The 144,179-nt window shown below is 42.5% G+C and overlaps 1 protein-coding gene across 12 annotated transcripts; it reads left to right on the forward strand.

Annotated features, from left to right (window-relative positions):
* Positions 1-5,287: 5,287 nt before the first annotated feature.
* On the forward strand, positions 5,288-117,668 carry LOC133512717 (homeobox protein PKNOX1-like). 12 transcript variants are annotated; one of them, XM_061842635.1, is made up of 12 exons: positions 5,375-5,509; positions 14,830-14,887; positions 18,639-18,751; positions 45,439-45,569; positions 82,767-82,938; positions 89,796-89,996; positions 90,082-90,226; positions 90,323-90,420; positions 101,923-102,051; positions 102,121-102,197; positions 104,320-104,486; positions 116,946-117,668. In XM_061842635.1, exons 3-12 carry the CDS (start codon positions 18,698-18,700, stop codon positions 117,125-117,127), a joined length of 1,356 nt encoding a protein of 451 aa, XP_061698619.1. In that variant the 5' UTR covers positions 5,375-5,509; positions 14,830-14,887; positions 18,639-18,697; the 3' UTR covers positions 117,128-117,668. The 12 variants fall into 12 exon arrangements, with proteins under 12 accessions (XP_061698625.1, XP_061698616.1, XP_061698617.1 ...); XM_061842639.1 differs by lacking the exon at positions 5,375-5,509 and adding an exon at positions 11,243-14,437 and having other exon boundaries at positions 45,442-45,569; XM_061842636.1 differs by lacking the exon at positions 5,375-5,509 and adding an exon at positions 11,245-14,437.
* The last annotated feature ends 26,511 nt before the right edge of the window (positions 117,669-144,179 follow it).

The following is a 144,179-nucleotide window of genomic DNA, read 5'->3' on the forward strand; positions in this document are numbered from 1 at the left end:
GGGGGGCATCCGGGAGGCATCCGAATCAGATACCCCAGCAACCTCATCTGGCTCCTCTCAATGCGGAGGAGCAGCGACTCGACACTGAGCCCCTCCCGGATGACTGAGCTTCTCACCCTATCTCTAAGGGAGAGGCCGGACACCCTGTGGAGGAAACTCTTTTCGGCTCCTTATATCCGGGATCTTGTTCTTTCGGTCATGACCCAACTGTGAGAGGGGCCATAGGGGTCAGGTGCGAAGTGAGTTGGGCGGTGGCCAAAGGAGAGGACCTTGGCGATCCAATCCCCAGCCACAGAAACTAGCTCTAGGGACATGCACAACGATATGTTTGGCATAAAAGCAACACAGCTCATCACCCTGAACACACCATCTCCACTGTCAAACGTGATGGTGGCAGGCTCATGGTTTGGGCCTGCTTTTTTCAGCATGGACAGGGAAGATGGTTAAAATTGATCGGAATTTGAATGGAGCCAAATGCAGGACCATTCTGGAAGAAAACTTGTTGGAGTCTGCAAAAGACCTGAGACTGGGACAGAAATTTATCTTCTAACAGGACAATGATCCAAAACATAAAGCCAAATCTACAACGGAATGGTTCACAAATAAAAGTATCCAGGTGTTAGAATGGCCAAGTCCATGTCTAGATATGAATCCAATCGAGAATCTGTGGGCAGAGCCAAAGAACAATTGTTCACAAACACTCTCCATCCAACCTAGCTGAGCTCGAGCTGTTTTGCAAGGAAGAATGTTCAAGAATTTCAGTCTATTGATGTGCAAAACTGATTTAGATATACCCCAAGCGACTTTCAGCTGTAATTGCAGCAAAAGGTGGTACTACAACATATTAATGAAAGGGGTCCGGATAATATTGCACGCCCCACTTTTCAGGTTTTTATTTTAGAAAAAAGTTTAAAATAGCCAATAAATTTCGTTCTACTTCACGATTGTGTCCCACTTGTTGTTGATGACAAAAAAAAATTATTTTATATCTTTGTTTGAAGCCTGAAAAGTGAAGAAAGGTTGAAAAGTTCAAGGGGGCCGAATACTTTCACAAGGCAGTGTGTAACTATCTATCTATCGAGAGAGAGAGAGACAGACACACACACACACACACACACACTGCTGGTATATACAAAACTTCCCAAGTAGACTTTCAGATTTGTGTTCTTGTAAAAATAACAAAAGAATAAAAAACCCCAATTGTACTAAGTGCTATTGTTTGTATATGAACCAAAAAAGGAGATCACAAATTACACTGCGTTTCGGGCAGCGTAGCATGACATGGACAAACCCAATCTGTCAAGTTGCCAGTACTAAAGGAGCGCCTAAAAGCGACGTTATCTGGTAGTGCCTTTTTAATAGTTGCTGCCTGAAGATGATTCTATGTGACAAACTTTAAAAAAAAAAAAAAAAAAAAAAAGACTACAATCCCAAAATGACTGATACATTTAAAATGAACACCTAAAGCTCGCATATGTAATTTGGAAAAACACCAAAAGTAAGGATGTATGCAAAGATAGTTTTGGTTTTGTAAATGTAAAATTTATTTTCAGTTTAGTTTTATTTTATAAACTTTTATTTTAATTTGAGTTATTACATTTTCTTTTGTTTTCGATCGTAATTTGTCTCCCACATACCATAAAAATTTGTGATCAAAGCCCGTTGTGTAAATGTGTGTGTATGTTTATCTGAGGCGGCTCAGTTGTGCTCCTGGCTTGAGCATCTCCCTCACAGTTCTGTGGACTGGGCCTGTGTGGAGTTTGCATGTTCTGCCCGTGCCTGCTTGGGTTTTCTCCGGGCACTCTGGTTTCCTCCCACATCTGAAAAACATGCATTTATTGGAGACTCTGAATTGCCCTGAAATGTGATTGTGAGTACGTATGGTTGTTTCTGTGTGCCCTCCGATTGACTGGCAACCATTTCAGGGTGTACCCTGCCTCCTACCCAAAGATAGCCGGGAGAGGCTTCAGCACTCCTGTGACCCTTGTCAGGATGAGCAGCTCACAAAATGGATGTTTATCTGATTATCTGTGTATTGTTCCTGTAACCCAATAGGGATTGCACAACCAATTTATGTTTTTGACCAACTTTGTCAAAATGCTTCCTTCTGGCATGGGTAGCAGTGAAGCCCTATTGCAGTAAACCAGGACAAAGATCCTATCGGAAGTTTAGGTGCTTTGCACACAGGTTTTCCACAAGAGGACTTCAAGGCCTACCAAGGATCATATGGCGTTTCAGGGTTAATTCATGTTGATAAATAATATCCATGTATTCAAATATTGTCAGAAGATACCAGCCATACATAAAATTTTAGCAAGTTTTTGTCTTCAGACTGTCATGTTGTCAATCAGTAGTTATGCGAGCCATTGCAGCATACACAAAGTCAGCTCACCTGTTTTCCACGTTTTGTCATGCGACTGTGTATATCCTGTGGGAGGAAACGTACAGTGCCGTGAAAGTATTTGCCCTTTCCTGATTTTTTGCATGTCTATCACACATAAAGGTTTCAAATAATCAAATCCATCACTTGGAGATAATCCAAGCAAATACAAAAGGCCGTTTTCAAAGAGAATTTATTCAGGCACAAAAAATCCAAACTTTCTTGATCCTCTGAAAATAATTCCCCCCGTGAAATCACAAAGTCACTGTGACTAACCACAAATTTGCCAAATGTGACTACCACCATACTTGTTGAACCAAGAAATCACAAATAGAATCTGTCAGAGCACATGCAGTAGGCTACAAGAGCTGAAGAACAAACAAACAATTCCTGTAGTTGCAGATCAAATGTGCACAATGATCAGGATGAATTTTCCTAATTTCTGGTTTGGTATGAATTGTGCTCGAAGTAATGCCACAGCATTGTCTTAATGTCAACTTTAACTGTGTCTCTCCAGGACATCTATTTCCTTCTTCTGAAGTCATTCAGTTGCTAAGTCTCTGCTTTGATTTGGAACATTGTTCAATTGTAACACCCTTCCTCTTTTCAGCTTCAACTATTGAGCAGGTTAGGTCTCCATGCAAACTATCTTGACGAACTTGTGAATTTGTTTTTCCATTGATACTGCAAATGTGCTCAGAGAAAGACACCTGTCCACCCCATGCAATCAGTAAGACTCAAACGTGTAACATGGCCAAGACCAAAGAGGTGTCCAAAGACACAGACAAAATTGTACAACTGCACACGGCTGGAAAGGGCTACAGAGAAATTGCCAAGCAGCTTGGTGAAAAAAGGTCCAGTGCTGGATCAATCATTAGAAAATGTAAGAAGCTAAACATGATGGTCAATTTCAATCGGAGTGGACCCCCATGCAAGATATCATCTTGTGGGGTCTCAATGATCCTTAGAAAGGTGAGAAATCAGCCCAGGACTCCGCGACAGGACTTGGTCAATGACCTGAAAAGAGCTGGGACCACCGTTTCCAAGTTGACTGTTGGTAATACACTAAGACATCATGATTTGAAATCATGCAAGGCACGGAAGGTTCCCCTGCTTAAACCAGCACATGTCAAGGCCATTTGGATGATACAGAGGAGTCATGGGAGAAAAAATTGTGTAGATGAGACCAAAATTGACCTTTTTGGTCATAATTCCACTAACTGTGTTTGGAGGAAGACAAATGATGAGTTCCATCCCAAGAACACTATCCCTATTGTGAAGCATGGGTGTGGTAGCAGCATCCTGCTTTGGGGGGAGTTTTTCTGCACTTGGGACAGGACAACTGACCTGTATTAAGGAGAGGATGACCGCGGCCATGTATTGTGAGATTTCGGGGAACAACCTCTTTCCCTCAGTCGGAGCACTGTAGATGGGTCATGGCTGGGTCTTTCAACATGACAATGACCCAAAGCACACAGCCAGGAAAACCAAAGAGTGGCTCCGTGAGAAGCATATCAAGGTTCTGGCATGGCCTGGCCAGTCTCCAGATCTAAACCCAATAGAAAATCTTTGAAGGGAGCTGAAACTCTGTATTTCTCAGTGACAGCCCAGAAACCTGTCTGATCTAGAGAAGATCTGTGTGGAGGAGTGGGCCAAAACTCCTCCTGCAGTGTGGGCAAACCTGAAATTTTATTGTAGCTTTAGCAAACCTCTGTAACTCCAAACAAAGGGTACTGTACTGAATATTAACATTGGTTTTGCCAGGTGTTGAAATACGTATTTGCAGATGTATCACACAAATAAAGCGTTAAAAAAAAATCATACCTTGTGATTCCTGGATTATTCTTTTTGGATTCTCTCTCTCACAGTGGACATGCACCTACGATGAAAATTTCAACCCCTCCATGATTTCTAAGTGGGAGAACTTGCAATATAGCAGGGTATAATATATACCCTGAATATTTATTTTCTTCACTGTATTTATTTTTAAACAGCAGCAGTTTCATGTTTGTTTTCCAATTAACTCTATCCAATCTTTTACATGTGGTTGGTTGATTTGTCAACAGACAAGCCAATTGTTTTTTTTTTGTTTGTTTTTAACTTGTTTGAGCATCTTGCTCTGCACTCTTGCAGTCATTATAGGAAAAAAGAGAACCAACAGCACTGAACTATCTCCATTTATAGATGGTGTCTTACCACAGACTGATGAATATAATTACTTTTAGAGCAAGTCTTTCACAATTTCCTGCTTTACTCAATTATTAAATGTTCGTTTGGTTGAGGTCTTTTGATCAAGGCATAATAAACAGCCAATATTTCTTGATTATAGAAAATTATAACCTGGTATGTTTTCTTGTAGTGAGAGCAGCTTTTAGCCACAGCTACAGTCTCAGTCTCATTGATTTGGACTCTAGGTTGCCTCACACCTGACTCTTTGTCATGCTTTGAGAAACTGGAGCCCAGAGGTTCTGTTCATGTTTAAATAAATTTCAATAAGAACTATTTTAAAAACGAGTTGTTTGTGTAGTATTAGTTTCAGTAGTCTCTGATTAATTCTTGTGATTTAAATGAAGATAAGACCAGGTGACCAATTTATGCAGAAGTGTAAGAAATTTGAAGTTTGAATTTGAATCACATACTTATTTTCACAGTACCAGATATGACATTACCCAGGATAAGATAAAATTATACACAAGTTTCTTTTTGTCTTGTGCATGAAACAACCCACTAAGTGGCACCACTCTGTTAAAACCTAACAAACCTCTTCATAAATAAGGTTTATGTTAAGTTTAAATGAATGCTGTTTTGTCAGTACGTTTCCAGATGCTCCAATTATCGGTTAACAGCTTGGGGGTCGAAATCTGTCCATGTGTACATTAGTGTCAACGTGAATACGTAAAAGTAAGCACATGTAAGCGTTAAAAAACAATGACTGACCACCAGTCGTTGGGCAAATAAATCCAACAGTGCAGAGGCAGTTGGGAGTGCTGCTGAACGTCATTGACCGCCCACCTTATAAATATTAATGTTGCAAACGTCCCTGCGTGCAAATACGCGATGACGCACGGCGACAACTGCGGGTCCCGATTGCTGCAGCCGCATGTCAGTGTGACGAAGATTGGCATTCAGGTAAGCTGTCACTCAAAATCCCGATTTTCAGTCCCTATCAATCAAACAATCTGTGCCACACGCAAATATGGCCCAGGTCGAGAAACGCGAAAGCTGCAGGGACAGCAGATGCTTTCTGAGTGAGGACAGCATTGTGTGGGGAAAAGTACGTTCTGTAAGTGAGGGAAGGAGGGTGGAATATAAAATGTTTCCGTTTGGATGAAGGTTGTGGAAAATCACGCAGCGAATGCTCAAAATGAGGCCCGACAGCTATAATGCTAACGTGAAGGGGAGGGATAAGAGGGCAGCTGTCCTCCTTGAATGACTGTTTTTGAACGGTTTAGAAACCACATAGCATACAGTTAAACCGCACCGTGCCCCATTTTAACGTGCAGTTGGATACAATTCACAAGAGTTTGTAATCGAGTAAATAAACAGAAATCCTGAGCCATTTTCACCGCCCAGTCATTTGGACGTAGGGTTAACAATACACTTCTACTGTTTTCCCTCAGCAGAGACGTTAACTCGCAACTAATATTGGTAGTGCTTATGTCGAAGGGGAAAAACATGGCGGTTTGCATTTCGTCGTATCGTGAGACGAGCCACTTAATACAACTATATTGCGAATATTCGCGAGCATGTGGCTAATTCCGTTACGCTTTTATCCAAATGTATTGCTGAATGTGTTTCCGGCGAGCATCGTGTCAAGCGAAATAGCCGTATTGCCAATTGTGTTACAGGCTAGCAAATCTGTAAAGCGAACGAGTGAGGTTCCGTTTAATTAATTCGCTGCCGAACCTTCTATTGCAGCAGTAATCATTTTTTTAAACTCGAGGCCCGGTCGTACGTAATCACCCTTAACCACTAAAAACAAAACAATATTATCCGTAGTCCTGGCACAGTCCAAAATGCTAGCATTGTGAGTGTGCTACAGGTAGGTCCAGGGTAACACGAACACGTTTAAGAGCAACAGTGAAGCATTGAAATACCTCTTCTACGTAATGTTTCATTCTCATACTTTTCCATTGCCATGCCAAATATTTTAAAATCACTTCAATCCATTATTTGATTTGACCTTGTCATTCATCTATGGCTGGACTTAGACACATTTCTGCCTTAAATCAGTTCGTCATAATTACCAGTTCACAAGATTGTGATAGTGATTTGTGTTTCCTTTAAAAAAAAACAACGACAAAATATTACCACTATCCCCAAACCTAATTAAATATTTTGGTGAGGTGTGTAGTAGCCTTTTCACAATCAAAATTTTTGGGGCCTATCACAAAGTGTGTGTGTGTGTGTGGGGGGGGGGGGGCAACCAATCAGTAATACGATCATAAGATGGAACAATGTGTATGTTTAAATGACTTCAGTTCATTTACTATGTATGTTTACTTGTGTACTTATTCTGAGTATCTTTAAAAGCATTTTCTTCAGGTCATGCATTCTAATCAGTCAGGTACAACCTACATCCCATGACAAATAATGGGTGCTCACATCTTCTTCTTTTCCTTTCGGCTTGTCCTGTTCGGGGTTGCCACAGCGTGTCATCTTTTTCCATCTAAGCCTCTCGTACATCTTCTCTAACACCCACCCTCATGTCCTCCCTCACAACATCCATCAACATTTTCTTTGGTCTTCCTCTCGCTCTTTTGCCTGGCAACTCTATCCTCACCACTTCTTCTTTTCGTTTCGGCTTGTCCCATTAGGGGTCGCCACAGCGTGTCATCTTTTGCCATCTTAGCCTATCTTCTGCATCTTCCTCTCTAACCCCAACTGCCCTCATGTCTTCCCTCACCACATCCATAAACCTCTTTGGTCTTCCTCTCGCTCTTTTGCCTGGCAGCTCCATCCTCAGCACCCTTCCACCAATGTACTCACTCTCTCGCCTCTGAACATGTCCAAACCATCGAAGTCTGCTCTCTCGAATCTTGTCTCCAAAACATCCAACTTTGGCTGTCTCTCTAATGAGCTCATTTCTAATCCTATCCAACCTGCTCATTCCGAGCGAGAACCTCAACATCTTCATTTCTGCTACCTCCAGTTCTGCTTCCTGTTGTTTCTTCAGTGCCACCGTTTCTAATCCATACATCAACTCTATCCTCAGCACCCTTCTACCAATATGGGTTGTTTTCACTGACGTCACATATTTTGCTGAACCACTGCACGCCGCCATTTAACCTCTCTACCTAACGCATACCCAGTGTGGAAGTCTAGGGAATACTCTCGGTTACTTTTTGTGTTTCACGGGCATCTCGGGACTCAAGTACACAAGACAGAACTTGCTTAACCATCAGAGAGCCGTCTTCTGACTTTTCAACAACTCTCGCCAATTGGCTGAAGCTTTTTCGAGTGTTTCTAGTCGGCGTGCTCTTCAAAGCGTTGCAATCCGGTTCACAAGTCCAGCTGCGTTAGCGGGTACATCGTCTAATGCTTCAGATGAAAGACTTTGGACGATCTGCGGCTCTGTGCTTCACGGAGTCTTGGCTTTATGGATGATTGCCTGACGCTGCTATCCTGCTGCCCGGTCTCAACCTTCATTGTGCTGATGTGTCGCTGAGCTAAGCTAACAAGCTTAATTGATACTCTTTTCAGAAGGCCACCATTACAGTTAAGATCGTTTTTTGTTAGCTACTTGAAAGATTCAAGAATTTTGTGAAATACTGGATTTGTTTATTTTGTCTTTCTGCCATTGTCATCAAATTTTAAAGAAATAAACATTTTGCTTTGCTTGTGAACTAATATTCAGGTTTCACATTTTGGAAAAAAAATGGAGTTTGCCTCTGTATTAAAAAAATAATATTCCACCGCCTTTCGTTTCCCATCTTAGCATACAGGTAAGTGTTCTTCCTTCGTGATTTCTGTGACAGAGTAAAAGATCAAGGTAACAATACTGTGCCTTTGTTACGCAGTCCTGTGTCCCATGATGTGTGTATGCCAAATAGCCTAATAGTCAGTCTGGGTTTGATATGCTGTCGGTCACGTCTGCAATAAATGCGGTGAGAAACATAATGTCGTCCACCTTGCCTAAGTATGAGAAACGGGAGGTCAGGGAACGAAAATAGCTGTCGTTCGAGGCTGCCCAACGGGTGACGTCACGTGAAAACAACCCATACTCACTCACTCGCCTCTGAACATGTCCAAACAGTCGAAATCTGCTCCCTCTAACCTTGTCTCCAAAACATCCAACTTTGGCTGTCCCTGTAATGAGCTCATTTCTAATCCTATCCAACCTGCTCACTCCAAGCGAAAACCTCAGCCTCTTATTTTCCGCTACCTACAGTTTCGCTTTTTATTGTTTCTTCAGTGCCGCCGTCTCTAATTCGTACATCATGGCCAGCCTCACCACTGTTTGATAAACTTTGCCCTTCATCCAAGTGGAGATTCTTCTGTCACACAGAACACCAGAGACCTTCCAACTGTTCCACCCCAGTTGGACCTGTTTCTTCTCTTCCTTACCACACTCTCCATTGCTCTGTATTGATGACCCAAGTACTTGAAGTCCTCCACCCGCAATCTCTTCTCCCTGGAGCTTCACTCTTCCTCCTTCGCCCCTCAAATTCATGCACATATATTGTTTTATTTCGGCTAATCTTTATTCCTCTCATTTCCTGTGCATGCCTCACTCTTTCCAATTGTTCCTCCGCCTGGTCCCTGCTTTCACTGCAGATCACAATATCCTCTGCAAACATCATAGTCCGAGGGGCTTGAAGTCTAACCCCATCAGTAAGCCTATCGATTACTAATGCAAACAGGAAGGGGGTCAGCGCGGATCCTTGATGCAGTCCCACCTCCACCTTAAATTCTTCTGACACACCTACGGCAGATCTCACCACTGTTCTGCTGCCCTCATATATGTCCTGGACAATTCTAACATATTTCTCCACCACGCCAGACTTGGATGTGCACTACCACAGTTCCTGTCTTAGTACTTTGCCATAGGCTTTCTCTAGGTCTACAAAGACACAATGTAGCTCCTTCTGACCTTCTCTGTTGCTATTCCTCTTTTTTTTTTTTGTCTTCGACCTACATTATCTGAATTTCTACCTATGCCTCGCAAATTAACAATGCTGGGTCTAGTTAGCCTAGGCCATGACCCATTATGGAATTCGTTTAATGAACGCTCATATATGTTTGGCACAGTTTTACGCCGGTTGCCCTTCCTGCTGCAACCCTCTGCATTTATCAGGGCTTGGGACCGACCTACAGGTTTGCACAGAAATTCTGCCCCCTTTCAGGCTGCAGATAGTCAAAACAAACAATCAAATAAACAAAATCAGCACATAAGATACACAATTTACATACTAGATAATCTATTTTAAAGTTACGGTCAGATAAAAGACAATCAAATGAACACTCAGCACACAAGGTACACAAATCATCTATATGTCTGTATGCGATTTAAAGGATATGTGGATGGAAGGGATTCAAACCATAATGGCCCTCACTCTGGTAGTTGAAGGTTTGAGTCCACGTTCGATGTTTGGTCCTCGTTGTATGTGCAACGAAGATAATGTTAGTGCGCTAGGCTAATTTCGGCCAAGCAGCTTCAATGCGAACGATACGGCTCCAATTTGGGTATTAAGATAAGATGTTAAATTTCTTATAAGTCCTCACGGCCCTCGTTGTATAAGTTGTGTAGGTCGTACAAGTTATGAAGTTTCTCACGTTCGATGTTTCTTCCACAACACGGTTTGATCACAAACGCGTCTCGTTAACCAGCTAAGCTCAGGTAGTCTAGGCCTATAAGTGAGTGTAAAGTGTCATCCCTATAAACATTCTAAAATAGATATTGTAATGAAAAATACATATAACAGTATTCACTTCGATGTCTATACAAAAAAAAAGTGAGCGGCGAGCATGTCATACATGCACAAAGTTGCGCAATTGAGTGTCCCTCGACCTCCAAGTGGTCGCCATATTAGTCGCGTCCTCTGTCCTTCACGTGATCGTCACTTCCGCCGTTGAAAACGCGCAGTGCCTGCTACTATAGAAGCCGAACAACAGAGATATTCAGATTTTTCCGACGCCCCTTCTGACACGAAGCTCTTTTCAAAAGGACAACACCACACAACCGACTGAAGTTACCGGGGCAATATTACACTATTGTTTCGAGCCCTCAGGGCAATATTACACTCTTGTTTCGAGCCATATTCAGATGATATCCGATCACGGCCAAACCGCATCCCGTCCGATCCACTTGCGGCGGAGATGAGCCATTGTGGCTCATCGCAGCTGGCCGGTGTGGCTTATGACAGAGCCAAGCGATGCTGCTTTAGAGGAGTGCTCACAGTCGAGCCGGGGCACTTTATGCGCACACGTGACTGAGTAAGGCATTCTTGGCTGGGTTCTTCAGAGCCCCCCTCGTCGCAAAGCCCGACACGCAGCCTTTGCAGAAGCTGTGACCGCCGAACGCAGCGCCTCAGCCGGTGTAGCTGAGTTTTGGCGGCGCCGTGATATATAAGGAGGAGGTGGAGCCGAGCTATGCCGCTTTTAGGTTTATGTTCAAAGTCGCCGCAGTACGCGACCACTTAGACATATTTCATACATGGATCTTTTGTTACGTTATGAGAGAGACCGATTACCTGGTCCGCCCCAAACTATTTTTTTTAGTAGCTGTATGCGCACATCAACACATTTCATACGCGGATCTTTTGCTACGTCATGAGAGAGACCGATTACGTAGTCTTCCCCAAACTATTTTTTTTTTTTTTTTTTTTTTTTTTTTTTAGTAGCTGTATACACACCTACCTAGCTCTCGTCCTCTGCACCCGTGCAATCCATTTTTCACAACGAACAGGGTCTCTTGCAAACTTACGAAGGGTAATTCCATTCTCCCAAGTGTTCAAGCAATGTCCAGCAATGCAATGAGCCGGCATTTTGGCTAACACGAAGGAACAACGAGCTACCATCCCGGAGGTAAAACTAATGGAAACAAATGAGTCCACGAGGGGGCGCCGCTGTCCTTTACGTCACTTCCTGTTTCTTCTCGAAAATAAATCCCTGAGAGTATTTTCATGGCGGGAGTTACAAAAAGCTGTATACGTCAATATCATGTTTTATGGTGGGGGAAAAAAAACACATGGGACCATATCGGCTCTGGGTTTTTCATTAATATACCAAAAAATCATCCGTTTGATGACACTTGACCTTTAAGTTGACGTTTCCACTCACCCAACGTCCTAATAAGTACTCATGGTCCTCGTTGTCTACGATACGTAGATTTTGCAGGTCATGTAAGTACTAGCGTTTGATGTTTACCTCAGCAAATATTTGATTTCTATACGCGACTTGATGGTAATGGGCTAGGCTAGGCCGCGCAGCTTGAACGCGAATGAATACGGCTCCAATTTGGGGACTAAGATTACACAGATGATGATTTTTGTCCACTGAAGTCATCACCAGGGGCAGCCCACGTCGAGTATTCACCACATTCGGTCCAAATTCATCAGGATTTATTTATTGTACGGTCGTGCAGGTCAGAGCCTCCTCGATTTGTTGTCACCAGTTCGGGGACCGGAAGCCAACACGGGTGCTAACATACTGCAATTAAATGCATGAAAACACACTAAAACGTTACAGCATAATTCTTCAGAACACTGGCATAATTATGTACAACTGTTAGTCCTAGCACTAGCTTGCTTGGCATAATGCTTTGTGGCCTGCTTGCAAGTCATATCGTATTAAGTTCTCGTTTGGTTTAGTCAGTCATAAACTGATAAATAATAAAGGCTTCATTATCCTGAATCTATGTATGAAGTTTTTGGTCTTGTTTTAAAATTATGCAAACGCCGTGTATTTAGTAAATAGGTACGCGACCACCCGGCTGTTCATTGTACAGCGCGATAGAGCTGCCTGTGCTTGTATGCGAAACTATCTGCAGTACGTACAATCTGTTTACCTGTAGTGGTGTCAGAGGTTAGTCACACGCGTTTTTCAGACACAGGAAACTAGGTCAAAGTTTGCGGACTTTAAAACTTTTTTTTTTTTAAACATCAAAAGTTATGCATTTTATAGTGCAGTGGAATGTATATTTTCGTCTAGATAAGATAATTTTCATTAGGAATTAGACATTCCATACACTTTAGCGGAATTTGAATTTTTTGTAAGTAGAAACACATTTTACATGTAAATAGCCCAGTGTGTTTCAAGCACCCCCCACCACCAAAATTAAGCATTCAAGGTGTACATAATGTAAAGAATAAAAAATTATGTTCATTTACTTTTGTAGTTGAACAACAATGCGTAGAGAAGGGTGAGTGACGAAGTATTGTAGGGGACCGAGGAGTACGAGGCTGACAACGTAAAATTCACCATGAGGAAAAACAAAAACGTAAATCCTATCCAGCATCTTTCAGAGACTGACCTTTTGACCTTCATTTCAAAACAAATTATTGGAAATTGAAGCCTTCTAAATTGAACTGGAAAATTATTATAAAATGATGTTCAGGTTAGAAATGCTATCTCTCCTTTAACTCATTGAATCCTACCCATTTTTCAAACGAGAACCCACCTCAGTACCAGGCATTTTAGGACCATTTTTGATCTTTCGAGGCTCACAGAATATTTCTAGGACTATATAAACTTCCTTATTTAAAATATTTTTTCTACCTTTTTCTGTTCTTTAGTAATTAGCGATAGAATAGCTGAAGCATATGGCTCCAAAATATTGAAGACATGAAACTGCGTCTTTGGGATTATGTGATCAAGTTTTAAAAGGTGTAAAATGTTAGTGTTGCTCTCTCTCTCTCTCCCAACCCCCCACCCCCCCAATCCATTTTCTTGGCCACTTATTCACACAAAGGTCACCACATTGCTGGAGTCTAACTCAGGTATCAACGGGCAGGAGGCGGGGTACACCCCAAACTGGTTACTAGCCAATCTCAGGGAACATAGAGACAGACAACAGCTGCACTCACAATCACACTTTGGGGCAATTTAAAGTGTCCAATTATTGCATGTTTTTTGGGATGTGTGAGGAAACTAGAGTTTCCAGAGAAAACCCACGCAGACACAGGGAGAACATGTAAACACCAACAAAACTGAGACAATTGTTTTTGGCAATAAAGAAAAGAGAAATGTTAGTAAAAACCTGGACTGGCTATCTTTAAATACCAAAGACCAAGTCCGAAAACTTGGTGTTCTGATAGATTCCAACCAGCTTTTCAACAGCAGGCATGTGGTGTTTTCTGTTTATAGGCGGAATTTTTTTTAAATTTGATTTATATTCTGACCGTAACGTTAATTTTCCGATCCACCTTTTGCAAGCGAGGTGGAAAATTTGATACGCGTCTGTTGATTGGTCGAATATGTTCCTCCTGACCAATGAAAACCCTTGTTACATACGAGGCAGTTTATGGGGCCATTTGCAAGTGAACATGATGGCAGTGCTCGAGAGGAAAGACTCCTCTTGAGTGAAAGAAATTGATAGATATGTAAAAAATAAGTTCACATGGGATTGTATCGAATGAGAAATCACCGATACAGTTGGAAAGAAGGAAGTGACCACTCCTTTAAGAGATGTTTCAGGGCATTGGAATTTCACGTGAAACGACAAAAACATGTCAAACAACTGCAAGTGAACATGATGGCAGTGGTCGAGAGGAAAGACGCCTCTCGAGTGAAAGAAATTGATAGAGATGTAAAAAAATAAGTTCACATGGGATTGTATCGAACGAGAAATCACCGATACAGTTGGAAAGAAGGAAGTTACCACTCCTTTAAGCGAGGTTTCAAGGCATTGGAATTTCACGTGAAATGACAAAAACATGTCAAACAACTGGAACCAAGGAAAATGAGCTTTTCCATAGCTGGTATATTCGGATGTCAACCCAAGGTCAACAAACCTTATGGACTTCATCCCTTGTTTACGTCCACTACTACCGGTATTGAGAGGCAAGATCCACCAAAACAACCAACCCCAGTTGCAGATTGATAGTCAATAACAAGGTGAGATTTCAGAAGCAATCACTTGTGAAAATGTCTATTATTTACTGATCATGAAACAAGACGTTAATAATGGTCAAATTCATGTGTTTCATTAATTTACAAAAACAAAAAAAATGTTTTTGAATGGATACGATATATACGCTATGAAAGCACGCTTGCATGCCATGATGCAAATCTAAATTCAATTTAGTTTCACTTCAAGTAATTTACTTAGTTGAATTTGTAGTTTTTTTGGAGTAAAGGTATACACCTGAATAATATAATCATATTGTGTACATTTTGAAAACTAAGATTTATTTATAGATGTACTAGATATATTTCATTCATAATACAATTTATAAAACTTAAACATTAACTTAAAATTGGTGATCATCCTTTGATCACGCTCGCAGCCCCCAGATCATGTCATTCAGAATCCTGCAGCTGTCGTTCTGACCAGAGCAAAGTCAGGTGAGTACAGTAATCCCTCATTTTTCACTGTTAGTTGGGACCACAACTACGCGCGAAAAGTGAAGAATTGTGAAGTACCGGGGGATGAATGTTTGTGCTTACCAGAACTCTTAAAATATGTAAACATGATTTGTACTTTGCATATTTGAGACAAAAAGAAGTATTTAGTTAAATCTTTAATTATAAAACCTTATAATATATACAGTAATAAAAATTTACAATACAAATTTTAAAACACTATTATATTACCGTATAGTTACCATTCATCACTCAGAAACTTCTGCTGGAGCTGCTTCGTAGGTACCAGAATCTTTAATCAACATTACAGCATTTATACTTTGCATACTTGAAACAAAAATCATAACCGTACAAGTGTCTAGATAATAACAATAAAACTTTTTTTTGGCAGTACAGAATCACAAAGCAAATGCGTTAAGTCTTCTTGCGTAGAGAACCGAATGTCCCTGACGCACTGATGTGACGTCATTAACGTTTTGTGTTGGGGTGGCCCCTCAGACGAGAGGAACTTTTGCTCAAGAGAACGCGGGCTGTCTCTCTGAATCTTCAGCCCGTTCTGGCCACACCTTCACGAATTTTATTTTATTTTATTTATTTTTTTTAATTTCCTTAGAGCGGTCCGTAACGTAACAAATGCAGCAAACGCGAGTCAATGTAAGCATATTAAGTACACCAAAAGAGTGTTGAAAGCAAAATGAGATAAAAAAGAGATAACTATGTACAATTAATCCATTTAATCCAGCACCCTGTGCAAGGACATAACTATATAATTGTTAAATTATTATTATAGTAATAATTGTATGCATTTGAAATTTTCCAAACCAACCTTTGCTTACTTAAAACTGTCATCTTCGAGGGGATGAATCCCTCATTGCAGCTTGAGGTTCATCATCACACATTTCCTTATTAAAAGTTATTAAAGCGGGTTTACAGATGTTTACCACATTATTCTTTATGTAACACGCTGCTGATTCATTCACACCAAAATGGTGCCACAAAAGCGTAACTTCTGCCATTCTTGATCAAATCCAAAAGTTTTCCTTTTTTGCCAATCCATCAGCTTCTTCTTCTTCACTCTCACCAGGCTGTTTATCTGCAATCCGCTTTCCATAAAGCAAACGCAGCTCACATTTCGAACAATCCTCTCATTTCACATCATCCATTTTCCACTTGGGTGCTTCATGGGCAGCTTTAACATCAAGCACAGCACTTTGGAGGCATTGTGAAATAGAGAGGTTATCCACACACAGTCTCACAGCATGTAAAAGCGTAGAAAATGGTGCATAGGAAGGAGGAGTGATGGGGAGAGAGAGAGAGAGAGAGAAGCTGGGTGGGGCTTTGATGTTGCGCAGCCAATGAGCTCCAAAAAGCCGATTTGGCTTTTGTTTTTTTCTTGCTTCATTGGTCCACATTTTGAGCTGGGGAAGTGTCTTTGTATCAATACGCCTCATATAATATAATACGTACTGTAAGCTGATCTAGCATTTTTTTTCGGGGGGGGGTGTGTGTGATAAGAAACCACGATGCACAGAAGTCGCAATCGGCGAAGCGTGAAGTCGAGCGGAATTACTGCAAAGCCAATTCTGAAGTCTTTAAACTGGTTTCCAGTCAGCTTTAGACTCAATTTTAAAGTTCTGCTACTGGTCTTTAAATCACTAAATTGTTTAGGTCCCGAGTACATGAAAGAAATGCTTACAGAATACTAAAGCTCTGAGTTCGACAGACTCTGGTCAAATAGTGGTGCGCAAAGTCCAAGCCAAACAATGTGATGCAACATTTAGCTATTATGATGCACACAAATGGAATAAGTTGCCAAAAGAGGTGACGTCCGCCCCAAGTGTGCATGTTTTTCAATCTAGGCAGAAAACCTTTTTTCTTATGCTTTTTGGAGTATTTCTACCTTTTAATATTTATTATTAATGTACCCTGTTGTTAATTGTACTACAGGTTAGGTTAGAGTGGAATCCCCTTGGATTATTATGTTTTCAGATGATATTGTGTTATGCAGTGAAATCAGGGAGCAGGTGGAGGAACAAACAACAGATGGAGGCATGCACTGGAAAGGAGAGGAATGAAGATTAGCCGAAGTAAAACAGGATATATGTGCGTGAATGAGAGGGGTGGAGGGGGAAGAGTGAGACTCCAGGGAGAAGAAATGGCGAGGGTTGACGACTTCAAATACTTGCGGTCAACAATCCAGAGCAATGGTGTGTGGTCAGGAAGTGAAGAAACTGGTCCAAGCAGGTTGGAACAGCTGGTGGAAGGTTTCTGGTGTGATATGTGACAAATGAGTCTCTGCTAAACGAAGGGCAAACTTTATAAAACAGTGGTGAGGCTGGCCATAATGTGTGGATTAGAGACAGTGGCACTGACGATACAACAGGAAGCAGAAATAAAGGTGGCTGAAATGTAGATGTTGAGGTTCTCTCTAGGTGTGGGCAGGTTGGATAGGATTAGAAAGGAGCTCATTAGAGGGACAGCCAAAGTTGGATGTTTTGGAGACACGTTTTGAAAAATCAGACTTCGATGGTTTGGGCATGTCCAGAGGCAAGAGAGTGATTATATTGGTGGAAGGGTGCTGAAGATGGAACTGTCTGGCAAAAGAGCAAGAGGAAGACCAAAGAGAAGGTTGATGGATGTTGAGAGGGAAGAGATGAGGGCAGTGGGTGAAAGGTGGAAGATGCAGGAGATAGGCAGACTTAGATTGAAAAAGATGTCACGCTGTGGCGACCCCTTAATGGGACAAGCCGAAAAGAAAAGGGTTTTTTTTGCACGTTCTGGGACTTTTGGCATGTTCCTGCATGTTTCGTAATCAGAATACACTTATTGAAGACTGAATTGCCCATAGGTGTGAAAGCTAGCGTATATGGTTGTTTGTCAATATGTACCCTGCAATCGGCTGTCAACCAGTTTAGGGTGTACCCTGCCTCCTGCCCGAAAATAGCTGGGATAGGCTGCAGCACTCCCCTGACCCTTGTGAGGATAAGCAGCTCAGAAAATAGAAGGTTGTATTATAGTAGCAGAACGGTGGACGACTGGTTAGAACATCCCTCTCAGAGTTCTGAGGAACAGTGTGCAAGTCCCAGCCCCCGCCTGTATGGAGTTTGGATATTCTCGGGCCTGTGTGGGTTTTCTTCGTGCACTCCTGTGTCCTCCAATATCCCAAAAACATGCATCAATTGGAGACCCTAAATACCCCTTAGGTGTGATTGTGAATGTGAATGGTTTTGTTTCTATCTGCCCTGTGATTGGCCAGCCACCATTTCAAGGTGTACCCTGCCCCCTGCCCAAAGACAGCTGGGATAGGCTCCAGCACTTCCATGACCCTTGTGAAGATAAGTGGTCAGATCATGGATGGATGGATGTATCCTCTCATAATGTTTGTGCATGTTTTTACATCCATGGTCACATGTAATAGTTACCTCTCATTATATGTATTATTCATATGGTAGTTGAATAGGGTGTAAATACCTTGGAGTCACGCAGGAATCTCCAAAACGTGCAGGAGTGTGTGGTACGGTTATGTCTCCTTTATTTATCTTATGCATCTACTCAGGGTTTAATAGTATAATCAGTTACTCAAATGTTACCAAAAGTAATCAGCAATCATTGTTCAGTCATAGGAATTTGGTTGTCAAGGAGTCATGACATTTTAAACGTAACATTATACTGAGTACATCTCAATGACAGTCATTTACAGGTTTCTGTAAATAAATCTACATTTTTTCCTTAGGCTGAAAACCTGTTGCTGCAATTTATAATGCATCAGTGTTTGCATCATCTCCACTGAACATGATGGCAGCCCATTCACTTTCCATTGACAACTACTCCAAGGAAAAACAAGAGGTGGGTGAGCAAAAGTTTAATCCGTTCCCAACCTCCAAATAGTGCATTGCTATTTTAATATTTACAGTATTTACATTAATTATTTAATATTTATATTTATGTGAAAATGTGAACCCTGCATAAAACAATTAAAAATGCATAAAGTTAAAGCAACTTAAATCTTTATAATTTATTATTTTGGTGGCAGTGCGATGGCTTGAAAGGGAACGAGGAAGTGTTACGCAAAAGTCACTATTATTTGACTGCGCTATTCTTCATTAGCCCTCCAATTTTTCTATTACCTGTGGCCTTTGGTTTGTAAATCTAGTCACCCCTTTGACAACTCTAGCTGCCTTTGATTACACTTTTATTCTTTAAGATCGTCGACTTAGCCATATGATGCTTGCTAGCAAGAGCCATAACAAAAACACACTGCATTTTCTTGCTTAGTGTGCTTTGAGCCACTGTGATTTGCTCAACTTTCTTTCCCTCGTAGCTGGTAGCACCACTGTCTTTCTTGGGTCCCACGACAATGAAAAATTTACATTAAACAATCTTGAGAAGCATAAGAGGCATAGTATGAGTGATTGCTTGACTCGAAGTGGGCACAAGCTTGTCTAAGCACCGCTCTATGTGCATTCATCACTCCGCTCAAGTCAGGGTAACATGGGTTTTGCTTTGGATGGGTTTTTGGTCACTCAGAATTGGGTCAAAAGCCACAGCATTGATCCATCCACTTATCCTAACAAGGGTCGTGGAGAATGCTGCAGCCAATACCAGCTGTCATCAGCCAGGAGGCAGGGTACACCCTGAGCTAGTTGGTAGCCAATTGCAGGGCACATGGAGACAGAGAACAGTCGTAATCACAATCACACTTAGGGGCAATTAATGCACGTTTTTGGAATTTAGGAGGAAACCGGAGCGCCCGGAGAAAACCCAAACAGGCACATGGAGAACATGCAAGCTCCACACAGGCGGGGCAGAGATTTGAACCCCAGTCCTCAGAACTGTGAGGCCCAGTCTATAGCTGTTCCATTATGCCACTTGGATGGAAAGAATGTGTTAATAATTTCACTTATAAATTGCTCTGTCATATAAGTCGCACCCCTGGAGGCCCTGTAGCTCAGCGGTAAGAGCACTGGTTTGGTAATCCAGGGGTTGTGAGTTCGTATCCCACTGGGGCCTCCACTCCCTGAGAAGGGTTGCGTCAGGAAGGGCATCCGGCGTAAAAATTGTGCCAAACATGTATGTGCGTTCATCTGAGATGACACGCTGTGGCGACCCCGAAAGGGACAAGCCGAAAGATACTTACTTACTTACTATATAAGTCCCACCCTCAGCCAAACTATGAAAAAAAACCTGCAATTTATAGTCTGAAAAGTACGCTAAATGAAAATGTAATTTCTGTAGGATGGAAGGGGTAGATGGAGGCAACGCCTGTGTCACTTCCAGTTCAGCGAACCGTAATTTTAAATTACATTATAAATCTAATTTCTAAAGTGATCAGGCACAACATAACTTTTTTTTATGTATAACATTTAGAGAAAGTGACAAACCTATATCTTTATTCAAATCTCGTAAACTGAAGGTTGCTGCACTTTATGAATTGAATGGCTTCTCAACAACCAGAGGCTTTCTTTACTTCAAACACAAAGCAAACCATGTCGGGAATTGTTTTTAAATTCTGACGGCATCTAACAGGGAATCTCCAAAAAAGGAATAATCCAGGAGAAGAACAGATGAACATTGCGTCTGAATCGGATTTGTAATTTGAGGGTGTTAATGAATTTGGGATGGCAATGCATGTATAGTTGGATTCCTGTTCTTGTAAATTTATATTATAATTTATATTATATGCAACATTCTCTACTTTTAGTATACAATACAGTTGGACTCATGAGTGTTAAACATGATTGAGGCAGGCGAGTTGAGCTTCTGGGGTTTGGCCGGAGAACAGAGGAGGTGGAGTCTCTAGGCAGGTCACTCGAGAACAGGTACTCACCAGAAGTTCAGACCGGATGTGTGGTGTCCGCTTCCGTCATTCACTGTGGTGCTTGAGCCCCATGAAAGATAGCTTTGAGCACATGCATGATGTGCCGCAATCGAAGCTTCTCCGATGTGGCCGCATCACCTCAGGGTGAGGTGGGACTTTTTGCCTGGGCTGTTTGGTCTGAGTAGAAAGCTTAAGGAGTGTGCCTGGGGTGAGAGACACAGACCTGCATGCAGGAGAGAAATCAAAGACGGACAGCAAACGAATGTGGCCTCGGCCATTTTATGGCCAAAAAGGGACAGGTAGTAGTTTTTACACCTCCCTCTTCTTTCCTGTCTCACCACCGAAGCAAATGGGACGCAATACCCCACCTCTGACGATTTTGTTGCCTCCATCCATCTTCTATTGCTTCTCGGGGTTGGGTCACGAGAGCAGTAGCTTTAATAGAGATACCCAGACTTCCTTTTCCCCAACCACTTCATCCAGCTATTCCGGAGGAATCTCGAGGTATTCCCAGGCCAGCTGTGAGACGTAGTCTCTCCGGCATGTCCCACAGCTTGTGACAATAAGTGTGGGTAGGAACATAGGCTGGAAAATTGAGAGCTTTGCCTTTCAATTTAGCTCCATCTTTACCACAACGTACAGGCCCTGAGACGGGGGCCAATGAGTATACAAACACCTGCTCGGCGTCTCTCACCGTGGGCAACTCCAGAGTGGAACAGAGTCCAACCCCTCTCAAGAGGAATGGTACCAGAGCCCAAGCAGTGCGTAGAGGAGAGTCCGACTATATCTAGTTGGAACTTCTCGACTTCACGTACAAACTCGGGCTCCTTCCCTGCCAAAGAGGTGACATTCCATGTCCCTAGAGTTATTTTCTGTAGCCGGGGATCGGATCGCCAAGGTCCCCCGCCTTTGGCCACCGTCCATCTTACATTGCACCGACCCCTATGGCCCCTCTCACAGATGGTGAGCCCATGGGAAGGGGGACCCATGTTACCTTTTGGGGCTGTGCCCGGCTGAGCCCCATGTGTGCAGGCCTGGCCACCAGATGCTTGCCTTTTGAGCCTCACCTCCAGGTCTGGCGTCAGAGGGGAGCCCTGTTGAGCGGCGTCCGGGCAAGGGAAACCAAGATCCAATTTTTGTATTGGTCAAAGGGGTTTTGGAGTCGTACTTTGTCTGGTCCCTCACCAAGGACCTGTTTGCCATGGGTGACCCTACCTGTGGCTTGAAGCCCCAGACAACTTAGCTCCGAGGATCATCGGGACATGCAGAGCCCTCCACCACAATAAGGTGATGCTCAAGGAGGGGACGAGTCAGACTAACTGCCGGCAATCTTCTTCTTTTCCTTTCGGCTTGTCCCGTTAGGGCTCGCCACATCGTGTCATCTTTTGCCATCTTAGCTGATCTCCTGCATCTTCCTCTCTAACCCCAACTGCCCTCATGTCTTCCCTCACCACATCCAGAAACCTTCTCTTTGGTCTTCCTCTCGCTCTTTTGCCTGGGAGCTCCATCCTCAGCATCCTTCTACCAATATACTCACTCTCTCGCCTCTGAACATGTCCAAACCATCGAAGTCTGCTCTCTCGAATCTTGTCTCCAAAACATCCAACTTTGGCTGTCCCTCTAATGAGCTCATTTCTAATCCTATCCAATCTGGTCACTCCGAGCGAGAACCTCTACATCTTCATTTCTGCTTCCTCCAGTTTTACTTCCTGTTGTTTCTTCAGTGCCACCGTCTCTAATCCGTACATCATGGCCGGGCCACTGTCTCTAATCCGTACATCATGGCCGGCCTCACCACTGTTTTGTAAACTTTGCCCTTCATCCAAGCAGAGACTCTTCTGTCACATAACACACCAGACACCTTTCGCCAGCTGTTCCAACCTGCTTGGACCCGTTTCTTCACTTCCTTACCACACTCACCATTGCTCTGGATTGTTGACGCTAAGTATTTGAAGTCGTCCACCCTCGCTATCTCTTCTCCCTGTAACCTCACTCTTCCCCCTCCGCTTTTCTCATTCACGCACATATATTCTGTTTTACTTCGGCTAATCTTCATTCCTCTCCTTTCCAGTGCATGTCTCCATCTTTCTAATTGTTCCTCTGCATGCTCCCTGCTTTCACTGCATATCACAATATCATCTGCGGACATCATGGTCCATGGGGATTCCAGTCAAACCTCATCTGTCAGCCTATCCATTACCACTGCAAACAGGAAGGGGCTCAGAGCTGATCCCTGATGCAGTCCCACCTCCACCTTAAATTCCACTGTCACACCTAAGGCACACCTCACCATTGTTCTGCTGCCATCATACATGTCCTGTACTATTTTAACATCTCTGCCACACCAGACTTACGCATGCAGTACCACAGTTCCTCTCTTGGTACTCTGTCGTAGGCTTTCTCTAGATCCACAAAGACACAATGTAGCACCTTCTGACCTTCTCTGTACTTTTCCACGAGCATCCTCAAGGCAAGTAATGCATCTGTGGTACTCTTTCTAGGCATGAAACCATACTGTTGCTCGCAGATACTTACTTCTGTCCTGAGTGTAGCCTCCACTACTCTTTCCCATAACGTCATTGTGTGGCTCATCAATTTTATTCCTCTATAGTTCCCACAGCTCTGAACATCTTAAAAATGGGAACTAGTACACTTTTCCTCCATTCTTCAGGCATCTTTTCGCCCGCTAGTATTCTGTTGAATAAGTTGGTCAAAAACTCCACAGCCATCTCTCCAAATTGCTTCCATACCTCAACCGGTATGTCATTAGGACCAACTGCCTTTCCATTTTTCATCCTTTGTAGTGCCTTTCTGACTTCCCCCTTAGTAATCATTTCCACTTCCTGGTCCTTCACTCTTGCCTCTTCAACTCTTCCTTCTCTCTCATTTTCTTCATTCATCAACTTCTCAAAGTATTCTTTCCATCTATTTAGCACACTACTGGCACCAGTCAACACATTTCCATCTCTATCCTTAATCACCCTAACCTGCTGCACATCCTTCCCATCTCTATCCCTCTGTCTGGCCAACCTGTAGAGATCCTTTTCTCCTTCTTTCGTGTCTCTCTCTCTCAGTATCCCACTTCTTCTTCGCTAATCTCTTTCCTTGTATGACTCCCTGTATTTTGGGGTTCCACCACCAAGTCTCCTTCTCCCCTTTCCTACCAGATGACACACCAAGTACTCTCCTACCTGTCTCTCTGATCACCTTGGCTGTCGTCGTCCAGTCTTCCGGGAGCTTCGGTTGTCCATCGAGAGCCTGTCTCACCTCTTTCCGGAAGGCCGCACAACATTCTTCCTTTCTCAGCTTCCACCACATGGTTCTCTGCTCTACCTTTGTCTTCTTAATCTTCCTACCCACCACCAGAGTCATCCTACACACTGCCATCCTATGCTGTCGAGCTACACTCTCCCCTACCACTACTTTACAGTCAGTAACCTCCTTCAGATTACATCGTCTGTACAAAATATAATCTACCTGCGTGGTTCTACCTCCGCTCTTGTAGGTCACTATATGTTCCTCCCTCTTCTGGAAATAAGTGTTCACTACAGCCATCTCCATCCTTTTTGGAAAGTCCACCACCATCTGTCCCTCAAAGTTCCTTTCCTGGATGCCGTACTTACCCATCATTTCTTCATCGCCCCTGTTTCCTTTACCAATATGTCCATTACAATCTGCACCAATCACAACTCTCTCGCTGTCTGGGATGTTCATAACTACTTCATCTAGTTCCTTCCAGAATTTCACTTTCAACTCTAGGTCACATCCTACCTGTGGGGCATAGCTGCTAACCACATTATACATAACACCCTCAATTTCAAATTTTAGTCTCATCACTCGATCTGATACTCTTTTCACCTCCAAGACATTCTTAGCCAACTCTTCCTTTAAAATAACCCCTATTCCATTTCTCTTCCCATCTACTCCGTGGTTGAATAATTTAAACCCTGCTCCCAAACTTCTAGCCTTACTACTTTTCCACCTGCTCTCTTGGATGCACAGAATATCAACCTTTCTCCTTATCATGTCAACCAACTCCTGAGCTTTTCCTGTCATAGTCCCAACATTCAAAGTCCCTACACTCAGTTGTAGGCTCTGTGCATTCCTCTTTTTCTTCTGACGATGGATCTGGTTTCCTCCTCTTCTTTGTCTTCGACCCACAGTAGCTGAATTTCCACCGACGCCCTGCAGGTTAGCAGTGCCGGGGGCGGGTGTTGTTAACCCGGGCCACGACCGATCCGGTATGGGATTCTTTAGATGAACGCTCATATTTGTTTGGCACAGTTTTTACGCCGGATGCCCTTCCTGACGCAACCCTCTGCATTTATCCGGGCTTGGGACCGGCCTATAGATTGCACTGGTTTGTGCCCCCATAGGGACCAATATGGACCAAATTCTGACACTGGTTGTACAAGAACCGAACGGGTCTTATCAGGGGGTTCGGTAAGCCATAATCACGAAGAATCACCCCACAGGACTCCCTGATGGACAAGGCTGAACGCCTTCTCCAATTGCACAAAACACATTTAGGCTAGTTAGGTGAATTCCCATGCACCCTTGAGGATCCTGCTGAGGGGGTAGAGCTGGTCCACTGTTTTGTGGCCAGGACAAACACCAAATTGCTCCCCCTGAGTCTGAAATTTGACTTTCTGATGGACCCTCCTCTCCACTACCCTTTAATAGACCTTACCAGGGAGGCTGAGGAGTGTCCTGCCCCTGTAGTTACAACGCACCTTGCCCTTCTTAAAAATGTACTTGCAATGTTGCAGAGGCGTGTCAATCGGGACAGCTCACAACATCCAGAGCCTTTAGGAACTCCAGGCAAATCTTATCCACGCCCAGGGCCCCGCCACCAAGGAGCTTTTTAACCACCTCAGGTACGTTGACCCCAGAGATAGAAGAGACAACCTCAGAGAACCGAGACTCTGCTTCCTCATGGGAGGGGGGGTCGGTGGAATTGAGGAAGTGTTTGAAGTATTCACCCCACCGACTCACGTTGTCGATGTCAGCAGTGCCCCATCCTACCTTTGCACAGTGTTTACGGTCCCTGTTTCTCCCTCCTGAGATGCTGGACCAGAATTTCCTTGAAGCCCTCTTGAAGTCTTTCTCCATGGCCTCACCGAGCTCCTCCCATGCATGGGTTTTTGCCTCAGTGACCACCAAAGCTGCATTCTGCTTGCCCAGCCGGTAACTATCAGCTGCCTCGGGAGTACCACAGGCCAGAAATGCCCGATAGGGCTCCTTCATCAGAATGACTGCATCCCTCACTGCTGGTATCAACCAACATGTTCTGGGGTTGCCGCCACGACAGGCGCCGACCGCTTTACGGCCACAGCTCTGGTCGGCCACCTCACCAATGCAATTGTGTAACATCAGCCACTCAGACTCAATGTTCCCCACAACCTGAGTAAAGGTCTTTCGGAGATGGGAGTTAAAATACCATCTGACAGGGAAATCTGCCAGCTGACCCGCACAAGACATTTGGGCCTGCCATCTCAAACCAGCATCTTCCCCCACCATCGGAGCAAACTGGCCACCACCTGGTGATCAGTTGACAGCTCCGCCCCTCTTTTCACCCAAGTGTCCGAGACAAGCGGTCGCAAGTCTGATGACACATCCACAGTCGATCATTGAATTGCAACCTCGGGTGTCCTGGTGCCAAGTGCACATGTGGACCACGACGAAAGGGCCGTGGAGAAAGCAAAAGAGAGACCGTAAATAGGAGCCAAGCTTGCTAGAACGTGCCTTTATGTGCGTGCGATCGACGTCTCTGCCACACCTGAATCAAGCAATGAGATGGATGATAGGCTGGCGTCTTTTTATTTTTTTCATTTATTTTTTTTTTAGCACTACGTCATGCGATCGACAAAAACTGCCTTGCGATCAGCTGGACTCATTGAGCACCCCTGCTCCAAGACATTGACTTTATCAGCAAACCATTTTGAACCATTTTGTCAGTATACTTGAGGTCATTGTCCATTGGGAGGAACCATTTGTGCACAAGTTTTAGCTTCCTGGCTGAGGTCTTTCTGTTGCCATAACAGTTCTTTCTTATTGTAGCCCTATGCGGGCACAAGCCAGTGCAATCTGTAGGCCCGTCCCAAGCCCAGATAAATGCAGAGGATTGTGTCAGGAAAGGAATCAGTTTAAAACTTGGCCAAACAAATATTAGGGTTCATTTGAAGAATCCCTTACTAGATCGGTTGTGGCCTGGATGAAAAACGTCCACCCCCAGAACCATTAACCTGCAGGCCATCGGTGGAAATTCAGCGACTGTGGGTCAAAGACAAAGAAGAGGAGGAAAGTGGATTCTTCGGCAAAAGAAAAAGAGGAATGCACGGACCTTACAACTGAGTGTAGGGACCTTGAATGTTGGGATTATGACAGGAAAAACCCAGGAGTTGGTTGACATATGTAATCTGAAGGAGGTGATTGACTGTAAAGTACTGATTGGGGAGAGAGAACTCGACAGCATAGGATGGTGGCGTGTAGGATGACTGGTGGTGGGGAAGAAGATTAAGAAGATAAAGGGAGAACCATATGGTGGAATCTCAGAAAGGATGCATGTTGTGAGGCCTTTCGGAAACCGGCGAGACTGGCTCTCGGTGGATAGGAGGATCTCCCGGAAGACTCGGCTACTCCAGCTAAGGTGATCAAATAGGCAGGAGAGTACTTGGTATGTCCTCTGGTAGGAAAGGGAGAAGGAGACTTTGTGGTGGAACCCCAAAATACAGGAAGTCATACAAGGAAAGAGGTTAGCAAAGAAGTGGGACACTGAGAGAAGTGAGGAGAAGCGAAACGAATACATTGAGATGCGATGTTGGGCAAAGATAGAGGTAGCAAAGGCTAAAACAGAAGCATATGACAATATGTACACCAGGTTGGACCCGAAAGAAGGAGAAAAGGATCTCTACAGGTTGCCCAGACAGAGGGATAGCGATGGGAAGAATGTGCAGCAGGAAAGGGTGATTAAGGATAGAGATGGAAATGTTTACGGGTTTCACTCATGTGCTAAATAGATTCACATTAAAAATAGTATAATTTGAGAAGTTGACGAATGAAGAAAATAAGAGAGAAGGAAGAGTCGATGAGGATGTGATGCACCGTGAAGTGGAAATGATTAGTAAGGAGTAAGTTAGAAAGGCACGAAAGAGGATGAAAAATGGAAAAGTAGCTGGTCCGAATAACATACCTGTGGAGATATGGAAGCAATTTGGAGAGGTGGCGGTGGAGTTTTTTTTCCAACTTCTTCAACAGAATAATAGCAGGTGAAAATATGCCTTAAAGGTCTAATCCAGAGGAAATGTATTTTGTCTATCATACAAACGCAGCTAAAATTTCATAAATGTTAAAAATTCTCAACACAACAGAAATGAAATAAATTAGCGTCAAAGTAAGTCTCAAGATTGTGTTCGAAATATCACTTAGATTTGGCAAAACATGAACGAATTTGCAGGTTATGGAACAGGTTTGTGAAGACAAAGCGGGTGTATTGGACTTACAAATCAAAGTGGACAGTAATATGTTCCAAGCATTTCACGGAGGACTGCTTTGCAAACACAGTACAGCGTTCACTTGGAATTGGTAGCAAGTAAGTGCATACGTGTTCAATTGTTTAGTATTGACAAGTATTTACCTCATTTTAAATGAAAATACAATACTGATACAGATATGTCAGCTAATATCCGTATCCATGTGATGTTTAGGAGGTGACGAAATTTGGACACTGTGTAAAGTTAGTGTTACTGTTGACACTGAGGTCTTGCTGAAATTCGACTACGGCGGTTTGTGCTCTCAAGTGTTAGGTACATTATTTAAAATACGGGCTAAATCTTTAAACGCAGAATGATACCGAAGGTTTCGATTTTTGTTTCACGCCGACTCAGTCGCAAATACAACAACGCAGACAAACGACTCACTGTTGTGTGCAAGCAGCATCAGACGTTTAAACGCATTTGAATTAAGATTATTTCGTCAACAAGGTGTAGGTAGAGTTCTTGAGACACCTACCAGTATGTGTTTTGGGTGCGAAATGCCACGTCAACTTCGTCAGGTCTCGCCGAATCCCGTCCTTGTGTTGCATTCGACGCTCAGACCGTCACACCGGTTCGAACGTATATGGTTGAATTACACCTGCATGGGATGTTTTTTGAACATCGGAAGAATAAGAAAATTCCTCCCCTTCAGTTCCACGGAGCATTCTGTAGATTATTGGTTGTTTGTCACTATGCTGGATAGGGGAATACACCTCTCCTAGGTGTTATGGGTTGAGTCCCTTATCTATGTTCTAGTTATTTACCTGTGGCAGTCTGTGTGTAGCCGGTCATAGTCTTCCATGTCCTCGGAGTTAAATAAACACTCATTGCTTCGAAAACCTGTGTGATCTCTTATGCACGCACAAGAAGCCAGTAGCATTTACACATTCCATAAAAACTTCTTCACTGCTGTCTATCGTCTAGATCCTACTCACGTGTATGATTGTCTGTTAGGAAGCCATTTCTGTACTGTGGTTGTCTTTGCGTGACGTCTCACGAAAGCAGCTTTAACAGAGCCTCGGATTGAAACAGACGTGGGAGGCATTCGGATTACAAAGAAAATGTGCACTTTGGCATTAATTTATTTCATTTCTGTTGTGTTGAGAATATCTTAATTTTTTTAAAACGAAATTTTTGCTACATTTTCATATTGACACACGAAATACATTTCCTCTGGATCAGTGATTTTCAACCACTGTACGCGGCACACTAGTGTGCCGTGAGAGATCGTCAGGTGTGCCGTGAGAAATTATCCAATATCACTTTTTTTTTTTAAATTAACATTTATTAATAATTTTCTGCAGATATTATGTCATTGTCCAGTGTCCATGCTGTAAAGGCTGGCAGAGTAATGTAATATTTGTCCGTGTGGCAACAAGTAGCTGATTGCCTCGTTCCTCCAAGAGAATTAGTGATGCACCTGAGAGGCTGTGGTGACAGTCATGGAGAAGTTTTTAAAAAGGACAACTGCAAACTCCGAACTGGGCCCTGGACAAGATTCTGACCCGGATGACGGGCCTCGTATGAGTGGTGGGAAAAAGAAAGCAAAGACGGTGAGCTCAAGGCAATATAGTGAAAGCTATCTTTCGTTTGGATTTACTTTCACCGGGGATGAGACAACACCTATTCTGTTATGCCTGGTGCGAGAAGCTATCCAACAGCGCCATGGTGCCAAGCAAGCTTAAACGCCATCTCCAAACGACACACCCGTCGCTTCAAAAGAAGCCGATAGACTATTTTGTTCGCCTGCGTGTAAACACAGAGAAACAGGCAACGTTTATGAGAAAAACCACAAAGGTAAATGAGAAAGCGCTCAAAGCTAGTTACCTAGTCGCCAAACTTGTTGCTAAATCAAAAAAGCCGCACACTGTGGCAGGGACATTAATACTGCCTGCCTGTAAAGCCATTGTCAACGAGATGCACGGCCCTGATGCAGTTAAAGACAAAGCTAAAGTCCCGCTCTCTGATAACACAATTGCCAGGCGTATTGATGACATGTCTACAGTCATTGAAAGCCATGTTTTGGAAAAGATATGCATCAGTAGGAAATTTGAGTTGCAAGTTCACGAGTCTACGGATATTAGTGGACATTATCAGCTCTTGGCCAATGTGCGTTTTGTGGATGGAGATGACATTAGAGAAAACTTCCTATTTTGCAAGGCACTGCCAGAAAAAACAACCGGAGAGGAAATTTTTCAGGTCACATCAGAATATCTTGACCAGGGAGGACTTACGTGGGAAAACTGCACAAGTGTGTCCACTGATGGAGCTGCAGCCATGGTCGGGCGCACCAAAGGCTTTGTGAGTAGAGTGAAGGAAAGAAACCCAGATCTGATTGTTACGCGCTGTTTTTTGCACCGTGAGGCCCTCGTTGCAAAGACATTACCAGCAGAACTGGTTCCTGTGTTGGACGATATGGTGCGCATAGTGAACTTTGTAAAGACACGACCTCTGAAAAGCCGTATATTCGCATCGCTGTGTAAGGAAATCGGAGCGGAGCATAAAGCCTTATTGCTCCATATGGAGTTCCGATGGTTGTCGCGCGGTAAGGTGTTTACCAGTGTGTATGAGCTGCGAGAGGAACTTAAAATGTTTCTGACAAATGAGAGGTCTGATTACTCAAATCTGTTTGCAAGTGATGAGTGGTGCTCAAAACTGGCATACCTGGCTGATATATTTCATCATCTTAATGAACTGAACACAAGGATGCAGGGCGGAAATGAAAACCTGCTTACAAGCACAGATAAAATAAATGGATTCCGTTTAAAGGTGCACCTCTGGCAACAACATGTGCAATGTGCCAACCTGGAGATGTTCCCACTCACAGACAAACAGCAAAGCAACACTGCTGCACTGTCTGAGGTAATAGGTAAACATTTGAAAAGTCTTGATAAGAAGTTGTCATTTTATTTCTCTTCAGCCTCCACTGAATGCTTTGACTGGGTTCAGGACCCATACAGCTCGGCATCAGTTGTTGGAAAGGATATGACTTTACAAGAGCAGGAGGAACTCACTGAACTGAAACAGGATCGTGGTTTAAAACTAAGATTTGCTGATCTTCCTTTGGACAGTTTTTGGTTGACTGCTGCCAAGGAGTGCCCCATTCTGGCCAACAAAGCTGTTCTGAAATTGCTCCCATTTTCCACAACATATCTGTGTGAGCTGAGCTTTTCAAGCCTAACTGCTATAAAAACTAAAAACAGAGAGAGACTGAGAGCTGTTGAAGATGAGCTTCGTGTGTGTCTTTCTTCTATTCCTGTCAGGATATTGGCTTTGTGTTCATCTAAACAGGCCCAGGTTTCACACTGACTGAGTATAAATAAATTGAGAAATTATATTGTCATTAAATATACTATACAGAGTGTCATTTTGTAACATTTTTGGTTAGTGGTGTGCCACAAAATTTTTCCAATGTAAAAAAAAAAATGTGCCGTGGCTCAAAAAAGGTTGAAAAACACTGGTCTGGATTATACCTTTAAGAATGGAGGGAAAGTGTGCTAGTTCCCATTTTTAACAACAAAGGCGATTTGCAGAACTGTGGAAACTATATAGAGGAATAAAGTTGAGCCACTCAATGAAGTTATTAGGAAAGAGTAGTGGAGGCTACACACACAACAAAAGTATCTATACAAATTCTGACAAACCCAAGCATTGATTATTCAAGAATGGGCTGCCACCAGTCAAGTTGTGGACCAGAAGTTAATTAACAGCATGCGAGGGTGAATGGCAGAGATCTTGGGATAAAAGGGTCAGGACTGAAAATATTGAATCTTAATAATATTGCCAAAAGTGTTGTACTTTTCCAGTGTGTGTAAGGTTCTAACAGCGCCAGGATGATTCGATGACAGTCGAGTGTCCAAAATAGCATCTGCATCGTGCCACACAAACCAACATACAGGATGTTTACGTTTGGTGTAATTTGGGGAATCCAGTGTAACCAGCTTTTAGAATTTATAAAAGTTAATTCCAGGTATTAAACAACCAAAAGATTCTAGGTTCATGAGGAGACACAAAGATGAGTAACAATAATGAGGCCGATGCAACAACGAAAATTGAGTTGTCACTCATAAAAATTTGACTAATCCTTGTAAGGGAGAATTGATTAACAGGACCAGGATATGACGAACTGTTCTTTTTAAGAAAAAGAAAATGTAATAAATTATGTGCATGAAAAACAAAATTGTACTCATTCAATATTTTCAGATGTATCATGGAAATCAAGTCAAAATATGCATTCTTTTGCATGAACTGACAAAAATATGCTTCTTTTCATGTCCAAAAAATGCTGTCTATCTGTGTATTTTACCGCTCAGGTTGACTGTTTCAATACTTCTAGTTATCATTCAGCAACACCATATAGGAACAATGTGGAAAACAACAACTGTACATATCTTGAGCTCACCTAAAGGTATTAAGAAGCATGCTTAATTTCTCCTTCACCAAGGGCCTTTCATGTCAGAGAAATGCACTTTTTAAAATATTACATTCATCAGGACATTTTTGATCCCTTTTTCTCTTATGTTCTTAGCTGTCGTTAGCTTCACTCCCGGAAAACTGTCCGCTCATGCTTGGTGTTTCAGCTCGCTCGCTCACCGCCGCCTCTGATTGTTTTTGTAGAGGTGAAGTGCCTCACACGAGACATTGTTGAGTGTTGTGTTTAAGTCCAATGGGGAATTTCACATTGTACCAACATAAATACCCAAAGTAACCAAATTAATTATGGTATGATTCCTGCTTTTTCCCTGGGTACATCAGTGCCATTTTTATCCTTTGGTATCCTGAATTTCCTTTGTAACAAGAGATATTTTTCCAAGGAGACGTTTCGTAACCTGAATTTTTGTGTCACTAGAGATGTTAGTAAATGGAGGTACCCCAGAATATTTCTGCCTGAGAAATGACACCATCTTAGTTATGTGATATATGGTTTAGTCGGTTTAAACTGCATACATTCCTTGAAGTCTCAACACCCTTTGCACAATGGTCATTACACTGGTCTATTTCTTTATTAGGCATTATAACTGCTCTAAATGCTCTAGGACTCTGCATCCTCCGCACAATTGTTGAAAAAAATTGTTCTATCATTGCTCGACTACTACCAGCCCTTATTGGTCCGTGACTGTCACAGCAACGTTATATATCTTAGTGGACTGTCTCTTGTTGTCGTGTATGGCGTACGAAAGCACCTCCAACTACCAGAGACAAATTCTTCGTTTTTGACATACTTTGTCATCTGAAGAAAAGATGACTCTGCTTCTGGTAGTGCTGGCCAAAATGCAGCAAACTTAACTGCAGCCTTTCTTTAAAGTTCACGACAAATTTCTTGCAGCAGGAAGCATCAGATATTCTCCAATTGTAAATGCTTTCTTACCCTTTGCAATGCAGTTAGCCACCAAAAATTATTTTCTCACCGCACTCATATTTATTGATGTGGAGGACCTCATTAATTGGTTGTCCTTCTTGATCACTTTTTTTTTTCTTTCAAACAACTCCAATGGCTTATACATGCCTTTTTGCTGCTCCATTCTGAACTCAAAGCACGCCATTTACGTGTCACCGTAGGCTGTTTCAGACTCCTTCAACGCTGGCAGCTAGATCCATTCCACACATCTAACATCCACCCACCGATGCAATTGTGAATCTTCTTTTCCTTTCGGCTTGTCTCTTTAGGGGTCGCCACAACATGTCATCTTTTTCCATCTAAACCTATCGCCTGCATCTTCCACTCTAATGGCAACTGCGCTCATGTCTTCCCTCACAGCATCTATCAACTTTCTCTTTGGTCTTCCTCTTGCTCTTTTGCCCGGCAGGTCCATGTTCAGCACCCTTCTACCAATATAATCACTCTCTTGCCTCTGGACATGTCCAAACCATCGAAGTCTGCTTTTTCGAAACTTGTCCAAAATATCCAACTAACCCTGTCCCTCTAATATGGTTATTTCTAATCCCATTTAAACTGCTGACTCTTAGCAACAACCTCAACATCTTCATTTCTGCTATCTCCAGTTCTGCTTCCTGTTGTCTCTTCAGTGCCACCGTCTCTAATCATGGCTGGCCTCACCACTGTTTCATAAACTTTGCCCTTCATCCTAGCAGAGATTCTTCTGTCACATAACACACCAGACAATTTCCACCAGCTGTTCCAACCTGCTTGGACCCATTTCTTTGCTTCCTTACCGTACTCACTAATCCTCTGGATTGTTGACCCCATGTATTTGAAGTCGTCCATCCTCGATATCTCTTGTCCCTGGAGCCTCACTCTTCCCCCTCCACCCCTCTCATTTACACACACATTCTGTTTTTCTTTGGCTATTCTGCATCTCATTTCCAGTGCATGCTCCATCTTTCTAATTGATCCTCCACCTGATCCCTGCTTTCACTGCAGATCACAATGAGTTTCTTCTACATGGAGTCCTGGCTCTCCTTTCTAGATAAGGTGAGAAGCTCGGTTAAATGGGAGGGGCACAGAGTCCAGTCACTGCTCCTCCGCATTGAGAGGAGGCAGATGAGGTGGATGGGGCATCTGATTCCTCCACCTGCTCCTTGCTTTCACTGCAGACCACAGTGTCATCAATGAACATCATGTTCCAACGGAATTCTTTGCCTCTCCTCAGTCCTCTGTCCCATTTCTTCTCCAGTAGTCTCTTTCCTTGTATGACTTCCAATAATTTGGGGTTTCACCACCATGTCTCCTTCTCCCCTTTCCTACCAGAAGACACACCAAGTACTCTTGTGCCTGTCTCTCTAATCGCCTTTGCTGTAGTCACCTAGTCTTCTGGTGCTCCTCCTGTCCATCAAGAGCCTGTCACACCTCTTTCCAAAAGTGTTAGGCTTCTCTGCCTTACCTTTTGTCTTCTTAATCTTCCTACCACCACCAGTCAACATACACACAGCCATCCTATGCTGTCAAGCTACACTCTTCCCTACCACTACCTTTCAGTAAGTAACCTCCTTCAGATTTCAATGTATGCACAAAATATAATCCACCTACGTCGTTCTACCTCCGCTCTAGTAGGGCACGAAATGTTCCTTCCTCTTCTGGGCAAAAAAGTGTTCACTACTGCCATTTCTATCCTTTTTGCAAAGTCCACCACCATCTGTCCCTCAAAGTTCCTTTCGTGCTTTTGTAAATGTTTATTTACATAAGTTGTTTCCAAACAGTGAGTGTGACATGGCAGTAAAACTATTCAAACATAAGTCAACTATTTTAGCCTCATGGTTATATCTGCTACAGGGTTCACAACACCTTTTTTCCCCCATTTTAATTCTAACAGTATACGTGGGGAAAACCAGTCACTGCTCCTCACCTGTTCATTACAGTCCCCTACACTGTGAATGTAGATATCATTTCGAACCGACACGTTTATGTCGCGTAAAAATGCAAACTTACCCTGCTTTGCATGAAAAATAGGCATCAGAAATCTTATCGAATTGGATGTCCAACAGCAGTCACAGTCAGTCATGATTTAGGGAGAAATGTTCAGTGCAGGTTTTTGTACCCTCTGCTTTCTTGAATCCAAGGTGACCGCAACAATCTACCCGATGGTTTTAGAGGATTTCATGTTTCCTTCTGCTGACGATCTGTATAGAGATACAGATTTTAACTTCCAGCAGGACTTGGCCCCTACCCATATTGCCAATAGTACCAAAACCTGGTTTGATGTTGATGACATGACTGTGCTTGACTGGCCAGACAACTCACTGAACCCCATTGTGAACCTAAGAGGTATTGTTGAGAAGAAAATGAGCACTAGACCCAAAAACAAAAGAATTGGCAGCATCAAGGAATTTTGGGCTTCCATAACTCCTAGCCAATGCCACTGGCAGATTGCCTTATTGCCGTGGCACATTGGGATTCTGCACTCTTACCGCCCGGGTTCGGTTCCCAGTCATCCAATGTTACCTAAGCCCTGGGATTGGCTGGTAACCAATTCAGGGTGTACCCTGCCTCCTGCCTAATTACAGCTCGGATAGGTTTCAGCAGTCCCGCGACCCTTGTGAGGATATGCATCCTAAAAAATGTATAGATGGATTTTGAAAATACAATATTTTGATTTATTTAAATGTGACCCTAATTTTTCTTAATTGTCTCCAAAAACTGAGAGGTAAATGGTGATCGGCTCACAGCATTCTAATGTTCTGAATTCCTGATTTTGTCGGTTTTATGAGCTGGAAGCCCCAATTATGTAAAATTAACATACTTGAAATGGAATAATAAACTGTGTCCCTTGCATCTATAATCTATGAAAGTTTAATTTATTGAATAGAGTATGGATTGTGATTGTCTGGCGACCAGTTCAGGCTGTAACCCGCCTTTCGCCCGAAGATAGCTGTGTTGGCTCCGGCATGCCCTTGACCCTCATGAAGATAAGTGGAACAGATGCTAAATTAAAGAATAGAATTATGGAAATTAAATTTTCTATGATAGTCCAATTTTTTTTGGCAAGGATCCATAGTGTGGTGGCACGGTGGGGCAACTGTAGAGCAATGTCCTCACAGTTCTGAGGATGAGTATTCCGGTTCGAATACCGTCCCTGCCTGTGTGGAGTTAGCATGTTCTCCCTGTACCAGCGTCGGTCCATAGTATGAGCCATTAGTAATTTTATCCAATATCTTTACAACAAAAGGAATTGAGAACATTTCTGCTTAACTGTTCAGTATCTAGTTATCTGAATCACACTGGTTGAATTTTTGGTTAAAAAGTGACTGAATGATTCCAATCCACTGAAGCAATTCATCAATTATTGGTTTATTTTAATTAACCAGTATTATTCTTAAATCGAATTGTCAACCACAAATCATGATGCAAATCAAGTTGTTTAAGCGAATCACTACAGCCCTTCTTGCTCTGTTCTTTCTCTTAAAGGGGAAATCCAGCGGTTTGCATTGATGTATCCAATAGGTCATGTAATACATACTCTATCTTGACAATGTGATGTTAAATCCTCTCTCATTTAATAGTGTTTCGAGAAGATTTTTTATCGACAATTACGAATTTTCAGTGGTGCTGCCATTTTCGTGGATGACGTGTTACGTGCCGTTCCAAATGCTAGATAGATTACATGGGACACCATTATGTCCAGCTCTGATTTCTCTGATTTATCCTCATCTGATGAAGAAATAGCAGTACCGGTTGATCGGGAAGACTGAGGAATATTTCCATACAGAGCAGCGGAGGCGTGAGCTCGCTCGGCCGGGAAGCTCCCTCCGCTGCTTGGCGGGGCGAGCTCGTCAGACTCCACATCATTCCCCCCAAAGAACTATCCGAATATTCAACATTAGGGGGAGCGAACTCAGCTCACGGCTCTGCCGCTTGACGGCATTATTTACAGCCACAGGTTCAAATCTGTATGGAAGTATTCCCCCATTTTCCCGATCAACCGAGCGGTCGAACCGCTCATGGCTGTGTATGGAAATATTGCTCCACCTTCCTGATCAACCGAGTGGCCGAGCCGCTCATGGCTATGCCGCTCAGGGCCGATACTGCTATTTCTTCATCAGACGAGGCTAAATCCGAGAAATCAGCGCTGGGCATAAATGGTGTCCCATGTAATCGAGCCTTTGTTGTGGCACGGTACATGTGACTCCTGAAAATGGCAGTCCCTGAAAATTCGTAGTTGTCGATAAAAATCTTCTCAAAACACTATTAAATGAGGATTTAACATGACATGTCAAAATAGAGTACATATTACATGACCTATTCGATACATTGTTAATGCAAACCAGTAGATTCCCCCTTTTAAACACATTTTGAACTTAAACAGTACTTGCAATGTAGTACTGTACACTATGTACATTTTATTCCTTGTGAGATTCACGTGATCCATTTCCCACCTCGCTTGTGTTAAAACTCAAAAACTGTTCCCGATTAAAAGCTTAAGTCAGGATGCTCATTTTGGCATGGGAATGGTGTTGTTTAGTTTATCCCTCTGTTAGTAAAATGCTTCACTTTCACTAACAGCCAGAGCAGGCTAAGTCAACAGGCTCATGGGCTTTCCTAACTGCGAGGAGCAGCACTTCGGTGAAGACAGCACCCAATGTCCTATAATTGTGACGTGTCCTATAACTGTGAATTGTATAATTGTTCCGAATTGATGCGCGTGTATCCCCACAACATACATTTCAAGTCTTCTCAATGTGTCCTACAATCCACATTAGTACTAACAGGAAGCTAGAACATTCTTCATCAGTGCATGAGCCATTAATCTAGTTTATGATGTCATGCCGAGTCCAGCCCTGGCTCAAATCAAGTCGTTAATTTGCTCATCATTTTGGGGGCCCAATTAAAACTTAATCCTTCCCCCTCCCCCCATTCATGTTGCGTAATTTAGGCTGCTTTGTCCTGCTTTTGAAATCCGTGACGATTATCTGACAGCTAAAATGTTGCTGATTAATATTTACCACAAAAGATTTAAAATCTGGGCAGCATGGTGGGTCATTGTTGGCCTCACAGTTCTGAGATCCAGGGTTCATAGTTTGTGTGTGTGTGTGTGTGTGTGTGTGTGTGTGTGTGTGTGTTGTGTGTGTGTGTGTGTGCATGAGTGTGTGTGTGTGTGGGGGGGGGGTACCAGAATTTATATTAGCTTTGTGGATCCAAGATTGTCGACGAAGCGGTGAGTTTGGACATGAAGGTGATTGAGATCAAAGCGAAAGCCCTTTACAAATACATCCTGCCTGGTAACAATGATGAAGAAGCAGAAGAAAGTGTCGACGAACCTCAAGCCAGCACTAGTACTGCAAGAAGCGATTCAACCACTCGAGGACCAGGCTTTTCCGCAAGCAAAGGTTGTTAAAAAAATTTCAGAAGCGTTATAGCTTAAAAAGCATGCCTCTGCATGACGAGGCTTCCTTAGCAGACACTGATGCTGCCCATCGTCATGTTGAGGAGGGATTTCTGAACCTCATCAGTGAGGGAGGGTCTTTAACATGGACAAAACAGGTCTGTTTTGGAAAAGCATGCCTTTGCACATGTTCCTCTTCAGAGAGGAAGTGAAAAAGCCAGGCTTCAATGCCCACAAGGACCGTGTGACTGTCATCATGTTTCGCAATGCAGCTGGTTTTCTGTTCAAACCAGGCTTTATTTATCAAGCAAAAAATCCCAAGGCATAAAAAAAACAAAATGGACCTGCTCCCAGTCTACTGCATGCACAACTCCAAGGCCTGGATCACAAAGGCTCTGAGAAATTAATGGTTCATACATGCTTCATTCCGTAGGTGAAGCTGTATCTGGCTGAAAAGGGCCTCCCCACAAAGGTCCTCCTCTTGATGGAGTATGCGGGAGGCCATGCAATGGACCTGCTGTATGATGGGGTCCAGATAGTTTCTTCCTCCGAACACCACATCCCTCATTCACCCAATGGATCAAGGTGTCATTCGTGGCTCTGATCAAAATCAGCTTCATTGGCCAAGTTCTGTAAAAACACAGAATTTTTCTACGGCAGTCAGTGCTGCCCCGGTATAACATTCAGAACAAAGAACAACAAAGCAACAAGCCAAGAAGCATTTTTGTTTATAAGAACTATTCCTTATGAGTCATTCAAAATATAAAAACTTCATTTAGAACACGTAAGAGATGTGTCAACGTCCCACATTGTGTTAAGGCACTCTACACCCACTCCATGATGGAGGCACTCATCTCGGCAGTTGACAACGACAGCATTAAAATCTGTGTGAAAGACGCTGCTGTCCTCACGACATTGGCACATACTTGTGCAATATCAGTATCCATACTTGTGCATGACTATCCTGGCTTTACTCCTGAAGTTCACTATTCAGCTGTAGAGAAGGCGGTGAAGCTGGCTCGCAAATTAGGGATGAGGGGTTTGTCAACATGACAAGCAAGACACCTGCACCCTAATTGATTGCCTCTCGGACCCACTGACTGACAACGACCTTCTTGACCTGACAAAGTGTGCAAGTGAAGAATAAGATGTGGAGGAAACTGAAAAGCATGTCCTTACCCTGGAGAAAATGGGGCAATTGTCCAACATGGCAAGGGCAATGCAACAATTTGCACAAGAAATTGACGACAACGTGGTACGAGGTGTTGAGTTCAGCAATCGTGTTGACGGGGTTTTCTTTGTACAGGGGAATTTTGGAGCAGAAGGAAAAACAGAACTCCTCATCATGATGTTCTTCTCTAAATTAAACCCTCTGTTGCACCGTCAGCACGTCCAGCAAAGGACTAACTTGACTAATTAACCTGAATGTGTGTACAAGGGTGTACTGTACATTATGTAAATACAGATTAAACTAGACACTTCCAATACTGTTGTAATTTTTGTCTCAAGTATGCAAATTATAAATGCTGTATTGACATATTTTAAATATTCTGGTAGCCACACACACACAAACATCGAGAGCGGCTCCAGCTGAAGTCTGTGATCAATGGTAAGTATGTACTGTAATATAATACAATAAGTCTTTTATAATTTATATTTGTTTATAATACTCTACTGTATATATTATAATTATAAGGTTCTATAATTAAAGATCCAGCTAAATACCTCTTTTTGTCTCAAATATGCAAAATACATATAGTACTGTGGCCAGACAGAGGGATAGAGATGAGAATTGTGCAGGAATTAAAGGTGAAGTTATGGAAGCAATTTGGAGAGGTAGCTGTGGAGTTTTTGACCAACTTGTTTAATATAATACAAGTGGGAGAGAAGATCCCTGAAGAATGGAGGAAAAGTGTACTAGTTCCCATTTTTAAGAGCAAAGATGTTCAGAACTGTGGAAACTATTGAGGAATAATGATGATGAGCCACACAATGAAGTTATGGGAAAGAGTAGTGGAGGCTAGACTCAGGACAGAAGTAAGTATCTGCGAGCAACAGTATGGTTTCATGCCTAGAAAGAGTACCACAGATGCATTACTTGCCTTGAGGATGCTCGTGGAAAAGTACAGAGAAGGTCAGAAGGTGCTACATTGTGTCTTTGTGGATCTAGAGAAAGCCTACGACAGAGTACCAAGAGAGGAACTGTGGTACTGCATGCGTAAGTCTGGTGTGGCAGAGATGTTAAAATAGTACAGGACATGTACGAGGGCGACAGAACAGTGGTGAGATGTGCCATAGGTGTGTCTGAAGAATTTAGGGTGGAGGTGGGACTGCATCAGGGTTCCGCTCTGAGCCCCTTCCTTTTTGCGGTAGTAATGGATAGGCTGACAGATGAGGTTAGGCTGAAATCCCCTTGGACCATGATGTTTGCAGATGATATTGTGATGTGCAGTGAAAGAAGGGAAAAGGCGAAGGAAAGATGGAGGCACACACTGGAAAGGAGAGGAATGAAGATTAGCCGAAGTAAAACAGTATATGTGCATGAATGAGAGGGGCAGTGGGGGACGAGTGAATCTCCAGGGAGCGTACCATGATGTACGGATTAGAGACGGTGGCACAGAAGAAATAACAGGAAGGAGAACTTGAGGTAGCAGAAATGAAGATGTTGAGGTTCTCGCTCGGAGTGAGCAGGTTGGATAGAAATAGAAATGAGCTCATTAGAGGGACAGCCAAAGTTGGATGTTTTGGAGACATGGTATGAGAGGGCAGACTTCAATGGTTTGGACATGTCCAGAGTCGAGTGTGTGAGTATATTGGTAGAAGGGTGTTGAGGATGGAGCTGCCAGGCAAAAGAGCAAGAGGAAGACCAAAGAAAAGGTTGATGGATGTTGTGAGGGAGGACATGAAGACTGTGTGTTAGAGAGGAAGATCCACAAGATAGACTTAGGTGGGAAAGATGACATGCTGGAGCGACCCCTAATCGGGACAAGCCGAAAGGAAAAGAAGAAGATGCAAAGTACAAATAATGTTGACATATTTTAAACATTCTGGTACCCACAAACATACATCAGCCGCAACTTTGCGGTTTTTCACTTTTCATGGGTTATAGGTGTTTTAAAACTGCAACAACAATTTCCAGATTTTCGGGATTTGCGGTGGGGGGAAGGAACGTAACACCAGAATACTGTATTTGTTTTGAAAAAGACAAATACAGTGGTACCTCTATTTAACCCTTATGAAGTTATTTTGTAATGTGAATTTTTCACAAGAAGTGCATTTTACATGTTAAATAACCTAATCCTTTCCAAGCCACCCTACCCCCCCTTTCCCAGACACACACACATTGCCAAAAATAAGCATTCAAAGTACATAATGTAAAGAATAATAAAACAGAAATGTTAATTTAATCTTTGCCGTTTTTTATGCTCAGAGAAGGGTGAGTGACGAACAAAAGGCATCATGAGGGACACAGGAGGCAAACTTTGACAGCCGGGAGAAAACAAACGTACGACCATACACGCACACAACTTAATTTCAGTTTCTTGGGCTCCATGGTGAAGAAAGATTAATGAACTTAAATAAAAAAAATTTAAATTTATAATGTGCGTTAGCGTGTGACACTGCTAGCGTGATTCAGCATCATGGCCCACCTAACCAATGTGATGCTAGGAAGATGTTACGGCGATAGCCCATTAAATGGGAGAACAGCTTTGTCGCGCCAGGCAAACCAACATACAGGAAGTGCATCACGAGTAAAGATTGAGATCCCTTCTAGCCAGTGTGAATTTCCTTCATAATTAGAGACAATATTTTTTCAAGTAGGTGTTTCGTAACAAAATATTTCGTTACTAGAGATGTACGTAAGTAGAGTAGAGTACTGTACTGTGTGAATAATTAAATTTGGATGTTGCATGAGGCTATAGCTCTCCATACTGTCTAGGAAGGACAGGACAAGGAAAGGAGAAGCAGCATGCAGGGCAAGAGTTCTGAATCTGGGTGCACAACTGAAGTGTGGTCGAATTGACAAAGTGAATTATAGAACTCTGTATGAGATTAGGTGGGGGATACAAAAGCATTTTTTGTATGTGTTATCGCAAATGGACCCAATCAATTGAGGGCAGAATCGGGCCCAGAGTTCCACCCGAGAGTAACCCAGTGGACAGAACACATTCTACGTCAAGGGACCCCCGGCGGTCAACGATGCGGCCAATTCCAAGGATGGGAGAATGTCCTTTTTATGGTCAAAGGAGGGTATATAGGGCACCCGACAAGATAACCTCCTCCACGGGCCATGAGAGCAGTTATCCAGTCCGGGAGGGGTTTCTCAGGAGCACCGCCATATGCCATAGCTAAGTGAAAAGCCACCCCCTCTTACTATGACTGCCAGGTCCCCAACTGGCATCACAGGGCCTATCCCATGTATCAGGGCCCCCCGAGGGGGTTATGCCAGCCACTCCTGCCTAATAGGCTAAATCATCCCAACCACGACCCACAATCCCTCAGAGATGGGTATAAGTGGTGCATTAAAAAGGGGCAGGTGGGGAAGAGAGTGTATGGTACATTTGAAATCTAGGGGGTTAGGCAGGGTACACTGACTGGGAGACAGTACCAATGTGGAGAAACCCCGTCTGGCACCCATTCCTAGGAACCCTTTGATATAGATATGTGCCTGACCTCGAAGGGGGTGATGAGCAATAAAATCATTTGATACAATGATAAAGACTCATCTAATGAATCATTAGATATGAGTGTAATATGGGGCGGTAGTGGTTCCTCCCTGTCTGGGAAGGACAGGACAAGATGAACGAAGAGCGTTTCAACCTCCATTTCACCCTCAGCAGCTGACTGGAAGGACAGACCTGCTATGGAAGTAAAGCTGGAACCCTGGAAAAGGTGAGTCAGATGACTGCAAGAAGCAGGGCCAACGTTTTCTGTCATGTTTGAAAAGACGCAAATCTCTGACATTCTGTCAAAGATTCAATAAAAATTGGTGATCATAGATCATAGATCACGAGACGTAATCTGCAGTGCCAAGGGTTAAAAACAGAAAAAAAAACCCAACCAAAGTAGAAGCAACAGGCGGACAGCCACACGCACACACACACACACGATTGTTGAGGCAATCTGCGCCCCGGAACGAAAGGTAGTGATTTATTTTAGCAAGTGACATGACATCAACACAGTACTTTTGCAGGTCTCATGATACCTGTGTTTGATAAAATAAAGTTTTGTAAAGAAAGTTTTACAAAGACTTCCCAGATTGTCATTTTAAATCAACATCAACGTATGTAACATTTAAAGTCAAATCCCCTCCAAAAAACAAGCAAAAACTTCCATAAATTTTGACGCAGTATAGTCGTTAGCAAGCCAAACATTGAATGAACCAATGAATTTAAAAAAAAAAAAAAAAAAAAAAGTTAGGCTTCAAACAGGTCAATAATTGAGAATTTTTTTCATACTGCAGACATTCTGGGCGTGTGGCTTGAGGCTCAAAATCTCACATTCCCCAGTCAATTAAATAAGTGCTCAAATGGCTGTAAATTGCCAGAAATTTTCCATCGCATACCATCTCACGGACTGCAAAGAAGCAGACTGAGCTAGCGTAATTCCTTTTAGCAGCACTGCCAGGAAAATTATCCCTCCTTTGAAATTCAGCTTCACAATGTGCTTCTTTGGCCACTCAACGGTGCGCCATTCGCTACTACAGCTGTGCAACATGCACTGGTCCCCCAGGATATTTCCCCCCTCCCTTCCCTTCTTGGCCTGAAATGTGTGACAGGCCAGATACGAGACTTAACAGCCCTAACTCAACAATTTATTCCTACATTGTTCTCAATCTTTGTAAGTTTTTAGCATTTATCTTCAAACATTTACATTTTGTTGTACATGTATTTAGAAAGGGGGGAAGAAAAACAGATCTACATTTTGGGGGATTTCAATATTTGTATTAATTGAAGGCATTTTTGTGCATCTATACATTGGGTTTTTTCATGTGAGTGAATTTAAACTGTGACAGTGGATGTGCCACTTGAAATCAACATACTGTAAATACAAATGGGGCACATTACTTACAATTTAAATCGAGCCTAGGTTGTACATAAAATATAGATTTAAATAACAGAATAAAAGCTGACCTGTTGATTGTCCAGTATTGGAAAACAAATGTTTTTTTTTTTTTCTTTTTTCAAGAAGAATCCACATTGTGTCATATTGAATTTTCATAAATTCCAAAGTTAGGTAAGGCTCTGTTTGTGACTTTGCTCTCTGGTTACCCTTGGTTCTTCACATGATGTGTTCATGATCCTCTTATCTCAACCTTTTTTCCACCTCTTCTGCCAGTCTCTGTACCACTCAGTTGCTGTCTTTTTTTCAGTTTTGTAAATGGTTGTGCTCTATTTTTAGCAGATGCAAGGTGTAGCCAAGGTAGAGAGTGATTCAGAAGAGAAGTTTGAGGGGATGTTAGCAGAGGCACCCAGCCCAACACTCACAGATGTACAGACGCCAATGGACGTGGACAAAGCTTCCATTTATCGGTACAACCAAGTCTCTTTGTCCATTTGTATATTGTTTGTGTGTGTGTGTGTGTGTGTGTGTGTGTGTGTGTGTGTGTGTGTGTGGTGTGTGTGTGTGTGTGTGTGTGTGGCGAGGAGAGAAGGGGCATTTTTATATTCAGATAGATCATCAAGCCATTTTTAATATTGAATATGAAAAATAATCAATTTCTGACATTATTACAGGTTGATAAGAAAACACTCAATCTAGTAATTACCCTTTGAACTTTACATTGATTGCAACAACTGAAATAAAGTGTTTGCTAGAATTGGTGGTCAGTCTTCTGCATGGCTGGGAAGGATTTTTGGCTTTTTTTTGTTTTGTTTTTGCTGAATTTTTTTAACTCACCCATATTTGAGGGGTTTTAAGTATTAACTGCACACCATTGTCAAATACAGTAGCATATCATTGTGATTTAAGTCCAGACTTTGAGTAGGCCACGACAAGTTATGAGTTTGTGTTATGTTGAGTAGTTTTGGTCCTAAAGCCAGTCATTTGACCAAGTTTAGTATTAGGGGTTTCCCGATATGTTTAAATTCACTGAATTGCACCTAGTGAATGATCAAATAGCTGTTTCTTTCTTTTCTTTATTCACAAATATTGGTCTTTCAAAAGTAAAACACAATGAATGAAAAACACTGACGAGCTAAAAAAAAAATTTGCATTTAACTCGCGACATTTATCTTATGATGAATATCGGTACACAATTGCTTTAGAACGAGCAATATCACAATACTCTGGCTTACATCCTTTGAAGTCTGTGGAAAAACGAGGGTTAATATTCCATTGTGACTCCTCCTTTCTTTGTTACGATCAGAATACACTGATTTGCAAATCATGTTCAACTTATATTTAATTGACTACACTACAAAGACAAGATTTTTTTTTTCTTTTTTTTTAGCAAATAGTCATTAACTTGGAATTTTATTAGGTCCCCTACCCATGAATCAGTCTGTGATTTATGCAAGTCTGATCTTTTGTCATTTCCTACTTTATGCCAAACCTGCTTTGAGAAAATTCTAATTTTTGAAAATTGTTCTGAATCATTACATTGTTGAGGAAATTTTTGTTACTGACGCTTTGGCTGTGGTAAAAGAGGGTCCTTCAGACGTTTTGGAATTAAAGAAACTGGAATTACAACTTCAGATTGAAAGAGAGAGACGAAGGAAAGATATAGAATTTGGAAAATTGGAATTTGACAAATAAATTGAACTTGAGAAACTTGAAAGGTCCTCTGATTCAATCATTTCTTCATCCGTTGATATTACACGGTATGCCAAAATGGTCCCTCCTTTCAATGAGAGAAGTTAAGTACTTCCTCTGCTTTGAGAAAGTTCCTGAAAACCTCAAGTGGCCTAAAGAGTCATGGGAAAAGCTCAGGATGTATATTCGGCCCTTTCTGTCGAGCAAAGTTCTGATTATGATTTTGTCAAAAAGACCCTACTGGAAGCTTATGAGTTAGTGCCCAAAGCGTACCGTGAGAAATTTATAAGTACTCAAAAAAGGGACAATGAGAGCTTTGTAGAGTTTGCTAGGGAAGAGGAAACTTTGTTTGATAGGTGGTGTAGTTCAAAGGGGGTTTCAGATTGGCAGAGTTTGAGGCAGTTAGTTTTGAAGGAGGAATTTAAGGAGTGATCTCAGGACTTATTTGGATGAACAGAATGTTAAAGCCTTACATGATGCAGCGGTGTTGGCAGATAATTATTTTTTGACTCGTAAGTGTTCTTTTCAGTCTCCCGGCAATTCCAAGTTTTTTCGCCAAAAGGACTTTTCGTCGGGAGAGACTGCTTATCACACAGGGTCAAGTGGTGATAAGGCAGCTTCAAGTTCTTTTGACAAGCAGTCACATTCTTTTTCCAAACCCTAGTCTTCTAGTGACTCTTGTGACTGGTCCTGTCTGTGCTTATTGTAAGAAGCCTGGCCACTTGATTTCTGCTTGGAAGAAGCTCAAGTACAAAAATCAGTCCATTAGATCGCCAAATGCCCCACAGCCTTCCTTGCCATGTGGTTCTGAGGAGATTTTTTTTTTTTTTTTTTTTGACAATAAACTTTCAGATTCGGAAGTTCCAGAGAAGTTTTTGCCTTTTATTCACTGGTTCGGTTTCACTTATGGGAGATAATTTGACCCCAAGTTCCGTTACTATTATGAGGGACATTGGAGCTATTCAATCTCTGATTTTAAAGGATGTTTTGCCTTTTTTTGCAGAATCTTCAGGTAACTCATATGTTATTCTATAGGGTGTAAGTGGCAGTTCTCTGGCTCCTTTGCATTTTGTGAATTTGACTTCAGATCTGGTTTCTGACACCATCAAGGTTGGTGTGAATTGACTCTCTTCCAGTTCCAGGTGTTGATTTGTTCATCGGCAACGACCTTATGGGGGCTTGAGTTGGCGTTGATCCTATTGTCACTGTTTCGGAGCGGAGTGGTCACCCAGTAGAGAATTTGGAGTGTGACTTTCTGGGTATTTTTCCATCTTGTGCAGTGACTCATTTGATGTCAAAAGACCTTTCTTCCAAGACTTCTTTGCCAAATGAATCCATTTGTGATTTATCAGATACATTTTATGGCTCATTCTCTAGTCTCAGAGGCTGATGACTTATCTTTGAACTCTTCAGGTCCTCCTGAGAAGTCTGACATTTTGTTGAGTAATGATCACATTTTGTCAAGAAAGCAACTTATTAGTGCACACAGTGATGATGTTGAGCTGCAGAAGTTAGCATTCAATGCTGTTTCTTTTGAAGAGGATCCATTTCAGGAGGGTGTTTTGATGAAGAAGTATAGTCACTGGAAATTCCTGTGGAGGATGAATGGAAATCACATCCTCAAATTGTGTTTCCAAAAGTTTTTCGAGAGGATGTACAGTCATTGGCACATGAAAGTCCCTTGGCAGATCATCTGGGGGTAAACAAAACTTGTGAGAAAATTTTAGCACATTTCTTTTGGCCCAGCTTAAGGAAAGATGTTGCAAAATTTTCTAAGACCTGTCATGCGTGCCAAGTTGTTGGTAAACCAAATCAGAAAATTCCTCCTGCTACTTTAAGACCTATACCGGCTTTCAAGGAACTTTTCTGTTGCGTTATCTTTGATTGTGTTGGTCCATGCCAAAAACCAGATCCTGTAATCAGTATCTTATACCAGATTTCTGGAGGCTATTCATATCCGTCGGAGGGTTGCTCCTGTGATCATTAAGTCTTTCATCAATTGTCTCACCTTAGTTGGGTTGCCAAAAGGTGTCCAGTCTACTCAGGGCTCAAATATTATGTCCAATGTGTTTCAACAAGCAATGTATCAGTTGGGCATACAACAGGTTAAGTCCAGTGCTTATCATCCAGAGTCACAAGGAGCATTACAGAGGTTTCTTCAAACTTTGAAGAATATGATCAAGACTTATTGTTTTGAGAAAGAGAAAGATTGGAATGAGGGTGTGCATTTGTTGTTGTTTGCTGTCAGGGAATCAGTTCAGAAAAGTTTCGGGTTCACTCCCTTTGAGCTCGTTTTTGGTCACAATGTACGTGGGCCACTAAAAAATCTGAAAGAGCAACGGCTCAGTCGCAATCCTGAGATAAACCTTTTGGACTATGTTTCTACCTTTCGAAACAGGCTTTCGAAAGCTTGTGAGATGGTCCGACATACCCTAAAAACTTCTCAAGCCAAAATGAAACAAATTTATGACAAGTAGTCAAAAGCAAGAAGTTTCATTCTTGGTGAAAAAGTTTCTTACTTCCCATTCCTGGCCAACCACTCAGAGCTAGATATCAGGGTCCATATCTAATGAACAAAAAGGTTAGGGACCCAGACTACATTGTCCTAATTCCTGACCGTCGTAACCACAAAAGGTTATGTCATGTCGTGAACATGATTAAGAAGTATCATGATTGGGTTGAAACCAAACAAGTCAGTTGTATTTCCCAGTTACTGATTGTACAGTTGATGATGATGCAAGCTTCAATGACAATGTTAATGATGTTGTTAGCGATGTCAAGTTTGATGATTTGAGTGATAATGCTTCACCAAGATTGTGCAATTCTGTGTTAGCTCACCTTGATGAGAAATTGACACATTTGTCAGATGACTAGCTGAAAAAAACGTGATTGTTCAATTGTTGATTCAAAATTGTCGATTTAAAAAGAAAAACTGAAATATCTCACAGCCATAAGTATTTTATGGAGGCTCTAAAGGGACATGGGGACGGGGGACTTCCTCTTTATAACGAGAACCCTTCTCATTACAACGAGAAACCTTCTCAATAAAGTCCATTCTATTTATGCATGTATAAAAGAGCCTTATATGATTTGGTTTGCATTTCTGTGCGACAATGACAGTTCAAGCATTAGTTCGGTTCTATTTTCATCTGGGACTTTACCTTCCGCCTATTATTGCTTTACTTGCAAGTCATCACCATTATGTTGTGTCTGACAGACGAGAAATTCTGGTATGGCCCAAAGAACACACCCTTTTGGATTATGGAGTTCATTTTATCCAACAACGTTTACAAACAGCTGGCTCTCTAGGTACGGGTATATGTACACAAAAATCAGAAAATCATCTGGATGTAAGCGTTCACAACCACCAGTGACACAAAAATCATTAGAAGCTACGACATGGAGGCAGTCCACAGATTAGGTGGTAGCCCAAGCAAGGATTGGAAGAAGCGACCGGGGTACATAGAATGTTAGTGAGACTTTAGCGATTTCGCCGTTGCAACATTCACAGCAGCACTGGTGGTGTTTACATCAAAGGCACAGGCACAGTTAGTCAGTACAGTACAATCAGGAGTTGGTGGTGCTTCCACGGAGGAGAATCAGTTGAATCTCTCTTTACTGACCTGAAGGACCGTGGATTATTTGTCGGGTCGTATTTGGACAGAAATCTTATTCAGTTCTGCTTGCTGGGCATAATTCAGTTAAAATGTGTAATTGAATGTTCAATTTTCAAACCGAGAAAATGCTTACGGTTGTTCAATTTTCAAATCAAGAAAATGCTGATGGTGTTGGCCTATTTATCGCGGCTCCACAACAAAAAGAAGTTAGATTAAGAAGGTAGGTGTTTTTGTATTTAGGGATGTGTGTACTGAAAGTAAAGTAGTAAATAAGATGCACTTCCAATCGATTCAGCGATTTTAACCTCTTGTGTTCCCCAGATAAAGTGTGCAGTGACTCGGGGCCAGCAATGTATTTTTTACACAATACTTGTTTGTTTTCACGTCAGATCCAAATGTGTACGTGGTACTGACATGTCAAAAAGTGTATATCTAATTCCTCTGCAATTGGGCACTTTTTTTCATGTTCCACACCCCTCCTTTTACTTAATAAAAACGGCAACCTTTACAATGAATTATTTCAAGACACCATCTAACCAAAATACCACACATTACATGAATGAGTTGTTCTCTCACTATCTTGAATGCAGCATATTAATTAGATCTTCTGTGTGTGGGACGCACACATCGTCAGACTGTCAAAGAATCCATGCGTACCTAGTGGCCGTCTCTAAATCATGTACACGTTCCCAGAACTCTACTCAACTATACGGACTATGTCCCCAGTTGACAGAGTTGATCTAGACAGAGTTGATCTACAGTTGTGTTGGAGTGACTGCAGATTTCGCCCAGCAGTGCCATGTGGCACAGACCTCTACAACAGTGATCGTCAGGTGTGCCGTGAGAAATTATCCAATATCACTTTTTTTTTTTTAAAATTAACATTTATTAATAATTTTCTGCAAATATTATGTCATTGTTCAGTGTCCGTGCTGTAAAGGCTGGCAGAGTAATGTAATATTTGTCCGTGGGGCAACACGTAGCTGATTGCCTCGTTCCTCCAAGAGAATTAGTGATGCACCTGAGAGGCTGTGGTGACAGTCATGGAGAAGTTTTTAAAAAGGACAACTGCAAACTCCGAACTGGGCCCTGGACAAGATTCTGACCCGGATGAAGGCCCTAGTATGAGTGATGGGAAAATGAAAGCAAAGACGGTGAGCTCAAGGCAATATAGTGAAAGCTATCTTTCATTTGGATTGACTTTCACCGGGGATGAGACGACACCTATTCCGTTATGCCTGGTGTGTGGCGAGAAGCTATCCAACAGCGCCATGGTGCCAAGCAAGCTTAAACGCCATCTCCAAATGACACACCCGTCGCTTCAAAACAAGCCGTTAGACTATTTTGTTCGCCTGCGTGTAAACGCAGAGAAACAGGCAACGTTTGTTAGAAAAACCACAAAGGTAAATGAGAAAGGGCTCAAAACAAGTTACCTAGTCGCCGAACTTGTTGCTAAATCAAAAAAGCCGCACACTGTGGCAGAGACATTAATACTACCTGCCTGGAAAGCCATTGTCAATGAGATGCTCGGCCCTGATGCGGTTAAAGACATAGCTAAAGTCCTGGCATACCTGGCTGATATATTTCATCATCTTAATGAACTGAACACAAGGATGCAGGGCGGAAATGAAAACCTGCTTACAAGCACAGATAAAATAAATGGATTCCGTTTAAAGGTGCACCTCTGGCAACAACATGTGCAATGTGCCAACCTGGAGATGTTCCCACTCACAGACAAACAGCAAAGCAACACTGCTGCACTGTCTGAGGTAATAGGTAAACATTTGAAAAGTCTTGATAAGAAGTTGTCATTTTATTTCTCTTCAGCCTCCACTGAATGCTTTGACTGGGTTCAGGACCCATACAGCTCGGCATCAGTTGTTGGAAAGGATATGACTTTACAAGAGCAGGAGGAACTCACTGAACTGAAACAGGATCGTGGTTTAAAACTAAGATTTGCTGATCTTCCTTTGGACAGTTTTTGGTTGACTGCTGCCAAGGAGTGCCCCATTCTGGCCAACAAAGCTGTTCTGAAATTGCTCCCATTTTCCACAACATATCTGTGTGAGCTGAGCTTTTCAAGCCTAACTGCTATAAAAACTAAAAACAGAGAGAGACTGAGAGCTGTTGAAGATGAGCTTCGTGTGTGTCTTTCTTCTATTCCTGCCAGGATATCGGCTTTGTGTTCATCTAAACAGGCCCAGGTTTCACACTGACTGAGTGTAAATAAATTGAGAAATTATATTGTCATTAAATATACTATACAGAGTGTCATTTTGTAACATTTTTGGTTAGTGGTGTGCCACAAAATTTTTCCAATGTAAAAAATGTGCCGTGGCTCAAAAAAGGTTGAAAAACACTGCTCTGGATTATACCTTTTAAGAATGGAGGAAAAGTGTGCTAGTTCCCATTTTTAACAACAAAGGCGATTTGCAGAACTGTGGGAACTATAGAGGAATAAAGTTGAGCCACACAATGAAGTTATTAGGAAAGAGTAGTGGAGGCTACACACAGAACAGAAGTATCTATACAAATTCTGACAAACCCAAGCATTGATTATTCAGGGATGGGCTGCCACCAGTCAAGTTGTGGACCAGAAGTTAATTAACAGCATGCGAGGGTGAATGGCAGAGATCTTGGGATAAAAGGGTCAAGACTGAAAATATTGAATCTTATTAATTTTGCCAAAAGTATTGTACTTTTCCAATGTGCGTAAGGTTCTAACAGAGCCAGGATGATTCGATGACAGTCGAGTGTCCAAAATAGCATCTGCATCGTGCCACACAAACCAACATACAGGATGTTTACGTTCGGTATAATTTCGGGAATCCAGTGTAACCATCTTTTAGAATTTATAAAAGAGAATTACAGGTATTAAACAACCAAAAGATTCTAGGTTCATGAGGAGACACAGAGATGAGTAACAATAATGAGGCCGATGCAACAACGAAAGTTGAGTTGTCACTCATAAAAATTTGAGTAATCCTTGTAAGGGAGAATTGATTGACAGGACCAGGATTTGACGAACTGTTCTTTTTAAGAAAAAGAAAATATAATAAATTATGCGCATGAAAAACAAAATTGTACTCATTCAACATTTTCAGATGTATCATGGAAATCAAGTCAAAATATGCATTCTTTTGCATGAACTGACAAAAATATGCTTCTTTTCATGTCCAAAAAAATGCTGTCTCTGTATATTTTACCGCTCAGGTTGACTGTTTCAATACTTCAAGTTATCGTTCATCAACACCATATAGGAACAATGTGGAAAAAAAACAACTGTACATATCTTGAGCTCACCTAAAGGTATTAAGAAGCATGCTTAATTACTCCTTCATCAAAGGCCTTTCATGTCAGAGAAATGCACTTTTTAAAACATTACATTCATCAGGACATTTTTGATCCCTTTTCTTCCATGTTCTTAGCTGTCATTAGCTTCACTCCAGGAAAATAGTAGTTCGCTGATCAATAATTGAATGACTTAATTGCTAGATGGGAAAAAAACAGTTTGAATATTTTAGTTTTTTCATCCATTGATCGGTAGCGCCTACCCGATGGAAGGAGCAGGAAGAGCAGGTGGCCAGCATGTGGAGAGTCAGAACGCATCCTGCCTGCTCTGGTCCTTGTTCGAGTGACGTGCAAGTCTTCAATAGTGGGCAGAGTTGTGCCGACAATCCGTTCAGCAGTTTTGATTGTCCGTTGCAGTCGGAGTTTGTCCTCTTCTGTGGCAGCCCCAAGCCACACTGTGATGGAGATACACTGTACTGATTGGATGACCGCTGTGTAGAACTGTCTCAGCACTCTTGTGACAGGCTGTGCTTCCTCAGAAGCTGCAAGAAGTACATCCTTTGCTGGGCTTTTTTGTGGATAGAGTTGATGTTGATGATAGTGAACTTGAAGGTCTTGACGGTTGACACAAGTCCGTTAGACAGCGTCAGGGGCAGCTGTGGTGAAGAATGCCTCCTGAAGTCCACAATCATCTCTACAGTCTTAAGAGTGTTCCATATCAGGTTGTGTTGGCCACAGCAAAGTTCCAGTCTCGCAGTGCTGCGTTCATGCTAGCTTGAGGTCGAATATAAACACCTACGAGAATGAAAGAGGCAAATTCACACTGTGTGTAAGACTGCTTACAGTTCAAGAACGACTCTAAAAGCAGGCTACAGTGTGTGCTCAGCTGTGTAACGTCTGTGCACCATTTCTCATTGATATAAAAGCGTATTCCACCGGCTTTCGATTTACGTGTTAGTTCCGATAAAGATGAAAACCGGATAGCTTAACAGCACTGTCAGGGACACGTCCACAAAGCCAACTCTCCATGAAGCACAGGGCAGCAGAACATCCAGTCTTTCCAGGTCTTGATAAGAAGCAATCTTTGCAGGTCTTGATAAGAAGCTGAAGGTCATCTATATTGTTAGCTAAGAGCATAGGTTCGTGAGATGAATCGACGGAAGCGCCAGTCCATGTCCCCTCTTTCGTAGTTGAACTTGTGTACCAGCTCCCAAGCCCTTCCACTGCCATTGACGCGAAGCTTTGTAGAGAGCTCCGAGGAGTAACTCCAGGAAAAGATTCAGCCAAATGGCGAAGGTTGACGAAAAACAATCTAAAGACTCTCTGATGGTTAGCAAGTTCTTCTTTGTGTACTTGAGTCCTGAGATTACCAAAAAACACATAAACGTAAAAGAAACCAGACAGAATTTGCCGGCGGCTGCCACACTGATAGGCACCCTCGTGAATACAACAGCATTAAGCCACATGCATGCATTAATTTTTCACATTTCTCAACGATTTCTTGTTTTGTTTTGATGGACAAAACAACTCTCACTTCTCATTGGCACTAGCAATCAGTCTCTTAGGCCTAGAACTGTTGTGCTGGTGGTTGTCACGATAGACGAGACAGTTCTTCAAAGATATCATTCTATAGAAGCTGAAAAGACGAGAAAATATCGATGGATTTAGGCAATTAAATGGGATGGATGGTGCCCAACGAAATACACACCACTGTGTAGCGATCATTTCATTTAAGGTAGGAATTATTCTTCACTATTTCATATTATCAAGAAGTATTTATAATGCCAAGTTGACTCATTTGAGAACATGTGTATTAATGTAATGTGTATTTAAAAAAAAAAAATTGTCAGAGAGGTTTACGGAGGTTAACGTGTAGCGGCAATACGCCTCCATATGGCGAGGAGACGACTCCCTGTCTGAATTTTTTTTTCCAATCATAGTTAATGAATGCAAGTTTGTGTAAAACCAGGGGTCATTTATTTAAATATTGGTATTTGTTTTGAAAAAATCTGGGTGGGTCCATCACTATCTGGGATTTATTCCTGATTGACAGATCCAGCAACGAAGTATTTGTAAGCCTCCAGATTTTTATACGCTTTCAAACTCTTCTGTGTAAATCTCGACGACTTATTCACTAGATACAAGTGTATGTCCAGTTGTCCAAGACAAGCGGAAGCGAATTAACAGTCCAATTTCTTATCGGTGAAAAAGTCGATTTCGGCATTAAATATGATCCTCTATGCCAAGTGTCTCTAACTTTTACACGTACCTTCGTTTATTATCACCTTCTAAATGTTTAACGGTATCGAAAAAGGCTCTGGGTGTTGTGCTATAAGACATATTCTCATTTTGTCTCAATGGAATTCACTTGCAACAGTGCTTTGTATGACTGGCAATATGGCGTAGTAAACAAAAATCACATGATTTTATGATGCACATGCACAAGCTCTATATAGTCACGGTCTTTCCCCTGGACATGTCCAAACCATCGAAGTTTGCTCTGAAGTGTATTTTCCGCTTGTGGCTGGGCAGCAAACAGAGAAAGCGCTCTGTGAGACTGACATTTGGGCTGGTTGTTTTTTTAAGAGGTGTCCTAGCTGCAAGCTACAGGTCCAATCGTACGTTGTGTTGGAGTGACAGGCAAAAAGGAAAAAGCCTCTCTTGGGCATGAACATCTCATCTTTCTCCCGGGGACCATCCCTTCTCCTCTTCACCGATGGCACGTCCCCCTCTTTCTGGCCTCAGGAAGTTTGTGGAATAGTTGGGTGCAATAAACTAATACATGTTGATTTGTAATAATGGTAATAACTCCTAGTGGTCACCTGTGAGGTGACTAACTGTTAAAGCCCTAAATGGCCATAGAATTCCGTTGAAGTAGATCTTAGTTTCTTTGAAGTAAAATTACTCAGGGAGTTTATCTATCTTACTTTGTAAGCTTAGACCTTAATTCTCCTCACTCAGGTTGTATCGAATGCAATGCTAAAATGCACTACATACCCCGCTTTAATGAGTTCCCAAAACTCATTACAACCGTAGACGAGAGACACCTGATTGGAGGTAACAAAGAAAAAAAAATTAATTGCAGTTTGGAAGAATATACTTGATCAAGAAATCCTAAAATGCTCAGAGGCATCTACTTAAAGTTAACCATTAACTAGTAAACACAATTATTCTAGTAAAGCTGAAATACTCTCCCCTTGTCCTGCAGCCACTTGTCACCCTGAAGGCCCCACGTGAATAGCGGACTGCCTAAAAACCAAATTGTCCACTCATGCTCTTATATTTATGTATTTGACCGGGTAGCCTCCCTGGGGTGCCCAGGCTTCATGGCATTCCATCAAGGAAAACCTGCTTCTTCTAGGAAAAGAGGGGAAGCCATTTTACAAACATCCATCAGAGCCTCTCACAGCCACACACGCCAGGAACCCTAAACTGGAAGACAACGAATACATAAAGTACCAGTACATGAATATTGGTAAAAAGAATACAATCGTAGAATCTGACATGGAAAACAGCACAATGGAAACAGAAGACATTTAAAACTGTGGCGGTCCTCCTTATGGTCCAGTGCGTGTAACACTGCCGAAGTCAGTTTTATCAAAAGTCCATAGGAGTCTGCCTGCTGTCCACAATCACAGTCCATGCACCAGTGGAAAAAGTCCAAATCCATACACCTGGGACCCGAACAGCTCCAGAATGCACAAAATATCTGCCAGTATTTTGCAACAAACCAGGCATATCATGACACTCTTCAAATTAATATTGAATAAAACAACATATGGAGGCCAGTTACGTCCACAGCCTTGGAACAGTCCGGTTGGGAAGTTGTTTAACAGGGGTGCCATCCATCCATCCATTATCTACTGCTTTTCCGGGTCAGGTCGCAGGGGAAGTAGCTTCAGCAGGGATACCCAGACTTCGCTTTCCCCAGCCATTTCTTCCAGCTCTTCCGGAGGAATCCCGAGGCATTCCCAAGCCAGCCGAGAGACATAGTCTCTCCAGCGTGTCCTGGGTTGTCCTCAGTGTCTCTTTCCGGTGGGACATGCCCGGAACACCTCATCAGGGAGGCGTCCGGGAGGCATCCGAATCAGATGCCCCAGCCACCTCATCTGGCTCCTCTCAATACGGAGGAGTAGCGGCTCGACACTGAGCCCCTCCCGGATGACCAAGCTTCTCACCCTATCTCTTAGGGAGACCCCAGAGACCCTGCGGAGTAAACTAATTTCGGCCGCTTGTATCCGGGATCTTGTTCTTTCGGTCACGACCCACAGGTCATGCCCATAGGTGATCGACTGGTAAATTAAGAGCTTTGCCTTTCGACTTAGCTCCCTCTTTACCAAAACGGACCAATACGAAGGCCGCATCACTGCAGACGCTGCACCGATCCGTGTGTCGATCTCCCGCTCCATTCTTCCCTCACTCGTGAACAAGACCCCAAGATACTTGAACTCCTCACTGTAGGTGTCCACAAACGTGTTCGTGGGTTGCCCCCACGACAGGCACCGACCAACTTACGGCCACAGCTCCGGTCGGCCGCCTTAGCAATGGACGCACTGAACATCGTCCATTCAGATTCAATGTCCCCCGCCTCCTCTGGGACGTGAGCATAGTTCTTTTGGAGGTGGGAGTTGAAATTACTTCTGACAGGGGAATCTGCCAGCCATTCACAATACGTTTGGGCCTGCCATGTCGGACTGGCATCTTCCCCCAACTCACCACTAGGTGGTGATCAGTTGACAGCTCCGCCCCTCTCTTCACCCGAGTGTCCAAGACATGCGGTCGCATGTCCGATGACATGACCACAAAGTCGATCATCTAACTGCGACCTAGGGTGTCCTGGTGCCAAGTAGACATGTGAACACCCTTGTGCCTGAACATTGTGTTTGTTATGGACATTCCATGATGAACACAGAACTCCAGTAACAGAACACCACTCAAGTTCTGATTGGGGGGGCCTTTCTTCCCAATCACACCCTTCCAGGTCTCACTGTCATTTTCCACGTGGGCATTGAAGTCCCCCAGCAGAATGATGGAGTTGCCAGAGGAGGTGCTGTCCAGCACTCCCTCTAAGGACTCCAAAATGGGTGGGTACTCTTCAATGCTGTAAGCACAAACAGTCAGGACCCGTGCCCCTACCTTCAGGTGGAGGGAGGCCCCTCTCACAGGTGGTGAGCCCATGGCTCCACCACGATAAGGTGACGGCTCGAGGAGGGGTTAACAGTAGTGGATTTTGCTAAAAATATATGATCTCATGGCTCAATCCCCCCTTGCATAGCCCCTCTCCAGCTCACAAATGGATATAGACATGACGCCTCTGGGTCTCACCGCTGTAGATCCACTCAATGAAGTAACATAGTGAACCCATCTGTGCATTGAAAGGACTTAATTTCCTCTCCAAACAATACACAAAATTCACAGTGGATATGCATCAAGTACAGTGGTCTCAATTTTCAGGTTTTCATTGCCTCATCCTTATTCATCCCTCTGTAACATTAATTGTGATTTCTCTCCAGGCATTGTAATGTCAATCCATCTCAGGATCTTGATGTTTGCAAATGTGAGCAACAACAACAGCAGCAGCAAAACCAAAATAGCACACAATTCCACTGCTAGTACTGGTAAAATTCGAACTAGCATTGCACCCATGGGCCCAATCTATTTTGTAACCAGGAGTTAGCTGACCAGCCAGCTTTGGCCCATTGGCCAAAAGCGTCCCAAATGATCTTTAATGCTTCTGCCACACTGGTAAAGTTATCTGAATTACCTGGTAGATAGGCTTATGTAAGACGCACCTCCCGTCAGGTTCAGAGAATCACTTAAACCATCTTTCAGGGCGAGAATGTAGTCTAATGCCATGTTAGCCTAACCCTAACCTGTTTAAGTAGAGTTAGTTGATGACTTCTTTGAGTGTTAGAGAAGAGCTCAAACCCCTTGATCGTTTCATGAGCAAATCTCTCCAAAGTATATGTTATCAAGGTGATCTTCATCTGAATCCCACCTTGCAGCTTGAGGTTTTCAGCCTCTTCATCATCGTCACTGGGCCGTATTCCCCTATCTGCTATCCACAAAGAGAACGCAGCTTCCATTCAATCCTCTTATTTTGCAGAGTCACCACACCTTTCTCTTCCTTAAGTTATTGAGGCGTTTTTTGGGGGGCATTTTACACTGAAGAAAATAAGTATTTGAACACCCTGCTGTATTGCAAGTTCTCCCATTTAGAAATGATGGCGGGGTCTGAAATGTGAGAGAGATAATGTAAAAAGAATCCAGAAATCACAATGTATGATTTTTAAAAATTATTTATTTGTGTGATACAGCTGCAAATAACTATATGAGCACCTGAGAAAACCAGTGTTATTTGTTTGCAATTACAGAGGTCAAACATTTCCTGTAGTTGTTCACCAGGTTTGCACACACGGCAGGAGAGATTTTGGCCCACTCCTCCACACAGATCTTCTCTAGATCAGACAAGTTTCTGGGCTGATGCTGAGAAAAACTAAGTTTCAGCTCCCTCCAAAGATTTTGTGTTGGGTTTCGGTCTGGAGACTGGCTAGGCCATTCCAGAACCTTGATATGCTTCTTATGGAGCCACTCCTTGTTTTTCCTGGCTGTGTGCTTCGAGTCATTGTCATGTTGAACGACCCAGCCACGACCCATCTTCAATGGTCTGACCGAGGGAAAGAGGTTGTTCCCCAAAATCTAACAATACATGGCCATCATTCTTCCTTCATACAGTGCAGTCGTCCTGTCCCATGTGTAGAAAAAACACCCCCAAAGCATGATGCTACCACCCCTATGCTTCACATTAGGGATGGTGTTCTTGGAATGGAACTCATCATTTGTCTTCCTCCAAACACGGTTAGTGGAATTCTGACCAAAAAGAGTGGAGTTCTGACCAAAAAGTTCTATTTTTGTCTCATCTGACCACAAAACGTTCTCCCATGACTCCTCTGTATCATTCAAATGGTCATTGGCAAACTTAAGATGGGCCTTGACATGTGCTGGTTTAAGCAGGGGAACCTTCCGTGCCATGGATGATTTCAAATCATGACGTCTTAGTGTATTACCAACAGTCACCTTGGAAACGGTGGTCCCAGCTCTTTTCAGGTCATTGACCAAGTCCTGTCACGGAGTCCTGGGCTGAAACGGGCATATATTCTGTTTTACTTCGGCTGATCTTCATTCCTCTCCTTTTCAGTGCATGCCTCCATTTTTCTAATTGTTCCTCCACCTGCTCTCTGCTTTCACTGCATATCACAATATCATCTGCGAACATCATGGTCCAAGGGGATTCCAGTCTAACTTCATCTGTAAGCCTATCCATTACCATAGCGAACAGAAAGTGGCTCATAGTTGATGCAATCCCACCTTCACCTCAAATTCTTCTGTTACGCCTACGGCAAACCTCACCACTGTTCTGTAGTTGTCAGCCAACTGGCAACCAAGGCTGTTCGGGAAGGGGTGAGTCAAACCGGTCACACCGACAAGCCACCAGACAGCGGACAGCTGGGCAGTGCACAAGACTGGAAACTGCTGGCAAAGCTGGACAAGAAGCTCTGCTTTCCAGTTGAGATTGCAGCTACCACCCTACGACGAGATCTAATACTTTGGTCTGCCTCTCTCAAGGTCGTCTACATCATTGAGCTGACAGTGCTCTGGGAGGGGGCAGTCGAGCAGGCGTATGAGCAGAAGGAGCAGAGGTATGCAGGACTTGTGGCCGAAGTGGAACAGCAAGGCTGGAGAGCAGAGGTACGCCTGGTGGAAGTCGGCTCCAAAGGGTGTATAGCCTCCTCAACATCCAGGCTACTCAGAGAGATGGGAGTCCGAGGGACGGACCATAGGCAGGCAGTCAGAGATCTCTCCAAGGCGGTGGAAAAGTCCAGCCAGTGGCTGTGGATAAAAAGGAAAGACCCCAATTGGGCCTTCAGGAGAATTGATGGCACCTCGTGGCTGAACCTGGGACGCTGGGATTCACTGCTGAACACTCTTGAGAATGTTGTGGGCCTATCAGTGAAACACTTGATGACGGAAGGAAGCCCACTTGATAATCCGTAGGGTGCCATCACTTATTTGAACCTCCCACAGAGCCTCATCGGAGCCGAAATATGCATAAATAGAGGGATATCAACATCTAGTCCTACGTAATACATTTACTACCCTTATACGTGTCCTGTACTATACTAACATATTTCTCCTCCACACCAGACTTCCGCACGCAGTACCACAGTTCCTCTCTTGGTACTCTCTCGTAGGCTTTCTCAAAAGCCACAAAGACACAATGTAGGTCTTTCCGACCTTCTCTGTACTTTTCTATTAGCATCCTCAAGGCAAATAATGCATCTGGAGTACTCTTTCTAGGCATGAAACCATACTGTTGCTCGCAGATACTTCTGACCTGAGTCTACCCTCCACTACTCTTTTCCATAACTTCATTGTGTGGGTCATCAACTTTATTCATCTATAGTTGCCACAGCTCTGCAAGTCCCCTTTGTTCTTAAAAATGGGAACTCGCACACTTTTCCTCCATTCTTCAGGCATCTTCTTGCCTGCTAGTATTATATTGAATAAGTTGGTCATAAACTCCACAGCCACCTCCCCAAATTGCTTCCATACCTCCACCGGTATGTCATCAGGACCGACTAACTGCCTTTCCATTTTTCATCCTTTGTTGTGCCTTTCAAACTTACCCCTTGCAAATCATTGCCAATTCCTGGTCCTTCACACTTCGACCATGAGGCCTTTCTAACTTCTCCCTTACTAAACAAAGCTACTTGCCAGTCATTCACGCTTGGCTCTTCTACTCTTCCTTCTCTCTCATTTCTTCCACCACCTGGTTCTCTGCTCTACCTTTGTCTTCTTAATTTTCATCGCCTGCACAGATCCACTTGCGTGTTTCTGTCTCCGCTCTTGTTCGGTCACTGTATGTTCCTGCCTCTTCTGGGAAAAAGTGTTCACTATTACCATTTCCATCCTCTTTGCAAAGTCCACCACCAACTGTCCCTCAAAGTTCCTTTCCTGGATGCCGTGCTTACCCATCAGGTTTTCAAGCCACTGTTCATTCGATGAATGCTCATACGTGTTTGGCACAGTTTTATGCCTGACGCAACCCTCTGCATTTATCCGGGCTTGGGACCGGCCTACAAATTGCACTTGTGCCACCCATAGGGCTACAGATAGTCAAATTAAAACAATCAAATAAAGTCAACACACAATGTACACAATTCACTACTACCCAGGCTAAGTTAAAGTAAGGGTCCGAACCCATATGAAGATAGAAGAAAAAGAGAGATAAGAGATTTCAAACCACAATGTCCCTCCAGTGTTTCACACGGCAGGCGTGGAGCAATTTGAAGTTGAGGGTTTTGTCCACTTGTCCAGCGTCCTCTGAATCCTCACGGTCCTCATTGTTGTCTTCTTCTCTGTGGTCCAATATAGGCCTCGTTAGCGATAGCTCATAGGTGTCAAACTCTGACCCACGGGCCAAATTTGGCCTGCAGTGTAATTATATTTGGCCTGCGAGGCAATTTCAAATTGATGTTAGAGCTGGCCCGCCGGTATTACATGGCAGCAGCGCTGTAATGCCACATTCACCCCTTATACTACAAATCCCATGATGCTCTGCTGTTGTTTTGGCGCATCAAGCATACACCCCCCCCTCCTCTGTGTCAGTAGCCCGACATTGATGAACTGGCATCCAAGAAGAGATGCCAGCTGTCTGGCTTGGGCACATCAGAGTAGATCAGTGTGTCGCAAAATGAGCAATAAATACATTTTGTATGCACTTTGTCTTGGTACTCCAAGCCCTGAATGGTTGATTTATTCATAGTTTTTTTTTTCAAAATTATTAGCCTTTGTAAGAAGCTAATTTTGACATTCATCTCAGAAGGCTGCAAAACAGAAATGAGGCATTAAATTTTTCTTTAAATTTTATATAATATGCCATTGATGTGTATTATTACTGTTATTATTAGTAGTTGTACTTGTTTGGTTCCATATTAAAGGATAATTTCTTCAACCCTGGCCCGCGGCTTTGTTCAATTTAAAATTTTTGCCCACTGTGAATTTGAGTTTGACACCCCCGCGTCAGCACTTCACTAGCCTTTGCTAGTCGTTGGTTATTTAATTTCACTCTCAATGGTTGGCAAGTGTGCTTGTCTTGCTGCTTGTCGTCCAATGTAGGCTTCCCTAGCATTAGCTTGTCGCTAGCATTGGGCCGTCGCTAGCATTAGCTCACACAATTGACATTGCACTGGTCAATAACGAGAACCGCGAACAGGTAGAGGCACTCTTTACAAGCTTAATGTGAACAATGTGGGACGTTAACACACTTATTTAGATTTTACATCTTGCACGTCTTATAAGGAATAGTTCCCATAAACAGAAATCTCTCTTGTTTTTTGTTCTTGTTGCTATGTTGTTCCTTGTTCTTTGTTCTGAATGTCGTACCAGGGCAACACCAACTGCTGGGAAAAAAAATTCCTTGTGTGTTTTTACATATTTGGCCATTAAAGCTGATTCTGATTCTAGACCTTTTCCCCCTCTATCAAAGGATGTGTTATCACCAGCAGTGCTCCGCAAATGCCAAGCAAGGTCAGCAGAGCTCATGTTGCTCTCAGTCGGTCCTGCACTCAGCAGCCGAAGAACCTTTGGTGCTGCTCTCTCCTCCTCCTCGCCAACCTGGACCCATTTAGGGCCATCCCTTTTTGGTCCAAGTTCTTCTTCATCTGGCACTTTGACATAGTGTGACAGATGGCACCAGGTTGGTGACCCTTCAACCTGGAATGCTGTGCCAAGGCTGAGAGCACCTCATATGGACCTTGTCAGCACTTGTTGAGCCACTCCCCCCTGAAAAATTTCATAAACACTATATCCGGTTCCACTTTCCTCCGTTATGTGGCTGGAGTCTCTCTTGAGATCAATTATTATTGCTTTCCCCAATCAAATTATACCACCTTCACACCTCAAGTTTAAGGGAAAACTTTTAATACATTTGCTAACTTCAGAAGCAGAGTGGACCATCTACACTACTACTTTAAAACACCCTTTTAATGAATATTAGCCTTCAGGCTATGAAAAGCAGTATAGGACCTCTTTAACTGCATAAATGAATTAGACCACGAAATTTTTTACCACAAACGAACCATGGAAACTAGCACAGCAACTGAAATCCTCTGAATCCTCACCATTAACAAGTTGCAATGTTTGAGCATTTTAAAGTGTTCCCTCAGGGTTATCACATGAGGTAAGTCTGCTGTCAAGACTACTGCAAATCTTCACTTCCACCATTATTATGCGCCAGATGGACACAGACCAACCAAAAAAGTTTGTTGAATAAAATCACCTTGGCCTTATAACGTTTAAAAGTTCCTTCTGGAACCTACATTTTAGAAGTTAGCAGTCTCGTCCCAATGTCCCTTCAGAGGCACCATTTGTCCTCCTCGCACTGGTCCTTGGGGGCACTCATGTAAAGGGTACAGTTTTCAGTTTACCACCATTACCACTGCAAACAGGAAAAGGCTCAGAGCTGATCACTGATGCATTCCCACCTCCACCCTAAATTCTTCTGTCACACCTAAACCACACCTCACCAGTGTTCTTCTGCCCTCCTAAATGTACTATTCTAACATACTTCTCTGCCCACCAGACTGACGCATGCAGTACCACAGTTCTTCTCTTGGTACTTTGTCATAGGATTTCTCTAGATCTACGTCGACACAATGTGGCTCCTAACCTTCGTACTTTGTAATTTAACAAGAACTACAATTTCTATGTACAGTATAGATAGATATGTGGTGTTGACATTATGATCTGCAAAGTACATGGTTGAGTATTATGGACAGTGCATTAAATTATAGACATTTATCAACAGTGTGACAGAATAATCACATAATAATCGGGTAATGTCCAAAGTGCTGGAAGGGCAAGACAAATACTGTGCTTAAATGGCGGTTTCTGCATGACCTTGATTTTTGATCTCGAGCAATGATAGTGGGTGCTGGGGAGGGTTGTTAATCATGAGGGCCTAGCAGAGAGGGATTTGACCATCCTGACTGCCTGGTGGCGCAAACTGTCTTCGAGCCTGCTGGTTTTGGCCCGAAGATTTTGCAGTCTCCTCCCTGATGGCAGCAATTTGAAGAGGCAGTGGGATGGGTTAGTGGGTTCATCAGGCTCGCCTTGTGGATGAGGCGGGTGTTATAAATGCTCAGAAGGGAGTGGAAGTGCTCTCACAGTGTGCTGCAGCATCTTGCGGCAGGAGGTGGTGCAGGCATTGTACCACATGGTGATGCTGGTGCACAGGATCCTTTCAATCATTCCTCTGTAAAAGGAAATCATGATGACGGGCAGGGCTCTTGCTTTTTCCAGCTTCAGCATGAAAAAGAGCCGCTGTTGAGTCTTTTTACCCAGTGCTCTGGTGATAATGGTCCAGGACACGTCTTCGGAGATGTGTACACCCAAGAATTTGGCGCTGCTCTCCCGGACTACTGGAGCACTGTCAGTTAGCGGGGGGTGTTGGGTATGCCTATTCCAGAAGTCCACTATGACCTCCTTAGTCTTCTCCACATTCAGGTAGCGATTGTTTTACTTGCACCACATCGCCAGGCAGCTCAACTCTTTAATGTAACTTGTCTCATCAATTTTATTGACGAGGCCACCACAGCTGTGTCGTCTCCAAACTTGATGAAGAGGTAGGAGTTGGATATGGGTGTGCAGTCACGGGTCAGCAGAGTGAAGAGGAGGGTGCTCAGACCACATCCTTTGGGGGGGCCCTGTGTTCACCATGATGGTGTTTATGGAGATTCAAAATACCTGGGGTCTCCCCCATCTGGAAGTCCAACAGCCAGTTGCACAGGGAGGTGAGTCCCAGCTGGTCTATTTTGAGGAGGAATTGCTGGGAGATGTTGAATACTGAGGTGAAGTCGAACAGCATTATGACATTTGAGTCTTTGGTCTCTTGGCGGTTGAGGGCTAAGTGGCGTGCAGTAGAGATAGTATCTGTCGAGCGAGTTAGACCGATATGCAAACTGTTAGGGGTCCATCCTGGGGAAGGAGGGATTTGATGTGCTTCATACTAGCTACTCGAAGCGTTTCATAATGAGGTGAGTGAGTGTAACCGGGTGGTCGTCATTATAGCAGGAGAGAGATGGCTTCTTTTGAACCGGGATGATGATGGTGTCTTTGAGGCAGGTTGGAGCGACAGTTTGACTCAGTGAGGTATTGAAGATGTCTGAGGATATACGTGAACTCACCCCCATAGTCAGAACACGGCCAAGAATATCATCCAGTCCGGAGGCCTTCCTTTTGTTAGTCCTTCTGGCAGCAGCAGCACCTGGATGTTGGGAGGCAGAGGGATCTTCTGTGCCTGGGTGGCATTGTCGATCAAAGCAAGCAAAGAAGTCATTCAGTTGATCAGGCAGCGAAGAGGAGTTGTCAGAGGTCTGTGGTGGGGCGGCTTGTATTCTGTGATGGGCTGGATACAACGCCGCAGGTTCCTGGTGTGTCTGCTGTCTCTGAAGTAGTCTATCTCGTAGCTTCTCTGTTGCCACATGACAGGTTGGCCGTGGCTGTCCTTAGGCTCTCCTTGTCCCCAGCTCTGACAGCAGTGGATCACAGCAGGCCATTCTGTTGTTGGTCTTCTTTCAGATTGTAGTCTTCTTGATTTTTGTCATCTCCACTGAACATGATGGCAGCCCATTCACTTTCCATTGACAACTACTCCAAGGAAAAACAAGAGGTGGGTTCCCAACCTCCAAATAGTGCATTGCTATTTTAATATTTACAGTATTTACATTAATTATTTAATATTTATATTTATGTGAAAATGTGAACCCTGCATAAAACAATTAAAAATGCATAAAGTTAAAGCAACTTAAATCTTTATAATTTATTATTTTGGTGGCGGTGCGATGGCTTGAAAGGGAACGAGGAAGTGTTACGCAAAAGTCACTCTATTATTTGACTGCGCTATTCTTCATTAGCCCTCCAATTTTTCTATTACCTGTGGCCTTTGGTTTGTAAATCTAGTCACCCCTTTGACAACTCTAGCTGCCTTTGATTACACTTTTATTCTTTAAGATCGTCGACTTAGCCATATGATGCTTGCTAGCAAGAGCCATAACAAAAACACACTGCATTTTCTTGCTTAGTGTGCTTTGAGCCACTGTGATTTGCTCAACTTTCTTTCCCTCGTAGCTGGTAGCACCACTGTCTTTCTTGGGTCCCACGACAATGAAAAATTTACATTAAACAATCTTGAAGCATAAGAGGCATAGTATGAGTGATTGCTTGACTCGAAGTGGGCACAGGCTTGTCTAAGCACCGCTCTATGTGCACTCCGCTCAAGTCAGGGTAACATGGGTTTTGCTTTGGATGGGTTTTTGGTCACTCAGAATTGGGTCAAAAGCCACAGCATTGATCCATCCACTTATCCTAACAAGGGTCGTGGAGAATGCTGCAGCCAATACCAGCTGTCATCAGCCAGGTGGCAGGGTACACCCTGAGCTAGTTGGTAGCCAATTGCAGGGCACATGGAGACAGAGAACAGTCGTAATCACAATCACACTTAGGGGCAATTAATGCACGTTTTTGGAATTTAGGAGGAAACCGGAGCGCCCGGAGAAAACCCAAACAGGCACATGGAGAACATGCAAGCTCCACACAGGCGGGGCAGAGATTTGAACCCCAGTCCTCAGAACTGTGAGGCCCAGTCTATAGCTGTTCCATTATGCCACTTGGATGGAAAGAATGTGTTAATAATTTCACTTATAAATTGCTCTGTCATATAAGTCGCACCCCTGGAGGCCCTGTAGCTCAGCGGTAAGAGCACTGGTTTGGTAATCCAGGGGTTGTGAGTTCGTATCCCACTGGGGCCTCCACTCCCTGAGAAGGGTTGCGTCAGGAAGGGCATCCGGCGTAAAAATTGTGCCAAACATATATGTGCGTTCATCTGAGATGACACGCTGTGGCGACCCCGAAAGGGACAAGCCGAAAGATACTTACTTACTTACTTACTTTAAGACCACTGTAGAACTCAGGTCATGACCACAAACCAATATTCTCCCCTTGGCCATCTTGGACAAATGGCACAAGAACACCCTAGGTCGCAGTTCGATGATTGACTTTGTGGTCGTGTCATTGGACTTGACTTGGACACTCGGGTGAAGAGAGGGGCGGAGCTGTCAACTGATCACCACATGGGTGGTGAATTGGCTCCGATGGTGGAGGAAGGTGCCGGTCCGACGTGGCAGATCCAAACGTATTGTGAGGGTCTGCTGGGAATGGCTGGCAGATTCCCCTGTCAGAAGGAATTTAAACTCCCACCTCCGAAAGAACTTCGGTCAAGTCCCATGGGTGGCGGGGGGACGATGTTCTGCTCCTCCATTGCTGAGGTGGCTGACCGAAGCTGTGGTCATAGGGTGGTCAGTGCCTGTCGTGGCGGCAATCCCCGAACACGTTGGCCGACACAAACGGTGAGGGATGCTGTCAAGCTGAAAGAGTCCTATCGGGCATTTTTGATCTGAGGGACTCCCGAGGCAGCTGATAGGTACCTGGTGGTCACTGAGGAAAAAACCCGAGTGTTGGAGGAGTTCGGTGAGGCCATGGAGAACGACTTCCAAGATGGCTTCAAGGAAATTCTGGTCCACCGTCCGGTGTCTCAGGAGGGGGAAGCAGTGCACTATAAACACTGTGCATTGTGGGGATGGGGCACTGCTGACCTCAACTCGTGATCTTGTGAGTGAGTTGATGGGAAGAATACTTTGAAGACCTCCTCAATTCCAACATCACACATTCCCATGAGGAAGCTGAGTCTGGGTGCTCTGAGTAATCGGGGTAATCTTCCATTACTGAGGTTGAGGTCACGAGGTGGTTAAAAAGATCCTTGTTGGTGCCTGGGCGCCTTTGGTGGATGAAATTCGCCCGGAGTTCCTAAATGCTCTGGATGTTGTGGGGCTGTCCTGGTTGACATTCCTCTGCAACATCACATGGACATCGGGGACAGTGCGTCTGGATCGGCAGACTGGGGTGGTGGTCCCCCTTTTTAAGAAGGGGGACCGAAGGGTGTGTTCCAACTATAGGGGGATCACACTCTGGAGCCTCCCTGGTAAGGTCTATTCAGGGGGGCTGGACAGGAAGGTTCGTTGGGAAGTCGAATCTCAGATTCAGGAGGAGCAATGTGGTTTTCGTCCTGACCTTGGAACAGTGGACCGGCTCTACACCCTAGGCAGGATCCTCGAGGGTGGATGGGGGTTTGCCTACCCAGTCTACATATGTTTTGTGGACTTGGAGAAGCTGTTCGGCCATGTCCCTCAGGGAGTCTTGTGGGGGGTTCTTCGGGAGTATGGGGTACCGAACCCCCTGAGTGCTGGACTCCCCCAAGCCAGCCCTTTGTCACCAATTTTGTTCATAAATTCTATGGACAGAAACTCTAGGCGCAGCCGAGGCGTAGTGTGTGTCCGGTTTGGTGGCCTCAGCATCGTGTCTGCTCTTTGCACATGATGTGGTTCTGTAAGCTTCATCAAGTCATGATCTCCAATTCTCACTGGAGCAAACCTCCAAATCTGAGACCATGGTTCTCAGTCAGAAAAGTGTGGCGTGCCCTCTCCGCGTCGGGAAGGAGATCCTGCCCCAAGTGGAGGAGTTTCAAGTATCTTGGGGTTTTGTTCACGACTGAGGGAAGAAGGGAGCGTGAGATCGACAGACGGATCGGTGCAGCGTCTGCAGTGATGTGGACTTTGTATCGGTCCGTTGTGGTGAGGAGGGAGCTAAGTCGAAAGGCAAAGCTCTCAATTTACCAGTCAATCTACGTTCCTACCCTCATCTATGGGCATGAACTTTGGGTCATGACCGAAAGAGCAAGATCCCAAATACAAGCGGCCAAAACTATTTTTCTCTGCTGGGCTCTCCCTTAGAGAGAGGGTGAGAAGCTCGGTAATTCGGAAGGGGCTCAGTGTTGAGCCGCTTCTCCTCTCCATTGAGAGGAGCCAGATGAAGTCGCTGGGGCATCTGATTCGGATGCCTCCCTGGTGAGGTGTTCCGGGCATGTCCCACCAGAAAGAGACCCCGAGGACAACCCAGGACACGCTGGAGAGACTGTCTCTCGGCTGGCTTGGGAACGCCTCGGGATCCCTCCGAAAGAGCTTGAAGAAGTGGCTGCGGAAAAGGAAGTCTGGGTATCCTTGCTGAAGCTACTTCCCCCACGACCTGACCCGGAAAAGCGGTAGGTGATGGATGGATGGATGGATGGATGGGAAGGTATCTATACTATTTGAATATGTGGAGTAACCTACAGTGCCGTGAAAAGGTATTTGCCCCCCCCCTCTTGATTTAATTTGTTTTTTTTCATTTCACACAGGTTTCAAATCATCAAACCAATTTTAATAATACAAAATCCACTTTTCAATTTATTAAATTCAATGTACTAAGGCACAAAAAAAAATCCAAACTTTTCTGACCCTCTGACAAAGTAATTGCCACCTGAAACTAATAACGGGTTCTGTCACCCTTGGCAGCAATAACTGACTGATAACAGTAAGACTGACCGATAACTGATCAGTGTTTGTGAGTGAGAATTTGGTGATGAGTCTTTCACATCGCTCCGGAGGATTTTTGTCCCACTCTTCTTTGCTGAATTGCTTAAATTTTGCCGTATTAGAAGGTTTTCTAGCATGAACTGCCTGTGTAAAGTCATACCACACCATCTCAATCTGGACTTTGACTTGAGTGTTTCAGATAATTGTCCTTCTGCCTGAGCCAAGAGTGCTTGAGTTTGAGGCCAGAAGTTCTCCTTCAGGATTTTCTAGTCCATAGCATAATTCATTGTTCCATCAATCACACGAAGTTGTCCTGATCATGAGCCAGCAAAGCTGAGCAGGCCATCACACTGCCATCACCATGCTTCACTGTTGGCATAATGTTCTTTTTATCAGATCCTGTGCCATTTTTATGCCAGATGTAACGAGCTGCACACCTTCCAAGTAGTTACATTTACTACTTGAGAGTCCGCAGAATGTTTCCCCAAAAGTATTGAAGATCAGATGATTTTTGGCAAATGTCAGACAAGCGTTTGTATTCTTTGCTGACAGCGGGGGTTTTCACCCTGGAACTCACCATTGGATGCTATTTTTGGCCAGTGTCTTTCTCATGGAACAGTCATGGACACTGGCCTAAGGCCAGCGAGGCCTCCAGGTCTTTAGATGTTATTCAAGGTTCTTTTGTGACCTCTTGGATGAATCTTAATTACACTTTTGGCACAATTTTAGTTGGCTATCCACTCCTGGGAATTGTTGCCACTGCTGCCAGTTTTCTCAATTTGTAGATAATGGGTCTGACAGTGGTCCGCTGGAGCCCCAAAACATTTGGAAATGCATTTGCAGAATGATTTCAATCAGTTTTTTCTCTTTTTTTTTCTTGAATATATTTGGCTCATCGCATGATGCATTGGTTCTTGACAACCTTTAGCCTTCTTAACGTTCTTTGACAGATTGAAGTGATTTCTTGATTCAACAAGTTTGGTGGTAATCAGGTTTGGTTTTTGCATTGAACGAAAATTGAACTCACCTTCCCAAATTTGTGGTTTATCACAGTGACTTTATTTAACAGGAGGCATTTACTTTTTCACAGAGGGTTAGAAAGGTTTGGATTTTTTTTTTTGGGGGGGGGGCTTAATAAATTGAATTGTCATTTGAAAACTGCATTTTGTATTTCCTTAGGTTGTGTCTCATTAAAATTTGTTTGGTTTGAAACTTTTGTGTGTGATAGACATGCAGAAAAAAATGAATTCAGGAGGGTACAACACAAGATATCTTACCTTCTTTGGTTGATCGTCTGTGCGCTCGAAGTCTGACGATACATCAGAGAGATGTAGTACCTTTGCTTTCAAGGTTGTGTTAGATACGCAACAGAATTCTGAAAGTGGAGGCTCCTCATTTCAACACGTTGTGTGACTCTGAGGGCACCTTTATTTCTAACAGAGCGTGCTGCTGTGCTCATGGGAAGTAGCTTTCTGTTAGTTCCCTAACCTTTCTCTGATACTTTGCATGAGCATGTATTTAACAATCTGACTTCCTCCAGAGTTTTTGTTTGTCAGTGTTGTCCGACGACAATATACTCTGAGTGTGTCGGTCTCCATATCTTAGGAAATACTCTTCTATCTCTTCATCTTTCATAACAGACACGATGTCAATATCATTCTGTAAGAAAGGCAATGGTTGCAAATGTCGGAAATATTTTAGGCTCGCAAGGGGGCACTGTAAGCAAGCGAAGAAAGGTAGACATTTATGGCTCAGCTATTCTGGAAGCTATTCTGCTGTATTTTATACTCATCTTATCTTCTTTTAGTTAGTCGCTGACACTGCCAAGTATATTGCTTCTTTTGAGGAAAGAGACCAAGTCCTCTTTTGTTGCCTTTCTCTAACCTGACATGCGCTGAAAGCAAGTTTGAAATAAGCTACTGTGCAGCTACCCAAACGCCCAAACTAACCCTACCGCTAACTGGTAAATAAGATGCCACTCAAAGGTAGACTTTTCTCATTGTGAGTTTCGTTTCCTCCCTTGTACCTTTGGATGCTTGGTGGTTCTCAGACCCTTCTCTCAGTATTTAGTAGAAGCACCCTTTTGAGCAAATACAGCCACGAGTCTTTTGGGGACTGATGCAAAAGGGTTTTGACAACTGGATTTAGTGTATATCTTTAGAGATCCTCTCCAGTTCCATCATGTTAAATGGTAAACGTTGGTGGAGGTGAAACTTCAGCACAGTCTGAGATCCTAACTATCCTAACCCTAACCTCCTAACCCTATTTCTATCTATTGCGTGCTCTGTGTACATTGAGGAAAATGGCTGCAAGATAACTGAACAATTAATGTGTTAATGTGAGTGTGATTGACTAATTGTATATATGTGCCCTGGACTGGCAACCAGTTCAAGGTGTACCCCGCCTCTCGCCCGCAGTGAGCTGGGATAGGGTTCGGCAGACCTGCAACCCAAATCAGGGGTAAGCGGTGTCGAAGAGCGATGGATGGTTACTGTTTATAAGCATTGGTTAATAAGAAATCGGTCAGATTTCTGATACTTACTGTTGCTTATTGTTTTCTGTTTGAATAATATCTAGTCACTAATTTTCTAATATTCCGTACTACAAGGTGTAGTAAGGTTATTTCTGAAATCGGATTGGACCAATATCAGTCTCAGCTAAAACTTTAGGCTGCAATATTTGTATCGGCTCACAGGAGAAAAAGTTGGATCGGGACATCCCTATTTATATATATATATATAATATATCCATTTTCTTCGCCGCTTATCATGACAAGGGTTGCGGGGAGTGGTGGAGCCTATCCTGTCAACAGGTAGGAGGCGGGGTACACCCTGAACTGGTTGTCAGCCAATTCTAGGACACATCGAGACAAACAGCCGCACTCACAATAACACCTCGGGGCAATTTAGAGTGTCCAATTAATGTTGCATGTTTTTTTGGGGGGGATGTGGGAGGAAACTGGAGTGCCTGGAGAAAACCCAATTGTTCAAATTCGTACCGGGACTGCTGGACTAATGGCTCCGGCAGTTTCTCTTCTGACTGGTTACAAGTTTTGTAGATACTGTATGTACAGACTTCATACACCAGCTCAACGATGTGCATAGTTAACGGGGATGTATGTGAGGAAACATTCCCATGAAAGGCATGTGCAGTTCGTTGAAAATGAGTAATCAATTTTTTATTTTTTAATCTTCTTTTTTGTCAATGTCAAAGCATTTGGTCATAACAAAGGACATTTAGGTGAAACAATGGAAAATGTCTTAACTTTTACCCCTCCTGGAAGCTGTCACCTTAATGTGGTGCAGGGGTTTGTGTGATACAATGATCTTAAGAGCTAAATTGTTGGGGGCTTCAAGAGCCTGCTCCAGTCACCCATGACAAAAAAAGGTCCTTGGTGAGGGACAAGACAAAGCACGGCTGTGAGAGGAGTCCTCTGACAAAAGATGTAAATGGATAAACAGTCACCATTGCTCTGGATTGTTGACCGCAAGTATTTGAAGGCGTCCACCCTCGCTATCTCTTCTCCTTGGAGCCTCACTCTTCCCCCTCCACCCTTCTCATTCACACACATATTCTGCTGTACTTCGGCTAATCATCATTCCTTTTCTTTCCAGCTCATGCCTCCATCTTTCTAATTGTACAACCATTCCTCGGTATGTAAATCAGACTAAACTTATCCTGTTTCAGGTAAGTTAAGACCACCGAAAATTGTATTTTCTTAAATGCCACAATAATGAGATAAAAATTGAAAATGTTATACTATCTTCAAGTTCTAAAGTTTACTACATCCTTAGTGTCGAGTATCGTTTCTTTTTAACTGCATGATTTGGGTCAAACTATTTGGGAAACCTTCCACAAGCTTCTGACAGTACTCTTCTGGAATCCTGGCCCATACCTCCTGACTGAACTTTTGTAACTGAGTCAGGTTTGTTGGTTGCCTTGCTTTTTCCTCTAGGTATAACGTTTGTCATTGTGGCCAAACAGCTCCACTTTAGTTTCATCAGACCACAAGACATCTCTCGAGAAGTTGGGATTTTTGTCGTGTCTTTTTTGAAAACTGTAATCTGGCATTTTATGCTTCATTCTCAGTGAGTGGCCTTTCAGCCGATATCAGGACTTCTTTCACTGTGGATAATAAAATCACCAGCTTCATCTAGCATCTTCACAAGGTCTCAAGTTTTTGTTCTGGTGTTGATTCGCCCATTTTCCGACCAAAACATGTTAATCTCTGGGACACATAGCCCATCTCCTTCCTGAGCGGTGTGATGGCTAATGATGTTTATACTTGCATAGAATTGTTTGAACGGATGAAGGTGGCAACTTGTGGAATCTGGAAATTCCACACAATGACGAGCCAGACTTGTGGAGCTCACAATTCTTTCTTTGATTTTCTGGCCAGTTTCTTTAGATTTTACCATGAATTCTAAACAAAGAAGCAGATTTTTGAGGTGTGGGCTTAAATACATTCCCCAGTGTGCCCTCAACCCATATAATGTCAATTAACCTATCGAGAGCTTCCAAAGGCATCACCTCATCATCTGGGTTTCTCCATGTTCTTTAAAGACAAAGTACTTTTTTGTGTGCATAAACTTTTGACCTCGAAGGAAATAATGCAAAGCAAGTGTATTTGTATAGCGCATTTCATATACATGGTAACTCAATGTGCTTTACATGATTAAAAGCATTCAAATACAAAGAAAGAAAAGCATTTGGAAAAAAAAGTACAATTGAAACATCTTACAGTGCAAGAAATATCAGTGAAAAGTGAAAGTGCTCGAAAATGCATGGGGAAAAAAATGTTTTTACCTGGATTTAAAAACATTCACACTTAGGGCTAATGTCACCTCTTTTGGCAATTTACCGTTTTTGTGGAGCATAATAGCTAAATTCTGCTTCACCATGTTTATTTTTGACTGTCCGCGCCACTATTTAACCTGAGTCAGTCGATCTCAGAGCCCTCGTGGGTTTGTATTACATAAGCATTTCTTTCATGTTTTTAGTACAATCAGACATTCATTAAACAGGACAAAAAAGGAAGCAAAGACACCAGTTCAAGTCTCGCGAGGAGAGAGGAGAGGAACTGTCTCGTGCAATTCACCACTGCACTCTCTGATTATCCTCTCCTCAGCACCTCTATTTATTCAGTTTTAAGACGCCCCTTATTTACATGGATGTTACAAAAAGGAGACGACAAGCAAAACAGTTTGAAACAAGGTGTACATGTTTGTTCATGTGCGTGTGCATGTGTGGAAGATTACTGAATACATGTGGTCATCATTTCTTTAACAGGCAGCAGTTCTAACAGTTCTGATGATTAGATATTTTTGTACTTGCTATCTCCTGCTAGGAGGCTGCCACGTTATCTAGGGCAGAGCAAAGCATTTCTTTATTGGAAGCAAATGTATGATAATTATGATCACAATTATTCCTACATTCCCCCCGTTTATCCTACATTTGCTACCACATTTTCTAGAGCAGAGCAAAGCATTCTTCATTGCAGGCAGAAACAGTAACTGAATTGGACCAGAGCAAAGCATTTCTTCATTGCAGGCTGAAACAGTAACTGAATTGGAGCAGAGCAATGCATTTCTTCATTGCAGGCTGAAACAGTAACTGAATTGGAGCAGAGCAAAGCATTTCTTCATTGCAGGCTGAAACAGTAACTGAATTGGAGCAGAGCAAAGCATTTCTTCATTGCAGGCAGAAACAGTAACTGAATTGGAGCAGAGCAAAGCGTTTCTTCATTGCAGGCAGAAGCAGTTACTTAATACTATTTACAATTATTCCAACATTATCCTCCTGTTTATCCTGCATTGGCTTAATTCCTTAAATCATCTAATAGATCAACCTTTCGGCTTACACTCGGAGGAAAATATAGCACTAATTACTTGTAATCTTCTGGATCAGCGAACAGTTCTGGAAGAGAAGTCAACGTCATCATCGTGGTCAACAATATCACTGTCATTACTCTGTTGTGCCAATATTGGATATATTTCTGCCAATTTTGAATTTGTCGGGGCAATAGCAGTGGTTATCAGTTGGTTAAGTGATGCCTTTTTGCAGGGAATACAACAACATTCACACAATGCAAGTATAGCTGCAAACAGCGATAGAAACTAGGACAGAGAATACCAATTTTTTTCGATTTGCCAAACTTTTTTCCCACCCCTCAGACCTGGCTGATGTGTTTACACCAGAGTGCTCCTTCATTTTGTGGTTCTGGGTGCGGAGGCCTTGAATGGCTTTTGTGCGTGACCCATCAGGTGCGGTGATATTTGGAATTAACAACACTGGTCACCGAACATTGAGCAGTCGCCACCCTTCTCGGCCAGGAGCATGTCGACCGCTATGCGGTTCTGGAACGTCATGAGTGAGGTTGCAGCTGGTTGTTCCCTTATGGCAATAAAGCCTGCTTCCGTATAATTACCTAGTTTCTGTACATTGTAATGTATGTAGTTGATTCGGTCAACGTTTTTATTCAGAGTTATCCATAACAAGATGGATTCCCATCCTGCAGCAATCTCGTTAACCAATTTATACTCATCTGGTATGCAGTTGGAATGCCATTTGCATCAATGTATGTCAGATCTCCATCTTTCCAAGAGGACCTTCGCCTTCGGGAGAACCCAAGGGGAGGTCCAAAGATGGATCCGGCCAATTGTATATCCTCTGCTTTGGATGGAAACACAGTCACAGATAAGAGCAGTGATACCATTGTACACGTTCCTGCTGCATTTATCAGTGTGTCATACAACTTTTGACAAACACACCACCACAACAAATCGCTGCATGGGAGCAGTGGGGCAGTTTGCAGATGGATATCATGAAACCATATTTTGTTGAGACTTCCCACCTTAAAATCTGTCCCTGTAAAGCTAACACAGGAGAAATTAGCCAATGCAACATTAGTAGAAAATATCAATTTATCATTTACTGCCTTAGTTGTTGGATAAACACTTTTCCATTCCTGACAAGTGGTGTTAGGAGTTGTTTTAGTCATTACCTCCAGGGTACATTGTGTTGGGATTTCTGTTGGAATTACACGCATTAGTGGCCCAGGGCCCATGCATGTGATGTAACTATAGTTTACCTTGTTAGCTGCATTCTACATTAATAACCAGTTTTGTTTTCTATTTGTAAAAATGATAATCATAATAATGAAAAAATGTTCCTCAGGCTTTTTCGTTTAAAATACTCCCTCCATAGTATACGTACTCTTTTGTATGGCATTCGGTTTAAGGTAGCATTAAATTGCCAAATGGTGAGAAAAAAAGTGGGGGTTTCATTTAGCATAAGCCCAAAGATGGAATCCCCAGCAATTAGACTCTGCCAAGGAATTGAAAAAGTGCTGAACTGTTTCACTGGGAGGCACACATGGAGTCCTCCTCTCATGCCTCATGCCTCCTGCATAGTTGTTTACCAAAGTTATTTGAAATGAGGTTGCGCCTCTTTATCTTATGTGTGGTAGGCATAGTTGACTGAGTATAATTATTGGTTCTGTTATGTATTTTCGTCAGCTTTACAGGTGTCCAAAAGTAGCATATGAACAAAAATATCATTACGAATCTCCCAAACAGTGTTTTGAATGGAATGAGACCCTTACGCGGTTGTAATGTATGTATAGTTAGACTAAATCTATCATTGTGTCCAAATTGCCCCTACGTGTGATTGTGAGTGCAGCTGTTTGTCTCCATGTGACTTGCAATTAGCTGGCAACCAGGTCAGGGTGTACCTTACCTCCTGCCCGTTGACAGCTGGGATAGGCTCCAGCCCTCCCCGCGACCCTTGTGAGGATAAGCAGCTAAGAAAATGGATGGCGGGATGAATGGATGTGTAGCTTGAGGAAACTGACCACGTTTTGGATGCACATTCCCTTGTGGATTATGTCGCACACAGATCAAACAAGCCCTACAAAAAGTTTTTTTTGCATACAAGTTAAATCCATGGATCATGTAATGCCTTTGTACCAGGGCTCCCATTCCCCCTGTTGAGACCTGAGACTTCCCATGGCTCAAGATTGCCGCCCACTTAAAAAATGTTTTTGGGAGAATTTTTTTTGTATCTGTGCTGACATAATTCCCATTTTGTAATGTAGTACCTTATTTTTTCCACATTTTTAGTTCTGCTGGTAAGCTTTGTTGTTGCATTTTGTGTAACACATCATCTCAAAGTATGTCTTCATTTGTTACATGGTCAGCTAATCCCATAAAGGTTTTGCTGCTTCTTTTGCTATTTTATCTGTAAATCCATTTCCTAATGATTCTTTGTCTGTATTTGATGTGTGTACTGCACGTTTACATATGGCTATTTCTTTTGGTAATTGAACTGTTATGAGCAAATTTTGTAGTAGCTCTGCATATGTCACTGTGTTCCCTGTAGTTGTCGCTATACCTCTATTTTTCTAGTATCGTCTGTTAGATTGTGATACCACCGTGAATACAGCAGCATCTGGTCTCAGATTGTTTAAGACTGTCCAATAATATATTGTCTGTACAGTTCAGTTGTCCCAATCCAAATCTGGTTCTTTTTCTGTCCAATCAGGAACATTTCGTACTACCAAAACAAATTGTCCCAAACTCTCCTACTCCTGTTGTAATGACGTGTGTGGTGGTGTCCATTCCTTGTGTAGTGCATTTAGTTTGTCAGTCAGTCTTGTTCCTGTCACCATGACTGATATACCATCTGAGTACAGATAATCATGATTTTGTCTGGTGTGGGCTGTTATAAGTTTATCTTATACTACATTGTCACATGCAATGAGTCACTTCCTACGTCATTTTGTGGTTGTTCAATCACATCTTGAGCTGTTTGCAGCAAGAAATCTCTTGTTCTTGTGGGAGGTTTGTTTGGAATATCTAAGGTGTAATAACAGAGCGCTGGATTCCTATTTTGTAAGATATTTAACTGTCCTCCCAGTAATTCCTTTTTTTTTCTTTTTACTTCTATTTTTCCTGTCAGAGAGGGAATTAAGCGCAGTCCTAGTTTCAGTAAGCCATCTCTTCCCAAAATATGTATGGGACAAATTAAAAAGTTGCATTTTGGGAGCATTAGTTGTGACATTTTTGATGGGGAGATGGCTGCTCTCTTCCTCATCTGCGGCCACAATTATTAAATGTTTCGCATAAAGCTCCATAAATTTGTCCTTTCTCTGTCAGAAAGGTGTCAATTTTTTTATTTTTATTTTGTAGCACTCTTTCTGCGTGTAGTGCTTTAACGTATTGTTACAGGTTGCCAGTCGGTTTGTCAACCCAATGTTTTTCAATCCTTTGTTTTATAGGATTATTTGAATTCACATGAAGAGCATTTTTTAATTGCCCTTGATACACACTCCCTGGAGTGTGGTCTTCAGGAATGCCACTATTTGCTTTAAAACATACATTTATTCCAATTCTATATTCTTTAAATGGTTCATTGTTGTTTTATTTTGTTCTTCCAATGGCAGAGTTGCGCGATATTAACCCTTGAACTCCCTACTGCTATAAAAAACTACTTTGCTGTCATCCAAATTTGTTGTACTTCCACACCATTTAAGTGGTAAGATTTTCTCAAGTCTTCCGTTCCCTGGACAAATTATGTTACATCAACTTTATGAGATGTGATACCTTTTATGGCTGTTTTCACATCATCTTGAGTCCAGTTTGTTTTTGTTATTTTGTGTGTGTGTGTTTCTCTTATTTTATCCTGCAGGTTAACTACATATATTTTTTGTGTGTATGTTGAGCTGGCCAGCAGTCATATTGTGTTATCCGCAAATTTAGATGTTTTGTTTTAGTAGGACATTTGCTTTCTACAAACTTCTAGTCCTTACACATCATTATTATTTTTTTTTTCCAGATGTTGTGTTTCAACTATTTTGCTTTTTATCAACTATTTTGCTATTTGTTTTCCCCTGTTGGAGTCAGTGGTTTACCTAGGGTGACTATACTGACTTCCCCCTGAACAGGGTGACAATTACGTTCCGTTTGAGGTAATTCTCAAGCTTCTACCACAAGTGGCGGAGAATTTTTCCCTCTGCATCCTCAAACAGTTGTCACTCAATTTCCTGTTCAAATGAGGTAGCGAACCTCCACTCACACATTTACACATGCACATGTTTCACGGAGCTCACGTACAGGACACACCTTGCCCTTTTCTCAGTTTTATAGACTAATTACTCTACTCAAAGGTATGCTCAAGGTTTGGTTCTGCCGCAGTCACCCAGACGCGCATTTACCCATTCCTCATGGGTGTGGGAGTTTCCTACTCACCAGAGATGTCTTCACTTCCTTCGGCTTCTCGTCAACCCTCAGCCTCCAGGCGCAAAGTCGAGGCCCAGTCCCGGAAAGGGTCTCAAGTGAAGAGAGGAGAGGAACTGTTTCGTACAATTCACCACTGCACTCTCTGATTATCCTCTCCTCAGCACCTCTATTTAGTTTTAAGACGCCCCTTATTTACATGGATGTTCCAAAAACGAGATCACAAACAAAACAGTTTAAAACAAGATGTACATGTTTGTTCATGTCCGTGTGCATGTGTGGAAGATTGCTGAATACATGTGTGGTCATCATTTCTTTAACAGGCAGCAGTTCTAACAGTTCTGATGATTAGATGTTTTTGTTCTTGCTATCTCCTGCTAGGAGGGTGCCGTGTAATCTAGGGCAGAGCAAAGCATTTCTTTATTGGAAGCAAATGTATGATAATTATGATCACAATTATTCCTACAAGTACCTAACCCGTTTAGGGATTTATAGACCAGCAGCAGAACTTTAAAAACTTCTAAAGCTGACTGGAAGCCAGTGTTAAGACTTTAGAATGGGAGTGCTCGTGCCTCTTTGTTCTGGTCAGAACCCAAGATCCAGCTGTTTAATGCTCTTTTTTTTTTTTTTTTTTTTTTTTTTTTTGGGGGGGGGGGAATACAGTCAGAAGACCATTACAAGAGTCAAGTCTACATGAGAAAATCGCATGGATAAGCTTCTCCTGGTCTGCTTGACACATGCAAGCCTTCACTATAGATATGTTCTTCAGATTGTAAAAGGCAGTTTTAGTAATTGCTTTGATCTCTTTTAGCTGTTTGTTTGGAGAAAAAAAGTCAACTCTGTAACAGTCGTCACCTTTGCTTTGTATTGAAACACTCAAAGTACAGCGTCATTTGGTCATTTTTTATTTATGACACAAGTATCAAACTGGTGGCCCGGGGGCCAGATCCATCCCTCTACATTCCAAAATTGATAATTGTGTTTGGGTGTAACACCACTCAGATACCAATCCCCCTTTTAAATTTACGTTATTAAAAAAACGTTCTTATAGGCTTCTGATTCTAAAACTGGTTATACATCTTGTGTATACTGTATGCAGTTGCAGTTTATGAATTATTCTTTCTTTCATATGCGTTCAGAGTTGGAGCAGCCCTCAAAAGGAAGTCACTACTATAATGTTGCCCATGGAAAAAAATGAATTTGACACACCTGATTTAAACCCAAATAAATAAATAACTTTAAATTAAACACAAGCACTAATTGAGGATAGTTGACACTCCTACCCATCTTTTTTTTCTTTGTAGACATCCCCTCTTCCCTTTGTTGGCTCTGCTGTTCGAGAAGTGCGAGCTGTCCACTCTTAGTTCCGAATGCATCACTTCTGCAAGCTTTGATGTGGACATTGAGAACTTTGTCCGCTGTCAGGAGAAGGATGGAAAGCCCTTTTTCAGTGAAGACCCAGAACTCGACAACTTGGTGAGCTACATCCTACGACTAACAAAGATAAACCATCTCTCTCTTTCTCTCTCTCTCTCTCTCTCTCTCTCTCCTCTCTCTCTCTCTCTCTCTCTCTCTCTCTCTCGCTATATATATATATAATTTCTTTATTTGGTTTAAAACCTGTATTTTAGACTGGCAGTTTAAATGCAAATACAATAGGGTTAGTAGATCAATCCATCAGGATATTGGTTTGGACAGGGTTCACCAAACTTTGTGAAACTGAGAGCTGCTTCTTCCGCACTGACTAATGCAAAAGGCTATCAGTTTGGTCCACAGTTCCCAAATAAATTTGCTCATTTTACCTTTTTTGTTTTTGTTATAATGAGTAATTATAACCATTCACATAAAGACAGTGTGCATGGTATTTTCTCACAATTGGTAGGATGGGATGAATAACAATATGCAGCACTTTTTTTCGGTACATCTTTGCCAGTGTATAAATTTTTTAAAATGATCACTTCTACAAAAATTGGAGAAAATCACAATACCCCATTACTGGGGAGCTATTTACAACAGGCCTGCGGTGAAGACATCTATATTTGTACACTTAAATGTCCATTTATAATGTAGACTACTCAACTACTGCTGCAAAGGTTTACAGGAAATATTATTATAATACTGTTACTACAATATTCAGAAGAAGTGTATTTTCTTGCCAAGGAAATTTGCGTGTGTCTGCATGTTCTCTCGTGCCTGCGTGGTTATTCTCCGGGCATTCCGGTTTCCCTCAACATTCCAAAAACATGCATTAATTGGAGGCTAAATTTCCTCGGTGTAATTGTGAGTGCGACTGTTTGTCTCTATGTGCCCTACGAATGGCTGGCGACCAGTTTAGGGTGTACCCAGCTTTCTGCCAGATGACAGCTGGGATTGGCTCCATCACCCCTGGAACCCTCTCCATCCATCCATTTTCTGAACCGGTTATCCATTATTTTCAAACGGACATCCGCAAGAGAGCGCTGCTACTTCTGCACCTCTGAAAATGCATCATTTCAACATTAGCTGTAACTTATAAAAACAACAGAGAAAGACTGAACAAAAATGGCATTGAAGAGAAAATCATATTATGCAGATTGCAAGCTGCAAGTAGTGAAATATACAGCTACTCTAACCGTCCGGATGGCTTTTTTTAGATTATGAAAAGCTCTGCTTGTGATGTATCACTAGCATGTGACCGCACATCATGCCACAGTTAAAAAATAAATTATTTTCAACTCCATACCTGCCATCATCCCTGGAGGCTTGGTCAAAATACTCCAGGCATTTGATATCGCCGTAAATCGGAGCTTTAAGCCAGTCTTTGTTAACCTGTGGGAGCAACGTATGACTAATGGAGAGTACAGCTTCCGGGTGAATGGGCCATGCAAATGAAAAAAAAAAAAGTGCTATGTAAATTTCAGGAAAGTCATTGGATGGCTTACCAAAGTATGGGCTTCAGTGACAACCAAAACCCATCCTCTTGGGATTCAGAAAGTTCTGGAATAGGCTAGTTGTAATGGCAACTAACGATGAGTCTGATGAAAGGGACGTACAAGAGGAAGTGTTGCCGTCTACCTCTGTAGTTGGTGGAGTTATTTAGAAGTGATACCGTGAATGAAGATTTTATGTGATTTATTGATTTGGAAGTGACACTGATGGTTTGTTAAGTTAGTGCGGATTTTCTTTATGCTATAGTTATCTGAATAACTGTTATTTTACGTTAACATACCAGGCACATTCTCAGTTCGTTGTTTAGGAGTCATCCAACGTTGGCAATACCGTACACCTATTCAGCCTGTTCTCTATTCTATTTTTATTTAAATTGTTTCAAGATGAAAGGTCTGTTCTTAGTTTGTAGTTAGTGTGACTTATATATGTCTTTTTTCCTTCTTTATTATTCATTTTTTTGATTGGTGCGACTTAAACGTCCGAGCAACTTGTATTACAGAAAATATGGTGCTCTTTTAGTGTCTAATGCAATTACCAATTGCACAGACAAAATTACAATAACAAAGATGGCACTGCAATATTAATCAGCAAGGCAATGCCTACACACAAATTTCAAAGTTTAAATAACTTGATAAAGATTACTCACTTTGTATTTCAGCAACACAGACCCCAATTTTTTGGAGCACAGTAATACTGTATGTTTCCTTTTTTTTGGGCAAGACATCACACTTACCTGTCTGTAAAATAAAGCAGATTTATATATAAAGTGTATCGTGCATTTCATCCACAATGGAACTCAAATACCATTTATTGTCATTATACCACTGTACAATGACAGAATTTGTGATGACGGGAGCTCAAACAGTTGAAAACCAGGGTATGTGGTGTCCTTAACATTCAGAGCTCTGCTGAGTCATCGAGAGAAGTAAATGTCTGCCACGGAGGGGAGAGGGCAGCCAACAATCTTCTCTGCTGCTTTGATTGTCCTCTGAAGCCTTGCTCTGTGCCTCCATGCAGCTCCTGTACCAGATAGACAATATGTCAACATACTCTTGATGGATGAGCGGCAGGCCATTTGCAACTTTGTGTTCAGTTTTTTGTCCTGAGGACTCAGGAAGTGGAGATGCGGCTGAACCTTCTTGATAGCTGGTCCTCAGAGATCAGGACTTCCAGGAACCTGAATGTGTGGACTGGCTCCACACACTCGCCGTTGATGTTCTGTTACTCCTGTAGTCCAGAATGGTCTCCTTTGTTTTTACAGTGTTCAGTGCCAAATTGTTGTCAGTGCACTAGTTTGTAAGTTTCTGGACCTCCTCTTTGTGTGCTCCCTTGTCTCCCTTTGAGTTCAGCGCAACCACTTGTTGTGTCGTCAGCAAATTTGACCATGTTATTAATGTGGACTGGGCTTCAGTTGAAGGTGTAAAGACCATACAAAAGGGGGCTTAGGATGTAAGCTTGTGGTTAGACTGTGCTCAGTGTGCTGGTGGTCCTTGATCCAGGAGCATTTGATAGGGGGGAGGCCCAGGATGTCTAATTTAGTCATCAGAATGTCTGGTATGATTGTGTTAAAGGCCGAGCCATAATCCACAATGAGCATCCTAGCGTAGCCCTGCGATTATTCCAGGTGGCTTAACATAAGAATGCACAGCTATGGCGATTGCGTCCCTTGCCAATCTGTTCACCTGGTATGGGAACTTAAGGGAGTCAATGTTGGGGCAGGAGACGGTCTTCGGTATACTTGAGAACCAGCCTCTCAAACCACTTCATGATGACAGGTGTGAGGGCAACAGGGCAGTAGTTGTTAAAGCTGGGTAAGGGTTTATTTTTGGGGGATGGGAATGATTGTTGAAGAGTTCAGCCATGTGTCGATGACTGCTTGGGTCAATGAGGGGTTGAAGATCTTGTAGGAGATGATGGAAAGCTTGTGGGCGCATTTTTTAAGAAAGTTGCCCTGTACTCAGTCAGCAGCCTTGCTGGGATTCACAGCTCAACTCATTGTGCTTTACATGATTAAAAGCATTTAAAAACAAGAGGGGGAAAACTGCTTATAAACATTTAAAACTGGAAAAAAAAAGTACAATTAATCATGTACTGTGCAAGGAATATTTAAATATGGAAATCAAAAATGCATGAGAATTTTTACCTGGATTTGAAAACATTTCAACTTGGAACTGACGTCACTTCTGTGAGCAACTTATTCCCTTTATCTGCAGCATAATAATGGAATCCTGCTACACCAGGTTTGCATTGAGCTAAATCTGTCAATCTCAGACTCCTACTTGGTTTATATTCCCATTACAATTTCTTTCATGTATTCAGGACCGAAACCATTTAGTGATTTATAGACCAGTAGAAGCCCGTACCAGCCGTCAACTTTTCTTTGACCTGAAACGCTCAAAGTAAACCATCATTTCATCATTTTTGACTTAAGACACAGGTGTCAAACTGGTGGTCCGTCCATCCAGCCACATCACTTTATCTGGCCCGTGAAGCAAATCACATTTTCTAATTGTTTTCGGGTGTAATACAACTCAAATCCCAATCTCCTTTTGAAAATTAACCCATTTGTGGGCAGTGTCCCATTTTTGGGACATCATGATTTTCACGCATTATATCCTTCAGTATATCAAAATATTTAAGTGTTTTAATCTGAAGCCATAATTTGGTATCATCGGTCAAAATTAGCACACAGTTACTTCCCTTCCCTTCCTGACCTAACATGGCTACCTCAAGTACACATGGAGCGTTTTCCAAGAGAAGAAAGGGAGAAAGGTTTGTCATGACAAAAAGGAATTTGCCACCCCTGACTTAAGGCGTCATAATTCGCAGTCTTTGCTTGCAGAAGATGTGATGTTATTGTGACATTGCCACTTTGGTCCTCAACTTTGTGGTTTTGAACCGTTGTATATACTTTGCTTTGTCCCTGAGTGCCCCCTAGGGGACGCTCATGCTATCACAAGAGCTCAAGACACAGGTGGCATTCCCACCTCCAGCTACAGCTCTGGGACCTGGAGAATGAGTTTGCCCATGTCAGGGGTGAGCCGACTCTGACTCATCCCTTTCCTCTGCTACAGACACCTGGGCGCTCTCAAGTATCACAGACTGCAACAAAACCTCTGCATCTTTTGGGCCAGCACCCACCTTCAGGGGGCACCATATGACTTCCTCTCAGGTGGTGGCCCTACCAGAGCAGCTTTATCTTTTTGACTCACCCGGTCTCTCCCTCCACCCAGCGCTGTTCCATGTATGACTCTAAAAGACGAAAATAAAGTTGCACGCAAGATTCCGAAATTTGAACCTAAACCAGATGGTCACATGACAAATCTGCATGCCTGAGAGGTTGTTGGATAACAGTGATGAATTAAATGTTGTGAAGTTTAGAGTTCTTATCCACACACAAGATAGTGATTCCGCAAGGCCTCAGCAATACATGTTGCTGTTGAAATGGCCCACACCAGTGCTAAGACTGAGTTTAGCCTGGGCGATTCTGAACCAGGTCGGGCTTCAGTCATTGAGAACCTACATCAATGATGAGCTGGCTAAGGGTATGTTCGTATCAACCTTGGTAGTATGTCCACTGAATGCATAGACAATCGCAAGGGTGCTAAGATGGAGTGTGGAGATGCTAGCACCCCAGGATGATTCAGCCAGGCGTGTCCTCAGATTGTTTCATGCTGAAAGTTTGGCACAGAGCACTTTGTCATAATATTTATATGTAAACTGCAGCCCGAAGGGGGGCACAATTCCTGTGCGTCCTGTAAGCCGGTCACAAGCCCAGATAAATGCAGAGGGTTGCGGCAGGAAGCGCATCCGGCGTAAAACTGTGCCAAACATGAGCGTTTGTCAAACGAATTCCACAACGGATAGGTCATGGCCCGGGCTAACTACACCTGCCCCTGGCACTGTTAATCTGCAAGGCGTAGGTAGAAATTCAGATAATGTAGGTCGAAGAGAAAAAAAAAAAAAAAAAGAGGAGGAAAGCGGTTTAGACAGCAGAAGAAGAAAAGGTGTGCACAGACCCTACAACTGTATGTGGGGACTTTGAATGTTGGAACTATCACAGGAAAAGCTCAGAAGGTAGTTGACATGATGATTAGGAGAAAGGTTGATGTATTGTCCATCCAAGAGAGCAAGTGGAAAGGGAGCAAGGCTAGAAGGTTAAGAGCAGGGTTTAAATTATTTTACCATGGAGTAGGGGTTATTTTAAAGGAAGGGCTGGCTAAGAATGTCTTAGAGGTGAAAAGAGTATCAGAGCGAGTGATGAGGCTGAAATTTGAAATTGGGGGTATTATGTATAATGTGCTTAGGGGTTATGCCCAATAGGTAGGATGTGACCTCTTGTTGAAAGAGAAATTCTGGAAGGAACTAGACGAAGTAGTCTTGAGCACCCCAGAGAAAGAGAGAGAGAGAGAGTTGTGATTGGTGCAGATTTCAATGGACATGTTGGCGAAGGAAACATGGGCGATGAAGAAGTGATGGGTAAGTACGGGATTCAGCAAAGGAATGTTGAGGGTCAGATGGTGGTGGAATTGGCAGTGGTGAACACTTATTTCCAGAAGAGACAGGAACATAGAGTGACCTACAAGAGCGGAGGTAGAAGCACACAGCTGGATTATATTTTGTGCAAAAGATGTAAGCTGAAGGTTACTGATTGTAAGGTAGTGGTAGGGGGGAGAGTAGCTTGACAGCATAGGATGGTGGTGTGTAGGATGACTAGTAGCGGGTAGGAAGATTAAGACAAAGGTAGAGCCGAGAATCAGGTGGTGGAAGTTGAAAAAGGAGGAATGTTGTGTGGCCTTTCGGAAAGAGGTGAGACAGGCTCTATATGGACAGGAAGAGCTCCCGGAAGACTGGAATACTACTACCAAGGGATTCAGAAAGCCAGGCAGGAGAGTACTTGAGGTGCTTTCTGGTGGGAAAGGGAAGAAGGAGACTTGGTGGTGGAACCCCAAAAATACAGGAAGTCAGACTCCATTTAAGGCTCCATGAAGTATTCAGATGTTAGAGCTAGAGCTACTAGAGCTGTGCCATCCATTTTCCATCTTTTGTGACAGATGATTGGCCTTCAATACTATTAAGCACACAGTCGAGCTCCATATTTCCCTGCTCCTGGTCCACAAGCCAGGGCTCCCAACAAAGCCCGTGCTATCCCCGACTATTCTCTCTGTACACAAACAGCTGTGCCTGAGCTTCCATCAAACTCTCCCATGGCTGCTGTGGCTCGGTTCACATCACTAGACGTTCCCCTCACCGAAGTGAGGCGAACGTTACCAATCCAGTGAGACCTTTTTACTTTGGAACTTAGTTGACATTGTGTGTTATTACCATTGTTTATGTTACTGCAGTACTCTGCAGATAAATTGGAGACCCTTGTCTAACATGGTAATTTTTTGTCTATTTTTCAGATGGTAAAAGCTATCCAAGTGCTGCGAATCCACCTGCTAGAGCTGGAGAAGGTGAGTGACCTGTGTAAGGACTTTTGCAGCCGTTACATTGCTTGCCTCAAGACTAAGATGAACAGTGAGACCCTTCTGAGTGGAGAGCCTGGTAGTCCATACTCCCCTGTTCAAAGCCAGGCCCCAAGTTTCTCACCAACTAAATCACAGGTCAGTGGTTTGCCTCAAGTAACCTTGATAAAGATGTGCTGAAGTTATCAAAAATTTAAATCAATTCAAGGCACTTTGTTATTAGGTCCCCTGCTCCATCTCAGGGAGTCCTCAGGGTCAAATTGTGGTGCCGGCTTCAGCCCTGCAACAAGGAAATGTAGCAGCCACAGCAGTAAATCCCACCCAGATGGTTGCAGGTATGTCATCATGGCATACTACCACACCGACAGGTAACTGTCGAATTACTGTACTACTAGTTATTGTCAGATAGAAAAGGGCACAGTCTACCTCCACCAACAATATGTGCATTTGTGTGTTCCTCCTAGGTGGCACGATGTATCAGCCTGTTACAGTTGTCACTCATCATGGGCAAGTAGTAACACAGGCAATTTCCCCAGGGACGCTACGTGTCCAAAACAACCAGGTTTCCCATTTTACTTTGACTATCTTTGATGCAGGCTAGAATAGCAAAAACACATTTTATGTAAAAATAGTTTGGTGTGTGTGTGTGTGTGTGTATGTGTGTGTGTGTGTGTGTGTGTGTGTGTGTGTGTGTGTGTATATATATATATATATATATATATATATATACACACACACGTGCGTGTGCGTGCACATGTCTGTGTATATGTAAGTTTAAATGTTTGTATGTGTGGGTGTGTTTTTTTTATATATACAGTGTGTGTGTGTGTGTGTATGTATGTATGTATGTATGTATATATATATATATATATATAATATAAAAATCCTGTGCATACAACGAAATAATGCATGCTTCTCCACAAGGTTGCATGCATGAATAAAATAGAATAAAAATAGCAAAACATCTTGGGTAAAAATAACAAAATAAATATGTACACCAAGTCACAGTTCTTGCTAAAATAACTTAGAACAAATAAAATCATAAAGTGTGTTTTTCAATATTATTCCCCCTGTCGAGGCCTTGGTAAGATAATTAAAACTAACAAAAGCAAACAAGAAGTGAAGTTAATTTTTCATTCCAGTACTCTTGCGTTTAGTGGTTTTAAGTTCGAGGAGTTAATGGCTCGAGGGAAAAATATTTGAATCTGGTTGTCCATGTTTTGTGGGACCTGGACCGCCTGCTACACGGCAGCAGGTTCATCGGGTGGTGATCAGGATAGGAAGAGTCCTTTACAAGGTAAGTTGCTCTGCTGTGATAGCGGGAGTTGGCAATGTCCTCTAGGGAGGGCAGAGAGCAGCCAGTGATCTTCTGGACGCTGTTGATCATTCTTTGCAGAGCGTTCCTGTCCACTGCTGTATATCCAGCATACCACACTGTGATACAGTATGTGAGGATGCTCTCCACGGTGGTTCTGTAGAAAGCCAGCAGCAGCTTAACTTCCAAGTTGTTCTTCCTGAGCACGCTAATAATAAGTCATAAAAAAAGAGCTATCTAGAATATTGGATAAAAATAGCATGAGATAGAGAAGAGAAAGTTGAGAGAAAGAATATTAAATGATATTTCATAGAAAAGATAGTGGCGAGACAGGACTCACATCATGACAATAAAGGAAAGTTGAAAATTAAGAACAGAGAGAGGTGAGTGCACGCTTCTCTCTACCCCCAGCTGCCTCTTTCACAATATGACAATGACATCACAAAATAATGACCATCTGAGACACACTGGACTTGGACAAAACTTTAAGTGGACTGTGCCAACTGCACTTCAGGACATACAAAATAATCTACTTTGCGTAAATGTGATACAAGGAGTTATATTTTTATTGGTAACTGAACCTAATAAACATTAAAAATGACAGAGATGTGTCATAAAAATAAAGTTTCTCAAACCTCTTCTATACTCCTGACTGTAGAAAATAACGTCACTGTTCAACACTAAGTTTTTGCATGATTCCTGCCATAAAGATTCTCCTCTTTTTACTGTTCACCCATTTACAGAAACCTGTATCAAATTAAGCAATTCTTCTTCAGGGCCTTCAATTTTAACGATTAACAGTTCATTTACACTTTCTGTTTTGAGACAGTTCCTTAAGGACATCTTTTCTATATTATGCCTGCTCAAGCCACGTTACATTAACTGTCTTTGCAGTTGGAGCAAACTTGTGATCAGCTATCTGCTGATGCTTCACGAAGCTATCCAACTTCGGTGCCACTGATGATTTTCAGCGTATCAGAAAAAAAATTTTCTACCCCTGTCAATACACCATTGGCAGAAAAAAATTGAGTCCCTTAATTTGAGCTACTTGAATTTAGAAAACCAGTCCTGGTGAATCTTTTGCCCCTTCCCTGCACGTGGAGGAGATTTTCCGACAGCAGACAAAGTTGTCTTCTTTCCCACGTAATGGGCATCCGTCAAAGTTGGCAGTTGACAAGCTGCACTTATACCACTGTCATCCTTTGTTTTTCAGAAGATAATCCTAAAGATTTGTAAATTTTCCGTCGCATCTACAGGTAGCATGAACCGATGGTGACAAAGCGTGAGTTTGACACAGAACCCGGATGCACTTGTTTCCAATGTAAACAATTATTCGCTCAACTTCTGATATAGCTCCCGACGAAACTTTAATCACGCTAAAGCCGGGAATCAAATACGAATTCTTCTAATATACGTAAAAGTATATTGTCACGACTCATCGGAACGGAGGTAGGAACATCCAGGCCACCAAATGCGAGGCGTCCGGGTGGACAGGTCAGCAGGACGACGCAAACGCCAAGCACCAGGATCCCCACGGGGCGATTCGGGTGGACAACCTCGGTGAGGAACCAAACGGCGAAGCAGGAACCAGACCGAGGCAGGCACACCGTGGTTGCGAGACGACCAGGGATTGGTCGCCCCCGAGATTTGGTCAGGAAGCAGCCGTGGATTAGTCACCAACGAGGCCAGGTCATGAAGCGCCTGGGAGCCATCAGGAGCGAAGAAGATGACGGAGAGAAGGACCAAAGCCGTGACCGCCACCTTCACAGCCATCCCGAAGTCTCTCCAGCTGCGGGGTGGCTCAACAAAACTCCCCAGCTCCTGTCGCCGTCGAGACAGGGCGTGGGACGTCCGCGGACCGGTCGCCGCCGGTCCTCCTGGACGGGAACGTGAGAAGGCGGCGGCATCGCCACCTCCTCCTGGACGGGAACTTGAGGCGGCTTGGGAACCGTCGCCACCTCCTGGACAGCGAGGTGAGAAGGCGGCGTCCTCGCCGCCTCCTCCTGGACGGCAACGTGAGAAGACAGCGGCGCCATCGCCACCTCCTGGACGCCAACGTGAGAAGGCGGCGGCATCGGCATCACCACCTCCTGGACGGGAACGTGAGAAAGCGGTGCCATCGCCACCTCCTCCTGGACAGCAACATGAGAAGGTGGCGCCAGCACAACCATCGCCATCTCCTCCTGGACAGCAACATGAGAAGGCAGCGGCACCATCGCCACCACCTGGACGGGAACGTATGGGCGTGCCCTTCGCCGTCAGAGCAGGAACGGGGGGCGACCGCAGACCGGTCGCCGACGAAGCAGGAGCGTGGAGCGGCCGGTGGGCCGGTCACCACCAGTACTCCTGGGCACGAACGAGAAGCGGCTGCAAAGACGTCGCCACCTCCTGGACAGCAACGTGAGGCGGCATCGGGTCGGGTTCCACTACCACGTGACCTTGCAGTGCTTTCGTTGATACAGCAACGTGGGCATGGCGCGATGGCGGGTCCATTTCCACGGCGACGTGAAGAAGAGTAGGCAGAGAGTCAGTCGAAACTGACATGTGGGCGTGTCTTGGGAGCGGGTCAGTTGCCACTGCCATGTGAGCAAGAGTCAGTAACAAGTCCGTCGAAACTGCAACGTTGGCGTGTCGAGGTGGTGGACCCGTTCCCACTGGAACATGCGCCTGGCTTGGTAGCGGATCAGTTGCCACTGCCGCGTGAGCAAGAGTCAGTAACGAGTCTGTCCAAACTGCAACGTTTGCGTGTCGAGGTGGCGGACCCGTTCCCACTGCAACGTGCGCTTGGCGAGGTGACGGATCCGTTCCCACTGCAGCGTGAATCTGCGTCAGCAGCGAGTCAGTATTAGTCGCGATGTCAGCATAGCTTGGCTGGTTCTTCAATCCTAGCTGAACCTGGGCCGTGAGAGCCTCCAATTCTCTGCTGCTCTATCTCCGCCCGCATTTCTCGACAGAACACCTCGTGATTTGGCGGCTCCTCCTCCCTCTGGGGTGGAAGCTTCGCTACCAGCTGCGGCTCTGCCGGTTTCACCATTGCCGGCGAGAGTGGGAGGACGTTGTCTTAGTTCCCGCGCAGCGGGAGACACAAGGGAGCGCCCGGCTGGGGCATCTCACTGGCCGCCACGCGGAGGTCCCGGGTAGATGGCCAAGCAGATTCCCACAAACGGGTTGGTGTACTCGGACCTACCGGGCAAAGACGCTTGGGTGCTGGAAACGCAGGTAGGTGAAACAAACTGGCCGGGATTGAAGATCGGGCGATGAGATTCGTAATTGAAATAATCGGAGTCGTAATCAGACAGCCGGTCATACAAATCAAGGTCCTCATCGTAGTCCAAAAAGTCAGAGTCCAGAAGAATATGCGGCGCCGGACAGGTCGTGGTCGGGACGTATTCGTAGTTCGCTGGCGGAGCATATGACACGGAAGCGAAGGACGTCATGGACCCTACCCGGATCGGACAGGCTTGGTCCTCTGGCAGACGATCTACCTTGCATCGGTCCTGGCGGCGCTAGGTCTTTCCTGCTGGGTCCTGTTTTGGTCAGATCGTTCTGTCACAACCAATCGGAACGGAGGTAGGACCCAAAAGCAGGATTACACGGAAGATGCAAGGTAGTTCGGGGAAAAACGTTTATTATTAGAAGGTCGGGGATCGGGCAGGCAGTCAGGTGCAGCAGTGGTAGTTGGGATGTTGGGCAAAGAGAGCAGGTGTGTGTTGTCAGGCAGGAGTCGGTACACGGGAGCTCGATCAAGGAAGGCAGAAGTGTCAAGGGGAGTCAGGCTTATGGGGTCGGTCGGAGAACAGGCGGAGGTCGGTACACACGGGTTGACGATCAGGGATATGGGAGTACTCGAGCGGGGCATGAAGCTCAACGATCTGGCACAGCACCAGTCGTCATCGGGGTCCTATATAAAAACGGGATAATCAGCCCGCATGAGGCGCAGGTGTGTGCCTCCCAATTAGCGCGACCGCGCGGGCACCTGCACAGCCCGGGCTGGAGCGGCAGGATCATGACATATATAACAGTACAGAATCGTATGCTAGGATAAACAGCCAACTTTTTTCGTTATTTTAAAACTTTACTCGCCAGACTCAGTATGTGTTCACATCTGGCGAGGGCCCTGTTACTTCCTAACATGTTTCGTACGGTTAACTTGCATTTCCTTTTTCCAGGTGAATACTGATCGTTTAGGAGCACGTGTGTTTATTTAACAATGGTTATGAAATAAACTTGTAAATTAATTGCAAGACTGCACAAAATAAGCGACGTCTTTCAATATGTATTTTTTCTACTCGGAACATTTTACACGTGTGATTTTTCGTGCTCGACTGCAGATTTGCGAGCATAAAGGGACGCTCGTCAAATGTAGTGCCTGGTGTACGACTGATAGTTGTCCTATGGACAGACTCTCCCACCTCAGCTATAGATCTCTGCAGTTCATCCAGTGTAATCATGGGCCTCTTTGCTGCGTCTCTGATTAGTATTCTCCTTGTTCGAGGTGAAAGTTTAGAGGGACGGCCGGGTCTTGGTAGATTTGCAGTGGCGTGATACTCCTTCCGTTTTAATATGATCTCTTGCACAGTGCTCTTTGAGATGTTTAAAGCTTGGGAAATCTTTTTGTATCCAAATCCGACTTTAAACGTCTCCAACAGTATCTCTGACCTGCCTGGTGTGTTCATTGGTATTTACGATGCTCTCTGCACTTTAAACAGAACCCTGAGACTATCACAGAGTAGGTGCATTAATACGGAGGCTTGATTACATTCAGGTGGATTATATTTATCATCATCAGTCAACATTGGATCATTCAGAGATCCTCACTGAACTTCTGGAGTGACTTTGCTGCACTGAAAGTAAAGGGGCAGAACAATATTTCATGCCCCACTTTACAGTTTATTTGTTCGAAAGTTATAAAATATCCAATAAATTTCGTTCACTTCACGATTGTCCCACTTGTTGTTGATCCTTGAGAGGAAAAAATGAAAATATATCTTTATGTTTGAAACCTGAAATGTGGCGAAAGGTTGAAAAGTTCAAGGGGGCCGAATACTTTCACAAGGCATTGTACGTGTGTGTTTTAAATACATACAAACACACATTTTTATGGTCCGTGAGTAAAATTCCTACTCTGAACTGTTTTGCTATGCAAAGAACTTTGGGGAACATTGTTTTTCCACCTCTTCTTAGACATTTAACATGTTGGTGGAACTTTGGGAGTGCAGTCTTAAGATTGGCCCAGTCCCTGTCCCCGGCTATTATATGAATGCCTTTGGGGTGGGCCCGCTACTGTTCAGCAGGAGAGAGAGTGCAGCGTAAAGTGGGATGTAAACCGCTGTGATGATGGCTACACTTAGCTCCCTCGCTTCCATTTAACGGACAGCTACTCAATTTTGGGTGAACACTGTCTCTCAATAGTCAAGGTGTTGCTGCACCAGTTGTCATGTATGAACACATAGAACCCCCCCACCTCTAATTTTTCTGGGGTTCTCAGTCCGATCCCAGCGGTCCGTAGTGCAGTCTGCAAGCTGCATATTAGCATCGGGAATGTTTATGTGAAGCCAAATCTCCATTATCATGAGGACGCAGCAGTCACGAACACAGCGATTATTCGGGAGTTATAATTTCAGATCATCCATTTTGTTGGCAATGGATCTGGCGTTGGCGAGGTACAGGCTTGGAAGATGTGGTCTGTGTCGGTTGTTCTTTAGCTTTAAAAGGGGGCCAGACCAATTGTCCTACTTATCCTTCCTCTCCCTCTTCCGCCATTTTGACGGCCCGGCAACAATCCATGGGGAATCTGCTGGTTTTGCTAGCTCGTTTGGAATGTTGTTTTCATTGAAAGTTGCTTGAAACTGCATGTTTTGTGTCAGTATCAGAGGTCCAAAAGTTCCTGGCAGGTGTAGCGGTATAGTGCTGAGGTGTCGCAGAGATGAACGTGTTTTGGTCCGAAATGTGCCAATCAATCCCAGAACAAAAGTTAGACCTTGTGAAAATGCTGGATGAAGCTGGTAAGTAATTGTAATTAGCCACAGGGAAACGAGTCCTGCTGAAGGGCCACTCACCAACAATAAAGCCATTACTCCGAAAGAAACATAAAAAAGACAGATTACAGTTTGCAAAAAACATCAAGATAAGGATCTTTACTTCTGGAGACATGTCCAGTGCTCTTATGTAGTGAAGTGGTGGAGTTTGGCCATAATGACCACAATTACATCCGGAGGAAAAAGAGTAAAGCTTACCAAATGTGAAGCATGGAGATGGCAGCATCATCTTGTGGGGCTGTTTTTCTGCAGCTGGAGCTCTTAAAATTGATGACTTCCTGAAGAAAGAACATTACATGGAGATATTGAGGCAACATCCAAACACATCAGCCAGCAAACTAAAGCCTGACTGCAAATGGGTTTTCCAAATGGACAATGACGCTAAGCATACTGTCAAAATGGTTAAAAAGTGGCATGAGAACAACAAAGTCAGTGTCTTAGCATGGCCATCACAAACCCCTGAGCTGAATCCCATTATAAATTTGTGGGCAGATCTAAAAGGTGTGTGCAAGCAAGACAAGTGATAACTGTTACACCAGTTCTTTCAGGAGGAATAGTCCAGGATTCCAGCAGAGTACTGTCAGATGCTTGTTGAAGGTAACACAATGTTTAACCAAAGTCATGCAGTTCAAAAAATACTATGGAAATGTACGTAAACTTTTGATCCCATATGAATTCTCTCACTAATTATTGTCACATATTACAAAATTAAATAATTTTGGTGATCCTAACTGACTTTGGAGCAGGAAAGGTTAAGTCTTATTTGACTTCAGACAGTGAGACAAAAAACTAAATCTTTTTTTGCACAGTGTAGATACAGTTCTGGCCCGTGTTCCAGTTCAGTTGGGCTGTGGGACTCTTGAGGAAGCTGATGGGTACCGGCTATCGAACTGGAATGCACCTTTTGTGGTCACTGAAGAAAAAACTCGGGCATGCGAGGAGTTCGGCGAGACCATGGCGGAAGACTTCCAGACGTGTTCAAGGAAATTCTGGTCCATCATTCAGCGCCTCGAGGGAGAAGCAATGCATTCAGCACTGTGTATAAATGGGATGGGGCACTGCTGACCTCGACTCGGGACGTTGTGAGTCGGTGAGGAGAATACTTCAAACGCCACCTAAATTCCACCAACTCCCCTTCCCATCAGGTCGCACAGTCTTAAAGCGCGCTCTCCTATCTCTGAGGTCGAGGTCACAGATGTGTTTAAAAACCTCCTTTGCCCAGAATTCCCAAAGGCTGTGGATTTTGTGAGGCTGTCCTCCATGCATCTGCACCATCGCATGGACATCTGGACATGCAGGTTGGGATGGTGGTCCCCTTTTTTGAGAAAGCCGACCAGAGGGCTTCTTTCAACTACAGGGTGAACACGTTCCCCAGCCTGCCTGGTATGGTCTTATATCAAAGGTGCAGGAGAGGTGGGTCTGTCGGGAAGTCAAATCTCACAGGAGGAGCAGTGTGGTTTTCCACCTCGCCATGGAACAGTGGACCAGCTCTACACCCTTGGGAGGGTCCTTGAGGGTGCATTGGAGTTCGCCCAACCAGTCTACATGTGTTTTGTGGACTTAGAGAAGGAGTCCTGTGCGGGGGTGCTTTGGGAGTATGTGCTACCGAACTCCTTGATATGCGGTGTTCGGGGCCTGTACGATCAGTTTCAGAGTTCAGTCCGCATTGTCGGCATTAAGTCTGACTCGTTTCTGGTGAGGGTTGGACCACGACAGACTGCCCTTGGTCACCCATTTTGTTCATACATTTTATAGACAGAAGTTCTAACCGAGGTAGAGAGGGGTTCCGATTTGGTGGTTTCCGTATTGCATCTCTGCTTTTTGCAGATGATTTGGTTGGCTTCATCGAGCCATGATGTCCCTTGCTGACAGGAGTAGTTTTCAGCCAGTTGTGAAGCAGCTGGGATGAGAATGTACATCTCTAAATCTGAGACCATGGTCCTCGGTTGGAAAAGAGTGGCATGCCCTCTCCAAGTTGAGGATGAGATCCTTCCCTAAGTGGAGGAGTTTGAGTATCTTGGTGTCTTGTTCACAAGTGAAGGAAGAATGGAACGGGAGATCGACACTTGGATCAGTGCAGTGTTTGCAGTGATGCGGACTTTGCATCAGTCCGTTGTAAGAAGAAAGCTAAGCCAAAAAGGAAAGCTCTTAATTTACCGGTCGATCTACGTTCCTTCCCTCCCCTATGGTCATGAGCTGTGGGTCATGACTAAAAGAAAAAGATCCCAGATACAAGCAGCCAAAATGAGTTTCCTTCGCCAGGTGTCCAGTTATCCCTTGGCGATAGGGTGAGAAACTTGGTCATCCATGGGGGGCAGCTGAGAATAGAGTCGCTGCTCCTCCACATTTGGAAGAGACAAATGAGGTGTTTGGGGAATACAAAAACGATAGATGAAAGTGAAATTAAGGTATTTATTAAAATGATAATAATCGTTCAGATAACATGCATAACTCGACATTACTCCCGCCAGACATGGGGTACAATTACAATGTTGAGGCAAAATCGATGTTAATTGAACATAAATTAATAAAAGGAGATAATGATTAATATGATGATACTAAGGGTAAGTAAAATTGAGTATATGATAAATAAATATAGTATATGATATAATAAAAAGCAAAAAAAAAAAGAAACAAGGTTAAAAGTATTCAAAAGCATTAGGTTATCGGGAAAGTGTAACTTTTTGAGTGAGCCTTTTCGGGCTGATCAAGTCCTATGAAGCTCGAAGCCTAATTTAGTAATACGGAATTTTAGGGTTAAGGATAAATTGAACACCCAACTAGTCCTTAAGTATCCACGTAATATCGATGGCTTTACCCTGCAATTACCTTATTATAGCGATCTTTTTACGCGTGCCCAGTCAGAGAGGAAGAAATCAAAAATAAGCATTTAAATGTTGCTTGAAGATTTCCTCCCGTCGTTATGTTCCCTTGATATTACAAAAAGAAAGACTTAATGTCTACCTGCCTTTGTGAAACGGACCGAGAGCCCCGTACTTCCGTGTACAAGGTATATTATATATGTTATAGTTTTTAGTGTTATAGTTTTTTGGAGAACATTCTAGAACGTTTTTGGCTTCTCCACCCCAAGTGGGAAGTACTTTTGGTTATTGTGTAAAGTACTTTTCACCATCCCTGAAATTTCTTGACATGCCCCTTCTCGGCTCACTCAAAGTAGGTCAAAGGTGCTTGTAAATGCACCCATTACTTTCCATAACATTACATTAATCTCTTAAACAAGAAGCAATAGATGTATCTGGTAAATGCAGCTACTACCTTTCTTAATAATCCTTTAATCTCTAAGCAAGAAGCAATAAACGTATAAACATTCTTGTGAATCCTCATGTATTCAACAGGCTTGTTGGTAGCACATCGTGTGTCGCTTTGTCTGAGAGAGACAATCATACACAGGTCACAAAGCAGTTTCAAAGCATCATCTACTTCACTATAGGAGAGATAAAAAGAATGTCAAACAGCATGTTAAAACTGGATTAAAGAAGGTGTGATCAACGCTTGCAGCCATCCTGTTTGGGAATTCAAGGCTGTTGCAAGCATCCTGTTTGGCAATTCAAGGGTGCTGCAAGCATCCTGTTTGCTCAGCGATCTTGCTGCTACAAACCGCAGGGTGTGATCAGCCTTGGTAAAACAGTCCTGTTAAAACTTATGATAAAAACATCAAAGATATGAATACAAAGTGCCAAGTTACTGACTTTGGTATGTGTGTGTATTGTGGTAAGAATTGTGAGAGAATAAGGTTTATTGAGAGACTTTTGCTGTGCTGGCGATCTGGTTAAAGTATAATTTGGTTTGGGAACATCTAGTGTCTGAACTCAGAGTTGGTTCTAGGGCTCAGCTCAACACATTGAACCCCCTAGCCCTTAAGACAATTACTATCAATTGCTTCATTGCTTCACGTGGCATGGCAACCCATTTGACATGTTGGATAAAGTTGCTGGGTAGATGAAGTCTGGGTGTCCCTGCTCCCAGGTCCCAATTGCCCCCGCGAGCCGACGTCGGATAAGCGGTAGAAAAGTGGATGGATTGGATGAATGTTTGCAGTATAAGTTGGCAAGGGGAACAACTTTTTGCCGACATAGCGACATTGTCACCATATTTACTGACTTTTGTGACCCTCTTAATGACTTTTTCACAAGGAAGTAAAAATGGAGATTTTTATTGGCAACGTTGTGTTCTGCAAAGTGTAGGCAAGTGATAATTGTGAGTGATGATAGTGTAGGAATTCCTATTAACCGACTATAGACTGCTTTTTTAAAAAATATTTAGAAAGTGATGTAATGGTCATAGGCATTTTGTTTAACATTATTTCTATTCTTTTAATTATAGAACTATGTTCTATAATTAAAAGAATAAATATAAATAATAATAAATATAAATAAATAATTAATAATAATAATTAAAAATATAAATAAAGAATAATAATAAATAAATAGTAATAAAATAAATAATAAATATAAATGATTATAAATATAATAAATAATAAATATATTAATTTATCAGTTTATTGAAATTCATCTAATTAATTTTATAAATACTAATTGCCCCTTATTGGTATAGGATGTAAATTTGAAGGTGACGGATTGTGAACTCACTTGTGAAGGAGAATTGTTTTTTGTTTTTCCAATATGTTAAACATTAAATCAAGCTACAATGGTATGATTGTTCTTGGCTGACCTAATCTCCATTTGCTCAGCTCCAGCTACGGTTTCACCAGGACTTAAACCTTTTCAATCACGATGACAGCTCAACAAAAAACAAACGTGGCGTTCTACCGAAGCATGCCACAAATGTCATGCGCTCTTGGCTTTTTCAGCATATTGGGGTGAGTCGTGTGTGCATCAGTGCTTTTGTATGTCTAGAAATAACAATGTCGTCTTCTTTTCCACTTCAGCATCCTTACCCAACAGAGGATGAAAAGAAACAGATAGCCACTCAGACAAATCTGACACTTCTACAGGTCAATAACTGGTGGGTGAAGTTGTCCCAATGACTTGCAAATGCACTTCTTTTATCTACATATTCCTTAACAATGTGAATAATTTAACTGTATTTTGATGTTTGAATACCATGGGCTTACAGTGAAGAAAATGAGTATTTGAACACCCTGCTATATTGCAAGTGCTCCCACTTAGAAATCATGGAGGGGTACAAAATTTTCATCGTAGGTGCGTGTCCACTGTAAGAAAGATAATCTAAAAAGAAGAATCCAGAAATAACAATGTATGATTTTTTTTTTTTTTACGATTTGTGAGATACAACTTCAAATAAGCATTGAAACACCTGCCTATCAGCTAAAATTCTGACACTCACAGACCTGTTAGTCTGCCTTTAAAAGTCCACCTCCACTCCACGTATTATACTGAATCAGACGCACTTGTGTGAGGTCATTAGCTGCATAAATACACCTGTCCACTCCATACAATCAGTAAGACTCAAACTTGTAACATGGGCAAGACCAAAGAGCTGTCCAAAGACACCAGAAACAAAATTGTACATCTCCACACAGCTGGAAAGGGCTACGGAGAAATTCCCTAGCATCTTGGTGAAAAAGGTCCACTATTGGAGCAATCATTAGAAAATGGAAGAAGCTAAACACGGTGGTCAATCTCAATCGGAGTGTAGCCCCAAGCAAGATATCTCCTCGTGGGGTCTCAATGATTCTTAGAAAGGTGAGGAATTAGCTCAGGACTACACGACAGGACTTAGTCAATGACCTGAAAAGAGCTGGGACCACCGTTTTCAAGTCGTCATGGTTTGAAATCACGCATGGCACGGAAGGTTCCCCTGCTTAAACCAGCACATGTAGAGGCCACTTGAAGTTTGCCAATGACCATTTGGATGATACTGAGAAGTCATGGGAGAAAGTTTTGTTGTCAGATGAGACCAAAATGGAACTTTTTGGTCATAATACCACCAACCGTGTTTGGAGGAAGAAAAAGGATGTTTCATCCCAAGAACACCATGCCTACTGTGAATCATGGGGCTGGTAGCATCATGCTTTGGGGGTGTTTTTTTGCACATGGGGCAGGATGACTGCACTGTATTAAGGAGAGGATGATTGCGGCCATGTATTGTGAGATTTTGGGGAACAACCTCTTTCTGTCAGTCAGAGCACTGAAGATGGGTCGTGGCTGGGTCTTTCAACATGACAACGACCCGAAGCACACTGCCAGGAAAACCGAGGAGTGGCTCTGTAAGAAGCATATCAAGGTTCTTGCGTGGCCTAGCCAGTCTCCAGACCTAAACCCAATAGAAAATCTTTAAAGGTAGCTGAAACTCCGTGTTTCTCAGCGACAGCCCAGAAACCTGTCTGATCTAGAGATCTGTGTGGACGAGTGCGGCAAAATCCCTGATGCACTGTGTGCAAACCTGGTGAACACCTACAGGAAACGTTTGACCTCTGTAATCCCAAACAAAGGCTACTGTGCCAAATATTAACATTGGTTTTCTCAGGTGTTCAAATACTTATTTGCAGCTGTATCATACAAATCGTTAAAAAAATCATACATTGTGAATTCTGGATTTTTCTTTTTAGATTATCTCTCAGTGGACATGCACCTACGATGAAAATTTCAAACCCCTCCATGATTTCTAAGACCAAAGAAAAGGTTGAAGGTTGTTGTGAGTACCTGAAGACTGTGGGTGTTAGAGAGGAAGATGCACGAGATAGGCTTAGATGGAAAAAGATGACACGCTGTGGCGACCCCTAATCGGGACAAGCTGAAAGGAAAAGAAGAAGAAGAAATGATGTCTGGATTTTTCTTTTTAGATAATCTCTCTCTCTCAGTGGACATGCACCTACGATGAAAATTTCAGACCCCTCCATGATTTCCAAGTGGGAGAACTTCCATTATAGCACGGTGTTCAAATACTTATTTTATTTACTGTATGTTGCCTTTACTGGCTCACTGTTGTATGCAATATATGATCGTAAAATGTTTTAGTTAATGTCCCGTTTGGGAGATGTGGGAATGTCCCCTCATTAGATCTAATGAGGGGACAGCTTCAGTAGTCAGTCTGCTCCAGTACCTGATTTAAAAAGAATCATACTTTGGGAGTTCACACAAGTTATTCTGCCTTTTGTTTGCAGGTTTATAAATGCTCGAAGGCGAATTCTGCAGCCAATGTTGGATGCTAGTTCTTCTGAGACGCCCAAAGCTAAAAAGAAGACTCCTCAAAACCGGCCACTCCAGCGGTTCTGGCCAGACTCCATTGCCTCAGGAGGTGGCACTCAACAGCAAGTTACAATGCCAGATGGTATACATATATACAAAAAAAAAACTATAAAGACAAACAGATTTGTCCTATTTGTATTGGGGGGAAGAAAAAAAATCATGAAAACTGTTTTGGTCAGTCAAATAATATTGTAGACTAACCCTAATTTGAATGCAATGAGTTTGATACCTCGACTCTTACAAAATGTGTAATTACTGTGACCACCTGAGTGACATTCTGTAACTCAAATCCTAATCCTGGTCCACTAAAATGCAGGCATGAGCATTTCATGGAAACGATCGTTCCGTTACCGTGTCATTACCCAGCCTGAGAAAACATGGAACCGAAAGTCCGTTTCCCAGATCTCAGGGCTTACTTTTAATAAAATTCGCCCATATGTGGAATGTAAAACAAGTTCCCAACGAAATACAACAATCTGTATAAAACGAACCTACATGAACCCCTTTATTATTTTTAATGATTCAAACGCCCAGCTTTGTCAGTGTGGTTTACAAACAGCACCGGTTTCCGCTTCTGCGCTACGCATGCGCAAGGTTGAGTTATTCATATCCGGGTCACTCAAACGCTAGTCAAACATGTCGGTTGCTAAGCGTAAAAGACAAGAGACCCTGTGTGTCCCTAAACACGTTCAAAAAGTGGACTATATCTGAAGAATTTACTGCCGAAACCAATGAAGAAGGTGAGGTAATAAAGCTGAGGTGCAGAATATGTTCGGAACACCATGCAGCAATACGGAACGAAGCGAAGCGGCGAGGCATATCGGGACCGCCGCTACAGTCAATTCTCAACTATATTGACGGGGTGTCTTACGTACACCGAGGTAATGCGGATAAACACGTGAAGAGCGGCTCACTCCACGACTGGGCGAAAAAGAAGTTTTGTGGAGAAACGAATGAAACTGAAAGCGAACGCAGTCAAAGTGGACAAAGTACGAGTGGTGTGTCTAATGCCGCAACAGCAAGTTCAACAAATCCAACCTTAGAAGGTTTTATCAGGCAAGGCAACGACAAAAACTATACGCGGGCTCTTCAATATAGCTTTTTCATTGGTGATGGGTGAAAAATCATACAGTGACTTCCCTTTTGCAGTGGAACTACAAAAGGAAATGGACTAAAATTTTTGCCAGGGAAAGATGACTGTTTTTCTTGTGTCAAGTTTGTCCATTTTTTAGCTAAAGCTGTCAAAGATGACATTCATCATATTTTGTTTTCTGCTAATGTTTTCACTGGGGAAATGGATGGTTCTGAGGCTCGCAAAACTGGCGAAGAGAAGGAGCTGGTTTATTGCAAAGTCATGGTTAGAGGACAGCCCACGGAGTTGTTTTTAAAGTGTCAGAAGATGACAGATTTTGGCGGCATAGATGCGTATTGTACAAAAAGCATTCGATGCAGTTTTTCTGACGGATTTAAACCTGCCTTCTGAGAAGTACAAAAATCAATTGATCAGTGTGTGTGCCGATGGAGTAGCCGTCAACATGGGTAGATTGAATGGGGCATGCACACAGTTTAAAACAGAGAGGCCATGGCTAATCATAATACACTGCATTAATCATCTTGTGCCAATAATCATTAATTGCATTGATGCCCGGTTCACGTCATTCCAGGATCCTGTGTTGCAAGCAATGCAAATTGCTAAACACACAACATGAGACTGCCAGGATCCGAGCTACGGAAAAGATGCCTTGCGTATTCTGTCGGAATGTTTTGAAGTGCCTCTTAGCACTTAGAAGTTTAACATGGAGATGGCGTTGAAGGAACTGATGCTGTAAAAAAAACTCAAGACTAATAAGTTCTTCAATTACAATGGAAAAATCTCTTTCTGGGAGAAAATCTTCTCACAGTATCATGACAAATTTCCACATTTCTTGCTGATCATAGAGATCTGTCTTGTGATGTCTTTCTCAAGCTCAACAGTGGAACGCGGTTTCTCCACGCTCAAACGTCATCTCTCAGACAGCAGACTACGGTTGTCGAACAACAAGGTGAATGATTTGCTCATGTTCAGACTCAACGTCCCAGCCCTAAAAAATCTGGACCCCACCTATGAAGCCAAACTTGTGCGTAAAGCAGTCAACCTGTACTTAGAGTCACTGGTCCTCAGTCGAGGCAGATACAGACATACAGTCACACAAAAGTCTACGACAATATTACCAGCAGAAACGGGATCGCCTGACCTGTTCATGCCACGCTCGGCCTCAGGAGTGATCTCCGGCAGGGGTGATGCAGAGAATGACCTGCTTGTTGATCTGTGTGACACTGACTCGGACACTGACACACAGTCAGAGTGTGACTCTTCAGACGAATCTGACATTGACAATAACCTTTGTTGTTATTGTTATTCGTTATTAACGAATGACTGAAGCCTGTTATATAGTTCCAGTTCAACTAGTCCTAGGAAGTTCCTAATTTTTCATTGATCTCATATATTACACATGTTATTAACATAAATGTAAATGCATCCATGTTCTGTTTACACATACTGTACATTTGCATGTATCTCATTCTAGCCTGGTAGGCAAATGCACCTTTTGTCCTTAATAACCGTGATCACATGAGTCTGGTTCAAATCCAGCCTCGGTCACAGGGTCTTCACGATTCTCTTGCTCTCACTGTTACTGGGGCCTTGGTGACTAAGTGATTGAAGGCGCTGGTAGTATTGATTGTGGCAGTGCTGTTGTCACTGGAAATATCTGGCCTTTCACCAGTGTGGCATACATGTGGATCGCGCTCGGTGTGGAAATTTTGGTGTATGTCATATGTGAGAGAGTTGCCAGTAACTCGCGAAAGGTTGGGGGTTCTCTCCAGGTAGTCCAGCGTCCTCCCCCCATAAAGTTGGCAAGCCATCATATAAGTGGAAAAATCTCGAGTACAGCTATAAACACCAAGCAATTTATCAATCAATCTCAATGACCATGATCACGGCTGAGCTTTGATTCAAGGATTTTAAGTTTGATTTGATTCTATTTTACACACAGTGCTCTGTTTTTCTTAGTCTGACTCAACACGCGGGACAGAGTGAGACAATTTTAATCCTGCTCATTTTTTGTTCACAGTTCAGCAAGTTCACCAAGCAATACATAATGATCTCATAGGATGTTCCTAATTTTATTTTCATTTTTTTGTTGATCTCTTGTAGTCACTATTCGTACATGTATTCTAGTCCGGCTGCCAGGTCCATGTAATGAACCTCTTGACTGATTGTTTTTATTATTTTGTTTTATAATCAAGGAATTTAAGTTTGTTTTTCATTTATTTGCTAAGTTTTCACAGACAGAGTTCTGTATAAATAAATGTTCTAAAACCAGTTTCATGCACGTTTGTAAATTTATAACAGTGTTGGTCATATGGGAAAGGCTACCGGATTCCTGAAACTTCCGCAACTTATTAGAATTCCAAAACCATAATGCATGCAGTCATATTCATCTTGCTGTTTCAGTTGGAATGAGTTGTGGCTGCATCAGTAGTAAAGGCCCATGCCTTGTACCTGTGCAGACCTTCGAGGCTCCGGTTCAAAACCCAGCCTTGGTCAGGGAATTCAATTGTCATGATTCTCTTGCTCTCAGTAGGTGTCTAAGTGAAACGGCGCTTGTGGATCCACAATTGCACTAAAACCTTCGCTGTAAATCAGTCGCCTTTCAACACTGGTGCTTTCCTGATTGGGTTGCGCAAAATGCGTAAGAGGATGTTTGTCACGTGTGAAAGAATGGCCAGCACTCACCAGAGGCTGGGTGTTCTCTCTGGCTTCCTTCACCCGTAAGACTGGAGTGAAAGCTTCTTCAGTATGGTCATAAACACCAAGCAAACAAAGAAACAAACAAGCTTTTTCTCTCAGTGTTTCAATGACACAAATTGAAATGTTAAAGCCAGACAAAATTTCTGAAAAGTTGGCATTGAAATTTATGTTTTCGGTAATCTATAATCTATAAAGTTTTGTGCTCAATCTGCACTTGGCAGTTGTATGTACATGCAGCCACTACCAGAAAAGAAATTGCTTATCAATAGTGAGGGAACAAAATAAAACAAATGCGTGCAAATGATATCAATGTCAGTGCCAAAATATTCATTGTAATTATTGTTAGTAGTTGTACTAGTATTATGTAAGTAAATAGTTAATGCATGTCATCTTCCTAAAGTTATTTTTGGTAAATGAAATATATTGTGCCCTTGCCCACTCACTGCCCCACATATTTGTGGATTTTGCTCGTTTTTTTTTTGTTTTTTTTTTTTTATAATGAACCGTATTTTCAAGTCCATAATCTGCAGTTAAAGATTTTAATTTCTCTCCTTAATAGAAGGGGCGCATTACAATGCGGCGCGCCTTATGTGCACACTAACCCTGTGTGACTTGTCCAATGAAGAATAAGCGAACACATTGGTTTTGTTATTAGCCTGGATGCTAGCATGTGTTTTAGCATGTATGTAAGCTATCATATGATGGCGCTCATGAGGCAGTGAGGAATAATTGAAGTTTACATCTTTAAGCAGAAGAAGCCTACATTGATCCACACACTGCCTGTGTAGGCAGGCCATTACTCAAGATGTTGTTCACACTCAATGTGGCAGCTCCATCCTCAGCACCCTTCTACCAATATACTCACTCTCTAGTCTCTGAACATGTCCAAACCATCTAAGTCTGCTTTCTCTAACCTTGTCTCCAAAACATCCAACTTTGGCTGTTCCTGTAATGAGCTCATTTCTAATCCTATCCAACCTGCTTACTCCAAGCGAGAACCTCAGCATCTTCATTTCTGCTACCTACAGTTCTGCTTGTTGTTTCTTTAGTGCCACCGTCTCTAATCCATACATCATGCCGGAATCACCATTGTTTGATAAACTTTGCCCTTAATCCTAGCGGGGACTCTTCTGTCACATAGAACACCAGACACCTTACGCAAACTGTTCCACCCTGCTTGGACCCGTTTCTTCACTTCTTTACCATACTCTCCATTGCTCTGTATTGATGACCCCAAGTATTTGAAGTCATCCACCCTCGCTATCTCTTCTCCGTGGAGCTTCACTCCACGTCCTCCGCTCCTCACATTCACACTCATATGTTCTGTTTTACTTTGGCTAATCTTCATTCCTCTACATTCCAGTCCGTCCCTCCATCTTTCTAATTGTTCCTCCGCCTGCTCTCTGCTTTCACTGCAGATCACAATATCATCTGCGAACATCATAGTCCAAGGGCATTTCAGTCTAACCACATCTGTCAGCCTTTCTATGACTACCGCAAACAGGAAGGGGCTCAGCAAGGATCCCTGATGCAGTCCCACCTCCTCTTAAATTCTTCTGACACACCAACGGGACACCTCACCACTGTTCTGCTGCCCTCATACATGTCCTGTACTGTTCTAGCATATTTCTCCGCCACACCAGACTTGTGCATGAAGTATCACAGTTCCTCATAGGCTTTCTCTAGGTCTACAAAGACACAATGTCGCTCCTTCTGTCCTTCTCTTTTACTTTTCCACAAGCATCCTCAAGGAAAATAATGCATCTGTGGTACTCTTTCTAGGCATGAAACCATACTGTTGCTCACAGGTACTTACTTCTGTTCTGAGTCTAGCCTCCACTACTCTTTCCCATAACTTCATTTATGATTCATCATCTTTATTCCTCAGTAGTTTCCACAGCTCTGAACATCGCCTTTGTTCTTAAAAATGGAGATGAGCACACTTTTCCACCATTCTTCTGGCATCTTCTCTCCTGCTAGTATTCTATTGAATAAGTTGGTCAAAAACTCCACAGCCTCCTCACCAAATTGCTTCCGTACCTCCACTGGTATGTCATCAGGACCAACTGTCTTTCCATTTTTCATTCTGTCCAGTGTCTTTTTAAGTTCCCCCTTACTAATCATTGCTACTTCTGGTCATTCACGCTTGCCTCTTCAACCTTACCTTCTCTCCCATTCTCTTCATTCATCAACTTCTCAAAGTACTATTTCCATCTACTTAGCACACTACTGGCACCAGTCAACATATTTCCATCTCTGTCCTTGATCACCTTTACTTGCTGCCCTTCCTTCCCATCTCAATCCCTCTGTCTGGCCAACCTGTAGAGATCCTTTTCGCCCTCTTTCGTGTCCAACCTGGTGTACATGTTGTCATATGCCTCTTGTTTCGCCTTCGCCACCTCTACCTTTGCCCTACATCGCATCTCAATGTATTCCTTCCACTTCTCGTCAGTCCTCTCCATGTTCCACTTCTTCTCTAATCTCTTTCCTTGGATGACTTCCTGTATTTTGGGGTTCCACCACCAAGTCTCCTTCTCCCCTTTCCTACCAGAAGACACCCCAAGTACTCTCCTGCCTGCCTCTCTGAGTACCTTGGCAGTAGTATTCCAGTCTTCCAGGAGCTCTTCCTGTCCATCTAGAGCCTGTCTCACCTCTTTTCAAAAGGCCACACAACATTCTTCCTTCCTCAACTTCCCCCACCTGATTCTCTGCTCTACCTTTGTCTTCTTAATCTTCCTACCCGCGACGAGAGTCATCCGACACGCCACCATCTTGTGCTGTAGAGGTACACTCTCCCCCACCACTACCTTACAATCAGTAACCTCCTTCAGATTACATCATCTGCACAAAATATAGTCCACCTGCGTGCTCCTACCTCCGCTCATGTTGGTCACTCTATCTTCCTGTTTCTTCTGGAAATAAGTGTTCACCACTGCCAATTCGATCCTTTTTACGAAGTCCACCACCATCTTACCCTCAAAGTTCCTTTGCTGAATGCTGTACTAACCCATCACTTCTTCATCGCCCCTGTTTCCTTCGCCAACATGTCCATTACAATCTGCACCAATCACAACTCTCTCTCTCCCTGGGATGCTCAGAACTACTTTGTCTATTTCCTTGCAAAATTTCTCTTTCAACTCAAGGTCACATACTACTTGTGATGCATAGCCGCTAAACACATTATACACAATACCCTCAATTTCAAAATTCTGTCTCATCACTCGATCTGATATTCTTTTCACCTCCAAAACATACTTAGCCAGCGCTTCCTTTTAAAATAATCCCTATTCCATTTCTCTTCCCATCTACTCCATGGTTAAAGAATTTAAACCCTCTTCTGAAGCATCTAGCCTTACTCCCATTCCACTTGCTCTCTTGGATTCACAATATATCAATCTTTCTCCTCATCATAATGTCAATTAACTCCTGAGCTTTTCCTGTCATAGTCCCAACATTCAAAATCCCTAGACACAGTTGTAGGGACTGTGCATGCCTCCTTTTCTTTTGCCAACTAAGTCACTTTCCTCCTCTTTTTTGTCTTCGACCTACATTACCTGAATTTCTACCCATGCCTTGCAGATTAACAGTGCCGGGGGCGGGCGTACTGAGTACGGGTCACGACCTATCTGTTATGGAAGTCATTTGACGAACAGTTATATGTTTGGCACAGTTTTACGCTGGATGCCCTTCCTGCCATAACCCTCTGCATTTATCCGGGTTTGGGACCGGCCTACAGGACGCACAGGAATTTTGCACCCCTTCGTGCTACAGATAGACAAAAACAAGAAAACAAATAAAGTCAGCACATAAGATACACAAATTACACACTACCTAGTCTATGTTGAAGGTAAAGTAAGATAAAAGCAATCAAATATACAAAGTCAACATGTAAGATACACAGTTTACACACTACCTTGTCAATGTTTAAGTTCAAGTCAGATAAAAGCAATCAAATATACAAATTCAACACATAAGTTAAACAGATTACATACTACTTAATCTATGTTAAAGTTTAAGTCAGATAAAATCAAATAAACAGCATATAAGTTACAGAAATCGCATACTACCTGTGTGAAATTATAATGGATATGACGATTCAAAGGATATGTAGATGTAAGGGATTAGGTAAGGTTGTTAGTGTGCTAACTTGGGCCGAGCAGCCTCAGTGTGAACGATACGGCTCGTCTTTGGGTACTAACATAAGACTTGTTAAATTTCCTATAAATCCTCAGGTCCCTCGTTGTCCCCGTTGTTTCGGTCGTACACGTTATGAAGTTATGCACATTTGATGTTTCTTCAACAGCACGGTTTGATCGCAAATGCCACTCGTTGTTAGCCAGCTAACCTCAGGTGGTCTGGACCTATCTGCAAGTTTAAATTGGTGTAAGTAGTCAGTACTCACGGTCCTTGTTGTATACGAAACATTGGTTTTGCAGGTTGTGTAAGTACTCACTATCGTCATCTGTCAGCCTTTACGTGACCACAGCAAACAGGAAGGGGCTCAGAGCTGATCCCTGATGCAGTCCCACCTCTATCTTGAATTCTTCTCACACACCTACAGCACATCTCACCACTGTTTTACTGCCCTCATACATGTCCTGTACTATTCTAACATATTTCTCAGCCACACCAGACTTAGGAATGGAGTACAACCGTTCCTCTCTTTGTACTCTATCGGATTTCTCTAGATCCACAAAGACAATGTAGCTCCTTCTGTCCTTCTCTGTACTTTTCCACAAGCATCCTCAAGGCAAATGATGCATCTGTGGTACTCTTTCTAGGCATGAAACCATACTGTTGCTCACAGATACTTACTTCTGTCCTGAGTCTAGCCTCCACTACTCTTTCCCGTAACTTAATTGTGTGGCTCATCAACTTTATTCCTCTATAGTTCCCACAGCTCTGCATCACCTTTGTTCTTAACTAGCACACTTTTCCCCCATTCTAAGGGCATCTTTTCGCCCGCTAGTATTCTGTTGAATAAGTTGGTCAAAAACTCCATAGCCACCTCTCCAAATTGCTTCCGTACCTCCTCTGGTATGTCATCAGGACCAACTGCCTTTGCGTTTTTCATCCATTTTAGTGCCTTTCTAACTACTCCCTTATTAATATTGCATTTATCTGGGCTTGGGAGATGCATCACCCTACAGATTGAACTGGCTTGTGCCCCTATAGTGCTGCATTAGTATGTCACCTCAATTAATTTGTCAATCTTGACGAAATTATCCAAAAGCTTTTTTTTCGTTCACTTTTATTCGTGTTGTTATTCAACGTGTTTCCATCTATGACTTTTACAGTTTCTGCAATATGTTTTCAACACTACATGGGGTAATCACGACAGTGTCCCTTTTAAGTTTTAGTGATTGCTCAATGGCTTTTTCCTGAGTTCAAGCTCAATGCCTTATCGAGTGACTTAACGTTGTGCATACTACTACGTACTACAACTAGAATGTCATGGTTTGAAATCATCCATGGCACAGAAGGTTCCCCTGCTTAAACCAGCACATGTCAAGGCCCGTCTTAAGTTTGCCAATGACCATTTGGATGATACAGCAGAGTTAAGGGAGAAAGTTTTGTGGTCAGATGAGACCAAAATGGAACTTTTTGGTCATAATTGTGTTTGGAGGAAGACGAATGATGAGTTCCATCCCAAGAACACCATACCTACTGTGAAGCATGGGTGTGTTAGCATCATGCTTTGGGAGTGTCTTTTTGCATATGGGACAGGACGACTGCAGTGTATTAAGGAGAGGATGACCACGGACGGGCATGTATTGACAGATTTTGGGGAACAACCTCTTTCCCTCAGTTAGAACATTGAAGATGGGTCGTGGCTGGGTCTTTCAACATGACAGTGACCCGAAGCACACAGCCAGGAAAACCAAGGAGTGGCTCCGTAAGAAGCATATTAAGGTTCTGCTTTGGCCGAGCCAGTCTCCAGACCTAAATCCAATAGAAAATCTTTGGAATGAGCTGAAACTCCGTGTTTCTCAGCGTGAACCCAGAAACCTGTTTGGTCTAGAGAAGGTCTGTGTGGAGGAGTGGGCGAAAATCCCTCCTGCAGTGTGTGCAAACCTGGTGAACAACTAAAGTTAACGTTTGACCTCTAACTGCAAACAAAGGCGGCTACTGTACCAAATTTTAACATTGGTTTTCTCAGGTGTTCAAATGCTTATTTGTAGCTGTATCACACAAATAAATTGTTTTAAAAATCATACATTGTGATTTCTGGATTTTTCTTTTTTGATTATCTCTGTCACAGTGGACATGCACCTCCGATGAAAATATAGCAGGGTGTTCAAATACTTATTTTCTTCACTGTATAGACCAATAGCAGAACTTTAAAATCTATTCTAAAGATTACTGGAGTGGAGTGGCGTTATATGCTCTAACCGCTTTGTTTTGGTCAGAACGTGAACTGCAGCATTCTGAATGAGCTGCAGGTGTTTTGTACTCTTTGGGGAGTCCAGTCAGAAGACCATTACAGTAGTCAAGTCTACTTGAGATAAAAGCATGTATGAGCTTTTCCTGGTCTGCTTGACACATACAAGCCTTCACTCTAGATATGTTGGTAGATGGTAGAAGGCAGTTTTTGTTTTTGATTTGATATGATTGTTGAAGGTCAGGTCGGAATCAATCAGAACACCAAAGTTTCAGACTTGGTCTTTGCTTTTTTAACGATAGAGTCCAGGTGTTTACTCACAGTAATTCTCTTTTCTTTATTCCCAAAAAGAAATTGTCTCAGTTTTGTTGTGATTTAGTTTTAGCTCATTCCATTATCTATCTGATTTAGACCGTGGCACAATTCATCAATTGAACTGTAGTCAAGGCAGCAACAGGATTGAAGCAGGCAGTAACCTCTGCCATGGTGTGGGTTGTTTGCACCGAGCAATTTTGTACTCTACCTTATATGATGCAAACAGTGCTCGGTGGTTCACTAAAGTAGCTTTTCGGAATGATTGTTGGAAATATAATGCACGTTTTCCCTGGGAAAAAAAATCCACCGTCTTATCTGCATGACTCGGGTGTAATGGTAGGTACACCCAGGGGTGTCCATACTTTTTTACCCCAAGATCTACTTTTCAAGCAGCCTGCGTCTTGCGAGCTACCGATGACGGCGGATGGGGTGGTGGTGGGGGGTTGATGGGGCTCCCAAACCGTTTTAAGGTTATGTTGCCTCCTATATTTAAAATACAAATTAGCTTTCTGTGCACTACATTGTCTGTGCTTTCATCCTGGATCAGGCTGTGCCATGGTTGAATTTTAAAATTACACACAATCTCATCCTGCACTTTCTACTTTGGCTTCAGACCAGACCTTTCCCACTTGGAAAAAAGAAAGTCCCATCCAGTTTAACCACTTTTTCTTCAATTATTCACATACTCCGACAGTCATTGCATCTTAAAACAACAGCATTTCTTTTTTTAACTTTCTCCATTAATATCTAAACTAAACATAAGCAGCATGTCTAGCTCGTCTTTGCTCTACGTTGCCCAGACTGTTTTGCTAACTAAAGCAGCGTTGGTGGATGCAGTCATTATAAAACACATTGATGAGCTGCGTAAGTACTGTAACATTTGTAATTATGAGTGTACGTCTTTAAGAGCGGGTGTGGGGGAAGAGTGTTGGGTTAGAAACTAGGAAAAAGAGTGTGGGGGAGCAGCTGTCATTGTTAGAGAAACTTCACTGTACTGCCTAAAAGAAACCAGTGGCTTCTTCTTTTCATGTTTTACAGTACGTATGTGAATTGTGCCATTGAATGTAACAACCAGGCATCCCTCCCTCATTGAATCGCAGTTGCAATTTGCCACAAATTGAATAGCTGTATGTTATATTCAATTTGTATTGGAGATTTTTTGTGTGTGTGTGCAACGCAGAATATCTGCGAAGAGACTGCATCACCGGTGCACAATTGCGCACGCGTGCAGTTTTGAGGGAACATTGGGTGACATCATTTTTTTTTTTTTTTTTTTTTTTTTTTTTTTTTTTTGGGCATGCCATCCCACGATCGACGCATTGAGCACACCTGTACTAACCTTAGACGTCATGCTTGTAAAATGTATAAATGTAAAAAAAAGACCTAAAAGCAAAAAGGGGAGGGGAATGGTTACAGGGTCTTTAAATTAACACATTTTATTCCTTTATTTGTACAGTAAACTCTAAACTACAATAAACTCCATATCGGGAGATACTCAAAATGAAAGACTCTGCACTCGGGTGAGGGGAAAAAAAGGTGATCATAGATTGCTAAAAATCACCTCTTAAAAACAGCTTTTGCTTATTCTAAACATTCTAGTGTGGAAACATACAGTCACAAACATGGTGAAAATCAACCTTCACACTATAATTCACATAGATGTCATGATTCACTCATCTGACACAGGCTTTTTGTTCTTCTTGTCTTGGCTGCCAGCATTATTAGTAACGTGTGTGTGTGTGTGTGTGTGTGTGTGTGTGTGTGTGGTGTGTGTGTGTGTGTGTGTGTGTGTGTGTGTGTACACACAAGTGACATGCTGTCTTGCAGCTCTTGAAAATATTCCACCCAAAAAAATGCAATTCTTGACCAAAACATTTTTTTTTTATTATTCCAACAAATACACTCACAAGGGAGTGACCATTGGAGTGGTAGAGTTCTGTCTGGGGCCACCCTAGGCTATGCCCCAGCATCTAGACATACGGTCCAAAATTATGCAACAGTAATCGCACAAAAATTTTGCATTTGTGTACATTGACTTGTCTGTATTTTAGGTACAATGGTGACAATGAATGTGGAGGGGCTGCACAGCTTGACATCAGATGGTGCAACACTGGCAGTACAGCAGGTGATGCTTGGAGGCCATAGTGAAGATGAGTCTGGAGACAGTGGAGATGAAGACGATGATGCAGATATGGCTGGGCTGAGCCTTGACAACAGTGACTCACTGCAGTAGATAACCCACACAAACATACACTACATTTCCACACAATGTGTAAAATAAGTACACGTTACTAGGTTTTCTGACAGTCATTTTACAAACAAGTTACCTGGTTTTCTGACAGGCATTGTACAGACAGACACACAGACGTTGAAACCGAGCACAACACAGGGAATTGTCCCACACTTCCTGAAATCCCTCATTGGTGTGTGTGTTTTTCAGAAACTTTTTTTTTAATTATTTAGTTACTGTAGGCGATTGCACTTTGTATATTTAAGAAGAAAAAATCATCAGAAGAAAGTGTTAAACACCAGAAGCAAGTTTGTATGCTACATTAAATAAATATTGGAAAATATAATAATTTTTCCTCACCCCTTTTGAATTGTAAGTTTGAATGACACTTTAAAATTGTATTGCTAGGATTTGTCTCTTTTTGCATGCTTGTGTTTTGAGTAGAACTGTGCAAGGCTGACTCCACAGCGCTCACATGGACCTCTGCAAATGAGCAAAGTTCCAGGGAGTTTAAAAATAAAAGAAAGATCCTTATTTTTCTATACATAGGTTTGGAATTGTTTTTTGTTGAATTTTTTCTGTTTTGTAACAAATGTTGATGTACAGATTCATAAATCCAGCAACCTTGATTTACAAGGTTCATTGAAGTTTTCTTAAAAAAAGGAAAAATGATGAATAAATTATTTACAGGAGTTTAAAACTTAAAAAAATCAGTCAGATCAAAGCCTGTGTTCTTTTCTTAATACAGTCAATAATGACTGAATTTGAATGTTCAAAAACAGCTAAACTGCAGAAGACTGCATTTCACACTCAAAGAACCACCAATAATTTTTCTCTTTAGTCACTGAAGAGTTTACCTGAGTAACATGAATTTATTTTTTATGACATTTTTGCCAACATGTTTCCAATGTCTATTTGCATCATTTGGAATTTAAGAAAAATATTGTGGGTGGAAATTTTAAATTCACAATTCAGAACACTATGCTGATACAGTCATAAGACTTATTGTCTTTTCGTTTACATTTCTTTGGAGAAACAAAGGACACACAAAATAATCTACTCAACAGCGACAATAAAGTACACATTTCCAAATACAAACACTCCAGTTTGACATTCAGACTTAATTTGAAGCTCGTCAATTCCCCTTCCCTTACATACATAATTAGTGAAACGTTTTTTTTCACTGTTGCTGCACTGTTGGCTCATGTTTGAATGATCAATATTTGCTGCAATCTGATGTCAACACACATACAGTAGAACCTCGGTTTATGGAAGACCCGTTCGAACAATTTGGTTTATGAAGAATTTTGAACAAAACTACCTCGGGTTGCACACTATTTTTGGTTTACAGTTTTGTCTATTTTTGGTTTACAGTCATACCTGCTTTTTCTCACGCAACAAAAATTGGCTTCAAGCATTTTTTTTGCCCTAAAATGGCAACGACATCTCTCAATGCAACACGAAAGCTTCACTGCATTGGGGAGGTAGTGGCCCTTTAGGGCTACCAATTCAAATGAAGTTGTGACATTCTATTAAACATAAATAAAAACAATAGAATCATTTGCAAATCATGTTAAACCTATATTTAATCATATACACTACAAAGATATTTAATGTGCAAACTGATCAACATTGTTTTTAGCAAATCATTAACTGAAATTTTTATGGCTGCAACACATTCCAAAAAAGCTGGGACAGAGTCATGTTTACCACTGTGTTACATCACCTTTTAACATTCAATAAATGTTTGGTAATCGAGGACAGAAATTGTTGAAAATTGAATTATTGTGGGTTGAATTATTAATTATTATTTCTCATTTTTGCTTGATGTACAGCTTCAGCTATTAAACTGTCCGGGCTTTCCATTGTTGTATTTTACGCTTCATAATGTGGCACAAGTTTAGAACTCACATGCTTTTACTCTAAAGCCACGCTGTTGTAACGTGCAGAATCTGGTATGGCACTGTCTTGCTGAAATAAGCAGGGGTGTCCATGAAAAAGACATTGCTAAGATCATAGCATATATTTCTTCAAAACCTGTATGTACCTTTCAGCAGTAATGGTGCCTTTACAGATGTGCAATTTACCCTCACCATTGGCACTGAAACATCCCCATACTTTCACAGATGCTGGCTTTGAAAGTTGCGTCCATAACCCTCCGCATGATTCTTTTCCTCTTTGGCCCAGAGGACACAACGGCCAAAATTTCCTAAAACAAATTAAAATTTTGACTCATTGGCCCACAGAACACTTTACTACTTCACATCAGCCAGTGGCATTTCTGGGTGACTGGAAATGGCGTTTGTTTTGCATACCCCTGGTCTTCATTGACTGACATTGGTTCTCTGAAGTGTTCCTGAGCCCTTGTGGTGATATAATTGGGACATTGATGGAGGTTTTTAATGCAGTGCCGCCTGAGGGATCGTAGGTCAGCGGCGTGGAATGTTTGTTTTCAGCCTTGCCACTAACATGCATAGATTTCTCCTGGATCTCTGAACCCTTTGATGATAGTATGGACTATAGATGATGAAATTCCTAAATTCCTTGTAATTGTACGTTGGGGAACATTGTCCGTAAACTATTTGACTATTTTCTCACGCCCTTGTTCACAAAGACGTGACCCTCCCCCATTTTTGCCTGTGAATGACTGAGCAATTCAGGAAAGCTCCTTTTATACGCAATTGTAGCAACCATTCATTCATTTTCTGGGCCACTTATCCACACAAGGGTCGGGAGAGTGCGGGAGCCTAACCCAGCTATCATCAGGCAGGAGGCGCTATACACCATGAACTGGTTGCCAGCCCATTGGAGTGATGGTAACCACCTGTTCCCAGTTAGGCTGGTCAAATGTGGAAGGTTACAAGCAAGTGTTTGATGTGCATTCCAAAGGTTTGTCTTTTTTGCCACCTGTCCAAAAGCTGTTTTTTGGAATGTGCTGCACCCATGAAATTTTAAGTCAATGATTACTTGCTAAAAGCAAGAATTTCTTTGTTTTTCCATCAAATATCTTGTCTTTTCAAGTAAATATAGGATGAACATGATTGACAAATAATTGTATTCTGCTTTTATTTATGTTAAACACAATGTCCCAGCATCATGTTACTCTTGTAATTATTGTACCCAAAAGGCTGACACTCCCCAATGATTTGCTTGCTTTACCCACACATTGATCCAGTTTACGTAACAAATTAAAATTGTAAACTGAAGATTCAGTGTGTGTGTGTGTGTGTGTGTGTGGTGTGTGTGTGTGTGTGTGTGTATTTATATATATATATATATATATATATATATACATACATACAGTGAAGAAAATAAGTATTTGAACACCGTGCTATGTTGCAAGTTCTCCCACTAAGAAATTATGAAGGGGTCTGTGAAATTTTCATCGTAGGTGCATGTCCACTGTGAGAGAGATAATCTAAAAAGAAAAATCCAGAAAGCACAATGTATGATTTTTTTTTTTAAATGATTTGTGTGATACAGCTGCAAATAAGTATTTGAACACCTGTCTATCTGCTAGAATTCTGACCCTCAAAGACCTGTTAGTCCGTCTTTAAAAGTCCACCTCTACTCCATGTATTATCCTGAATCAGATGCACCTGTGTTCCACTAACCGTGTTTGGAGGAATTCGAATGATGAGTTCCATCCCAAGAACACCATCCCTACTGTGACGCATGGGAGTGCTTTGGGGTGTTTTTCTGCACATGGCAGAGGACGATTGCACTGTATTAAGCAAAGGATGAGCGCGGCCATGTATTGTGAGATTTTGGGGAAGAACCTCTTTGCCTCAGACAGAGCATTGAAGATGGATCGTGGCTGGGTCTTTCAACATGACAAAGACCCGAAGCACACAGCCAGGAAGACCAAGGAGTGGCTCCGTAAGAAGCATGTCAAGGTTCTGGCGGGGCCTAGCCAGTCTCCAGACCTAAACCCAGTAGAACATTTTTGGAGGGAGCTGCAACTCCATATTTCTCAGAGACTACCCAGAAACCTGTCTGTTCTGGCGAAGATCTGTGAGGAGGAGTGTGCCAAAATCCCTCCTGCAGCGTGTGCAAACCTGTTGAACAACTACAGGAAACATTTCTTCTTTTCATTTCGGCTTGTCCCGTTAGGGGTCGCCACAGCGTGTCATCTTTTGCCATCTTAGCCTATCTCCTGCATCTTCCTCTCTAACCCCAACTGCCCTCATGTCTTCCCTCACCACATCCATAAACCTTCTCTTTGGTCTTCCTCTCGCTCTTTTGCCTGGGAGCTCCATCCTCAGCATCCTTCTACCAATATACTCACTCTCTCGCCTCTGAACATGTCCAAACCATCGAAGTCTGCTCTCTCGAATCTTGTCTCCAAAACCTACAGGAAACATTTGACCTCTGTAATTGCAAACAAAGGCTACTGTACCAAATGGTAACATTGGTTTTCTCAGGTGTTCATATACTTATTTGCAGCTGTATCACACAGATGAATTGTTAAAAAAATCATACATTGTGATTTCTGGATTTTTCTTTTTAGATTATCTCTCTCACAGTGGACATGCACCTACGATGAAAATTTCAGACCCCTCCATGATTTCTAAGTGGGAGATATATATATGAGTGAGGGAGTGAGTGAGGGAGTTTTCATCAGTGTGCTGGAAAATCTCAATGTCTTCAGGTTGGAGTTGGATAGCTGCAAACATATATTTTCATGTCTGTGTTTCTTTTTATGAAGCATTGTTTTGTCTGGTTTCCCTTAGAGCTTTCTATTTTGGAATAAAGAATCTCCTAACTCTTCAACTGCATCATTCATTGCCCTATCACTCTGATTCCCACCAGATAATGCTGTCTCCATTGAAAAGGCAATTCAGTTAAGATGTTGAGTTTGAAGTCTCTTCCCTCTGGAAAAAGAAGAAAATTGTCTCTGTAAAGTAAAAATGTAAATTGTAAATAGAAATGCTGACACGCCGAAGAGAATACTGTTAACACTGCCAGATTTTAATGCTGAGATAAAAAAATATTTTCAAAATAGTAAAAAAATCAATCGTTTTTTTTCCTTTCAAATGTTGTGGGCTTGTCAGTTGAATGTGGCAAATCCATGCCCCACACAATTGTCAACCATCTTTCTTCTCTTACACTATGTTTTAGCACAAAAATAATGTTTTGAGCCTCAGGTGGCTGGAATACAGGACACCACCGGTTCCGTCCACAGGAGCGTCCACTGTGTAGTGTGAGGCATTATCCAACAGCTACTTGTAAACTAACTCTGGCCAAAAGATGAGCACTCATTGTTTGATGTTGCATGGGTGTTTGTCTGCATATCACCAGGGGCAACCCAGGTAGACACCAAGTGCGGCTTTGTCAGACCTCCAAATCCTCCCCCTGGTTTTAAGGACAATTATTTTTTCATTGGCAAAAGCAACAGTAGAACCTCACTCCCTCCCCCATTGATGATCAGCCATGGGGGCACAATCTTGGGGGTTTGCAAAGGGCATCCCTCAGGCCACAGAGACTTGAGTGTCTGTTAACCCTTGTTTATGGTTTCTTAAATATAGCAGAATGTCTTTGAGCCGGATATTCCAGAGATTGATGAGCCCGCCTAAAAAGTGTTCCACCCACGTAAATCCAATTTCCGGTCTGCTAAAGTACAGAATAGTGCGTATTTCGGTTTAAATAACAAATCAGGAACCCCCTAGCTAAATCTTGCAGTCATCCCATCCTCACATCCAATCTCCTATTCCATTGTTCGTCTGTCCTTTGTTTTCCTTTTCTCTGCATTGTTACCCCCGATTCACCCACGAGATTGTATTAAATTTTCTTTAAAAAGCACTACCTTTATCATTGTTTTTGTGTTCGACGAGACAACGAGATTCCGGTCTACCCTCATCTTTCAGCCTGTCCATTACTACCGGAAACAGGAAGGGGCTCAGCGCGGATCCCTGATGCAATCCCACCTCCACCTTCTTTACCTTTGGTTATTGAGAACTCGTAATTCCTGTTGTAACCTTCAGATTACTGGACTGGTTTTCATCACTTTATTGGAATGTTTGACATCTAAAAAGAGATGCGGTGCCACTATTCAAGATAAAGTATTTTTTTAATGCCAAAACTTAAAATTACGCTAAACCAGAAGTTGCTTCCGTCTTATTCCTTTCTCCTAAATTAATTGTTTTTATCCAAACCAATATACAGTGGTACTTCTACTTATGAAATTAATTTGTTCTGGAAGTCGTTTCGTAACGTGAGTTTTTCATAAGTCAAAGCACTTTTTACATAACCTAGTCCGTTCAAAGCCCCCCCGCACCAAAAATAAGCATTCAAAAGTACATAATGTAAAGAATAATAAAAATTACCTTCATTTACCTTTGGCATTGATCAACTATGTGAAGAAAAGGGTAAGTGACAAGCAAAAGGCATCGTGGAGGACAGAGGAGGAGGCAAATATTTTATGGCTGAGAGAAAACGAATGACCGTATGCACACACACACCTTAATTCCACTAAAGTTTCTTGGAGTCTGTGGTGGAGAAATATGAATTAACTTACATAAAACTCACAAAAAGTTGTACGTTTCTAATGTGCGCTAGCTTGTGACAGCGCGTGAAAGCGCTCTGTGACACTTGAGTGTCCAAGAGAAACAAAAAGCATGGGTAAAGGTTGATGTCCCTCTTAGCGAATGGTATGCCAGGAAGATGCTATGACGATAGCAGCTCTATCGCGCCACGCTAAACTTTGCATTCGTTGTCAGGTAATAGCACTGGTATAATCTGTGGACCCATTCAAACAACAAAATCTTTTGAACATGTTTTTGCTGCTTCTTTTACTATAAGGAGCCAATTAATATTTTGTCTGGAGATGCCTGTTGCGATTTGAAAATATTTTTCTACATCTAATTTAGTGTTTAAATAAGCAGTCACTCCCTTTAACCTCAAAGGCAGGTTATTGTAGTTTGCGACCTGAACAAATCTACACAGGGGATTGAGGATTTTTGGAAGACATAAGCCCTAGTTTCATTCAGAGGTACACATATTGTAACACTTGCAACGCTCATAGCCTGATTGTCACAAAAATGTGGTTTTACATTTACGAATCTACCGTCTCATTTTAATGAACTCAAATTCATTCTTTTGTTTGTAGTTATCCAATTTGTTTTTCTGGGACCTTGGGTGGTTCCCACAGGTACTACTCGAACAGAAAAATTTAAATAACGGATAGCGTTTTCATCCAACACCCAAGAGCAAAATTTAACTGTTTAATCGCCATTATGACAGCAGTCTCACTCCTCTAAATACCTTGGTCGGGTTGTTTTCTTCACCAGTTTGAGACGGAAGGGTTCTAAATACCACTACCCCCTTTGTAACCGGAGTTCAGTGACCTTGGCAGTGGGAATGAGAACAGCTATCTTGCAAGTGGCTAATAAAAACAACTTAGTTTTTAGTCTTAACAATGGTTTCAAAATCAATAACCTTCTTACAATTGACAAATGAACACTAACCCTATATTCATTTTTGCTATTTTTAAAGCTGTTTGTGGTTGTTAATAACTTATGAAAGGGATCTTCCCACTTGAGGTTTTTTTTTTTTTCATCATTCTTCTATCTGTCATTGTGTGGAAAATATTGGTAATCCGTATGGTCACCCAAACAGTGTTTTGAATGGAATGAGCCCTGTCATGCTTGTAATGTATTTATAGTTGAACTAAATCTATCCATTGTATCCATGGTCTGCGTTTCTTCCTTGGATTTCTTAAGTCCGTTCCTAATTGTACTATTCATTCTCTCACTTTGTGGAAGGCAAGAACAGTGGTGTTTCAAGTTAATGTGGAACATGAATCCTATTTTGTCGACCACTTTCCTTACAAAGTGTGTTCCATTGGTATGATGTCTTTGCATAACACTTCAGCTAATGTTAGTGCATCAGATAGTTTAGCTGGGAATATTTATACCCGATTTGAAAGAGCATCGACGATGACTAAACAGTATTGTTTTCCCTCACTTTTGTTTAGTTCAATGAAATCCACGTGTATTTTCTGAAATGGTTATGTAGCCCCTGAGGAAACTGACCACGTTTTGGATGCACATTCCCATGTGGATTATTTTGAGCACCAGTCAAACAACCCCTACAAAAAGTTTTGCATACAAGTTAAATCCATAGGTCATGTAATGCGTTTATACTAGGGCAACTATTCCCCCTGTTGAGACATGAGACTTTCCAATGCTCAATATTGCCGCCCACTTAAAAAGATTTTTTGGTAGAATGGGTTTTGTATCTGTGGTGACATAAATCCCATTTTGTAATGTAGCTCCTTTATTTTTCCACATTTTTAGTTCTGCTGGTAAGCTTTGTTGTTGCATTTTGTTTAACACAGAACTGAAAAGTATGTCTTCATTTGTTACATGGTCAGATAATCCCATAAAGGTTTTGGCAGCTGCTACTTTTGCTGTTTAATCTGCAAATGCATTTCCTAATGATACTTTGTCTATACAGTGAAGAAAATAAGGATTTGCACACCCTGCTGTATTGCAAGTTCTCCCACTTAGAAATCATGGAGGGGTCTGAATTTTTCATCGCAGGTGCATGTCAACTGTCACAGAGATAATCTAAAAAGAAAAATCCAGAAATCACAATGTATGATTTTTTTTAAACGATTTATTTGTGTGATACAGCTGCAAATAAGTATTTGAACACCTGTCCATCACCTAGAATTCTGACTCTCAAAGACCTGTTAGTCCACCTTTAAAAGTCCACTCCGAATATTATCCTGAATTAGATACACCTGTGTTAGGGTTAGGCCACACCAGAACCTTGATATGCTTCTCAGGGAGCCACTACTTGGTTTTCCTAGCTGTGTGCTTAGGGTTATTGTCATGTTGAAAGACCCAGCCATGACCCATCTTCAATGCTCTGGCTGAGGGAAAGAGGTTGTTCCTCAAAATCTCACAATACATGGTCGCGGTCATCCACTCCTTAATGCAGTGCAGTTGTCCTCTCCCATATGCAGAAAAACACCCCAGAGCATGATGCTGCCACCCTCATGATTCACAGTAGGGATGGTGTTCTTGGGATGGAACTCATCATTCGTCTTCCTCCAAACACAGTTTGTGGAATTATGACCAAAAAGTTCCATTTTGGTCTCATCAGACCACAAATCTTTCTCCCATGACTCCTCTGTATCATCCAAATGGTCATTGGCAAACTTAAGACGGGCCTTGACATGTGCTGGTTTAAGCAGGGGAATCGTCCGTGCCATTCATGATTTCAAACCATGAAGTGTATTACCAACAGTCCTAACCCTTGGAAACAATGATCCCAGCTCTTTTCAGGTCAATGACCAAGTCCTGTCTTACTTATTGTATGGGGTGGACAGGGGTGAAGTCGTCCACCCTCGCTATCTCTTCTCCCTGGAGCTTCACTATTCCTCCTCCGCCCCTCTCATTCACGCAGATATGTTCTGTTTTACTCCGGCTAATCTTCGTTCTTCTCATTTCCAGTGCGTACCTCCATCTTTCTAATTGGTCCTCCGCCTGCTCCCTGCTTTCACTGCAGATCACAATATCTATAAATATCATAGTCCAATGAGATTCCGGTCTAACCTCATCTTTCAGCCTGTCCATTACTACCGGAAACAGGAAGGGGCTCAGCGCGGATCCCTGATGCAATCCCACCTCCACCTTAAATTCTTCTGACACACCTACGGCACATTTCACCACTGTTCTGCTGCCCTCATACATGTGCTGTACTATTCTCACATATTTCTCCGCCATACCAGACTTGCGTATGCAGTACCAGAGTTACTCTCTTGGTACTCTGTCATGGGCTTTCTCTAGGTCTACAAAGATACAATGTAGCTCCTTCTGACCTTCTCTGTACTTTTCCACAAGCACACTTTTCCTCCATTCTTCTGGCATCTTCTCTACCGCTAGTATTCTATTGGATAAGTTGGTCAAAAACTCCACAGCCACCTCACCAAATTGCTTCCATACCTCCACTGGTATATCATCGGGACCAACTGTCTTTCCATTTTTCTTTCTGTTCAGTACCTTTCTAACTTCCCCCTGACTAATCATTGCCACTTCATGGTCATTCACGCTTGCCTCTTCAACTGTACGTTCTCTCCAGTTCTCTTCATTCATCAATTCACTGAGCACACTACTAGCACCAGTCAACATATCCTTAATCACCTTTACTTGTTGCACATCCTTCCCATCTCTATCCTTCTTTCTGGCCAACCTGTAGAGATCCTTTTCTCCTTCTTTCATACCACCAACCTGGTATACATGTCATCATATGCCTCTTGTTTAGCCTTCGCCACCTATACCTTTGCCCTATGACCCATCTCAATGTATTCTTTACGCCTCTCCTGAGTCCTCTCCGTGTCCCACTTCTTCGCTTATCTCTTTCCTTGTATAGTTTCTTTCAGCTTGTCCCTTTCGGGGTTGCCACAGCATGTCATCTCAGATGAACGCACATATATTTTTGGCACAATTTTTACACCGGATGCCCTTCCTGACGCAACCCTTCTCAGGGAGTGGAGGCCCCAGTGGGATCCGAACCCACAACCCCTGGTTTACCAAACCAGTGCTCTCACCACTCAGGTACGGGGCCTCAATTTCTTTCCTTGTATGAGTTCCTGTATTTTGGGGTTCCACCACCAAGTCTCCTTCTCCCCTTTACTTACCAGATGACACCCCAAGTATTCTCCTGCCTGCCTCTCTGAATACCTTGGCAGTAGTATTCCAGTCTTCTGGGAGCTCTTCCTGACCATCGAGAGCCTGTCTCACCTCTTTCCGAAAGGTTACACAACATTCTTCCTTTCTCAACTTCCACCACCTGATTCTCTGCTCTGTCATTGTGTTCTTAATCTTCCTACCCATCAGTCATCTTACACACCACCATCTTATGCTGTCGAGCCACACTCTCCCCCACCACTACCTTACATTCGGTAACCTCCTTCAGATTACATCGTCTGCGTGCTTTTACCTCCGCTCTTGTTGGTCACTATGTTCCTGTCTCTTCTGGAAATAAGGGTTCACCACTGCCAATTTGTATCCTTTTTGCGAAGTCCACCACCATCTACCCCTCAAAGTTCCTTTGCTGAATGCCGTACTTACCCATCACTCCTTTATCGCCCCTGTTTCCTTCACCAACATGTCCATTGAAATCTGCACCAATCACTCTCTCTCTGGGAAGCTCAGGACTACTTCGTCTAGTTCCTTCCAGAATTTCTCTTTCAACTCGAGGTCACATCCTACCCGTGGGACATAGCCGCTAACCACATTATACATAATACCCTCAATTTCAAATGTCATCATCATCATCATCATCATCATCACTCGATCTGATACTCTTCTAACCTCCAAGACATTCTTAGTGAGCTCTTCTTTTAAAATAACCCCTACTCCATTTCTCTTCCCATCTACTCCATGATAAAATAATTTAAACCCTGCAACAAAACTTCCAGCCTAACTCCCTTTCCACTTGTTCTCTTGGATGCACAGTATATCAACCTTTCTCCTAATCATCATGTCAACTACCTCCTGAGCTTTTTCTGTTATAGTCCCAACATTTAAAGTCTCTACACACAGCTGTATGGTCTGTGCATTCCTCTTCTTCTGCCGACCAAGCCGCTTTCCTCCTATTTTTTGTCTTCAATAATATCTGAATTTCTTCCTACGCCTTGCAGATTAACAGTTCTGCGGGCAGGTGTAGGAAGCCCAGGCCATGACCTAACCATTATGGAATTCTTATGATGAATGCTCATATATGTTTTGCACAGTTTTACGCCGGATGCCCTTCCTGATGCAACCCTCTGCATTTATCTGGGCTTAGGACGGGCCGACAGATAGCACTAATATTGTGCTGCCCACCAGGCTATAGATAGTCAAAAATAAGAAGAAATCAAATAAACATCAGCACATAAAATATACAATTCACATACTACCTAGTCCATGTTAAAGTTAAGGTCAAATGAAAGCAATCACATAAACGCAAACTACCTGTGTGAAAATATAAAGGATTTGGTGATTTAAAGGATATACGGATGGAAGAGATTCAAACCACATTGGCTCTCACTCTAGTAGTTGGAGGTGGAGCCACATTCGATGTTTCTTCAACATCAACGAATTGATCACAAACATGTCTCGTTGTTAGCTAAGCTAAGGAATACTAGGCTAATAAAGTTGAAGTTGATTTTTCCACTCGCAAAACTTCTTATGAGTACTCATGATCCTCCTTGTATACGTTACATAGGTTTTGCAGGATGTGTCGATAATAGCGTTTGATGATTTCCTCCTCGGTAAATATTAGAAAACAGTCGCGTTTTGTTGTTAGCGATCTAGGCTAACTTGGGCTGAGCAGCTTCAACGCGAATGATACATATGGTGATTTGGGTCCATCGAAGTCGTCGCCAGCACCGTCCCACGTCGAGTATTCACAAGATTTGGTCCAAATTCAGCAGGATTTATTGAATTACAATCAGGCTGGCCAGAGCCTCTTGTTTAAGCTGCCACCAGTTTTAGGACCAGAAGCAAAATGAAGTACAGCCTGAGCATTACCTGACTATTCAAAACACTTAGTACAAATGGTAGATTACAAAGGAGAATATATGACATCAGTATTGACTCAAACATATGGAGAAAAAATGCGACCAGCGGCATATTTCTCATTCAAATTGGATAGTGTGTCATGTGCACTTCCAGGGCTGTGGTTGCAGCATCCATGGCTGTTGAGAGTAGTTCCTCTATCGTGCTCTTTCACCCACTAACACAAAGAGTACCATATACAGTGGTAGCCTTACAGTTCTAGACTAATATGACCTTTTTGTCCCCAACTCGACATCTAACGTGCATGGCCATATTGCTGTCTTAGCCACTCTTCACACTGGAAAGATGTACTGTTTTAAATCCAACTACACTATTACCACTACCTGACGATGGGGAACACCATGACTGGCAATAATTATCCCTTATTATGCAGACCAGATTTAAAAGACCAACCATTGCAAACAGGAGAAATCCTTTTTATAGATGGACCATCAAAAAAGAATAATTTTGGAAAACACAAACGGGATATGCTGTAGTGACAGAAACACATATCTTAAAAGGTGAACCATTACCATCAACACTATTCATCACAAGCTGCAGAATTAGTGGCACAGTGACCCAGCCTTTCCAGGTGTCGCTGGGTCACTCTCTTGAGTCACACAGCCACTTACAAGAATAATCGAAACAAATGCATGATGAAATAATAATTCTAACATTTCCCTCCTATTTATTATGTATTTGCACAAATTCTCCATCATCTAGTGCTTCTAAAAATATTCAATTACAAAATCAGTATTTATTAAAAATACTCAGACACTCAGAGAAACATGTTTAATCTGGATCTGGAAACAAGTCGAATGGAAACCCATGATCGCTGTCACTCCATCAACATTCTTTATCGTTAAAGGATACATCTCCACCACCTGTTCCTTTGTGGGTCAGATTAATATTAATGTGTTAAAGGGCCACTGTCATGAAATGGATGATTTTTAGTATGTTATTAATGGAAAAAACGGCAGCCAATATGGGCCCATGTGTTTTGTCACCACAAAACATGATTTTGACGTATACATCTTTTTGTAACTCCCGCCATGAAAATCCTCTCGAGGGATTTGTTTTCGAGAAGAAGCAAGAAGTGACGTAAAGGACAGAAGCTCCCCCAAGTGGACTCGTTTGTTTCCATTCGTTTTACCTCCGGGAAGGTAGCTCGTTGTTCCTTCGTGTTCGCCAAAATGCCGTCTCGTTGCGTTGCTGGACTTTGCTTGAACACTCAGGAGAATGGATTTACCCTTCATAAGTTTGCAAGAGACCCGGTTCATTGTGAAAAATGGATTGCACGGTTGCAGAGGACGAGAGCTTCGTGGGTTCCAAATGACAGGTAGGTGTGTAGCTAAAAAACAGAATAGTTTGGGGCGGACCACGTAATCGGTCTCTCATAACGTAACAAAAGATCCACGTACGAAATGTGTTGATTTGCGCGTCGGTGAGCACCGGGCTGCTTCGCAAGCGAAGGCTGCGTTTCAAGTTTGCGGACAGCGGCGGCTCTGAAGAATGCAGCCGACAATGCCTCACTCAGCCGCGTGCGACGACAACGGTGTAAAGCGCCCTGGCTTGACGGTGTTGTTCATTGCGTACTCCGGCGGCTCTGAACAACCCCCAAAAGCAGCACAGATCGGCTCGGCGCCGAAAACGAGCCACACCGGCCGGCTGCAACGAGCCGCGATGGCTCATCTCCGCCGTGGAAGTGGATCAGACGGGGAGGCGGTTTCGCGGTGATCGAGATCATCTGAATGTGGCTCGAAACAATACCGTAATATTGCCCCGGTAACTTCACTTGGTTGTGTGGTGTTCTCCTTTTCGAAAAGAGCTTCCGTGTCAGAAGGGGCGTGTTCGTCTCCCATAGTAGGGTGCACCGCATGTTTTCATTGGCGAATGTCCGGGTGACATCACGGACAGAGGATGCAGCCAATAGGGCGACCACTTGGATGTCGTAGAATGACACTTCTGCAGCTTTGCGCATGGATGACGCACTCTCCGCTCACGTTTATTTTTTCGTATAGACATTGAGGTGAATAATGTTATGTATTTTTCATTATATCTATTTTAGAATGTTTATAGGGTAGACACTTGACCTTTAAGCTTCACAATGAATGCACATAGACAAAGAATACAGCCACAAGGTCAAAATTGCAACAAAAACAGCGACTGATACCAAAAATGACGACACCAGGGCTTTGTATTTTCCAAAGGCATTCATCCTTGTATTTTCCAAAGGCATTCTCCAGGCGTCCCACACTAAAGTTTAAACACAAATGTTTTTGATATTTCACCATTAAAGAGATTGTAATGTGCAATTTGTAATGCAAATGATTTTATCTAAATGAAAATATATGTTCAACCGTACCATAAAATACGTATCCTATTAGATGTTTTTTCCCAAAAAATATAAGTGCTTTTGAATTAAAGTCAGCAAACTTTGACCTAGTTTCCATCACTTGGAAAAACGACTCATTTCGGGGGCGGAGGGTCTGATGTCACTCAAGGTGGACCGGTAGTGCGACAGAGACTTGCTGATTTCGAGAATTCCTCAGTGATTGTAAGCTAAAACCAATCCAGCCTCAGAAGACAGTGGGCAGGCTTTGTGCAAACGAAGTGGGCGAATTTTTCTATACCCTGTTAACACGTGCAGTGAACATTTCACCTGAACTGGACACGCTTCGACAAGCTTAGGCCCCCCACACAAAGGACCAAAACTGAAAAGAGCTTTTGTTAAAGGACAAGTTGCAGAGGTATGTTGATGATTATAATTTTTTTAATATAATTAAAATATTTTTTTTTATCCTGAAAAGGTTGAACACTGTTTATATGGTTGAATGATAGAAGCACGTCGTACTTAGCGAAAAATATTTTATTACCACAGATACTTTGACCATTCACAACTAGAAAAACAGGATAATGTGTACCAATGGCAGCACGGTGGAGCAGCTGGAAAACGATGCTCTCACAGTACTGAGAACCCGTGTTCAATCCCAGCCTTCCATGTGTGGAGTTTGCATGTTCTCTGTGCCAGAGTGAGCTTCCTCCCATGTCCCAAAAACATAAATTGGGCGACTCTAAATTGCCCCTATATGTGATTTTGAGTGCGGCTGTTTGTCTCGATGTGCCCTGTAATTGGTTGGCAACCAGTTCCGAGTGTACCCCACCTCTTGCCCGTTGACAGCTAGGACAGCACACCAGCAGTCCCCCGCGACCCTCGTGAGGATAAGCGGCAAAGAAAATGGATGGATAGATTCAAACCTTTTGTTTTTTTATTCATTCATTTTGTTGCAGGTTTTTTTTCATTTTAATAAAATATTAGATAACATTAAAACAAGCAGCATTACGTACTAGTCACTCACAGTACACCTGTTTACAACTTATCAAAAACAAATTGTGAACTGTTCAATCCAATGAAATAAACCTGTGCTTCATCAATACATCCATCCATTTTCTTTGCCACTTATCCTCACAAGGGGCACAGCGAGTGCTGAGCCTATCTCAGCTCTCAAGGGGCAGGAGGCAGGCCTCAGGTTTTATTAATGTACTCTTATTGAAAGAACAAATAATAATGTTATGTAACATATTTATACAAAATATAAGCATATAGTTTGTTGGATATTATTTTTAGATCAATACAAAAGTCCGTTAATCATCTGACTCCAAATTGTGACCTTACCCGACCACCACTCATCCAACAATTTGCGCACATTCTGCAAAGAAAGGACCAGGAAGCCGGCGTTTTCACACGCAAGTGGATTTATTACTTCAACAAACACTTGGGTCTCGGGTCCCTCTCATTACAACCCTCTACGTCTCTGTTCCCTCCAGCCGACGTACTCCACATCCGAGTTGCCCAGGACAATTTAAAAGTACAATCTACTAATTCAGTATTAGTTATGTGTCTCCTGCAGTTATCCTTAGCGCTCTCTCATTGGTCTTTCTTGGTCTGCAGGATGGTGAGCCGACTCCTCCCGCCTGCAGTTGTTGATGTTTTGTTGCTCGCGTCTCCCTCTATGTCTGGGTCAAGCGTCGCCCCCTGGGTCAAGTGTCGCGTCGCGTCACACCTGCTGATTGTGGTCATCACCACCCAACCGTCGAGAACATTCCGTTCTAGCACGCTATCTGCTGTAATTACTTTCTTGCCACATTCTCACACTGCAACTTTTCATCCACAGACTCTGAAGAATAATTTTATTGTGTTGTTTTTCCATATTTAAAAGATGTTTCGCAATAGCTTCGTATATGTTTCGCAATAGCTTCGTATATGTTTCGCAATAGCTTTGTATAACCTAAAAGATCATCCCCATAGCTTTGTATAAACCAGCGAAATCATAAAAGGATGTTTCGACATAACATGTGAGGTCGTGCAACGCCATCTGTTGGTAACAAAGAATAGTGTGGCGTCAGGTGGGATGAATTGGCCACTCACCTCTCCTTCCGCACACGCTTAGAGTACAAAAGGAGAACTTTGGATACTCTCGGTAGAGTCTGCTGCGGGTTGCGTACGGACGCCCAGCCGGTATTGAAGCTCGCTCTACCTGGAGTGTTGGCTCTCCCTCCTATTGGCGCACGGTAAGAGCTGGATATTCTTCTCAGAGCTGGTTGGATATTACTTAGCTTCATACCACGTGATTTGTGCTTGTGCTTGTGTTACCATTTCTGTGTGGGACCAATAAAGTGCCAATTGTTGGTAGCCAGAAGTGTGTCTTGTCTTCATTTCTGAGTGCCTATCTCCAACGATCCTATTAAAATTTGATACCGAACTCCTGAGCGAGGTATCAGAAATGTTTTAAAACAGACTCACACATTAAGCACTATTGCAAATACATCGCCTTGTTGATTAACTTTTATACATTAAATTTCCTTTTGGTTCAATAAAAACGCTATGATTCTACTTCTATGGTGTATGTTTACTTCAAATACAAACATATACATCAACATTTAAACAAAGAAAAACAAAATTGGGACGTAGACATTTAAGTCTTGGCCCTCTGAATCAGGAAAGGTGTCACAAATCTTTGACACACAGCAGGATGGAAGTGGTACGCGGTTATTTCTGCCGAAAATTCCCCAACACCATCTCACAAGCTGTTGATAAGCACTATCTCGCAATAACCGGACTTTGGTTGAACATGCATTGATTGGACAAATACTGCTTTTAGTTAGGCAACACAGAGAAGCAGCTGTAAAGCGTTGGCCTCACAATTATGAGGACTCGGGTTCAATCCCAGCCCACCTCTTTTGAGTTTGTATGTTCTCCCTATGCCTGCGTGCATTTTCTCTGGGATGTCCAGTCGGGATCTCCACTTCCTTGATGACAGCTGGGATAGGTTCCAGGACTCCTGTGATCCTTGTGAGGATAAGTGATGAAAATAATGAATGAATGTAAATGGCAAAAAGATGGGATGATAAGGATTTTTTTTAAATAGCTCTTAACTCATTGTAGGAATAATTACTTTCTTACAGCAGCAGGGAGTTCAAGGGTTAATATCGCGCAACTCTGCCATTGGAAGAACAAAATAAAACAACAATGAACCATTTAAAGAATATAGAATTGGAATAAATGCATGTTTTAAAGCAAATAGTGGCATTCCTGAAGACCACACTCCAGGGAGTGTGTATCAAGGGCAATTAAAAAATGCTCTTCATGTGAATTCAAATAATCCTATAAAACAATGGATTGAAAAACATTGGGTTGACAAACCGACTGGCAACCTGTAACAATACGCAGAAAGAGTGCTACAAAATAAAAATAAAAAAATTGACACCTTTCTGACAGAGAAAGGACAAATTTATGGAGCTTTATGCGAAACATTTAATAATTGTGGCCGCAGATGAGGAAGAGAGCAGCCATCTCCCCATCAAAAATGTCACAACTAATGCTCCCAAAATGCAACTTTTTAATTTGTCCCATACATATTTTGGGAAGAGATGGCTTACTGAAACTAGGACTGCGCTTAATTCCCTCTCTGACAGGAAAAATAGAAGTAAAAAGAAAAAAAAAGGAATTACTGGGAGGACAGTTAAATATCTTACAAAATAGGAATCCAGCGCTCTGTTATTACACCTTAGATATTCCAAACAAACCTCCCACAAGAACAAGAGATTTCTTGCTGCAAACAGCTCAAGATGTGATTGAACAACCACAAAATGACGTAGGAAGTGACTCATTGCATGTGACAATGTAGTATAAGATAAACTTATAACAGCCCACACCAGACAAAATCATGATTATCTGTACTCAGATGGTATATCAGTCATGGTGACAGGAACAAGACTGACTGACAAACTAAATGCACTACACAAGGAATGGACACCACCACACACGTCATTACAACAGGAGTAGGAGAGTTTGGGACAATTTGTTTTGGTAGTACGAAATGTTCCTGATTGGACAGAATAAGAACCAGATTTGGATTGGGACAACTGAACTGTACAGACAATATATTATTGGACAGTCTTAAACAATCTGAGACCAGATGCTGCTGTATTCACGGTGGTATCACAATCTAACAGACGATACTAGAAAAATAGAGGAATAGCGACAACTACAGGGAACACAGTGACATATGGAGAGCTACTACAAAATTTGCTCATAACAGTTCAATTACCAAAAGAAATAGCCATATGTAAACGTGCAATACACACATCAAATACAGACAAAGAATCATTAGGAAATGGATTTACAGATAAAACAGCAAAAGAAGCAGCAAAACCTTTATGGGATTAGCTGACCATGTAACAAATGAAGACATACTTTGAGATGATGTGTTACACAAAATGCAACAACAAAGCTTACCAGCAGAACTAAAAATGTGGAAAAAATAAGGTACTACATTACAAAATGGGAATTATGTCAGCACAAATACAAAAAAAAATTCTCCCAAAAACATTTTTTAAGTGGGCGGCAATCTTGAGCCATGGGAAGTCTCAGGTCTCAACAGGGGGAATGGGAGCCTTGGTACAAAGGCATTACATGATCCATGGATTTAACTTGTATGCAAAAAAAACTTTTTGTAGGGCTTGTTTGATCTGTGTGCGACATAATCCACAAGAGAATGTGCATCCAAAACGTGGTCAATTTCCTCAAGCTACACATCCATTCATCCCGGCGTCCATTTTCTTAGCTGCTTATCCTCACAAGGGTCGCGGGGAAGGCTGGAGCCTATCCCAGCTGTCAACGGGCAGGAGGCAAGGTACACCCTGACCTGGTTGCCAGCTAATTGCAAGTTACATGGAGACAAACAGCTGCACTCACAATCACATGGAGGGGCAATTTGGACACAATGATAGATTTAGTCTAACTATACATACATTACAACCACCATTCAAAACACTGTTTGGGAGACCATACAAATTACCAATATTTTCCACACAATGAGAGATAGACGAATGATAAAAAAAAAACAAAACACACAAGTGGGTCCCTTTCAGGAGTTATTAAGAACTCATCTTTAAAAAAAAATTGCAAAAAGGGGTACTTGAGTTCACATGGGAGTGAGACTGCTGTCATAATGGTGACTAAACTTTTAGTTAAATTTTACTGTTGGGTGTTGGATGAAAACTCTACCCGTTATTTTCATTTTTCTGTTCGAGTGGTACCTGTGGGAACCGCTCAAGGTCCAACCCCCCCAAAAAAATAGATACAATAAAAACAAAACAAATTGGATAACTACATACAAAAAACGTCTCCAAAAGATTGTGTTGTTTGCACAGATCCAGAGATAATACCAATGCTATTAATTGATAACGAATGCAAAAAAAAAAAAGTTGGGGGATTCTGTGTATCCATTAACTTCTCTTGAAAAACAAAAAAAACTGTTTTCGAATGGCGTGTCACTAGGAAATTTGACATGCATCAATTTGATAGGACTAGAAACAAATTGGGAATTTTATCAGCATTGATGTGTAAAGCCATTTTTGTGCCACTGTCATGGTGGTGCGGCAGTAACTGTCTTTTTGATTTTTTTACGCTGTATGCCTTTCCTGATGCAATCCTTCTGCATTTATTCGGAGAGAGAGCTGGAGCCAATCCCAGCTAACTTCGGGCAGCGGCAGACGACACCCCGAACTGGTCGCCAGCCAGTCGCAATGCAGATGTCGACACCATCACTGAGCGGGAATCGATCTCACACTGCCTTCACTCGAAATTTTCCTCTGAGGGAAACCCGAACTACAACGTGGCCCGCAAGAGAAATGAGTTTGACATCCCTGCACTACACCATCAAAAAAAAAAAAAAAATGTAACAAGTTACTGTGCTTTAATAACCTTATTACTGCCATTTGTTTATTCATTCTATGTCTGTTTATGAATTAACATCTACTGTACATGCAGTTTTATCCGAACACTGGCATAGACTGAGCAAGAAATGACATGGACAAAATAGCAGAAACACGTGGATACACCTTACACACTGTAAAAGGTCATCTCAGCTGAGTCACCCAAGGGGAAAGGTGAGCAAAGGCCAGCATACGGTGGGTGCAGATTTATAGTATCTGAAAATACCTGAAGGCTCGTGAAGATTTAAAAGACACTTGACTCATTTAGGGGTGACTTGGTCGGTTCAAAATGGCTAAATAATATGATAGCATGTTGGGCTGCAACATTGACAGCCGTAATGATATTTTTGTTCATATGCTACTTTTGGACACCTGTAAAGCTGACAATAATACATAACAGAACCAATAATTATACTCAGTCAACCATGCTTACCACACATAAGATAAAGAGGCGCAACCTCATTTCAAATAACATTGGTAAACAACTATGCGGGAGTCACCGAGGCATGACAGGAGGACTCCATGTGTGCCTCCCAGTGAATCAGTTCAGCACTTTTTCAATTCCTTGGCAGAGTCTAATTGCTGGGGATTCCATCAATGGGCTTATGCTAAAGGAAACCCCCACTTTCTTCTCACCATTTGCCAATTTAATGCTACCTAAAACCCGAATGCCAAAAGAGTACGTGTACTATGGATGGAGTATTTTAACCGAAAAGCCTGAGGATAATCAGAGAGTGCAGTGGTGAATTGTACGAGACAGTTCCTCTCCTCTCTCCTCGCGAGACTTGAACTGGTGTCTTTGCTTCCTTTTTTGTCCTGTTTAATGAATGTCTGATTGGTGAACCTGACACTCATGTTGTGGAAATTTCAGCCGCTGCTGGTACTGTTCCTGGAATTCTAAGTGGCAACCTCTAGTCCCCACAGGTTGGCAATAGACTGGCAATAAATCCTGGGTGCTCCATCATGCACTGTAGTTGGTCTGGATAATTGCCATTTTCTGGTGATTATGTTGACTATCAAGGCAACAAAAACTTTCTTCTGTTGTTTGCATAGGAATGCACCATCTAAATGCACAGTTGTGAATATAATAAGTAATCTGTTCACATTCATAAACTTCTCTATGCTCAGTCCAGTAAATGGAACCATCCACCCCTTTTGATTTTGTATTTTAAGCATTTAGTGCCCAAATAAAGCCACAAGACACCAGTTCATTTTCATTCCAGTTTTGCAGTTTTGCTCATGACATCTTGGAAAAATTGTGACTAAAGTGGGATTTGGACGGGTACTGTCTGGTTATGGCATCCGTTTAGCACGTGAAATTACATTGATGGTGGTGGTTAAGACCAGCTATTGCTTTCAAATTCACTTGACACCATTTTAAACGGATTTCGTTCATTGAAATCCTTCTTTGTGAAAATATAACAACTTAGACTGTGGACTACGTTATCATCTTCTCTTTGTTTTGGTGTGATAATAAACGAGCTTTGTACACGCAAAATAGTGGTGCACATCGTACTGCTGATCGTTCTCTTGAGGTGGTCCAGCACAATGCGTTCAAAGGACTTCATGACCACAGATGTCGAGACAACATTCCTGTATTCATTAAGACCTGAGACTGCTGACTTTTGGGACCGGTATGATGGTGGAGCGTTTGAAGCAGGATGGTACGTCACACAGTTCTAGAGTCCTGTTAAAGATCTTTGTAAAATAGGAGCAAGTGTGTCTGTGCAGATTTCAAGACAGTTGATCTTTTGATGTTTGAAGGTCTGCCTCATGTTCTTTTTTTTGTTCTTTGGATGTTAAACGGTGAAGTTCGAGATGTTGAAGTTATTGACGTGCACGGTGGTGCGATTTATGTGACAGAAGAGTCTCTGCTAGAATGAAGGACAAAGTTTATAAAACAGCGGCAATGATGTACAGATTAGAGACGGTGGCACCGAAGAAACAACATAAAGCAGAATTGGAGATGGCAGAAATGAAGATGTTGAGGTTCTCTCCCTGAGTGAACAGGTTGGAGAGGACTAGAAATGAGCTCATTAGAGGGACAGCCAAAGTTGGATGTTTTTGAAACAAGGTTCAAGAGAGCAGACTTCAATGTTTTGGAAACAAGGTTCAAGAGAGCAGACTTCGATGATTTGGACACGTCCAGAGATGAGAGAGCGAGTACATTGGTAGAAGGGAGCTGAGGATGGAGCTGCCAGGCAAAAGAGTGAAAGGAAGACCAAAGAGAAAGTTGATGGATGTTGTGAGGGAGTAGGGCAGTGAGGCTAGAAGTGAGGAGGTTGGATAGGAATTAGAAATGAGCTCATTAGAGGGACAGCCAAAGTTAGATGTTTTGGAGACAAAATAAGAGAGAGCAGACTTCGATGCTTTGGACATGTCCAGAGGAGAGGGCGCGAGCATATTGGTAGAAAGGTAATGAGAATGGAGCTGCCAGGTATAAGACTGAGAGGAAGACCAAAGAAAAGGTTGATGATATAAGGGAAGACATGAAGGCTGTTGGGGTTTGAGAGGAAGATGCAGGAGATGGGCTTGAATGGAAAAAGATGACACGCTGTGGCGACCCCTAACAGGAAAGCCGAACAGAAAAGAAGAAGTACTTGGCTCCACTAATCATCCAACAATGTAATGTTACCTACAAATAGGGTATCACATATAAACGGGAAAGAAAGAGGCTTTCCAACAGTAATAATGATATTGGAAGAAGTATCCTTAAAACTGAGTTACAACTAATCAAGCAAATTCTATCTCAAAAACAACTCAAGTACAGTAGTACCTCAGTTTTCCAACATCTTGGTTTTCGTACAAATCGGTTTTCAAACGAAAATTTTGAGGTTTTTTTGCTTTGGTTTTCAAACGAAGTCCAGTAAATGGAATCATCCACCCCTTTTGATTTTGTATTTTAAGCATTTAGTGCCCAAATAAAACCACAAGACACCAGTTCTTCATTCAAGTTTTGCAGTTTTGCTCATGACATCTTGGACTGTTTCAAATACCCCAACCAACTTGTTATTATGCTTTCGAACACACTCCGAAAATAACGCAAAAGACGCGCGCGGCGCAACCATTTGACTCACACACTCTTCTGCTCACAGACGTTTCCTAGTAGTGTAGTGACTTTTTTTCTTCAAATTGAGCAACATTAACCCCCGATCATGGCTCCAAAGAAGGCAAGTGGAACTGCTGGTGCTGAAAAAAGGAAAGTGGTGCGTAAAACTCTCGACTTCAAGAAGGATTAGATAGCCTAGCACAAATGTGGTGTGCATGTTTCTAAACTATCGAAGAAGTATGGTATGGCGAAATCGACGATCAGCACCATCCTGAAACAAAAGGATACCCTCAAAGCAAGTGATGTTGCTTAAGGACCAGCCATGTTGACCAAGCAGAAGCCAGAGATCTTGGACGAAGTCGAAAAGTTGCTTCTTATTTTTGTGAACGAGCAGCAGTTAGCTAAGGATAGTGTTGGCGAGGAAGGGATTTGCGCAGGCTAGTTCCTGAGGGCTTTGAAGTTCAAGCAAGTTGAGGACGCTTAAAAAATTTCTGCAAAAGAAATGGGATACACTCTGTTGTTCACCATGGGGAGGCTGCAAGTTTTGCATTGCTTTTTTCTTTTGTTCCATTAACCCTACCTCTAGTTGCAAGTTTTTGTATTTTTACGTTACGTATTTCTGTGCAAATAAAAAACAATTTGTCTGTTTTTCCCCCTCATTATTGCTTGTTTAAAGTTATTCTGCAGTTTTGTTAATAAACAAAAAAGTTTACAAGGCTGGGCGCCAATTCGCTGCAGATACGGCAACGCACGCCCAGCCTAGCATACTCTACTAGGCTATAGCATACATTTTAAACAAAAAATAAATATAGTTCTTCAATGATTTGATTACGTAAGCTATGTTCAACGATACATGCATTTCTTTTTTTTCTAATGTTTTCATTTTCAACCAGCCAATCCAAGTAAAACTATCCCAAATCAGTTTTTAAAAAATGTTTAGTTAAAAACAAATGTGCAGAAAAAGAACAAGTGTCATGTTGTTTACCTCCAAGGCCAATACCGAGAACAAGAGTAAACACCATTATGATACACGTAGCAATTATCAAGGGACCTTTCCGTCCTGTCAATCACTCGTACAAAAATAGCCAATCAGGCTATCTGAATTTCTACCTTCACTTTGTAGACTAACATTTCCGTTAGACCATGATCTAACTGTTGTAGAATTCATATGATGAACGCTCATATATGTTTGGCACAGTTTTACGCCAGATGCCCTTCCTGACACAACCCTCTGCATTAATCCGGGCTTGGGACTGGCCGACAGGTAGCACAATAATGTACTGCCCAACGGGCTGCAGATAATCAAGAACAAGCAATCAAATAAACAAAGTGAGCAAAAAAGATACACACTTTACATACTACCTACTCTATGTTAAAGTTAAGGTGAAATTAAAGCAATCACAATAAACATAGTCAGCACATAAGGTACACAAATCACATACTACCTGTGTTAAAAATACAAAAGATATGGCGATTCAAACGATACATGGATGGAGGGGATTCAAACCACAATGGCCCTCTCTAGTAGTTCAAGGTTGAGTAAACGATTGATGTTTGTTTACTCTACGTAGGCAATAACGTTAGCGCACTAGGCTAACTTGGGACGAGCACCTTCAACGCGAACGATACGGCACCAATTTGGGTACTAAGATAAGACTTGTTAAATTTCCTAAGTCCTCAGGCCCTCGTCGTACAAATTATGAAGTTACTCAAGTTCAATGTTTAACATCCACGAATTGATCACAAACGTGTCTTGTTGTTAGCAAGCTAACCTAAGGAATACTAGGCCGATAAGCAAGTTTAAGTTGGCGTTTCCACTCGCCCAACTTCTTATTGGTACACACTATCTTCGTTGTATATGTTACGTAGGTTTTGCAGGACGTTTAAATACTAGCGTTTGATGTTTTCCTCCTAAGTAAATATTGGAAAACAGACGCTTTCGTTGTTAGCCGTCCCAGCAAGGCTAGCTTAGGCCGAGCTGCTTCGACGCGAACGATATGACTCCAATTTTGGTACTAAGGTTGCACAGATGGTGGTTTTAGTTCACTGAAGTCGCCGTCAAGTATTCATGACATACGGTCCAAAATCAGCAGGATTTACTGAATTACACTAATGTAAATAAAGATGATAAATAATTGTCAATCTGAGTGGGCCAACATCGTTATCATAAATACTCAAATTTCTACATTTCAGGATATGATGTGCACGATTCAATAACTTTGTGTTCAATAACAGTGATATACACACCCAGAATAAGAATTGTCGAAATACATGACAGGTTTTTGTAGGGATTTGCGAGTTTGCACCCTACGAGTGTTCGGTGATCGAGGAAGAGATGACCAATGATTAGATGAGTCAATGGATTTATTCCAAAGGAATGTGCAATACAGACATCCGGGTCTTATCTAGGTATCTGCCGCACACGAGACGTGTGTCTTCTGGCAGGATAGATTGCCCAAGAAGAAGACAAGAACTGCCCGTTAACACAAGGTTTTTATATGTATGGGTCCATGGTAAAAGTAGCTGCACTACTGGGTCAGGAGGATGCCACCAGCCAGTTTTCTCCGTACAAAGATCAAGGACAGCCACCGCGCTACACAACACATCCTTGTCTGATTAGCAAATGGACAACACCTTATCTGTTGATTAAATGTATAAGGTCATACTTAAGCAAATAATTAAAGTACAATAAAAGTAAAATGGTCTTCATTTTGTACAATGTTTTAACTTTAGTACAGTTGCATGTGCCTATCCTATTTATCATTTGTTTGGATTAACCTCTCCCGAGAGTGTTTGCCTCATAGTTTTGAGGGCCGGGATTCGAATCTCGGCCCAACCTGTGTGGAGTTTGGATGTTCTCCCTGTCCCTTGGTTTTCTTCGGGCACTCTGGTTTCCTCCCACATCCCAAAATCATGCATTAATTTGTGAATCTGAATTGCCCTTAAGTGTGATTGTGAGTGAGTAGTTGTTTGTTTCTGTGTGCCCTGTGATTGGTCGACCTCCTGCCCAAAGATATTTGGCATAGGCTTCAGCACTTACGTGACCCTTGTGAGGATAATCGGCTCAGAAAATGATGGATGGAAAACCCAACCAAGCACTGGCTAAATTTTGCAGGTGTCCACTCATGATATGGGATTATGTAGGACATTTCTGTTTCAATATGATAATGTTCTC

Source organism: Syngnathoides biaculeatus, chromosome 14 (assembly GCF_019802595.1).
Source record: "Syngnathoides biaculeatus isolate LvHL_M chromosome 14, ASM1980259v1, whole genome shotgun sequence".
Taxonomy (NCBI): Eukaryota; Metazoa; Chordata; class Actinopteri; order Syngnathiformes; family Syngnathidae; genus Syngnathoides; species Syngnathoides biaculeatus.

Bases quoted from the DNA above. Each gene is read 5' to 3' on its own strand.
- LOC133512717 (XM_061842632.1), top strand. From the start codon at position 5,438: ATGACGCACGGCGACAACTGCGGGTCCCGATTGCTGCAGCCGCATGTC. The intron at 45,570-82,766 runs GTACAACCAAGT...TTTTCTTTGTAG, and splicing joins GACAAAGCTTCCATTTATCG to ACATCCCCTCTTCCCTTTGT. The intron at 82,939-89,795 runs GTGAGCTACATC...TCTATTTTTCAG, and splicing joins ACCCAGAACTCGACAACTTG to ATGGTAAAAGCTATCCAAGT.